General features: G+C 42.9%; 4 protein-coding genes across 6 annotated transcripts; 2 read left to right on the top strand and 2 right to left on the bottom strand.

Moving 5' to 3' along the window:
• Positions 1-13,100: 13,100 nt before the first annotated feature.
• Positions 13,101-23,573, bottom strand: ZBTB45 (zinc finger and BTB domain containing 45). Of its 3 annotated transcripts, none has more exons than XM_063300969.1 (4): positions 23,377-23,573; positions 22,411-22,513; positions 19,356-20,978; positions 13,101-14,413 (listed from the first exon to the last, which is right to left on the bottom strand). In XM_063300969.1, exons 3-4 carry the CDS (start codon positions 20,872-20,874, stop codon positions 13,851-13,853), a joined length of 2,082 nt encoding a protein of 693 aa, XP_063157039.1. In that variant the 5' UTR covers positions 20,875-20,978; positions 22,411-22,513; positions 23,377-23,573; the 3' UTR covers positions 13,101-13,850. The 3 variants fall into 3 exon arrangements, with proteins under 3 accessions (XP_063157039.1, XP_063157040.1, XP_063157041.1); XM_063300970.1 differs by lacking the exon at positions 23,377-23,573 and adding an exon at positions 22,921-23,290; XM_063300971.1 differs by lacking the exon at positions 23,377-23,573 and adding an exon at positions 22,618-22,693.
• A 7,391-nt stretch (positions 23,574-30,964) lies between these two features.
• On the top strand, positions 30,965-58,468 carry LOC134495477 (long-chain fatty acid transport protein 2-like). The gene is made up of 10 exons (XM_063300968.1): positions 30,965-31,487; positions 34,153-34,362; positions 35,325-35,483; positions 37,313-37,437; positions 38,443-38,637; positions 49,240-49,330; positions 52,807-53,005; positions 54,221-54,318; positions 56,193-56,323; positions 57,411-58,468. Exons 1-10 carry the CDS (start codon positions 31,013-31,015, stop codon positions 57,585-57,587), a joined length of 1,860 nt encoding a protein of 619 aa, XP_063157038.1. The 5' UTR covers positions 30,965-31,012; the 3' UTR covers positions 57,588-58,468.
• An 8,945-nt stretch (positions 58,469-67,413) lies between these two features.
• LOC134495484 (long-chain fatty acid transport protein 2-like) lies at positions 67,414-94,612 on the top strand. The gene is made up of 10 exons (XM_063300977.1): positions 67,414-68,127; positions 71,444-71,653; positions 72,177-72,332; positions 73,956-74,080; positions 75,393-75,587; positions 76,674-76,764; positions 85,836-86,034; positions 87,981-88,078; positions 92,086-92,216; positions 94,267-94,612. The coding sequence occupies exons 1-10, from the start codon at positions 67,650-67,652 to the stop codon at positions 94,441-94,443; spliced, it is 1,860 nt and encodes a 619-aa protein (XP_063157047.1). The 5' UTR covers positions 67,414-67,649; the 3' UTR covers positions 94,444-94,612.
• A 22,819-nt stretch (positions 94,613-117,431) lies between these two features.
• On the bottom strand, positions 117,432-118,379 carry LOC134496086 (olfactory receptor 5V1-like). Its single transcript, XM_063301843.1, has one exon. The coding sequence runs from the start codon at positions 118,377-118,379 to the stop codon at positions 117,432-117,434; it is 948 nt and encodes a 315-aa protein (XP_063157913.1).
• Positions 118,380-127,969: the final 9,590 nt, after the last annotated feature.

Below are 127,969 nucleotides of genomic sequence, written 5' to 3'. Positions count from 1 at the left end.
CTCATGAAAACTGAACTGTAATTCCTAAAAAGCTAATTGATGCTTTAAAAAAAGATCACTACAAAGAGGAAAATAATGAAAAAATAACCACCCTTCCCACATGCTTAACAGCCCTGTTCTGTTTACATCTTCATCTTGTCCACTGTGGTCTTCATCTACCCAACATGTTTACTCCAGCCCCTGCCAATTTAAAAATTGCCTCCCTCAATTTCAAGAAAATAATAGGAAAGAACTGAATTGACCAGTTGGATTCAAAGAAAGTCTGCCTGAGCAAGCAAGAATAATGAAAAGAGCAGCAAATTAAGAGTTTATCAAATCCAGAATCCAAGGAGGCCAGTGGATAAGCAGATGCTTCTTGGAAGCTCCTTAAGAAGATACAAAACTTTTATCCATTCCTACAACCCCAGCAACAGGTATATGCACTGCCTTACCCCCTGGGAATATCAAAGATGCATTTACTTGCATAATATTCTTCCATTAATTCATTAAAATCCAACAGAAATTAGGGCTGCTAGGTCTGGTCTGCAAAATGCAGATGACCACTAGATGGCAACAAACCAGCAAAATGTTGTGTGTATCTTTGCTGACAGTAGTGGTTGTATCTATGGCATCCTAGATCTAGAAGTTGTAGCAGCTTAGAAATGGCTTTTTTTAAAAAGATTTTCTTATCCTGCCTTTATTATTTTTTATAAATAACTCAAGGTGGCAAACATACCTAATACCCCTTCCTCCTCCTATTTTCCCCACAACAACAACCCTGTGAGGTGAGTTGGGCTGAGAGAGAGTGACTGGCCCAAGGTCACCCAGTCGGTTTTCATGCCTAAGGTGGGACTAGAACTCACAGACTCCTAGTTTCTAGCCTGGAGCTTTAACCACTAGACCAAACTGGCTCTTTACAGTATATTTAATCTCAGCAACTGCAGGAAATGAGATGTCAGGTTGTGCTCAGCACAGAGTGTAGTGCTGCAGGGATCACATGTAACTAGAGAGAAGATGCATCCATTCCCAACTCAGAAGCTCACTTCTAAAGAAGGGATACTGAGAAGTGGACTGAAGTGTGCCGTACAACAGCATTTCGTGGCTATCGAGCAGTATTTTCAGTGGATATCTGAAAAACATGACCACCATATATAGCATGTTCTTAATTAATGGGAACAGAAGGAGCATATAATGCTATAATGTATACTTTTGCATGCATTTGCACATCATGAGATTTTGCTAGATTTCTGGTTTTTTAAGAATGACAGGGTATAACAGAGTTCCAATTCTACAGAATAAAAGTTTCACAGTATGGCTCCCTTTCTAGATGTTGTGTAATTAATGCATGGTTGTTACTCTGCCATCTCATCTGAAGATTAAATGTCTTACCGCAGCCCCTGCCACCTCCAGCTGAACTTCCTCCTGCTCCTGCTCCTTTGCAGCTTTGCAAAGGCCTCGTGAAGAACAGGGTGCACCTTATGAGCAGCGGGAGGAAGAAGATGGTGAAGGGAGGCAGGGGGCAGCAGGGGTAGGCGGCAGTGGAGTGCAGGGAAGTGGAGGTGAGTGCAGTAGGGAAGGAGAAGTGTGAGGTTCTTGCCTAATGATGGCATGGTCCTCACCTAACGACTGCAAGCGGGACTACTGGAACTACGAACTTAGTGTCCTTTTAAATGTGCCAACTGCAGTTTGAGCAAGATGGCTATTCCCTCATCTCCCAGCGCTCAAAACCCACCAGAGACTGCTGTCTTGCTGTCTCCTTGTGAGGAGCAGCCGTCTGGAGCACTTCTGGGCGATCTCAAGTCCTCTCCTTTTTCTGGAGAGGTCCTGTTCTTTGAAAGATTATCTTTCCCAGTCAGGTAACTAAGCAAGTAGAATTCAGCTAATGCATACAAAGAAAGCTATAGTTGTCCCCTTTGCCTCCCTCTGATGTTTGACCAGGGATGTCCATAGGGAAAGGGTAAAAAAAAAAAAGGGTCGTGATTCATGCAATAAAAGGGGAAGGGCTTTGATTGCACGGTTGTGACCGCCATCTTTTTTTTTTTTTTGACCCCCTTGCAAACAACGCTGTGTCTGACTTCAAAGGAGGAAGAACTGTAGGCAGGTTCTTTATCCATTTCAACTCCCTCCTCCCCGTGAGACTTCCTTTGTTTGTGGAAAAACCCTTATCTGGTACTTTTCCCAAACTCTATCCCCTACAAGTAGAATTTGAATGGTTGGATGACAGGTTGACAGATGGTGGTTGCCTTTTCCATTCTCTTGCATGCACTCTTTTGGTGAAGGGTTGGTGTGTCCCCAAGCCTTCCACTGGGCTCTGATGTCTGTTTGACAGATAGAAATGTCTGGATCAGTTCATTAGCTAGCCAGAAAATCAGCAACTTGATGCTGTTGCCCTAACTAGTGTTGAATTACACATCTGAATGGCTGTAGCGTAAGGGACCAGTGAGTGAATCTCATACTCATGTTTCTCATCTTTTCCAGCCTAACTAAGGTTAGTTGTCTGTGACTACAAAGAACTCACTGTCCCACAGCGAAACCGTGCGACTTTCCATTGCTCACTTTTTGGCTTAGGTTTCCTTTCTTTGGTGCTAGGAAAAAGGGTTTTTGAAAAACAAAGAATTGAATGCTCCCCGCTGTTAAATTCTTGCATTAGGACTGCCCTCAATTCCACATCAGGTGCAGCAACATGTAAAACAATAGAAGATGAAAATTTGGCCCTCCTAACACAAGGAGACTAACAAAAATGATTCCGATTCTTGAAAGGCTTTTTGGCATTCAGGAATCCAGTGAACCTTGTTAGATTTACTCTTTTTAGTTAAATATGTGAGAGCTTTTGCTTTAGTGGAACAATGAGATATAAACAGGCCATAGTGCACTACAAGTCCTAGGAACAACCTTATTTTCTTGGCTGTTGAATGCTGCATCTGTTCGAATGCTGGTCCCTTCTCTTCTGGTTTAATGTGACCAGATATATTGCCAAAATAACACAGTTCAGAATTATCCACTTGGCTATATTAATGGTTAAAACAACTTCTTTAAGACTGGGAGCAAGATTCTTTCTTTTCTTCCTAGCATTTTTCCCACAGGTGCACAGTCCACTTTTCAGATCAACCAAATATTGATCCATTGGTTGCGACAGGAGCTGACCAGCCAGCTTGTTGCCCAAGCCTGGTGTTGGGGGCTGGGAGAGAGGGACTGGCCCAAGGTGACCCAGCCAGCTTTCATGCCTCAGGCAGGACTAGAACTCACGGACTCCTGGTTTCTAGCCCAGCACCTTAACCACTAGACCAAACTGGTTCTCTTTTCATTTCAGCAAATATTTCTCCCAAATAGCAATGTAAATTGCAACACAGTCCAGATAGGCTCCATAATACTTTTTGTCTGCCTGGGAGGATTTTACTTATTATTCTCTGGAAGGTTGCAGGTGTGCCATGACAACCAAGATATTTTTGTAAATTGAAACAGTTCTTGAAGTGTTGGAAAGGCTGTCTTCTCCTAGAACTCACCTCCAATTTAATTTGCCAGGAGCCTTAGTTAACTCTAAAGTAAACAAATATTTAGGACCATTTAACTGATCCCATAAATCTCCTACTCTGGGCACAGGGTGACTACCACTATGTTAATTCAATGACACCTAATTATGTTTTGCACATTTTTCAGTGTGTGTCTGGCTCTTTCTGGAATAGAGTAAGATTCTGGTCTTATATTTCCAATGTCTGCACTGTGTTCTATCAGTGTAGAACCTGGCTTGCTTTCCTCTACAAGCATTTCTGAGATGGCTTTGTGTTTTAGAATGATCTGTGTTTGTGGGCAACCTATGGTCATAAGCTTGCTCTGCAAAATCTTATTCTCTAGGTGCCCTCGATGTTACTTTTGGCTCCTTCCTTTCCATCTCTTTGCTCAAGAGGTTTACATGATGGACTTTGGTTTTCCCATGCCTACTTTGTAATTGATAGATTCCTTTTTTTGTAACAAAGCAAATGGACCTTTTGCCACCTCACTCGCAGTTTACATTTCTGACTGGGTAACAATAATGAAAAGTTTGTCTTTTCTTTCAAGATATTTTTCTTTGGCTTTTACATCCTACCAGGTTTTTAAAAAAAATTTCTTGTGCAGTCTTCAGGTTCTCCTGTGCCATGTGACCAAGTTTCTGCAATTTCCTTTTTAATAATAATAACAACAACAACAATAATAATAATAATAATAATAATAATAATAATAATATATTAAACTTATATACCATGTGACTCTCAGAGACTCTGGGTGGTAGCAAACAGAAAAAAAGATGGCAGAGATAACAAACCCAGATGGGAACAAAGAAAAAGAAGAAAAGGGGGCTTTGATCACACTCGCCTGTGAGGGAGTGAAGTTGGGATTGCTGTCTGCACTTGTGAAAAGTAGCTGCAGCCAGGCAGAAACACTTCCCACCCCCACTTCCCCCATGCATTCATACATTCACTCACAACTTTACTCAAAGCATCCCAGCGGCGTCCCAGCTGCCTGTAATAATTGAGCCACACCCTGGTATTTTCAAGGATGTGCCTACATCCAGAGGCAGCCTCACCCTACCCAGGCCCTTAGCTTACAAAAATGAATGCTAAGACAGAGAGTGGGTAGGTGTGTACAAGAAAAGGAGATAAGCAAATGGCGTGCAATGGAGGCGACATATGGAGTTTGGCAGCTATTACAAGCAGGCAAGAGGACTATCAGTCAACTGCCAGCACCACACACTACAATGAGCAGCATATCCTGGTGGGAGTCCTGCTTGGAGCTTTGCTGGGAGCTCAGTAGCAAGTAGAAGAGGAACAACCACACTGAGACAGCACCTCATCCCAACTAGAGTAATAATGTTTGGAAGGAGGTGGTCTGCCACTTTACAGCCTAATAGACTTTTGAAGATTGTCTGCCTGGGTGCCAGGTCTTCAGGGTCCTTTGAAACACCAGTAGAGTGGGGAGGGGGGCTTTTGAATCTCGGGGGGAATGTCATTCTTAGTGTGAGAATGTATTCATTCCAGGGCTTAGGGGTGTCATGTTTCTAAACATGTTCTTCACAGGGGGTTTAAGCAGCTCTGACAGGCCATCTGTTTGTATATGTTAGGGATTTCTGATTCCAGTTATGCCCAAGTCCGCATACAAATATTTTGTTGATACAGACTGGAAGTTTTGGGCTTGATCTCATTAGAAATGCTCATCCTACTGAACAGTTTAATTCATTTGCAGTGATTATTGCCATTAATGGGGTATCTATTGACATAATGTCATACAACCAAAATATATTTCCTTTGGCTGATTTTTGGCAAGGGTCCACCAATATTCATGGCAATTCTTGAAAATGAATTCATCATCCTTTCTATACAGCTCTGTCCAGTTTCCCTAAAGGTCTTACATATTGGCACTCTGAGCATGATTAACAACAGGTTTGCCTGCCTTTGGTCATACCTGGCCCAAGGAGCCTGTCTCCAGGTCTCACGAGAGTTCTTTCTTGCCCCATGTGCCTGCTAAAGGGTGCAGGTGTCTGTAAGTCTTCTCTGAACTTCTGTGAGAGTTCTACCTTTTCACCCATGGTCGTCTCTAACTTGACACAAGATCCCTTCCTCTTTCACAAAGACAGGGTTGTTTTCACATTCACCATCTTTGCCCCCACTGTCTTCCTGTAACTCTTAAAGGAAGGTTCTTTCTCAGAGGTGCAATATATATTGTGTAGTATCACATGTCCCCTGGCTCATCTACAGCTTTCTCTTTAGGATGCTGTTTTCCAAGAACAATGAGATATGACTGGGAAGTAGAACTGAAGATAACTCTTCTTCCTCACCTTCTTCCATATAACTAAACTGCTTTCAGCCTCTTAGCTCATTTCAACTTCCCCACATCCCTGTGAGATCTTGTGTCAGAAAAACCCTTATCTGGTTCTTTTCCCAAGCTCAGGCAACCATCTACAAGTACAGTTTGTATGTCTGGGAGGTGACAGGATGGCAGACAGTGTTTACTTTTTTCATTCTATCACAAAGAACTTGAACAGGAATGGCATTTTTTTTTTAAACAACTTGGGGAAAACGGCTCTTGGTCTTCTAGAAGACAGCTGCACTAATATAGTGGTGAGGCTATAAAATTTATCAACATTGAGGATGGGCTGCCTATTGCACTGCCCTGGGCAAAGAGGCTAAGTAATTTACAGAATATAACTAGATCCTCTCAAGACTATTATCCTCAAAACTTTTTTCTTTTTAAAATCATATTTTAAGTATATGTGGTCTAATCCAGATCGGTATCACCAGCATGCATGTAAAAGGAAGTTCAATTATCTCCCAACTTTGTTTTTAAAAAAGTGTTGGTGGCTTTATCATAAGAACCTGCTGGAGAATGTGGAATGATTTTTCCTCCTAAGAAAAGGCTGTAGAAAAGGATTAAACTTACCCCTATTCATATACTATGTTCCCAGACTGGATCAGGCCCCTCTGCATTTTCATCAGAATAAAACTGACACCTACTTACCATGTTTGCATAACATGCTACAGTACTGTAATGTGGTTTGTTTGGTTTTGACCTAATGCATTATGGGAACCCACTGTAGTTTGCTTAGCATGTTGTATGAATCCAGCCTATTGTGGCTTATTTAACAAATAATGGTTAAGTGAACTACTGTATGGCAATATGTACACTCAGCTATTATACTTTCTAGCAGTTTAAAACACTATATAAAATGAAGTAATATATAATACCAGCTGGTTAAGTACTAGATAACCTATGACTTTATTTTTCCCTCAGAGGTTGTGTTCAAAGAACATGCTGAACCACAAATTAGCCAGCCATATTCTAGCTTAGTGTGTCAGCCCAGCCCAGCCCAGCCCAGCCCAGCCCAGCCCAGCCCAGCCCAGCCCAGCCCAGCCCAGCCCAGCCCAGCTGGTTATGCAGAATTGGGCTATTGAGTAAACTGTGGTCAAGTATGAGTAACCACATCATGTGAACACAGCCTGCGGAGGTCTTCTGTTTCCCAGCCTCGATTGTCCTTTTGCAAATGGCTTTACTTTTTGTAGTTTATCCCAAAGTCACTCTCTGAGTGAGATGGGCGGGGAATAAATTTGATATATAAATAAAAACCATGCATGGAGAAGGCTAGGGTGTGGTTTCACTGCCAACAATTCATGGCCCTTTTTTCTCTCACCAGCCTCCATAAGAAAATCTTCCCAAAGGGGAAATGATCATGCAGAGAATTGAGGATGATGAGCTCTAATTGTCACCACTTGCTTAGGGATTAATTAAAACGATGTTTCCAGCCATTTCTCAGCCTGGGGTATAAATAAGCTCCAAGGGAGAACTTTTCGTAGTGCTTCCCCTGCTACCTGAGTATCACTTGGCTAATTAACCAAACTTGGATGCTGTTAAAAGTTACCACTTTCTGTTGACAGTAACAGACCCATCAGGTGCATCCCTGGAGACTCCAGAGGCAGCTGGCATTCAAGACTTTGGACAGTTGCCATCGTGGTTCCTCCTCTTTGCAGTTAGTACAGCTTTCAAAGCAAAAGCATTGTGCATTGTCGAGGCATGAGTGCAGCAGTTGAGGCCTGCTGGCAAGCTTCTAATAAAGGCAAAGCCAGTATCTAATTTTCTCAGTTGAAAAAAAGAGTGCAAGAAGCTGAGAAAATCTAAAACTGCCAACGGCTGTAAAGGAATTTAGAGATGATCTTGGGGAAGGTATGAAAGAACCCTTAAGGAGTGATTTGCAGGAAAGATTACACAGCTCAGAGATTGAATGAGGACAGACAGAAACCTGGAGAGGCTTTCAGGATTGATCTCAGCAATTCAAGGTAGTCCAGGTCAAGAAACAAACACTGCAGGAATTCCAGGAATGCTATTTTATTATTCTAGGGCAGTGTTTCTTAACCTTGGTAACTTTAAAACGTGTACTACAACTCCCAGAATTCCCAGCCAGCAATTCCAAGATCCACACATCTTAAAGTTGCCAAGATTGAGAAACACTGTTCTTGGGTATAGTAAGAGAATCTGGAAAGCCTATCCAAATTTCTGTCTGTCCTGCCTTATACTAAACAAAATCAAGGCAGAGTTATTTTAAGTTTCTTTCTCACACTTGCTTCAATCTCTGGGCTGTGTAATATTTTCTGCAACTCTCCCTTATGGGTTCTTTCATATCTTCTCCAAAGCAATTTCTAAATTCCTTTACAGTGGCCAATATTTGCCCTTGGAATATAGTTACCAACAACTCAAAGTCTCATTCAATGCCTGATATCTACATAGACACTATCACACAGGTTTTTTGGCAAAATTTTCATTAGATATTGTTATTGTTCCAGGATGTTTTTTTGATTTCCCAGTCTAGCCTAAAGTCCTTGGTTTTCTTGTTGGTGTCGCATCCAAATACTAACCAGATGGGGCCTTACTCAGCTTTTTGAAATCAAGTTTGGTTAGGTGCAGTTACCTAGCAGAGCAGCAAACTGATTCTAAGCTTAATACATACAACAGTATTTTCAGGGAATTTCAGAATATGGGGGAGATTAGTCAGACACATTGCAATAAATGTAACTGAGCAGAAAAAAAAATATAGTCAACTTAAAGGAAAAATCATAGTTAGTATAAATAGGGTTGTACAGTGTTTTGAACTGGATTCCAAAATGATGCTTTGGAGTTTGCAGCCATGTGTAGCAACTCTTTAAAGCAGCTGCATCAGACAACTATACAATACAGGAAATGAAGTGGACGCTTTAAAGACTTGCAGACAGACGTTATATTCATGCTCCTGCACACTCCAAAGCACTTTTTATTATTTCTGAATTCTCACAGCCTAGTTACCAATTAAACATGGCATTAACATTATATATTTATTTACTTATTTATTTGGTAAATTTATATAGCTGCTCATTTTACATACCTGACTCTGAGTGGCGTACAAAGTTAAAAACACAAAAATACAACAAAGTAAGCAAAAACGTAGCAAAAAATCATTTAAAAACATTAAAAACATTTTTTAAAAAATCTGTCGGAGCGTGCACTCAGTTTCCCTAGGAATACAGCCACTTTGCAGGCTCCATATCCCTGTTACTGGACCCCAGACCAGATGGCAAAGCCGTGTTTTCAGGCCCTTCCAGAAGGCCAACAAGGCTGGGGCCTATCTGACCTCAGGAGGAATGATGTTCCAAAGGTTGGGTGCCACAGCAGAAAAGGCTCTCCTCCTGGAGATGACATTCTTCCTGGATGGGAGCCACAACATGCCCTTCCTGAACGACTTGATGGGATGGGTAGATGTGATTGGGGAGAGGTAATTCCTCAAATAACCTGGCCCCATGCCATGTAGGGCTATATAGGTCATTGAACTGAACCTGGAAGCAAATTGGTAACCAGTGTACCTTGTGGAGCAGAGGAGTAACATGCACTAATCTAGATGTGCACATAACTGCCTGTGCTACCACATTTTGTATCAGCTGAAGCCTCCAGATGTTCTTCAAGGACAGCCACTGTAGAGCACAATACAGTAATCCATGAGGGAGGTGACCAGGCATGAGTGACTGAGTGTAGGGCCACCTGGTCCAGGAATAGGTACAACTGCCACACAAGCTGAAGTTGTGCAAAGACCCATCTAGCCACGACTGCCACCTGCTCATCAAGCAGGAGTCATGAGTCCAGAAAGACCCCCAGATTGCACACCAGGTCTGTCTGGGGCAGTGCTACTTCATCTAGAACTAGAGATACTAAGTCCCAGATCGTGGTGGCCCCAAAACTGAAAGCCACTGAATCTTGCCAGGGTTGAGCTGAAGCCTTTGTTCCCCATCCAGACCCCAACAGCCTCCAGGCACCAAGATGGGATGTCAACAACATCACTTACTTCACCAGGGAGTAGAGATACACAGCTGGGTACCATCAGCATACTGATGATACCATACCCCATGGCTATGGATGACCTTACCCAGAGGCTTCATGTAGATATTAAGCAGGAGTGGAGAAAGTACCAAGCCCTGTGGCACCCCACAATGTAGGGGCTAAGGGTGAGACCTCTCGCTCCCAATCAACATTGACTGGAACTGACAACAAAGGAAGGAGAAGAATCAGCACAATACAGTGCCACCCAACCCCAACCCTCGCAGCCAGTCCAGAACGATACCATGGTCAATGTTATTGAAGACTAACATGAAGTCAAGTAGAGCAAGGATGGATGCATTACTCCCATCCAGCTTCCACCAGAGGTCACCTAAAAGCACAACCAATGCTGTTTCAGTTCCATACCCAGGCCTGAAAAACTGAAAAGGGTCCAGATAATCCATTTCATTCAGGGTCCTCTGAAGCTGTTGTGTGACCACCACCTCAGAAACCTTCCCTAAAAAGGGAAGTTTGGATACTGGGTGAAAATTATCCAGTTTAATTGGGCCTAGTGATGGCTTCTTGAGGGGTAGGGCAGGCAGACCAACACCTCTTTAAGGGGCAGAGGAACCACCCCTTCCCTCAAAGAAGAATTTACCACTGCTACACCCCAACCACACATCACCTCCTGGGAAGCCTCCACCAGCCAGGAGGGACATGAGTCTAATAAGGTGGCTGTGCTCACAGTCATGAGGACTCTGTCCACTTCCTCAGGTATAACACGTTCAAACTCCTCCCCGATAACATGGCTGAACTGCACCTCCAGGCACAGGAGCTGGGGGTTATTCCTGATGGCTTGCTCCACAGTCTGACTGAGGCCTTGGTCATTGCCTGGAATAAGAAGGTGGGGTAGGCCTTGGATAGGCTTGCGCCCATGCGGCTTCTCTCTTCTCACAGATCCTGTCACTCTCCATGGTTTATGGAAGAACATGCATGCAAGCATGAAAGCAAATTTTACTTATTTTTTTGTATTTTATTTTATGCTCTCTTTTTACTCCACTAGAATCCTTTTTTAAGGAATTGCACTGGCAGAGGAGAAAACTGCAAGAAATGCCTCCTACCATAAACACAGGAAAGGCCAAGCACCACTCTTTAAGTCTTGCTGCTGACAACTTTCTATAGACACCTTCAAGCCTTGGAGACAACACTGCTGCAATGTTTGCAGGAGTGAAGAGACTAAAACTCACACCAGCTATGACCTCATTAGATCAGCCAACTCCAACCTGCTGCCTTCCAGATGTGTAAACTTCAATTTCCACAATCCTCAGCAAGTTACAATTCTGCACAAGATGAGGAAGCTGCTCTATTGAAAGAGTCTACAGTGGTACTATGGTCCTCCAGTTTTTCCAGGAAAAAAAAAGAATTCTGCAACATATTCTGCAGGTCACTCTTGATGCTTTTAGATTATGACAGCAGACTTGAATACACACTGCTCTCTGGTTTTAGATGATTATAGCAGACATAAACATACCACTTCTAGGATAGTGTCTAAAATTAGGGATGCCAAGCAAGCATGTGAGCAGGCCTGTATCAGTTCAGCAATGGAATATGGGTTAATAGCCTTTGAAGTAATTACAAGTAACAAAAGGGGTGAACAATTCATGGTCCCAGAATTCCATGCAACCCCCAAATCTTTCAATGACCTCTGAACTATGGCTGTTTAAAATCTACAGAGCAATTTCCTGCCATTTTGATGTGGGAAATCTACAAACAATGAAGTGTTGAGCCTTCAAATTTTAAAACAAACCAAAGGCACCCCCACTCCACAAATATTGAGAAAAAAAAAGAATCTCAAAGCTGCTTATATAGCAGTGTGTGCCTCCCCACTCTGCCTACTGCAGACTTCAGAGGCACCCCCACTCCTCTGAAAACGAAGCATGCATTCTCCAGCCATCAAAAGTTTGCCCACTCATGGAATAGATCAAGGGCTAGCCAATCTTAGTTCTAAATGCTGCTTCTACAGGTATAGCCCAAATATCCTCAGGGGACTCACAAACAGAGCATACATTCTGACGTCCGTTGTCTCTTGCTCCCAGTATATGGAACTGATGGGCACTCTCTCCCTGCAGATGGAGTTTCCCTGGGGATTGCTGACAGATCCTCTATGCATTCATTCAATTGCCCTTTAAAGCCATCTGCCCCACTGGTCATCACTATTATGCCGGCAGAATCCATAAGCAAGCACAGGCTAGGGTTGCCTATCACCCAAGATTTGAAATGGATCAGAGGTTATTTGATGGTGGTAAACCACAATTGGAAACAATGTGTTTTACCTCTACAGACTGCAACCCCAGTTCAGTGAGATATGTGAATTGAAACCATATAGCTTGTTCGTACTTTCCTAAGCTTGTCTTTGGGCCCTGCCCAAGCCAAACCAGAACTGCAAAGCCCAAGCAGCTATAAGTAATAAATCAGAAATTGGTCAAACTATAATTATTTTGCTTCTCTGCAAGACTGCTTGGTCAAGAAACTAGAGCTATAACAAACCATGGTCAGTGGGATATATGAACCAGGCCATTTTTGATGGGTTTGGCTGGTGGTTGAAGGATCCTGGCTTGCAATGTAAAGGAAGGCTGGTCTGTAAAATATTATTTCATGTTCCACTAATATTTTCTTATTGATATAGTGCCTAACATACAAATGTTCTTCTGGTAATGGAGCAGGTACTCAATATGTTTGTTTTATTTTACAATTATAATTTTATATCTATGTATAATTGCTCGTACATGGGCAAATCACACCTCCATTTGTGACTGGCAGAACCCAACCACCGTCCACCTGGAAAATAAGGCTGCGTTTTTCCAACCGTACGGCAGGACTGATTTCCTAGAAAGAAGCTAACTCTTCAGTCAAGTGAACGAGTTTTGATTCCACAGACATACAAACACAAGATATTACTTAATGTTGATTGACATGTAAGTTATCTGTGGTCCTCCCAATGTCACTGAATTCCCAGCAACATGAGCCAGCATGGCTCATGATGCGAAATGTTGAGATCTGCAGTTTAACATACACTGTAACTGGTCAGAGAATTTCTAATACTGAGATAGTCCAAGTATGACATATTAGCACTGCCTTCCAGAATCTCAGCTGCAGACTTTCCCAACCTCTGCTCTTTGATATCCCATTAACTGGAAATATAAAAACTGGACCTTTTACATGCAGTATGTGGGCTCAACCAACCACTGTTTTAGAGTCCCTCTGCAATTTCTTCAAAGTCCTACTGCTCTGAAATTCAGAGAGATTCACAAGCTGCTTGATTCCTAGACAGAAAAAAAAAAAAGAGCGGAAAGGTGTTGATAGCTTTTTTACCAAAACAGAACCAAGCTGGCTTGAAAATGCAAGCCAGTAATACCATTAGCTGCAAACATATCCGAGTATGTTCCCCACTTTACTATATACAAAGCAACAGAGAATATTGTGCTTCTTATTTGTTGTCAGTCTTCTGTAGGAGCTGCCCCATTGGAACAGGCCAAGGGTTCATCTAGCATCCCATGTGTAGTCAGATGTTTCTGGGAAATCACATCCCACTCCAGCACATTGGGCTATTAAATTGCCTTAGCCTAGGTCAGCCTATTGGTCCAACAAGATTAATATGATCCATTCTTCCTGGCAAATGGTGTTTTGGATTCCAGTCAAGGGGCATTCCCAGTCCTTCTGCCTTATTATTTTTAACTGATAAGGCCAGGGATCCAATTTATGACTCCCGGCATGCAAAGCATGTGCTGTACCATTGCGCTACTAGAGAAGGCAGAGGACACAATCTCCATTTGTGTCCACCGACAACAGACTGCACGGTCTGCCCACAGCAGCAATTTCTATTCCTCCCTGGAAGAATCTACAGTGGTAGCCCCAAAGACTTTGCCTTTTAGTAAGGCAGCTTTCCAGTTTGCAAGATACTACAGCAGATATTCTTCCAGATTAAATGACTCAAGGTAAGCCGTGATGCCACCCGATCTCCACAAGCCACAAGGGATGGATCAAGCAGCAAAAAAGCCCCAGATGTTCTAGATTGTATGAGGCTGCATGGATGTCTCCGAAGTAGGATCCCCTTTCCAGGCCGTAACTGAGTTTTCCCCAGCAGCGTCTCCCTTCCAGGCTACCAGACGACTTTCTGCGGGGCTCGGCTCTCCTGTCTTCCAACCGCTGATGGTGCTCTCAGCAGATGGCTCCCCTGCTTTCCAGGCCACTGGAGCAGGTACGATGCTCGCCTCCACAGCAGGAGCAGCAGCGGTGGCAACGTTTGGTTTCTCCTTCCAGTCAGCTGGGGAGGAGGAGGCTACGAGGGCCCCAGGGGCCTCCGACGGCCCACCCTTCCAGGCAGTGTGGGTGGTCATGTGGCGCTCCAGCAGGGTGCGGTGAGAGAAATACTTGTTGCAGATGCAGCACTGGAAGCGTTCGGGGCGGTGGGTGCGCATGTGCACGTTGAGGGAGCTCTTCTGGGTGAAGCGCTTGCAGCAGATGGAGCACTGGAAGGCACGCACGCCGGTGTGGGTCACCATGTGCTTGAGCAGATAGTCCCGCAGTGAGAAGGAGCGCCAGCAGATGCTGCACTGATGGGGCTTCTCACCTGGAAAGGGGGACGACACAGCAGGCCAGTTGAGAGGGCCAAATTTTCTACTCTGAACAAAAAAGGCTGCTCCATAGTAGGGGGGAGAAACCCACAGGCAGCCCTACCTTTTACGATTCCAAAGCATCCCCCAATTGTGGGGGGGGGGGAGAGGCCTGTTAAGCCTTCGTTAGGTTTATCACATCTATTTTCCATTTTAATCCCACTCCAAAAGAAACACAAAAAGACAAATGTGTTCATCCCGAGAACTTCACTGAAATCACTGCACTACTCTCTGCAGCCCTTGGGGACCCAGATGAAGAAAAGCTCTCCCCACGGCTATAAAAAGGTGCCTTGCCCTGCTTCACAAATGCAGAGAATTCCTGCCTTTGAATATAATACAAAGGTAGGCACAGTAGATATCTCTAAGATAATTATCATCTCATATACTGTATAGTGCCCTCAAGTCAATCTTGACACTTGGCTATTACATGGACTAGGCCCTGCAGTTTCCTTGGCATGATTTCGGAAGCGGTTTGCCCTTGCCTTCTTCCCAGGATTGAGAGAGACTGACTGGCCCAAGTCATCAGCTGGCTTCATGCCTAAGGCAGGTTTCCTCATTCCTACACAGTGCCTTAACCGTTCTACCAAATAGGCTCTCTAATTATTAGGGCTATATAATTACCTGGATTAAAGGCAAAAAGATTCTTCAGATAATATGGGGATGTGATCATCACTCCTGTCTGCAAGTCAAAGCAGCTATGCCCTAATGATTATAACGATATATTTGCAGTGCCTCGTGGCTAGGTTCATTTTGCAAGGCCTAAGCCCTGGCTTGTTGTAACCATAATTGTTTGAACCAGTCATAGTGGCTTATCCTAAAACCAAAAAAACCCCCATCAACAGCAGTCACCAAAAGTTTGTTTAAACTTAGTTAAAAATTAAACTGAATGACTACATTTAACTAAAATGGTGGAATGTGGAAGGGAGAAAACCAGTTGGGGGGGTAGCCAAAAATTGGGTTTTATTTAGGACATACTCACTTTTTGTTTTAACTGCACCCATTTCCCCTTTGCCCCATCCTTATGTGGTTTTTAACGTGTTCCACAAGATCATGTCAGACGGCTCTCAATTCAAAGAAATTTGTACACCAAACAACTAATACCTTGAGTTGGTTTGGCTTCCCCAAATGGAGACCAAGTTATCTTAAGCCCCAGTACTAATTTTCTAGCAGGATGTCATAGGAGGAGGAAGATACAAGGCACCAGCAGGAAAAGACATGGCAGCAATTGCAAGAAGAAACAGGACTGTCTCTCCCTGAAGCTTGTTGCATCGAATCTTTGCTTGTTTTCTCCATTCACTCAACCCTCCTCCATCAAAACATTTATAAATGAAACAGCCAATCCTACTATCTTCCCATGATAAACCACTTGTACGTTCAACAGTGAGAAAAAGGGTTTGGGTTAAGTTAGGTATGAATTGGTCAATTTCAATTTCTCATTTTTATTTCCTAACTTTTACCCATCCCCACATTATATTGGTGTGAGGATTTGCTTTTTAAAAACATCTGTGGCACGATTTGGATTTTTGTGCACAGTTCTCCTAGAGGCATGTACTTATTTGCAATTTTTCCAGGAACTCAGCAAGAAACGCTCTTTCTTTTCAGCTCCTCTCTACTCTCTTGTCAGCTCCCTTGTGCCTGCCTTCATTTATCAATCTCTCAGAACAGCAGGAAAAAGTGTCAATGAAGGCAGTAAGCAAGAGGGTTAAGTATTAAAGAAGCCTCAATATTAAAAAAACAAAAAAGCAAAAGGAGCAAGAGATAGAATGGAAGATAAGAGAATTACAGAGAATTTATATTATTAATAGAGATAAGAAAATTTTGAATGAGATATTAGGGTTAAAAAAAAGAATTGCAAGGAGGCGAGATGGAAAAGGTCCAGAGAAATTTGATTTATTTAAAAAGAGAGTATTTTGAATATGCTAATAAAAATTCTGTTAGCCAGAGCTGTTCAACTGAAAAAGACAAAAATGGAAATATGTATAATTAAAGATATAAAAGGAAACAGATGTAATTTGATGAAAGGTAAGATAAAGCAATACAAGAATTTTATGAGAAGTTATATACAACTAAAAGGAGTTCAGAAGTGAAAATTAGAACTTGTATTGAGAAAAAATTAAGTATTTAACTCCAGGAGGATGATAAAGAAAGATCAGAACAAACATTAGTGAAGGAAGAGATAGAAGAGGTTATAAAGAATTTGAAAGTTGGAAAAACGCCTGGGATGGATGGCTTAGGGACAGAATTTTATGAAGTGTTTTTTAAAAAATTAATTCTGAAACTGGAAAAATTATTTAATAGTATGTTAGAAGGAGGGGAGATTCCACCATCCTGGCAGTATTCTACAATAGTTTTGATTCCAAAGCCTGGAAAAGATAAATAGGAAATGGACTCATATAGACCAATATCACTGATAAATCAAGATGCAAAGATATTCACAGCAATTTTAGTGAAAAGACTGAATGGGTTTATAGGAAAATATATTAGAAATGATCAAAGCGGATTTATAAAAGGGAGACAAATGGCAGATTTAATGAGAAGGTTATTAAATGGAATTAACTATATAAAAGAAAAAGAGGTAAAAGCTGGAGTAATAGCACTAGATGTTTTTAAAGCTTTTGATTCACTAGAATGGACAACATTAAAAAAATTTAGTTCAACAAATGGGATTTGGAAAAAAAACCTTCAGCATATTATTACAAGATTATATGCAGGGAATAAAGCTTCAGTATTAGTTATTGAGGAAATAACAGAACAATTTAACCTAAGCTGAGGAACAAGACAAGGTTGCCCTTTATCTCCAATTTAATTTATTTTAGTGACAGAATTATTAGCAAATGCGATAAGGAAAGATAAAGATATAGAAGGAATAGGACAAGGAGAAAAGGTAAGGATTAGTTAGTTTGCGGATGATACTTTATTAACTATAGTAGAACCATTAGAAGCTTTAAGTGACATTCAGAAACATTTGGAAGATTTTGAAGAAGCAACAGGTTTGAAAATAAATTGGAATAAATCTGAGATGATGTTAATCAATAATAGTACAGGGGAAATAGAAGAAATTAAAAAGAAATGTAAGATCAAAGTTACAGAGAGTTTTAAATATTTGAGGATAAATATAGCTAAAAATTTACAGGATTTAAAAACATTTAATTTTGATAAATTGAATGAAGAAATAAAAGAAAAAATACTTGGATATAGAAACAATTGAAATTGTCATGGTTTGGAAGAGTAGCGTTATGCAAAATGAAGATTTTACCTAAAATAATTTTTTTATTTTGGATGCTACCAATAAAATTATCACTTGAGGAGTTGGCAATGGCAAAATATTATAAATAATTTTTGTAATGGAGATAAAAAATCAAGAATAAAAAGTTATGGTAAGTATCCCAAATGAGATATGTTCCTAATATGATATATGAACCAGAAAAATTGATTTGGGGAGAAATGGAGTTAGGGGAGATAAGTGATAAGGATTGTTTTCTTTTTATACAAAACAAAAAATGTTTTAGTGAAATAAAAAACCCAATAAGTAATGCTATTTTACAGATTTAGCATAAAAATAAAAAAATATTTAGTCCAGGAATACCACCACTGACTCGAATTGTAGATTTAGAAAAATTCCCAGAGAATCTTAAGGCTGGATTAATAAAAGATATGGAGCGAGCTGAAGTATTAAGATTGAAGGATTGGTTAAGTAAAGTTTCTAGTAGAGAGGATATAAAGGGAATATTTGGACAGAGTAAAATATCTTGGTATAATGTATTGCAATTGGAGACATGGACTAAGAATTGGGTAAAACAATATGGGAAATGTAGAAAATTAACAAAATTTGAGGAATTAATAATACAATTAAAGCAGAATGGTATAGACAATATAATAAAAGGGTTAGTAAATAAAATGTATAAAATATTGATAGAATGTAATTTAGTACAAGGAATGAAATTTAGTTGGGAGAGTGATTTAGGTATTAATATTACAGAAGAGGTCAAAGATTTGGACGCAAAGGATTATGAAAAATATGTCTGTTAGAATTAAAGAGAATTGTTATAAGACAGTTTGGAAATGGTTTATGATTTCAATAATGTTAAACTACTATAATAGAAATAATTTTAAAAAATGTTGTAAAAAAGAAATTGGGACTTATTTACATTTATGGTGGGAATGTGAAAAGATTAAAAAAATATGGGAAAAGGTTTTTGCTGAGATTAATGAAATACTACTATTAATTTGCAAATAACTCCAAAAATTGCATTATTGTTAAATTTTGGAAATATGAAATTAGAGTGGCAAAAGAAAGAGATAATAATTTTTGTTACTGCCTTAAGATTAATAATAGTTAAAAAAATGGAAAGTGGATTATGAGTATGAGCTTGAAGATTGGTTTGAAGAAGTATGGAATATTGCTATTAATGATAAATTGACATGTGAACTAAAATATAAAAAGGGTTTGGTGAAAAAGAACGATTTTGATGTTATATGGAGTGAATTTCTGGAATATGTTTTTGTTAAAGGGAAGGGTGTAAAACCAGATCAATATATATATTATCTTTTTGGAGAAGAGGGCTTATTAAGAATTATTAATAATAAAAATGTGTAATAATAAAAAGTAGAGAGAAAAGGAGGGCTATAAGTCCCACGGGTGATGAGTGCATGTAGAGCTTAAGTTATAAAGTTCTATGTGTTCTGGTTGTTTGATTGAATTATTTTATGTTTTTTTGTTATTATTGGTTGTGTGTTTTGTAATTCGTATTTTAAATAATAAAAATAAAATAAAAAAACAGTAGGTAAAAGTGACCTTGTTCAACCCCTGAGCAGTGACATTTTCTGAGGCCTAGCCTTGCTCTTCCCCAGCACTGACAATCCACCTCCCAGGCCTATGAGCCTCAACCGTCCCATTACCAGAATGGATGAACATATGCTTGGTGTAGTTCTTCCGAGAACTGAACGTTTTCTGGCAGTGGCTGCATTGATAGGAAGGCTCCAAGCAGCGGGAGGTCCCAGGTTGTTGGTTCTGCTGCTCCCCACCATGAAGGGCGCTGGTGACCATTGTGCTGGGGCTGAGTTGCACCATGTTGCTGGCACCTGTCTCCTGCTGCTGCTGCTGCTGCTGCTGAATGCTGTAGAAGGTCTGGGCTACACCACCAGGCTGCGGCAGATGGAATTGGAAGATGCTAGTGTTGCTGGTGACTGTGCTGGTATTGCTGACTTCTGCCTTGAGCTCCCGCTGGATGCCCAGGGAGGAGACAAAGGTCAAGCCGTCGGTCCCGCCACTGCTGCTCCGGGGTGGGAACCCAGAGGAGGCGCCTAAGTCTTGCTTGAATTCTCCTGTTAAGTTCCGCAGATTGGAAGACTCCACGTTACAATCAGGATGGAATTTCTCTCTGTCTCGAGAGGTGGAAACCGCAGCCTCTTCTCCACTTTCTTCTCCCTGCCAGGATGGGATGAAGGACTCCGAAAAGACGTCCTGGTTCCCAAAGAAATCCTGACCTTCTGGGGCAGCATAATCCAAGTGGAGGCCCTCTTTCCTGTCAGCCCCACTGCTACCCCCAGAATCCTTTGCCTGGTCGTTGAAGCCAGCGGCAAAGGGGCCACTCCCACTGCATTCCACAAAGCAGCTCAGCTTGGCCTCTCTTTCTGCCTCTGACCCCTCTGGGCCTTCCCCACTGCCCTCCTCTTCATCTTTGATGATGACTGGCATTGTCTCAGACAGCTGAAGCCTCACTGGCTGGCGCTGTTTGCGGCTGTGGCAGCTGGGGGCGGACTCAGTAGAGTGCAGGTAGGAACCTCCTGTGTCTCCATCACTTATGGTCCCCTCACAGGCAGCTGTCCGAGCTTCTCTGTGCTGGGAAGATAGCAGGTCTCGCAGCTTGTAACGCACTTCCGAGGCGCAGAGCAGCTTGGGGGGTTCCAGGTGGGCTGCCTCCAGGTCACCTGGCCGTGAGAGGCTGCCAATGACCTCTTTGGATTGCTGCTCCTGGGGCTTGGTGGGCAGAACTCTGGGAAGGGAGAGGGGCACTGCTGGAGGGGCAGTGGGGGGTTTGGGGCTGCGACTCTGAGAGATGATCTGGGTGCATTCATCAATGACAGTCTTGATTTGCAAGATGGAGGCAGCAGTGAGGATCTGCAGAGCTTCAGACTGGGCTACAACCAGAGATCCACTGTACATAAACTCTACCAGCTGGCGCACCACCTGGCTGGGGACCACAGGGGGCACCTCAATCTCTGAGTAGCCCAACAACAGCTTATCATGGAAAAAGGGGCTGCCAGCAGCCAGCACACACCGGTGAGCCCTCAGGGTGGCTTCCTGAATGTGCACCGTCACGTCACAGAAATGGCCACCTAGGCGTTGCCCATTCAACGTCTCCAGAAGGGACTTGCTGAAGTTCTGCAAATGGATATAATGGACAGCTTCAGCCATCCTGTCTTGTGTCCCACGCTGGGACCTTTATGGCCCTAGAACCTTCAAAATATAGTCTGCATCACAAATCAGGATGTCAGGCAAGAGAAGCTCTAGCAGAAATCCTGCAACAGAACATTGGAGGGAAAGAAACAAAGATGCCTCAGAAGCTAACATTAGTTTGTTGAGCATAAATCAAGGGTAGGAAACTGGTAGTCCTTCAGATATTATTGAACTATAACTTCCAGCAGCCTCAGCCAGCATGGCCAGTGGCAAGGACAGCTGGAAGCTTTGTTAATCAACATCCAAAGGGTCATGGATTTTCCACCTCTAATTGCTTGGTATAGTACAGTTTTACATGTAGGCCTTAAAGGCCAGTTACTGCCAGTGCAACAGGATCATGTTGCATAACACTGGGCACTGTTTAATAGTAACTTAATGCCTAACTGGACTTGTGTGATTTGGAAAAGCTAAGCAAGGGTGGATCTGATTAGTACTTGGATGGCAGAAAATCCCAGGACCATAGACTGGATTGAGAACATTCCAGAAGCTGGCAATAGTAAGCCATTTCTGTACTCCTGCTAAGGCAACTATATAGACATGTGCATGAAGCCACCAGTAGTTATTTGACTTGAAGGATGTGAAGGTGAAAGGTCCCCTGTGCAAGCACCGAGTCATGTCTGACCCTTTGGGGGGACGCCGCTTTCATGACATTTTCTTGGCAGACTATAACAGGGTGGTTTGCCATTGCCTTCCCCGGTCGTCACCTTCCCCAGCAAGCTGGGTACTCATTTTACCGACCTCGGAAGGACGGAAGGCTGAGTCGACCTGAGCCGGCTACCCAAGAGAGAATCCAGCTTCCGCTGGGATCGAACTCGGGTCATGGGGAGAGTTTTCAGTTGCAATACTGCTGCCTACCGCTCTGTGTCACACGAGGCTGATGACCTGAAGGATATTTTATTAACAGAGAGAAATACCTCAGTGGCTAGTTTGGTCACACATCCCCTCATGAGATTCTACTGGAGTAACTCCTATATTTTCATTGGGGGGGTGGGATCCATGACTCAGTGCATGAGCACATGCTTTGCAATGCATGGAGAAAGTCCCAGCTTCCAACTTCAGCATCTCCAAATAAAAGAGACCAGGTAGGAGATAATGGGAAAGTTGTCCTGCCAGTCATGAACTAAAATTCCAATCTGCCATATGGCAATTTCCTTTATTCCAATTCTAGTTTTGCTTTGATGGGGATTCACCAGGCTGCCCTCTCACCAATGAGGCTTTGCAGAGAGGAAAGAACGTCATCAGATCTTGCCATAGTGTGGGATCTTAAAGTATTGTATAAGTTTTCCTTTCGGAAGAATGCTGCTCCTTTAAGGGTGCAAGTCTAATAAACACATTAGCATATGTAAAATCCGTAAGTATTTCACAATCATTACCCCACCCAAAAGCCACATAGCAATAAAAATCTAAGACGTCAGCAAACAGTCATATAAATATGGATGAAAAGTGGGACAAATGCTGCAAAATAGTTATAGTAAATAAATCATAAATACAAACCTGCCTTCTCCAGCTTGCTATCCCCAGATGTGTTAAGGCAATGCAACTTTCAGAAAGTCTAAGAGTTGTATTCCCAATACGTAAGAAGGGCACCCAGGCAAAACTGCAACATATACAACCCGTTTGTTTAAAAATGCAGGCAACAAGACAATTATAGGTAGAATTCTTTCACAAAGTTAAATGTGCCAGAGTTAACTGAAATCCTACCAAGAGGCAAAACCATTAAGCTAATTAGAGAGGATATTATGAGGTGACTTCAAGCCCTGAAAAGAGTGGAGCAGTCAGTGTTAAATGCAGAAAATAGTTTGCTGGTAACTCCAACAAAATGAAAGATACTCTGCTACCTACTTAAAAAGAATCTGACACCCCACCTAATAATCTTGTCTGCAGAAAAGAGGCAGCCAACCAGGCACTATGCACAGACTGCCATTAGACCATGACAGAACAAGGAATTAAAAGAAGGCCACCAGGGAATGAAATGCTGGGTCTAATTAAAAAGTCCTGACCTACTTTTTTATGCACAGAAAGTTTCTATCTCTGGAAACTGCGTTTGGGCCCTATCACCCTGCTCTAGCAAAAAAATCATTCTCGCTGCCACCAAACGGGACTGAACCTTGGAGCAGCTCCCTAGCGAGGAATTAATAATAATGGGGGGAGTTATTGGATTTCAAGTTTGGTTAATGAAATATACTCTACGTAGGCGCAGAGCTACGCGCTTCCTTCTCGTGACTGCACGAGTTCCAGGGCTGAGCTCTGCCGCCGCGTCCACCCCAGGGCTCCAAACACAACACTCAGCGGTCTGAAGCCCCGCCACACCTAACCCAAGAGAAGCCAGCCGTCCGGGCTCCCGATCGCTCAATACCTGGGAAGGGAACCGGCATGGGGCTTTCGGAACAAAGGGGAGTGGCGAGGACCGAAGGGGCGGGGCTTATGCCCGAGCTGGGGGGTGGAGCCCTGCACACCTACCTCCCCGGTCTGCAGCGCGGACTACCCACTCCGCCAGCCTCTCTGCTCTGACCTCCTTCTGTATGTCGCCTCCCTCCTGACACTTCCGCACTGTGCCGGGTGTTGGCGGGCCGCTTACCCATAGAGACAAAAAGGGTAGAGCAGCCTCCCCTGCCTGATATCCTCCAGTTGTATAGTCCAATGTTGACTACAATTCCCAGCATTCGTCAGCACACTGGTAGTTGTGGAAGGGAAGAAAAGGCAGGCGCTGTCTTAGGGTGGGCTGAATAAGGCGTGGATTCTGCTTCTCAATTAGCAAGGAGGGGAAGAAAGCGCCGGAAATGCAGGGGACGTTCTCTTTCTTCGGAAACGCTTATATAGCATCGCAAAAACAGTTCGCAGGAATAAATGTGTCGGACTACAATTCCCATTATGAACTTGCCCATGCTAGTGGGCAGTGGCGGGAATTATAAACTAACACCTCTGATGGACAACGTTGTAGAAGGGTGAAAATAGACCGACTCGCTAGATGGGTTGGTTTCTATCTTGGAGTTTGTGGAATTTCTAGTGCAAATTCCAAACAGCTGGAAGGAAAAAAAAATAACCAGGGGTTTTGGGACATGTTTTGTTTGTGATATGTTAAAATACCTGTTTCCTAATTTTGATCGTGGGACAGAGAAATGCTTCCATGTATTTAGCTAAAGACGCTTCTGAGTCCGGTTCTTCTAACGGAAACGTCCCTGCAGTTTTTTTTTGACATTAGTACGAAAGAAGGTTCTCCGGGGATGTTTTGTCGTATTCCTACTCCATTCTCCAGCTCTTAACATTTTTCTAGTGGGTTCCCATTCAAGTGCTAAGCAAACCTGATCCTGGTTAGCTTTTTCAGGCTCACGGGGATGCTACACTTTATTCCAAGTTTGTTTGAAGGCGCGCTCCCTTTTTGCCCCGGATGTCCGCGGTTAACAGTGGGCTACGTCACGAGTTCGACATAAACGAATCCCAGCCCCCGTAACACCTCTGCGATTGATTGATCGATTGATTGATTGGGGCGAGTTGTTCTGTTTACGCTGCGTTCCCTTCCCATTTTACAATATGGGATCACCTTAAGCTATATTGTAAGATTATCTGATGCATTCTACCGTATTTTGCCTTTTTTTCCCCCCGTTCAATGGTGCCCGATCCTCTGCGACTGTCTGGACTAGTCCCTGCAGTTTTCTTGGCAAGATTTCAGAAGTGGTTTGCCACTATCTCCTTCCTAGGGCTGAGAGAGAGTGACCGGCCCAAAGTCACCCGGGGCTTTCATGCCTAAGGCTGGACTAGAACTCATGGTCTCCCGGTTTCTAGTCCTTGCCTTAATCACTAGATCAAACTGACTCTATTTTCCCTATACAGGATAATAAAATTGGAAAGACCATAAACTCATAAGACAGTGTTTTTCAAACTTGGCAACTTTAAGCCATGTGGACTTTGAGGAATCTGTCTATTACTAAACAACCACAGACCCACTGGGTCATCGTTTCAGAGATATTTCCTTACCAGATTCCTCAGTGCCTTCAACAATGGCAGAACTTCTAATGCACTGGAAAAGTTCTTAAAAATTTAGGGAGAGATGCACCTGCTTTGAAAGTAGCTGATGTTGAACTATATAGTACAGTCAAACATTAGGAGTTGACCACAGGGAAATATTTTATGATATTTTGTATTATGTCATAAATATGATAATTTTTATGATATTTTATAATTTTTTAAAAAGAACTTTATTAATTTTCAGAGTATAGTTAAAATACAGAATACAGAATATAGAAAAGCTAGAATACAGGACTAAAGAAAAAAGAAAAAACTATAAAAGTGCAGATATTTTATAATTTTTATGTCATAAAATGTTTTATAAAATTTGCCAAATTTCTATTCCATGGGAGTCATGGGTCCCGGATTTTGGGCATATTCTGTAAGTTAGCCCATTTGAGGTACTTTGGTTCAAAAATTGTTGGCCTACAATGCACTGTTTTGCCCAGGTAAAGGCTACAAAGTACTAACAGATAAGAGAGTTTTAGTAGTATATAGATAACTATTCTAAGAGATGGGGAAGAAGCTTTTTATATCTGTGCTTTTATTACTGTTACCCCCTCCCCCCATTTGATCCTCAGTATTGTATTTTAGAGTATTTGTTTCTAATTTTCAAGACTTCCCTATTCATTTCCTTTTTTCTACTGTGAACCTACTAATGAGAGCTACAGTGCAGGGCAGGCTTAATAGAACTGTCATTCTTTCTCTCCCATGACATTGCTATCCATTAAACCACCTTGTATATTGCCCAACCTTTGTCTCTCTCCAAGACCTGGCAAGAACAAACTTTAATATCCTTCTCTTTCCATGACCCCCTGGAAGCATGCAGTTTAAACAGATTATGGCTTAAAGAGAGTCCAATATACTGTGACAAAAGCCAGGTGTGACAGATGTTCCAGTTTCAAGAGCCACCATGGCTGGATTGCTTCAGACAGGCTTACCTAATTCTCTTGGAAGCAAGGGGGAAGAAGAGACATCATGTTCCTGAAGGATGTTATCCTAGAGGTTAATTAAAACAGCAGGTGACTTATAGGCCCAATTGGCCATATGAGAAGTGCAGAGATAGTACCAGCCCTGATGAGGCATTAATACTGGAGCAGCTAATATCGAGATAGTCTGTTGTTTCTGATCAAGTTGTACAGGTTTGTGAAGCACTGCAGAAAATACCAAAAATGCATTTATGGGTGAACAGTGAACACATAGATATTAGCAATAGTAGTAGTATAGTAGCAATAGCATACTAGTAATAGTATAATATAGCATAGAAGTAAAAGTAATAGTATAGAGCAGGGTTTCTCAACCAGGGTTCCATGAGAGGTCACGAGGGGTTCCCTGGGAGATCACAATTTATTTAAAATTTATTTCAAGTTCAGGCAGCTTAACATTAAAACTTCATATTAAAGCATAAGTTTCATTCTTTATTTTTAGTTTAAGAACACTGTTAATGCATATATGCAGGCCTACACATGAAACGAATATAATAATTTTGTAATTTCTAGCCTATATTTGAGCCTGAATGTGCAAGGGTTCCCTGAAAAATATTTCAAGGGTTCCTCCAGGGTGAAAAAGTAGAGAAAGGCTGGTATAGAGTGTAATAGTAGTAGAATATAGTATAGAGAACATTGTATAGTATCAATAGTAATAGAAATAAAGTATAGTTATAAGACAATAGCCCCTTTCTGGATCACTGCTGTGCTGTGGCAAAGGGGCTTGCATAACTCAATGAAGCCATGAGCTATGCCATGTAGGGCCATCCAAGACAGACAGGTAATGGCCGAGAGTTCTGACAAAACGTGGTCCACTGGAGAAGGAAATGGCAACAGTCCAGTATCCTTGCCAAGAAAACCCCATGGACAGTATCAAAAGGCTAAAAGATATGACACCAGAAGATGAGCCTCTCAGGTTGGAAGGTGTCCAATACACTACTGGGGAAGAGCAGAGGGCAATTACGAACAGCTCCAGAAAGAGTGAAGCGACTGGGCCAAAGCCGAAAGGATGCTCAGTTGTGGATGTGTCTGGAAGTGGAATTGAAAGGAAAGTCCAATGCTGTAAAGAACAATATTGCATAGGAACCTGGAATGTAAATTCTATGAATCAAGGTAACTAAGCTGGATGTCGTCAAACATGAGATGGCAAGATTGAACATCGACATCTTGGAAATCAGCGAACTACAATGGACGGGAATGGGTGAATTTAATTTGGGTGACCATTATCTCTACTACTGTGGGCAAGAATCCCTTAGAAGAAATGGAGTATCCCTTAGTCAAAAGAGTGGGAAAAGTAGTACTGGGGTACAACCTCAGAAACAACAGAATGATCTCAGTTCAAATCCAAGGCAAACCATTCAAAATCACAGTAATTCAAGTCTAAGCCTCAACCACTGATGCCAAAGAAGCTGCAGTTGACTGGTTCTGTGAAGACCTACAACACCTTCTAGAACTAACACCAAAAAAAGATGTCCTTTTCATCATAGGGGATTGCAATGCTAAGTAGGAAGTCAGGAAACAACTGGAATAACAGGCAAGTTCGGCTTTGGAGTACAAAATGAAGCAGGGCAAAGGCTAATAGAGTTTTGTCAAGAGAACATGCTGGTCATAGCAAATACTCTTTTCCAACAACACAAGAGACGACTCTACACATGGACATCACCAGATGGTCAATACCGAAATCAGATTCATTATGTACTTTGCAGCCACAGATGGAGAAGCTGTATACACTCAATAAAAACGACCTGGAGCTGACTGTGGCTCAGATCATGAACTTCTTATTGAAAAATTTAGGCTTAAATTGAAGAACATAGGGAAAACCACTAAACCATTCAGGTATGACTTAAATCATATCCCTTATAAATATACAGTGGAAGTGATGAATAGATTTAAGGGACTAGGTCTGGTAGACAGAGTGCCTGAAGAACTATGGACGGAGGTTTGTAACATTGTACAGGAGGCAGCAACTAAAACCATCCCAAAGAAAAAGAAATGCAAGAAAGCAAAGTGGCTGTCTGATGAGGCTTTACGAATAGCTGAGGAAAGAAGGAAAGCGAAAAGCAAGGGAGAAAGGGAAAGATATAACCAACTGAATGCAGATTTCCAGAGAATAGCAAGGAGAGATAAGAAGGCCTTCTTAGATGAACAATGCAAAGAAATCGATGAAAACAATAGAATGGGGAAGACTAGAGATTTCTTCAAGAAATTTGGAGATATCAAGGGAACGTTTTATGCAAAGATGGGCATGATAAAGGACAAAAAAGGCAGGGACCTAACAGAAGCAGAAGAAAACAGGAGAGGTGGCAAGAATATACAGAAGAACTATACAAGAAAGATCTTAATGTCCCTGATAACCACGATGGTGTGGTCACTGACCTTGAGCCGGACAGCCTAGAGAGTGAAGTCAAGTGGGCCTTAGGAAGCATTATTAACAACAAAGCCAGCAGAGATGATAGTATTCCAGCTGAGCTATTTAAAATCCTAAAAGATGATACTGTTAAAGTGCTGCACTCAATAAGCCAACAAATTTGGAAAACTCAACAGTGGCTACAGGATTGGAAAAGGTCAGTTTACGTTCCAATTCCAAAGAAGGGCAATGCCAAAGAATGTTCAAACTACCATACAATTGTGCTCATTTCACATGCTAGCAAGGTTATGCTCAAAATCCTACAAGCTAGGCTTCAGCAATATATGAACCAAGAACTACCAGAAGTACAAGCTGGGATTTAAAGAGGCAAAGGAACTAGAGATCAAATTGTCAACATTCACTGGATCATGGAGAAAGCAAGAGAGTTCCAGAAAAACATCTGCTTCATTAACTACTCTAAAGCCTTTGATTGTGTGGATCACAACTGTGGCAAATTCTTAAAGAGATGGGAGTACTGGACCACCTTACCTGTCTCCTAAAAAACCTGTATGTGGGTCAGGAAGCAACAGTTTGAACTGGACATGGAACAACCGATTGGTTCAAAATTGGGAAGGGAGTACAACAAGGCTGTATTTTGTCACCCTGCTTATTTAACTTATATGCAGAGTACATAATGAGAGATGCCGGGCTGGATGAATCACAAGTCAGAATTAAGATTGCCGGGAGAAATATCAACAAGTATCAGCCTCAGATATGCGGATGATACCACCCTAATGGCAGAAAGTGAAGAGGAACTAAAGAGCCTCTTGATGAGGGTGAAAGAGGAGAGTCCAAAAGCTGACTTGAAACTCAACATTAAAACATGAAGGTCATAGCATCTGGCCCCATCACTTCCTGGCAAATAGAAGGGGAAGAAATGGAAGCAGTGACAGATTTTATTTTCTTGGGCTCCAAGATCACCACAGACAGTGACTGCAGCCATGAAATTAAAAGACTCTTGCTCCTTGGGAGAAAGCTATGGCAAACCTAGACAGCATATTAAAAAGCAGAGGCATCACCTTGCCGACAAAGATCCATATAATCAAAGCTATGGTTTTCCCAGTAGTAATCTATGGCTGTGAGAATTGGACCATAAGGAAGGCTGAGCACTGAAGAATTGATGCTTTTGAACTGTGGTGCTAGAGAAGAATCTTAAGAGTCGCTTGGACTGCAAGGAGGTAAAATCAGTCAATCCTACAGGAAATCAACCCTGACTGTTCATGGGAAGGACAGATACTGAAGATGAAGCTCAAATACTTTGGCCACCTAATGTGAAGAGGGGACTCACCGGAAAAGACCCTGATGCTGGGAGAGACTGAAGGCAAAAGGAGAAGGGGACAGCAGAGGATGAGATGGTTAGATAGCATCACCAATGCAATGAACATGAATTTGAGTAAACTCTGGGAGACAGTGGAGGACAGGAAGGCCTGGTGTGGTATGGTCCATGGGGTCATGAAGAGTCGGGCACAACTTAATGACTGAACAACAACAACATAGGACAATAGACATAGAGAGAACTCACACATATGTTTGTATGTTTCAATTTTGGTATCTTGCATATTTTTTTCAAAATAAAACATCTCCCCAACCCTGATAGGGAGATATAAAAATCCAGTGGTCCAGGGTCCAGTGGTTTTGGTGGATTTTTTGAGTGGTTAAAAAAGAACCCATGACATATCACCAATTATGCAACTATAATAAGTCTGTTCAAATACTTATCTGAATAAGGTTAAAGGGCAACATAGATCAAAATACGTGTTCAAATAATGTTATAGTCCAATTGGCTCATTTCCAAAGTCCCTTTCTATTGTAAGGAGTGACTACAACATGTTACATTTTTTTCAATGGTAAAGCAAACATCTTCAGGTCATGAAAAAAATGTGTGGGGGAAAACAGATTTTATCAAAGAAACAAGCGTATTGCCATTGAAGTAGGGCTCTTACATTCCTATACTAATCTGGTTAGCCTTTGCCTATCTAATGCCAAGTTGAAGGTAGCTATTTATTGTAGCTGATATTAGTCCTTCAAAATAGGCCAGGTCAGGAAAGAGACACTGGAAGGATTCCAGGAATGCTACTTTAATGTTGGATTTAATAAGAGAATTTTGAAGCCTGCCTAAGTTTCTGTCTGTCCCATCTTATACTACACTGTGGTTATTTTGAGTTTCTGTCTCACGCTTGCTTCAATCTCTGGACTGTGCAATTGCTTTTCCAAGCCACTCCTTAATGGCTCTTTCCTACCTTTCTCAAGGTCATCTCCACATTTCTTTACAATCATGCAAACAAATGTACATTCTTCCCGAAGTAGAGCCATGGCAGGCTCTACTTCTTGCAGATGTTATACTTGAAAGAAAGAAATGTGTTCAAGGTTTTTGGAGGGATGAGGACATGGAAGGCTATTATGAATGTTAGTTGTTCAAAAATCTTCATCAATTACTCAGGGCGCTTTCATCCAGGGCTTTGGTGCAACTCTCACCACACCATTCTCAGCACTGGGCAGCTGAACTAGACATGAATCCAAGGAAGGATCTTGTGAGGGTTAAAATTTACTGGCAGGCACCCAAGCACATTCCTACAAGGGAGGAGGAAAGGGAGGAGCAAGAGTTCTCCCTCTATTGCTGTTTGTTTTGATTCTACACAACTGCCAGGGTGTCTGCCCGTTGCTTCCAGGGTACTGGGTCTCAGGCCAGTGTGTAGTCATGCCTGACTTTTATACAGTTCTGCTGGGGGTCTTGATCCTTCTCCCTCTGCTGGCCAGTATTTTCTTCCCCTATCTTTGGCTGGACCTTTGCTTCCTCTTTACCATGTGGAAGGGATACAAGTCCCAAAACTTTATGCAGGGCAATCCACCTTTCACCCTCCTGGATGTTTTCTTAGCCAAGGTCCTGAAACATCCAGAGAAGCCTTTCATTCTCTTTGAAGAGGAAATTTATTCCTATTGGGACATCGACAGACGTAGCAACCAAATGGCCAGAGTGCTGAAGGACCACGTGAGGCTGAAAGAAGGGGAAACCATGGCTGTTTTCTTGAAGAACATCCCTGCCTATATCTGGGTCTGGATGGGCTTGGAAAAGATTGGCTGTGTCATGGCATGCATCAATTATAACATCCGATTAAAGTCTCTGTTGCATGCCTTGAGATCCTGCAACGCCAAAGTGCTCCTGACAACTCCAGGTGAGCTAGACCAAACAGTTCTATCCATGGGTCATGAAATATGAGTTTGAGCTTGCTTGATTACAGCTCTCTCAAGAAGAGGGAATCTTAGTGATCTTTTTGCCCTTCCTGTTTGCTTTAATGAGCCTCTGTGTATCATTTCATGTATCCCTCACACACCACTTCCATTGTTGTCTGTCTGCTTGATCTTCACATGTCCTGTAAGGTTGTGAAAAAAGATTATATACTGCCTCCAAGCAGAAGCATAGTCAAAGGTCTGCAGCTCAGTTTCTGCTAGTCCAAAAGGCAGGGATGCTAGAAATTGGATTCTATTTGAGGTCAGAGTTAATTCACCTTGCCTGGAATATACCCTGTCCCAAATTTCAGTTTTGTGCCAAACTGCAGAAAAGATAGCAGATCAAATGCATGTTTTCCTAAGCTTTCTGTTTTACCCTGGTTTGGAATGATCTCCTCAGCTGCCTGTTTGCTTCCAAGTTTAATTCACTGTGCTGCTGTTAGTTAGCTAACAAAATATTTGCTCTTTTAAAAAGAACAGTTCACTGACTTAAAACCTGTCTTCTTTCCCCTTGTTTCATAGTTTTTACCTCATGGGGAAAAACCAAGAAGGAAAACAAGTGAGATTCCTGGAAAGAGGAAGAAAAAAAATATTGAGAAAGCAATTTAGAAAACATTTTAGAAAACATTTTAGCCTGAAAAGAAAATAGAGCAACTTAATTTTTGATCTGAATGCCAAAAGGAAGTGGGAGTGGATGCAACAGAAAGAAAGAACCCTCAGAATGTTTTGCAATCCCCAGCAACGATGGGTCTTTTGCTACTTGCACCGAACCATAGTCCAAACATGTCCTGACAACATTTTTCTGCTGTGTCAAATTCCTCTCATCTCCTGCCGAGGGGGAGACGGAGAGCCCTCAGGGTGCTGCCATATGCAGTCTTTGCATCAGTGCTGCAACTGTGGTGACCCTTGCTATTGCTTCTGTTTGTCAGCTGAATTAATGTATCTCTGGTTGAGCAGGGATATATTTCCAACTCCGGTTGAAGCAATTTTTCTTTTGAGACTGTGACATTTAGAAAGCTTGCGGATGGGCCAGTTTCCCAATGGTGAGAGTCCACAACTCACCCCATTCCCAGGCTTCTGGACTTATGCACATAAATACTAGAGAAATAGAGCAATTAGTCTTGTTATGGTGCATGATTTTTTTTTTTTTTTTGCTTTAATAAAAAAAGTGAATTATACTTGCAGTGACAGGATGTAAATCTGATTAGGCATACACACATCAGTTAAAAAAACAATTTACCGGTGTTCATAAGGGGCTATTCCAGTCCTCCAGTTCTTCCTACAATTTTTGTGCAAGGTCTGTTTATATACCATGTTTTGTATGCCTCTAATCTGAACAGCTCTTAAAATTAATTGCCAGAGAAATCTAAAGGACATGCAAATTACTCTGCTTTTTTAATATTTTTGACAAGTGAATTTCCCCAATGCAAGCTTTTAAATGCTTTTAAAAGCTCTTTTCAACAGATAACCACCACATCACATACTTTTTTTTAGAGTTAGGGCTCTTCCTCATGGTAATTTTAGTGTTCATTCCCCCAGTCCTTGAGTCAGCAGATAAGTATGCTGACATAAACAGCACTGCCCTGATGGCTCAGCTCAGGGGTGTCCACAGGCACCAACAACATCAAAATGATGGGTGTGACTAAGGTGACTGAAGCCTGACTCTTTTTTATGTTTTTATGTAGTGCAAGATAAAAAGGGATACAGGTTTGATCACCCCATCACACCCACCATTTTCATATTGTGGGTCCTTTCTGCAGATGCCCATCTCTGAGCCCTATTCTCCTCAGTGATAAGGCCAATAACTGGTGCTGTCCTTCAAGCCTTAATCTGGAATAATCTGAAGAGAGCAATTGGTCAATTCCCCTACTGGCATTTCCCTTCCATCCTGCATCACCTGCCAGTGGGAAAAACAACCAACAATCATTTGATGAAATAATTTGAGTGGTCTTGAATGGCTTTGGATCAGTGCTTTGGGCTCCTCTCAGCTTTCACCCTTAGCATTATCTGAAATGCTTCCAATTGGGCAGCTTTGAAATCACACAAAGCAAATGCCAGAGCCCCCCAGCCTGAAAAAATGTCCCCACACAAGGCTTTGGGTGAGTGGTTTGGAGTAAGCAAGTAGCACCTTCTCTGAAGATTGTGTTCACTTCCTTTGGTAAGCGCTGCAGAGGATGCACCACATTGTTCCTCTGAAGGAGCAATAGTCCCTGCTATGATTATATAAATTCCTGCCACTATAATATCATGTTGATCCAACTCTCATGTCTATGATCTGTACTTTGTGGCTAATTAAATGTGTTGTCCTCATAGGTCAGAAAATGAATATTCTGAAGATGACGAGCTGTGAAGAGCAGTCTTAGGAAAAGATGTTGCTGCTTTAAGGGGTTGCAGTCCGGTGCTGCTGTCACACTTACTGATAAGAAGTCAGCAGACCTTTCCAGATTCTCAATTTGGGCTCAGACGCAGCCCTAGCCTCTCAGACAGAAAACATGGTGTGGCTAGATAACAGTCTTTATGGGATAAGATAGAGCCACTTAAAACAGTTGATAAAATAAGGGCAGGAAATAAGATCCAGTCAAAGCTCTCTATATTCATTCTTCTTTTCAGATTTAAAATATGCCATTGAAGATGTTCTGCCTACTTTAAAGGATGAAGGGTTACAAGTTTTCTATCTGAGTGATGATTCCCCATCTGACAGTGTGGAGGCGCTGCTTGGACAGATTAAATTGAGCTCAGCTGAACCTGTGCCTGCTTCCTACAGAGCCAATGTAACAGCTAATTCTACATCCCTGTATATTTTTACCTCTGGGACCACAGGTGAGGAGGAACAATTTTGGTGTGTATGTCTGAAGAGGTAAAGAGGAAGTCTGGGAATCTCTGAACATCTACATTTGAAGAGTGACAGATGTATATTGAAGAAAAACTAGATGTGCATTATGACAAGCTAAAAATGGCCTTCCCTTGATGTAGGGCATGGCAACCTGCAGCCCAGGGCCATATCTGGAACTCTTTCTTGCAACCTCTGAAACAATCTCTACCTGCTTGTTTTCTACCATTTTGAGATAGACAGATAGACAGATAGACAGATAGACAGATAGACAGATAGATAGATAGATAGATAGATAGATAGATAGATTCTGTTCACTCGTGTCTGATTCTTGGAGACTGCCTGGACAAGTCCCTGCAGTTTTCTTGGCAAGGTTTTTCAGAAGTGGTTTGCCATTGATCCTTCCTAACAAAAATACAGTGTATAGCTTAATGTAATGTATTTTTTTTTAAAATCCACCTGAAAAAAATGCAGAAAATTATATGCAAAAAACTGTCCCTTCCCAAAAAACAAGGGGGAAAAAACAGAACATCATAAAGTCTATTTTGTATTATCCTCATCATTATACTGTGGGCTTCAGTTATCTACAAAATATTAAATGTGGCCCTTGGTTGCTAATCCCTGCTGCTGCACAATGCTGATACTATTCAAATGACTATATTTCAGGAAGTTAATTAAAGTGTATGCATTATAGAATCTCCTTTGAGTTAAGCTTGACTCCTGGTGACTGTATGGACACATCCCTGTTGTTTTCTTAGCCACCTAGAGAAGTAGTTTGCCTTCTTCTAGGATCTTTTTCTCACATTCCAAGATTAGCTTACAGCCCTGGTGGTCTCCCATCCAATTGGTAACTAGGACTGATGCTCCTTAGCTTTTTTGAGAAAAGCCAAGGTTGACTAGGTGCTGCTCCATAGCCAGGGTGTTCATTATGCTCCCTTCCCTTTGACTCAAGGACTACCAAAAGCTGCTGTCATCAGCCAAAAGAAGCTGCTGATGGTGTCCACCATATTCTCCTTGTGTGAAATCAATGCCAAGGACATCATTTACACTCCACTCCCACTGTATCATTCAGCTGCGCTTCTTATTGGAATTGGAGGATGCCTGGAGGTTGGTATGTATCACCTATCCATCAACAGATATATGAGAGCTGTGAGATTGAAATACAGTAACGGTGCATTGGCGAAGAAACAGATAAATGCAATGTGAGAGATGTTCATTCTGAAGCAGAATGTATGTACGTATTAGATTTTGGTCCTCTCTGTGTGTGTATACACAAACACACACATATATACACGCCTTCAGCTTTGACTCCTGGTGACTGCCTGGACAAGTCCCTTCAGTTTTTTGGCAAGGTTTTTCAGAAGTGGCTTGCCATTGCCTGCTCCCTAGGGCTGAGAGAAAACGACTGGCCCAAGGTCACCTAGCTAGCTTTGTACCTAAGGCGGGACTAGAACTCATGGTCTCCCAGTTTCTAGCCTCATGTCTTAACCACTGCACCAAACTGGCTCTCTTTGACTGAGCCTACAACTTCTTTATTTATTTGGTGTGCCATATAAAGTGACTGATCGAAAGCCCTGAATTCTTCTACAATTCTTGTTATTTACTCTTTGTTTTTAACAAAAACTTTAGGCATTTGTCTCTTTTAATCTTAGGTTGGAATCACTTTAAGTCCTAGAAATATTTAATCAAGTCCTGCAATGAGATGGGGGTAGGGGGAGAGAAGGGAAGGGAAGAGAGAGTTAGAACATATGAATAGCTTGTTTCATTTATTTTTTAAAAAATGATTTATAAGCTGTTTTATAGTGGAACCCCCCAGAGATACATTGTAAAGAAATCCTTCCCATAGTACATAGCCAAATACATAGAGGTAGAAAGATAAGATGTCACAGATTCTGGATTGGGGGAATTACTCCCATTCCCACCCCACACCCGCAACCATTGAAGAATAGCCAAAAACGAAAAGGTCAGATTACACATCGTTTCATAATCCTGAGCCATTACATGTATTTTTTTTTGTTCTTTTCTTTATTGATCTATATTTGGATCCAACCAAATGAAATTAATGGGCCTGCTCTAGATATGATATGAACCTCATTTATTTCAAGAGAACTACATTTTTAAAAACATTCTTTCAATTTATGTTTTGCTTCTAATTTATGTCTCAGAGATCCCTAGTTACTGGGCTGTCTAAACATGGATAATGGAAATAAAAGAAAGAAATATGGTATACATATACTGTATTCCAAAATCTAGGTCTCGGTGCAAAATTTTTAGTGTATATCATTTTGCATACTATACCTAAATATGGAGTTAACAAACAAATATACTCCAGATAGGAAGAAATGGTCAAAAGCAGCACCAAATAGGAAGGATGCCACTCACAATTCAGCCCTCCCCAGTCTGGTTCCATCCAGATGTATTGGGACTACAAATTCCCAGAATTTGCAAACAGAATGTCCAATCCCAGCATTTTGAGGAAAGAAAGAGAGGATGAGAATTTAAATATGGCAAAAACATGCCTTCAAGAAAACATAATGAATTATTTGTTCAAAGCAATCAAAAGACTGAACTACATGGGTTTGGCTTTTCAAAACTGTTCTTTAGTGGCCACATTTTATTTGGAAGAAAAAGCTGCTGTCAGATCTGCAGCATGCTCATGACCCCATGACTCCATCCTGTTTTCTGCTGAAAGCAACCTTCCATCACAAATTCCTTCTCCAAGATACAGGTTGCAGCAATCAGTCAAGGAGGTGCTAGTTTTCAGCATGCCTGAACTATAGGAAGAACTCCCAATCTCATAGTTGAGCCTAAGATTAGTGTGATGGTATTCAAGTCTATTGTTCCATCTGTGACACTGGTTGATTCAAACAGATTTTTCTGCTGCTTAGCTGAACAATAACACCTGTCCTTAAGCCACCTTCTTTATCTGTTTTTCGCAAGGAGCTACATGTGTCTTAGGACCAAAGTTCTCTGTTTCTGGTTTCTGGAACAACTGCAGGCGATACCGTGTTTCTGTGATCCAATATGTGGGAGAAACAATGCGCTATCTATGTAATGCACCAAAGGTAATCAAAAGAGTCTCTATTTATATTTATATTTATATTTATATTTGGTGGGCAGGGGGGAGGTGAATGTTGCAAAGAATGAAAATGAATTATTCTGCTGTTTCCCTTGTACCTTGGGTATGTAACTTCATTACACATGCATAACTACTCCATTCACACATTAACTTCTGCATTCATACATTCCTGAAAACCCTGTCCTTTCCACTCACACACTTGGAAATTAGGCTTTAAACCACCTCCAATGACATCAGTAGAGATTATTGTGAAGCCCCATAGTCTCTGTGGCTTTTTTGAGAGAACTTTTCAACTTCCAATACCACCTTTGTTCTATAATGCCCCTCCAGCTATCTTGAGGCTTTAAAATATCTCCTCTGATATCAGTGGAGTCTATTTTAAAATATCATTGCACTTTGCACTTTACAGCTGCAGTTTTAGGGGGTGTTAGCACCGAGGAGGGGAGAGGAACCTATGCAGCTATGAGGTTAATGGAGTATATTTTGCGCCCTTGCCTAAGAAAATTTCTTCTTTCTAGTCAGCCGCTGATCAGAAAAAAAAGGCTGTTCTCTTTCAGGTCAGACAAAAAATAGGGGACAGGGGGAAGAGCAAGGTCTAAAGAGATGGTTAGAGCTTGGCAGGAACCTGGTAGAAAGCATGGAATTTCCCACAGGCTGTATTCAGACAGCAGGCTGGAGATTTTCTAGTCTCGGTTTATGTCCATCATAGATCACTGTGACCATTCCAGCCTATTTAGAATTAAGGTGTGCAATCTGCATATGCAAAAAGTACGGCCATCAAAGTCACTATTATGTATGTTTTTCCTAAGCAACCTTACCTACTGTCATGTAGTAATCTAGCCAAGATGTTTTCAGAATAAAATGAATAACTTTTGGTAAGGGATCTGGATCCGATTGGAATTGACTCTTATTCAGCATAGATGACCAGAAAGTATATATTAATAAATGTTATTGAATATTGTAAAGATTCTCTTGCTAAGTTACTTTGCAGAAGGACAATGACCGTGATCATAGCGTGAGACTGGCCATAGGAAATGGCATGCGGAGAGAGGTCTGGAAAGAATTTCTGTGCCGATTTGGATGCCTTAAGATCTATGAGTTCTATGGAGCTACCGAAGGGAATCTTGGCTTCATTAACTACACTGGGAAAGTTGGAGCTGTAGGAAGGACTAACTTCCTCCATAAGGTAATATGTTAAACTGGAAGGTTCCAGACATGTTCGTCAAGAAGATCTAGCAAGCTGATTGATGAAAACATAATCCCAGTTATATACAGCACTTTCAATTTAGTACTATTGCTTGAACTTCAATTCCTGTAATTCCCAGTCTGCTTGATGATTATAGGAATTGTTTTGCCCAGAGGATATGTTAATTCTCTGATGTTAGAGGCCTAACCTCAAATTAGGAAATTATTTTGCACCTGAACCTACCTTCTCAATATCTATATACTTGAATGATAAAAGAACTAATTAGTTTTAATTGGACAAAATATTGTGTGAAACACCATAAACTTGACATACGTGTTGGGAAAACATATCAGTCTTGGCATCTTTACGGTTCCCAATATGGGGCCATCTTACTAGATGACAAAAGAGTGCTGTTGAGTAATATCAGAATCTAGGAGCTGTCACCTTTATTTAAACTAAATATAACTAAAACAAATATGAGTACCTTCTGTTTAAACAATTCTCCTTTTCCAGTTGACTTACCTCAGATTTTTGGCAGGAATATGTTAGTTTAATCTCTGTAAATGATTTTGTGATAGATCAGAGTCCTAACTATCCTTTTGTTTACGCAGCACTACTTCAATTTCATGGATTCAAATCAAGCACATTTGGAGCAGAACTCATTACTAGAATAACATATTATAAGTATACCCCATAATAATATTTAACATTTATTTACACTGAAATGTTTTACATTAGCTCTCTGTAACCACTAAAACAATTCTGTAAAGGAAGCAATATTATTATTTCAGGTGGATAGATAGAGTACATGAGAAGGAAGATGAGATTTGAATCAAACACCTTGTGATTAGTAGCTTGAGCTCTTTCAGATAATATTAAAGATCCATCGATGATGATCCCCCTCCTGCATTCCCCCCTTCCAAGATCTTTGCTTTCTCTTGCTTTAGTTAAGTGATTTGGGGAAATGTAACCAGAGAGCTGGGATCTAGCACAATTACACCAATGATAGGACCATGAAAATGCAGAGGAGGCATCTTGTCCCATTAATGGAGCTACATCCATTTGGAAGAGCTCTTTGTCTTTTTAGCTGTCCTATTATAACGTTTCACAAGTCATAATGACTTATGGGACGAACTCCTTTTTAGATCTGTTTTGCCTGAGGATGGGATTATTTATTTAAACCCATGATCTAAGCAAATGTTGTCGTTCCAATATGTAATAAAGCCCACCCTTTCAATGAGGCAAGGTGAGACTTCACACATCTTTGATACATTGCTTCTTCTAGTGCAACCCTCCCACAAGCATCATTTTTACTTTTTAAATTTATTTTCTATCCCTCCTTTATTATTTTTTTTATAAATAACTCAAGGTGGCGAACGTGCCTAATACTCCTTCATCCTCCTATTTTCCCTACAACAACAACAACCCTGTGAGGTGAGTTGGGCTGAGAGAGATTGACTGACCCAAGATCATCCAGCTGGCTTTCATGCCTAAGGTGGGACTAGAACTCTCAGTCTCCTGGTTTCTAGCCTGTTGCCTTAACCACTAGACCAAACTGGCTTTAATCATTATAGCAGCTACTTCACAGTACATTGTTGGGTGATGTACAGCTTATTGTTAATGATCACAACCAAGCCCTTTTCTGGTGTAGTGCTTCCAAGCTATGAATTTCACATCTTGCTCTTTAAATATGTTTCCCTGTTGAAGGATATCTTGTTCCTTTCACCCCAGCCTTTCAACCTGTCCAGATTAGACTGCACTCATTCTATCACTCTGGGTGTTGGTCACACCGTCCAGTTTTGTGTCATCTGCAAATCTGATAAGCAGCTCATCAGTTTTGTTATTCAGGTCATTAATAAAAAGATTGACTAATACTGGCCCCAAGACAGAACTCTGCAGGACCCCATTGCTCTCTGCTCTCCAACTTGATGTAGAGCCATTAATGCCGACTCTCTGAAGTTAGCCAATTATGGATCCACCTTACTGGAGTGTCATTGAAACCATAACCATACTTTAACAGCTTGTCAGTGAGAATGTCATGTAGCAAACTTGTCAAGAACTTTGCTGAAATTAAGGTAGATATATATATACAACATTCCCTTTATCTACTAAAGTAATTGCTTTGTTGTAGAAGAAGACAAGACCTATTCTAGACAATGCCATGCTAACTCCTAGCAATCATGACATTGCCTTCAGGATGCTTACAAATGGCCTGTTTTATCATCTGCTCTAACAACTTTCCAGATATTGTAGTTAGGTTTACTAGTTGATAATTACTGGAATCCTTTTTTCCCCTTAAGAGGGGGACTACAGTCCTCTGGCACCTTTACATTTCCAAGTTTTTGGAAGTGGTTTGTCATTGCCTTTCTCCTAGGCCTGAGAGAGTGTGACTGGTCCAAAGTTATCCAGTTGATTTCCATGCCTAAGGCAGAACTAGAACTCAGTTTCCTTGTTCCTAGTCTAGCACCTGAACCAGTAGGTCAGTTATTAAAGACCCGCCCCCCCCCCCGCCAATTATTAAAATTAGCCTTTCTAAAATCTATGGCATGTGCTTGATGGGCTTTTAACCAGTTTTCTTAAAAATATTATTATTAAAATCAAGAACTCTAACAATGGATCACTTGCACTCAAAGTTCCCATCACTTTAATATTCCTTCCTGTTAGTAAGGACCATACCTAAAGTAGTAGATCTGAGGCCCACTTAAACCTTTTGAAAGAAAAAATGTCAAGAATTTACTTGACACCTTGTATTTGGCAGAATTAATCTTACAACAGATGTCTGAGGAGTTGAAAGTTTCTATCATAACCATTTGTTTTGAGGCTTCAGTTTTCTGCTTTAACAAATCTTCATCTACCTCTTGCGATTGGTTTGGTTGTCTATAGGAGACTCCTAGCAAGATAATGGGATAGACTCCCTATGTGTGATCTCCTTTTTCCTTTATGTCTATATTTCCTTTTTTTTTTCTTTATTAAACTTAAACTAGAAACTTCCCAAACATTTTGCTTTCCTAAATCTATTACTTGCCAATTTGTTACTCATCCATGGCCTTACAACTCCTTTCCCCTTGTATTTTAGTTTTAAACCTTCCTGATGAGGTTAGTTCTTTTCCAGAGTTGTAGTTTCCAACCTGAGTGAGATGAATTCTATGTCTGCAAAGCCATCCTTCTTTTTAAAAGTTTGCACCACTGTTGAAATCCCAAATATGGACCAACTTTGCCAACAGAAGTTCACTAGAGAAACTTCTTTTCATTTTGCTGACCTTGCTTTCAATGGGAAGTACTAATGAGAAGCCCACTTGCACCCAAGGTCCTTCACCCTCTTCTCCAAAGCCATGAAGTCACTTGTGATACACTGGAGGTCACGCCTTACACTGTGCCCACATGAATAAGAAAGGTCTGACAAGGCTCATTAGACTTGCTGCGGTTTGTCAGTCTTTCCACTGCATCTTGTATTCAGGCACCTGAGGGACAACATGCATGTCAACATGAAAGATCTGGATGAGAAATGGAAACTTCACTCTCTTGTACCTCTCAAGGGAAAGTTACTTATAATCCTTCTCTTCTTCTTGGTAATTGGTGATGGATTATTCCACTTGGATCAGCTGTAAGAGGTTTTTTTTTAGCTCATTCATGTTTGTAGAAACTTTCTTGGAGGCTTTGTTGTTGTTTATTCGTTTAGTCGCTTCCGACTCTTCGTGACTTCATGGACCAGCCCACGCCAGAGCTTCCTGTCGGTCGTCAACACCCCCAGCTCCCCAGGGACGAGTCCGTCACCTCTAGAATATCATCCATCCATCTTGCCCTTGGTTGGCCCCTCTTCCTTTTGCCTTCCACTCTCCCTAGCATCAGCATCTTCTCCAGGGTGTCCTGTCTTCTCATTATGTGGCCAAAGTATTTCAGTTTTGCCTTTAATACCATTCCCTCAAGTGAGCAGTCTGGCTTTATTTCCTGGAGGATGGACTGGTTTGATCTTCTTGCAGTCCAAGGCACTCTCAGAATTTTCCTCCAACACCACAGTTCAAAAGCATCGATCTTCCTTCGCTCAGCCTTCCTTATGGTCCAGCTCTCGCAGCCATATGTTACTACGGGGAACACCATTGCTTTAACTATGTGGGCCTTTGTTGTCAGTGTGATGTCTCTGCTCTTAACTATTTTATCGAGATTTGTCATTGCTCTTCTCCCAAGGATTAAGCGTCTTCTGATTTCCTGACTGCAGTCAGCATCTGCAGTAATCTTTGCACCTAGGAATACAAAGTCTTTCACTGCTTCTATATTTTCTCCCTCTATTTGCCAGTTATCAATCAAGCTGGTTGCCATAATCTTGGTTTTTTTGAGGTTTAGCTGCAAGCCAGCTTTTGCACTTTCTTCTTTCACCTTCATCATAAGGCTCCTCAGTTCCTCTTCGCTTTCAGCCATCAAAGTGGTATCATCTGCATATCTGAGATTGTTAATGTTTCTTCCAGAGATTTTAACTCCAGCCTTGGATTCCTCAAGCCCAGCCCATCGCATGATGTGTTCTGCATACAAGTTGAATAGGTAGGGTGAGAGTATACAGCCCTGCCGTACTCCTTTCCCAATCTTAAACCAGTCTGTTGTTCCGTGGTCTGTTCTTACTGTTGCTACTTGGTCGTTATACAGATTCTTCAGGAGGCATACAAGATGACTTGGTATCCCCATGCGGCTAAGAACTTGCCACAATTTGTTATGGTCCACACAGTCAAAGGCTTTAGAATAGTCAATAAAACAGACATAGATGTTTTTCTGAAACTCCCTGGCTTTTTCCATTATCCAGCGGATATTGGCAATTTGGTCTCTAGTTCCTCTGCCTTTTCTAAACCCAGCTTGTACATCTGGCAATTCTCGCTCCATGAACTGCTGAAGTCTACCTTGCAGGATCTTGAGCATTACCTTACTGGCATGTGAAATGAGTGCCACTGTTCGATAGTTTGAACGTTCTTTAGTGTTCCCCTTTTTTGGTATGGGGATATAAGTTGATTTTTTCCAATCTGATGGCCATTCTTGTGTTTTCCAAATTTGCTGGCATATAGCATGCATTACCTTGACAGCATCACCTTGCAAGATTTTGAACAGTTCAGCTGGGATGCCGTCGTCTCCTGCTGCCTTGTTATGCTTCTTAAGGCCCACTCAACCTCACTCTTCAGGATGTCTGGCTCTAGCTCACTGACCACACTGTCAAAGCTATCCCCGATATTGTTATCCTTCCTATACAGGTCTTCTGTATATTCTTGCCACCTTTTCTTGATCTCTTCTTCTTCTGTTAGGTCCTTGCCATCTTTGTTTTTGATCATACCCATTTTTGCCTGGAATTTACCTCCAATGTTTCTAATTTTCTGGAAGAGGTCTCTTGTCCTTCCTATTCTATTGTCTTCTTCCACTTCCGCACATTGCTTGTTTAAAAATAATTCCTTATCTCTTCTGGCTAACCTCTGGAATTTTGCATTTAATTGGGCATATCTCCCCCTATCACTGTTGCCTTTTGCTTTCCTTCTTTCTTGGGCTACTTCTAGTGTCTCAGCAGACAGCCATTTTGCCTTCTTGGTTTTCTCTTTCTTTGGGATGTATTTTGTTGCTGCCTCCTGAACAATGCTGCAAACTTCTGTCCAGAGTTCTTCCGGGACCCTATCTACTAAGTCCAGTCCCTTAAATCTATTCTTCACCTCCACTGCATATTCCTTAGGAATATTAGTGAGATCATATCTAGCTGATCTGTGGGTCTTCCCTAATCTCTTTAGTCTGATCCTAAATTGTGCAAGAAGAAGTTCGTGATCTGAACTACAGTCAGCTCCAGGTCTTGTTTTTACCGACTGTACAGATGTCTGCCACCTTTGGCTGCAAAGGATGTAGTCAATCTGATTTCGGTGTTGTCCATCTGGTGAAGTCCATGTATAAAGCCGTCTCTTAGGTTGTTGGAAGAGAGTGTTTGTTATGCAGAGTGAATTGTCTTGGCAAAATTCTATCAGCCTATGTCCCGCTTCGTTTTGTTCTCCCAGGCCATACTTACCTGTAATTCCAGGTGTCATTTTCTTGGAGGCTAGAGGTTGGAAATGACTGCCCAAGTCTAGTAAAATGGTCTGCTTTGTAGTTGTTTCACTTCTGATGTTGATATGTTGCAAGCTGACTTCATTCTCATCCTTTCCTGCAATTGTATGCTTCACACTGGTCTCCTGTTTGTGATGCCCACGTGGATGAGTAATGATGAGTAATGGCATCCACACTATTAGTGAAGAAATCTTCATCTTGAATGAATTAGGGGTAAGCATGATACTCTGGTCTCCAGTCAGCATACTAAGCCTAGCTAAACTTTGTTATTTATTACGTCTTTAAATACGTTATTGGCTTTCAACGTATTTTAGGGTTCATTGTAGATGGAACAGTAGAAAAGAGAAATTATTTGAATCTTGTATGTGAATGTTATCAGGCAGGGTCTCCTCTTTTTCTGTTTTCTTGAGTAGTATCTTAGTTTCACAGAACGTAGGAGATAATGTAAACCAGCTTTTTGGGGAAAACTCTTGCTTTGCAAAGTCAAGGAAAATATTCTATCTCTGATGTCCTAGGTTTAGCTAACATATCAAAAATTGCCTATTCTCGGAACCTACCTTCCTTAAAGATCCGGTGTGAGAATGATAAAAGCAGTCTGATTTTTGTCAATTATGGCTTTGTCTAAAAAGTTTATATAGGAGTTGCTTTTGGGAGAAGCAAACACTGAATTCTGTTTAGGCATCTCAGCAAGAGGTTATTATATTTATTTATTTATTTATTTAATTAAATTTAGCCACTGCCCATCTCCCCACAAAGGGGGGACTTTGGGCAGTTTACAACAAAGATAAAAACATTAAAATACTCTAATAAATATAAATACAGATATGACATAAACATAAATACAATATAAATTCCAGATGATGGTAGCAGTTGGAATATCATTCACGTGTATCTAAGGGGGCCATTTAATGCGCTAACCATCTCCACGTGTTATTATTTCCCTTCCCGCCCCAAGCGAGGTGGCAGAACCAAGTCTTCAATTGTTTTTGGAAGGCTGCAAGAGATGGAATCTGTCTTATCTCTGGAGGAAGAGTGTTCCAGAGGGTGGGTGCCACTGCAGAGAAGGCCCGCTTCCTGGACCCCACCAGATGGAATTCTCTTACAGACAGGGTCTGTAACATGCCCCTCTGCATGATTGGGTGGGATGGGTTGATGCAATGGGGATGAGACGGTCCCTCAGGTACCTTGGACCCATGCCATGAAGGGCTTTAAAGGTGATAATCAACACCTTGAATTGCACCTGGAAGCAGACTGGTACCCAATGCAGCTTGGGAAGCAGTGGTGTAACGTGCCGATCTAGGGGCACCAAGAATTGCCCGTGCAGCTGCATTTTGGACCAGCTGTTGCAGTAGTCTATATGAGAGATGACCAGGGCATGAGTGACTGTACAAAGGGCCTCCCGGTCCAGGAAAGGGCATAACTGGTGCACAACATGAAGTTGCGCAAAGGCCCTCCTGGCCACGACTGCCACCTGCTCTTCAAGCAGGAGTCGTGAGTCCAGGAGAACTTCCAGATTACACACTGGGTCTCTCTGGGGCAGTGCGACCCCATCCAGAACCAAAGATGTTAAATTCCTGGATACTGAGGAGCCCCCCCACCCATAGCCACTCCATCTTACTAGGGTTCAGCTGAAGCCTGTTGTTCCTCATCCAGACCCGCACAGCCCCCAGGCACCAGGATAGGATGGTCACAGCATCACTTACTTCACCTGGGGCGGAGATGTATAATTGAATACCATCAGCATATTGATGGTACCTCATCCCGTGATAACAAATGATCTCACCCAGTGGTTTCATGTAGATGTTGAAAAGGAGCGGAGAGAGTACCGAGCCCTGTGGCACCCCACAAAGGAGGGGCCATGGGTCAGATCTCTCACTCCCTATCACCACCGATTGGGACTGTCCCTGGAGGAAGGAGGTGAACCATCGCAGAACTACACAGCCCACCCCTAACTCCCTGAGCCTACCCAAAAGGATACCATGGTCAATGGTATCAAAAGCTGCTAAGAGGTCAAGAAGAGCAAGGATGGATGCACTGCCTCCATCCCGCTCCCACCAGAGATCATTAATAAGAGTGACCAGCACTGTTTTAGTTCCTTATCCAGGCCTGAAACCTGACTGAAAGGGGTCCAGATAATCCGTTTCATCCAGAAGCCTCTGGAGCTGCAGCTCCACCACTTTCTCAACCACCTTTCCCAAAAAGGGGAGGTGGGAGACTGGACAAAAATTGTCCAAAACAATAGGGTCCAGTGATGGTTTTTTGAGGGTGTGTGTGCACCAGTGCCTCCTTAAAGGCCGCTGGAAACACCCCTTCTCTCAAAGATGCATTTACCATTGCTTGGACCCAACTGCATGTCACCTCCCGTGCTGCTTTCACTAGCCAGGAGGGGCATAGGTCTAGTTGGCAGGTGGTGGTGTTTACAGTCTGGAGGATCCTGTCCACTTCCTCGGGCCCAATAGGATCAAACTGCTCCCAGATAACAGGGTAAGTCCATTCCCTCGGCATCTCCACAGACCCTGCCTCACGCTTGGAGTCCAACTTAGAATGGATCCATTCTAAAATGGAGCCGTTTTATCCTGCAGATGCTCAGAAAACTCCTCTGCATGGCTCTGTAGGTAGGTGACTGAGTCCACCTTACCTTAATGAGATTGAGTAATTTTAAACAGGGCCGTCAGGCGGCATTCTGCGGATGCAATAAGAGTGGAGAAATACTGACGTTTCGCCACTCTTACTGCCACAAGGTAGGCCTTAATAGCGGCTCTAGCTTGTGTTCGGTCGGACTCTGTCTTTGTCTTCCTCTAGTGGGTTAATATATTAGATGCTCTAGGGGGCACTGTTGTGCCATACTAGGCTTGGCACACCTACTATAAACACATATAAGCCATATGGCTGAAAAAATATCAGAGCCCATTAATTAAGAAGTTTTTTAGAATTTTGGCAAGGGTTTTACTTTTTTTTTTCAAATCTGGCATGAGGGAAAGAGGAATCAACTGAATAAGCAACTGAGGCTAAGCTGTCTCTGAAGGGTGGACATGATATGAGAACTTGCAGTATCATGCAAAAACTTAGAGGGGAGAAAGTAAACATGCCTCTAGAAAAAAATATCATAAAGTACTATCACTAAAGAACTGAAGAAGAGATGAGGAATATTTGGATGTTCAAGTAATCAGAGGACTGGGCAAGTTTCTGAGGAAAAAAAAACAATCTTCTGCAGCAGGGAAAGATATGGTGGACGAGTATACTGGATGGTAGTGGCATCATCTGGGCAACCAGTAAATGGGGTGCAAATGAAATATTCTGCTGGTGTGGTAAAATGGTTGTCTTCAAGGTCCTTGAGAGTCTGCTGTCATCCATAATGATATGTGTAAAAAAAGAGAATAGGCTTTGAATTTATTGATCAGGAGCAGGGAGTATAAATCTGTCTTGATCTTTGATCCTTGCACATCAGAAAACCAAACAATGATTTTTCACCACTGCAAAATTGCAAAAAATTGTCAGTGGGCAAATTAACTCTCATTCCAGGCCACCTCTTTATTGAGTTCAAATGTAGTTTCACAGTGCTTCAGACCAACTATAGCTCCAGGTGCTCTCTCTCCAAAGCTTTGGAAAGAGTGTCTGAAGGTCCAATCAGTCTGAACCGTCAGGAGTGATCATGTGATAGGCACTATATTTCAGGCCTCTTCATGTTCCTGTAAAATGCCATAGGGATCAAGGAGACATTGCAGCCCCTCCCACATCCTCCGTTGGACCCCTGAATTTATTTGTTATTGTGCTTTCAGACTGGATACAGGCACTACATGTTCAGTTATATTAGAAACTAAGATCTAGCAGTGAGAGCAGGGGCAGGCAAGCTGCTGCCACCAGATTTCTGAGATTTCAGCGACAGTCAGCATGGGTGATGGCAAGGGTGGATAGGAGTTGTCCAAAACCCCTGAGGAGCACCAGGTTGCTAGTTCTGGAGGCAGAGCTCTGTCTTAAAAGGAGAAACCTTGATTTAGATCTCTGATTAGTTACAAAACTTATTGGGTATGCTCAGGCCATTCACCCAGGCCAGCCTGCCCCCAAGAGTCATTCAGATAATGGGGGGAGGGGGCTATATATGCTCCCTTGATGCCATTGGAGGGAGGGCAGGTTTATGGTTATAACCATAAACCTGCCTTCCCTCCAGTGCATCAAGGGAGCATACACTGTATGCTGTACATTTGGAGATGCTGAATCAAGACTCTAAAGGGGGAATGGCAGGGATGCAATTTATATCACCCAATAGATTGAGAATCCCCTGTTTTCTCACCTTCAGGGGTTTCCATCTTAAAAAATAAAATAAAAACGCCCAAGAATAACAGCCCATCTGTATAATTTTAATTTCTGAATAAAAGTACAGAATGTCATTATTCTGTTATTTAGCAGTTAGTCACCAAATTGGGGGCATTCGCTCAAGGGACACACAAAAAGTTGTGGGATTCTTTGTGGCCTACAAGCTGCTGGAGTTGCTTAGAATTTCTGCCATGTGGCTCTTTCCAATTTCTGTCTGTTCTACTTCAGAAACTGGCAAAGTTTGAATTAATTCAATACGATATTGACCAGGACGAGGTTGTGAGGAATGAAAAAGGATACTGCATCCCGGTGGCCCCAGGTAGGTTAATAAAATTCCCGTTTGGACATGGATTGGGCTTTGCAAAAGCAGAGTTATGGGCTGCTTCCAGTGATGAAACAGGTCCTCCCCTCACTGCCAGTGATCAGATGTTGCTGTGGTCAGACACTGACCTTAGATGTTAAGTCCTGGGTTGTCTCAGTGCCCACTGTGAGTTTTCCACTGAACAGGGAAAACTGGGTCACAGCAGTGAATGGATTGCAAGTTCAGTTGCATGGGGGTGATTATATGAGACACCTGGAAAAGTCTGATTCATCCCATCTCCCACCTTATGGGATCCCAACATGAGGGCTGCACTTCAGGCTTGGATAAAGGGATTAAAATACGGTACTCTGGAGATAACAGATGACAAGTCCACAAAAGTCAGCAGTTCAGTCTTTTCCTGTTTTATGGAGGAAGAAAGGTGTTTATGTATTTGGTATGAACCTGAGCAGTAGGGAGAGACCCTTGCTGCTGGCCAGGAAATGATTGATACCTGTCTCTGCTCAGCTATTGGCTTAGAGGGGTGTGTGTGTGTGTGTGTGTGTGCTGATTGGCCATAAGTTCCCTGCAAGCATTGCAATTATATGAACAAGTCTGCATACATCCGGTCACTTTCCAATGGCTACAGCAAACAAAAAGATCAGATCAGTACCATATCTCTTTTTCCCACGTGAAGTAGATGGCTTGTATTGTAAAAGAGTGTGTTAGTCTGTGGTGGCAAAAAAACAGAAGGAAACTGATACCTGCGTTTATTGCAGAGTCTGGTTTTACTTTGCTCCTACAGTTACATCTACACCAACAGGACTATCACGGACTCCAACAAGTACACACGCAAGATTAAAGCTGCCTTCCCAGGCATTTCCTCTAATGTGATATATGCTATCATTTGCTAGCAACGACCCTGTGGATTCTACGTAGGACAAACAGGGCAAGCATTGTGCAAAGTAATTAATGGACACAAGTCTGATATCAGGACTCAAAACAAGGACAAAGTAATATCAGAGCATTTTAACTTCCCAGGGTGCTCTGTGTATTTGATGAAGTGAGCTAAACTCACAAAAGCTTAATGTCTTTTTAATAAAACTTGTTGGGAAAGGTGCTACCAGATTGGATGACTTGAGTGACAGAAAGGGCTGGTCATCCAGCAATGCCTTGGCCTCTTTTTAGAGATATGTTTGGAACTAGCATTAAACTTGAGCCTGGGTTTTTCAGTATACAAAAGCCCCAGGCCATTTATGGACATTAGAGTTATTTTTAATATTTTTTCCAGCCTCCTGTCCACTATACAGCACTCTAGTTTACTTATGGGCATGTATCTGGATGGCAGACTTCAGCCTCAGGCCTTTCAGTATGACAAATATAGAATTATTAAATGTATGGATAATAAAGCTGTTAATCAAATATAAATTAAATTAAGTCAATTTTATTTTCATCCTGGTCTCAACCACTCAAAGGTCAAGTGTAGCGTATCCCCCACCCCCGCCCCAATTGCACACTATTCATTCATTCATTAACATGAGACATGGCGATGGCTGGATGGGTTTAAAAATGGATTGAATAAATTTATGAAGGACAGAACTGTCAACAGCGATTCATCTTGAGACTCCATGCTACCTCCATGTTGGAGGCAGCATGTCTCTGAATACCAGCTGCAGGGGATCAACAGCAAGAAAGTGTATCTCTCCATCTCTTGCTTGTGAACACCCCAGAGGCATCTGGTTGGTCTTTTAGGAGAACAAAATGCTTGACTAAGATGGGCCTTGGCCTGCTCTATCAGGCTGTTCTTACGTTTTTATGATGTTGTCCCCACTGTATACTGATAGCAGATTCATTCAGCAAGTGCTGTTCCAATAGAACCATCCAAGGAAGAAGATACCCCCAGAAAACCCTGATGGGTGAAACCAAAAAGACAGAGCGAGCTCAGATGCCACCAGTGTCAATACTGGCATTCTATCTGTTTTCGTAGCAGACCAAAGTAGTGCCACCCCACAACTTCCATTCTATCCCAGTACCAGGGAAAATGCTAGTAGTTATGATAATTCTTCCTCCCCGTGTTTCCATTGCCACCCTTCCCTAAAAGATGGGGCACAGCTATTAGCCTCAGATTGCTGAGTGATGCCAAGGGGAAACAAAAAAAAAAAGTCACACGGGGTTGAAGGGTTAGAGTATGCTGAGAAGAAGCATGGCTAGTTGGCTAGTGTAGAGAGTAAGGAAGATGACCTTGATGGAAATAATGCAGGAAAAAGGGGCTGAACCATTTTTTTTTAAGTCCAGAAAGAAGAGATAACATTCAGAAACAGCTGAGGCAGACATTTCCCTAATTCAATGGAGTAGAAGAAGTGGGAGGAAGTAAAGCACAATCAGACTTGCAAGATTCTGTCTTTATAGCCAATCTCAATCAAAGTAGTTTTAGCTTTCCGGTGGAGTTGATTTCCTGGTCTGGTCTATCCAGTGGGGCTGATAGCTGGAACCCTGCCAAGTCTTCCAGTTTGTTGTTGCAAGTTCCATTTCTTAAATATAAAATAAAATTATATTTCATCATAAACAATAATTTAACAATAATAATGTTTTTCTGTTGATCCGTTCTGGAAAGTGGTTACATATTCATAGTCTACTAGTAAGAGATGCAAAAGCAGAACAAGTTGTACTAATCAAAATTTCCTTTTGCGCAACTCTTAAAGTGCAAGAATGTTGCCCACTTTTGCATCTGGCTTTCCTGACTTAAATCACCATCCTATAGTACTTGGTACAGCACGGGGTTATTGGCTTTCTCCTCCAAAGTCTAGACTGGAGCTCCAACCTCAAACGGAGAAATCCAGCAATATTCCTTCTTTTATTACTTTTCTTTCTTTTTTTTTCTGGAGAGTGTGACTAATGTTGGGCAATTTATAGAACAGCTAGTCTAATTTTTCTCTCAAGCTGAAGTCAGGGATGGACTTGCCTGCCTCTGATAACAGGAGTTTTAGCAAACTGTTGATTTTGTTAATTATTATACCAATTTATTTTAATAATTCTATTAAAGCATTTAGAAACCACTTTTAAGAGTCAAATCCACATTTGGTGATGCACAAGATCATACAGCTTTATAGGACACCTGTTCATGAGCTTAAGGAAGGGAAACAAGTAAGGGTTGTTTCAATAGAAAGGGCTGCATCATTCAGTTAGAAGAAGGTTTCATAACTATTGAGCTACCACTAAGAAGGCTGTATTAAGCTCAGGTTTCTAAATTTGTTCTTTCCTCTAAAAGAGAGCCATTGTTTGAATGCAATTTATTACTTTGGAGAATTAGAAAAAAAAATCACCTACTTATATTGTGCACAGAATTAATATGACATGTTTGTTTGATTAGCTTACCAAAATTAAATAAGAAAATAAAATTTTAATTACTGCTGGACATTTTCTAGAAAACCCAAGTAACCTGATGTGGAAATAATGTCTTTGCTAGAGGATGAATATTAATTGATTCCAAATTGCAGGTGAAACAGGTTTACTAGTGGTCAAGATCACTCAGAAGACTCCCTTCCATGGCTATGCGGGAGACCCTCAGAAAACAAAGAAGAAGATTCTCCAGGATGTCCTAGAGAAAGGAGATAGCTACTTCAACAGCGGTGACCTCTTGATGCAAGACCACGATGGCTTTATATATTTCCGGGACCGAGTGGGAGATACTTTCCGGTGAGTCCCACAGACACTAAGGACTGATCTGTACTCCCTGCTTACTCTAGGACAAATACTGTACAGGCTGTTAGCAGATTGCTCTAATGCAGCAGAAGTAAATAAGAATGAGAGACCAGGCATTTCTTTATAAAAGGTTGTATTAAATAAAAAACATTACTTAGAAGTAAGACAATAAACAGATTAACCAGCTAACTAACAACAACAGAGACTTAGAGAGACTGACCAGCAAGAAGCTGGTTGTTAATATATTCTGTCCTATGTACATCAAGCAAACAGAAGCTTCTTAACCTTAAAAGGATATAACCTTTAGTTCCGGAGAGTAAGACCCAAACAACCAGGCACCAAAGGTCCACTCAGAAAAGCAGCCCCCACCTTTTTTCCTATGAGGTGCCTTTTTAAAAACTCAAGCCTTTGAAATTCTTCTATGATTAAAAAATATTCAACACTATCTACCATTTTGGGAGGTCAGGAAGAGATGACATCCTCAGCCTACTCCTAGGTTGATGAGAAGACCTCCATCTGAGTTCTCTAGTAGTATTTTTCTCCTCTTTTGGTGCAAACAGGACAGTCCTGTCTGCCTGCTGCTCTTCACTCAATCCTACTTAAATGCCTCCATTTCAACTGGCCGGTGTGTGCTTTGCCTTTGGCAGCCATTTTATACTGGGCTGCTGGGCGGCCTCTTTTCCTGGCATGGGTGGAAGGGGAAAAGGAGGGTGGGAGTCTACCAATTGAGGGCTGTGTTAACTACCATCCAGGCAGCACACCTGGCCATTACTGTGGGCACAGTGGAAGAAGCGGTTGAAAGCCAGGAAAGGATTTGTTAAGCCAGCTTCATTTCCAACCAGCTTGGTGTGGAGGGGGGATTGGCTTTTATTTTATTTTGTGTGTGCTAGTGTGTGGGTTAAACCAGTGCAGAATTTTAGTGACAAATAAAAAAGAAGCTTCCGAAATCCAAACCTCAGTTGTACGTGGTCTCTGGGCTTAGACAGACAGATGTAGCAGGTTGAGCATTTCAAAGAGCTACTGGGAAAGTTGATAAGGAGATAACTTGTGAACCAGGAAGTCTCCAGTCTGAATCTGCTATAAACTGAGGGGCCCCAGCTGAGGTTTACAACTACTTAATAGTAGTATAACAAATGAAGTCATTTTTGGCAAATCCAGTAATAAAAGTGAACAAATGGTGGTAATAACTTCTTTTTCACTGTACTGTAGATGGAAAGGGGAGAATGTGGCTACTACAGAACTTGAGACAACCCTTGCCATGCTGGAATTTATTCAAGAAGTCAATGTATATGGAGTACCTGTGCCAGGTAGATCAAAATGTATTCTTTAAGAAACAAATCTTTACCGGCTGTAAAAGAATGACATTCTTAGCAGGCACTGCATGACCGATCAGTCACAATCCTTAGGGACATTGCTCACATTGCAAATATAAAGATAAGGTTTAAATTTTTTGAACCATAATAATCAGCATGAGTATTTCTGAAAGGGTTTACAATTCATGCTAGTAAAAGGTGTGGTGTATTGTGAAATGCCATTTTAATCTGATGTATGGGGGTGAAAAAAAATTGAAGATAAGAATGAGAGCATGTTTTAATAACATTAAACATACAAACATTAAACATACAAGCAAAACATAATATTTAGGCAAACTATTTTTTTAACCATCTGGACACAGCAGATTTTGGGAGGAGGGTGGTGGTAGGATGGCTGTAGAATAGGTTTCCTAGGCATGGGGAGACAGGTATAAAGACAAAATTATCCAGAAAGAAGACAGTTTGGATTATAAGTTTTGGCAGAGTAATTATGAATGGTTACATGAATATTGAACATATATGTCTCTCTCTGCATTTGTACATATACAAACACCTTATAAGATTAAGTAGCATTTGCTCAAAGTCCCATGTTTTGGTTCCTGTTTTTATTTTCAAAGGGGGACAGAAATAGAGGTGGTCAATTTAAGCATTGTTACATTTCACTATGATCCACAGTAGTTGCAGGAAAATAAAAATGGCAGGGTTGTCTTTGGTAGCCAGATTTTAGAGAACATGTAAGATGGGTGTGTGTGTTCTTTTCAATCTGTTTTGTTTAAGACCACAGTTTGTCTGAATGATCAGTTCAGAAGAGGTTGTTTCCAACTGTGTCAAGGTTGGTAAGGGAAACATCTGAATCAGCTTTTACATGGCCAAATCAGTTAAATATTAACTTTGGGTTCCTGGTTATTGAAACATTTATACCACCTTGAACTGTGTATGGCACCTTTCCTAATCAATGGGCCATACTAACTGGATGATAGGAGTTGTAATCCAGCACAGTTGCAATTTGGGAAGAACACAATTTCGGGGAAAACTGTCTTAGAACAGGGGTATGAAATTCACCATCCATGGACTGTATTTCAGTTTTAGCACCTGAACGGCAACCTCCTAGAACACGGAGAATGTAGGTGCTAACATTACCTAATTCCAATTTCTGGCAGTGAGATTTTCCAGATTCCCAATCCCCCCGATATGGCTGACCATGGAAAGGGAGGCCTTCTGGCCCAGAATTACACTGCCAGAATAAGCTACTCAGGCAGTGATTTTTCCAGTGAGATCTCTGGTTGCTTTCTGAGGTTTGGATTTTTTAAGGGTGGGCATGCCTCCCAAAGGTTTTTTTTGCCTCCATTCACTCTTTAAAAAAAAAAACACCTCTAAAGAGCTTGAAAAAAACCAAGAAAAAAAATGAGCCCTGCCCTTTCTGGTGACATCAACACAACACTGGAAGGTCTTCGGTGCCCCTCCAGCTCATCGGAGGAATCAGTGGTGGCCCTGATGCAGGGGAGGTTGCCCACTCTGGCTTAGAGGAGGCCAACAATTCTTAGTACCGTAGGAGAAAGTATCACCCCACCTTCATAGCTATCCATTCTATCCATGGAGTTTCAGATGCTTCCTTTACAATTTGCACTACTTTACATCACACAGGGGTAAAGAGTCTGTGTACATATATTTTGTTCATTTTACAATGAATGGGCTCCCATTGACTCCCCAAAGAGTTCACAGGAGAAAAAAAAATTGGAAGGCAAAAGGTTAAGCCAACCTGTTTTCTCTTGCTGTTCCTCTCCAGTACAAACCTTTTCATCCCAGAGCAATGTTATGGTGCATCTTTCTATCCTGAAAAGGCATTTGGGCTTTCTGATATTTTCCAGGGCATGAAGGAAAGATTGGGATGGCAGCCATACAACTAAAGGAGGGGGAGTCCTTTGATGGAAAGCAATTGTATGCACACACCAAGAATTACCTGCCAAACTATGCAATACCCCACTTTGTCCGCATCCGGGTGAGACACCTTTCTGTTTCCTTGTTGTTTTACTATGCTTTTGCCTAAATAAGGGCTACGCAAGACAAGGTGATATAATGTGAATAAGCTTTGGTGGGATTGTTAAGAAGTATGAATAGCACACCTGGCCAGGGTAGATGGAAGTCATGAGTGAAAGGAGCTTTTGATCCTGCTATGGCCTTGATTGGATCAACCTTCTGGGTTGTCCTAATATCGTGTTTCTCAAACTTGGCAAGTTTAAGATGTGTGGACTTCAACTCCCAGAATTCCCCAGCCAGCATCTTAAGCTTGCCAAGTTTGAGAAACTCTGGCCTAATACTTTCTTGTTTGAGGCAAAGAACAAGAGGGTGTCCCTTCCCATTCCAACAGACAGAAGTTGATTTTTTTTTTCTTAGCAACAGACAACATCCTCTACAAAACCTGAGGGTAGGAGGCTAATTTAGGGGCTTTGGGTCAGGCCATGTGGCACATTACTGTTTCCTCCAGCAGCTTTTTGCCACTTCCCAGCTTCTGCCACCTAAGAGAACCTCTTGCTCTGCCTCATTATAAAACTGCTCCTTCCAATTCTGCATCAAGGTGGGTGATGAGACTCAAGAACCTATCCCACCATTGAGGCAAAAATTGCCTAACACTGGGTGAGGCAAACTACAGTATGTATAATGTGGTACACCTATAATCAAAACAGCAGTTTTGTAGGAAGGAGCATTTAATTCTTCCATCATTTTCTAATCTAAATCACCTTTCCAAGCCACTGTTGGACCCCAACTGGAGAATAATACCAGTGCTTGTGTTCTACTTTTTTTTTTTTTTGGATGATGATGATATACTTGCAGACTGCGCTCTAGTGAAATGAACTCATTCTATCTCATACAATATACGGTATATGATGTGCTATTTACCAATCTGGTGCAAATGAAAATCGCCACCTCTTCCATTCCATCCCCCACCCCCCATCTCACTGCTGTGCACTCTGGAGAAACTGCAACGTGTATTTGAGAGTGATGGTTTCTTCTTGCAGTCCTGCCACGTTTGGTGTGCTCTAGAAGTGCAGTGGAATGATGGGCTGATTTGCTGTTCTTCATCACAGGAGGCCCTAGAGATCACGGGGACTTTCAAGCAGTGCAAAAATCAGCTGGTGAGGGAAGAGTTTGACCCTATCACCATCAGAGAACCCCTCTTTTTCCTGGACAACTCAGAAAAGAGTTACGTGCCACTGACTCCGGAGATCTACCGTTCCATCACAGAGAAGAAGCGGAAGTTCTGAAAAGGACTTCAAGAGATATCATGCCATCATCCCTTGGTGGCATAGCAACCCAGGAACATTACAGCTTGGTGCTTCTCAACTTTACCTAAGAATGGAACAGTAACCTCAGATGATGATGGTGGTGGTGATTTTAATTTGCCAGTCTGGGATATCTATCTTGCATACCACATTTGGGGACCTTTAGAAACATTCATTTAATTTTACTTCTTTTGCTTTCCCCTATAAAAAGCCCTTCTGTGCCCACATGAGCTGCTTGCTCTGCAGTAGTTGGATTACTATGCAGGGAATGTGCATATGCATTATAGGGTGTGTGAAACAGGCATCCTCTGCCTCAACAGTGTGGCAGACAATGTGTTCCACCTGAGTGCTTCACTTTGCATAGCAAAGGCCATGTGCTCTGCCTGGGAAGGAACTGCTGGTTTCACCTTAAAGGAAGCTTCATTCACCTTCAGCATGAAAGGATAACACAGATCTCCTGCTCCACTTGCTTCTTGTAACACACATGCATGCAGTTATTGGTACCTATACAGGTGTTGAAAGTCTAATGGAGCCAAAGGCCAGGTGGGGAACCTGGAATCTATTTTTAGAAACCAGAATTGATGTGATTGTTTCTCATGGTCAATTTTTACATGTATTACAAGGAATCATCTCATGTTAGTTATGAACCTGTGATGTCATGAGCACTGATGGTGAGCAGGAGGGGGCCCCTATCCAGGGGGGAAAACGCATGCGTAGTTGCGAGGAATTGAGCAGTCATTCAAAGAGACACAAAACAGACCCGCCTTGACTTTTGGGGTTTATCTGTCTGGTTTTTCTCACGCTTCTTCAGTTTGTTAGGATTTTCTGTCTACTGTAGCAGTAATAAAACACTAGAGACTTATTCCTCGTCTCAGCGTGGTTCCTGCTTGTTAGGACATGTATGTATGTATGTATGTAATCATTTAAATTCAGATAAACAGCTTCCAGCCTCAGAAAACATGCTTTGATTATTATCTCTTGAATCTGTAGTTCATTGTACGTGGAGGAAATACAGTAAATTCTTTTAGCTTACCTATGACCAGAGAATGCCATAACCAGGACGATAGAAGGACTAGGACCCCTGCATTTAGTAAGGCCTGTGCGTTCTACACATCCGAAAGTTACCATGATTTGGAAATGCTGACCTAAAAAAACTGGCTGTAAACTCCATCAGCAATTTTACATCCTGATTGTTCTACTTTCCAATCTCTAGAAAACAGTTCAAAGTTGTGGTGTGATAGTCTTAATTTCTGCAAAAACATTGAGAGTGCAAAGAATATTAGTTCAATCAATCACCTACCCCTGAACTAGTATAAGCACCAGAGTAATAAGAATCTTCTCATCCCCACTCAGCACAAAAGGGAAATTAAGTATGTTGCTTACATCCTTGTCCTTCCATATTGCTACGATGGGAAGCTATGACAGGAAAGGTAATGTGTAAACATCCAAGCCACTTTAGCACCATTCCTTTGCTGCGTTTAAATGTGTCTGAGAGCAAAATGATAGGATAACAATAAATCAGCAGAAGTGGGAAGACTGGGTAGTAGGCTGCATCATGAGTTCCCACTACTGGGGAAGCAGACTGCACACAAGCTCTACAAAGCCACTGCACTGCAGAGAAAACCCCAGTCCTGCTCTGGTTTTAACTAAACCACATCAGAGCAGGGGAAGGCAAGACCCAGCTGTCAAAACTGTCTGACATCATGTGATTGCAGAGATTCAGAGCTGGTTCCAAACTGATGGAAGCCATCGTGTGTTGTACCCTATGAAATTAAATAGCAGAAGCCTATGTTAATGGGCTGTAGAGGGATATAAGGGGAAGGGCTTAGCAAGAAGAATTTTTAGCAGGTCATTAGATATCACCAAGGGTTGTTGCAAGACATGATGACATGGAAGAAGATCTGATGTATGAATTTAGAAAATGTAGAGCAGGGCAGAAGGCTGGATAAATTAGGATGGATGGATGTGCATCACAATATATTTGAGAGGATAAAGAAAGACCATTAGGACCAGTGTGCAACATACAGCAGAAGCTATAATGGGCTGTATCAGTTTTTGTTTGTAAAGAGCAGCTTGGATGATCTCCCACCACTTTGTGTAGTGCAGCACAATGATGTTCAAGCCATGGAAGAATAAAACAATAAGTTGACAAAAATTGACAGGACAAAATAGGAAAAAAGCTATTTAGATTTATTGTGAAATGGTATGGAAGTGATGAAGAGTGTTATTACTAATGACGGCACAGATGGAAGTAACCTGGTGATGCCCGTGATACTCATGCAGCTTTATGATCTTATAATGGCACTGGTTTTGCTGATGGTTAAAAGCTGCATAACTCAGTTTATCCCCCTTCCCCACTACTTATTAGCAATAGTGGCCTAGCAGTGGAGTCTGCCCCTCCTTATGACCTGTGATTGCCTGATGTCCACAGTTCCTCCCGATTAGGCATTTAGCAACACAGACTCCCACTATTTGGTGAATACTAGCTTGAGAAAGCTATATGTTTCAGACTAAATCTGAGGAGTTTGTGTTGATTCCCAGTGTTTTGCTTGAAGGCCACAGCATTTCCAGTAGTTTCTGCTGATGAGCTATTCTGAAAACCTCATGATCTGTTGGGCTAGAACACCAGCAGTTTTGTACACACAGCTTCTGGCATGGACACATTCCCACACTATCAGGGTGGGAGCCACCTGGATCTCTGGGGAAACTTCATTCCAGAGGGTAGGTGCTGCTACAATGAAGATGCGTTCTCTGTTTCTTGAAAGACGACACTGTTTAATTGAAGGTATCCAAAACTCGTATCAGAAAGGCAGACACTATGGGAGATAGAAGTCCCTCAAATAACCAGGCCCTTTTCATTAACAAAAAGCAGCATATTTATCAAAACTGAGGAATTGTCAGAACCAGGTCAAGAACCATAGTGAGTCAGTGTCTTCCATCTCTAGTTCTTTATTGTTCTTACCATATAGACAGAATCTTGCAAGACTAAAGCTACTCTAACTAACCCAAGCACAAATAACCTGAGACACTCTAGGGTGGGGCCATTTTGAGTCTCTTTGCTTTCCCACCAACAGCCCTCAGGTTATATGGCCAGCTCCACCTGAACATTTTGTCAAGAGTCCTCCAGGACCAATCTTTGCATATTGATCTCACTCTATTAAAAAAACAGCCTTTGTACTCAGTTATCAACCTATAGCTGGGAATTTCCAGAAATAATATCAAATCAATGTCTTTGTCAAGGAAAATATTCATTTCTAAGGATCTGCAGACATCAATTGATTTGTGACTTTTAAGACTGTTGATCTTCCCAATGAAACAACTTAAGGTATCTCTTAAAATCCAAATGTGTAGGTAGGAATGGGAAACCAATGGTTTTATGTTTATATTTTAGTCTTATATAATATAGGACTGAAATCATCCCTAACCTCTGGGCATGCTGGCAGGGACTAATAGGTGGTAGAATTGAACAACATTTGGAAATCCACAGGTTCTCCACTTCCATCCTTCAGGGGTCCTGCTGTATCATTCAACAGTCTTCCACAATGTTAGCCTCCAAATGTGTTGGATCAGCTCTCAGAATCCCTGTCAATGATGCTGGGAATTCTGGGACCTGAAGCCCAAATATCTAGTGGCCACCACATAGAATAAAGTGACCCACTCTAGATAGCAGGATGAAACTGATGATCTGTAATGGTTGCCTATCCTAATAGACTCAGACTCACAAGCAGGTACTTAATGATATCTGATTTATTAAAAGAATAGTATGCAAATACAGAGAAAGCTGAGAATGAGTAAAAGCGCATCAAATACAAACTAAAAACCCTCACCTCAAACGTAATCCCTCCCCTCGCCCTGCCATTGCAAACTCCCCCCCCCCCCAGGTGCTGCTAACTGTTTCAACTGCTATCCTGGGAAAGTAACCTTGAACACAATGAGATAACCCAAACACATTCCAACCCAGCAGCCAACAGATAACAACTCCCCGAGATGGAATCCTCCGCCCTTCCCAGATGAAACACGTATCAGTGAAATGACATGTGAAACGTTACGATGTACCAGCAACATTGGAACGGTGAACATGACATACCGCCCCCCCAAAAATACTAAGGAGCAGGTTTCATAGGATAAGCGAGATGAAAGCGTCTAACTAAAACAGGAGATTGAACATCGCGGGCAGCCACCCACTCAGGGTGGGGGAAATGCTTCCACTGAATGAGGTACTGCAGGGTGCCACGAAGCCTGCGAGAATCAAGGACCTCCCTCACTTCAAAATGTTGCTGTCCGTCAATCATGATCGGAGCAGGAGGTGTAGGCTGCAGATGCCATCGATCAGAGTGGTTGACAGGCTTGAGCAAGCTGCAATGAAAAACAGGATGTAAACATCTAAGATTGTGAGGCAAATCCAATTTAAACGTGACAGGGTTCACAACTCCCACAATGGGAAAAGGACCAACAAATTTAGGAGCCAGTTTTTTCGAGGGCTGAGGAGACTTAATGAACTTGGTGGAAAGGTAGACCTTATCACCAACTTTGAAAGCAGGTTGAAGGGCTCGTCGCTTATCAGCATGCGGTTTGTAGGTGGACTGGGCATCTGCCAATGCTTGTTGAATAACTGGCCAGGAATCACCCAGGTGCACAGCCCAATCAGAAGCAGAACAGGGCGGTGTTGTGGGTTGAGGTAAATCAGGAATGGGAACAAAATCCCTGCCAAACACAGTACGGAAAGGGGTGTGCCCTGTGCTCTGATGGACGGCGTTGTTATAAGCCACTTCAGCAAAAGGCAGGAGATCAACCCAATTGTCCTGCTGATAGTTGACAAATGCCCGCAAAAATTGTTCAAGGGTAGAATTAAGAGCCTCTGTAGATCTGTCAGTCTCCGGATGCGACGCAGTGGACAATGCTTGCTTAGTGCCCACCAGCTTTAAAAATGCCCTCCAAAACTGAGAAGTAAACTGTGTTCTGCGGTCTGTGACCAAACGGGAGGGGCTCCTGTGAATCCTGTAGATGTGGACTAGGAATAGGCAGGCTAACTGTTGAGCAGACGGAATGGAGGCACATGGAATGAAATGGGCTTGTTTGGAAAAGTAGTCCTTCACCACCCAAATCATAGTCTTTCTCTGACTAGGAGGCAGTTCAACAATAAAATCCATGGAGATCTCTTCCCAAGGGCAGGAGGGACTGGCCACAGGCTGCAGCAAGCCTTGCGGTTTGCCCCCCTTCCGTTTAGACGTGGCACAGACAGGACACGAAGCAACATATTCTTTGACATCCCATCGTAATGTAGGCCACCAGAATTGGTGGTGTACCAGGTGCAAGGTTTTCACGAAGCCAAAATGGCCAGCCACTTTATCATCATGAGATCTACTCAAAATCTCCCTTCGCAAACTGTCAGGGACATAGAGGCGGTTCTGCTTCCAAGCGAAGCCTCTGTCAAATGTAACATTGTCTCTATTCGCTTGCAACCAAGTGTCAGATTTCAGTTCTGAAAGAAACTTTTGTTGCAATTGCGAAGGAACCGCCGGTCTTCCCCCAGCCGGTGAAACTGAAGCTGAGGGCAGCTGCGCACAAGTCTGACTGTGAGTGACAGCTTGCAATCCCAACTGGGGTTCCGTCCACAGTGTACCCACAACGTCAGGTGCCTGGACCGAATCCTGGGGCAGGCGGGAAAGCGCATCAGCCAGGAAGTTTTTCTTGCCCGGAATGAACCTCAACTTGAAATCAAAGCGACTGAAAAATTGAGCCCAGTGGATCTGCTTAGGACTGAGTTTACGGGGCGTGCTGAGCGCTTCCAAATTCTTATGGTCAGTCCAAACCTCAAAAGGACATTTGGCCCCCTCTAAGAGGTGGCGCCATGTGTCCAAAGCAGCCTTGACTGCAAAAGCCTCTTTTTCCCAAACATGCCATCACCTTTCCGTCTCAGAAAATTTGCGGGACAAATACGCACAGGGCTTCAGGAAGCCCGCAGCATCTGCCTGCAGCAAGAGTGCTCCAACTGAGAAATCGGAAGCATCCACTTGAACCACAAAGGGTCTAGTGGGATCAGGGTGTTGCAGAATAGGTTCAGCAGTGAACAGGCTTTTGAGTTTGTCGAAAGCCAACTGGCATTCAGGTGTCCAATTGAGCAATGCTCCCAGGTTTTTCACCTTTCGTGTGTCCCCCAGCCCCTTGGTACGTAATAAATCAGTGAGAGGCAATGCAATTTCTGCGAACCCCTGAATGAACTGGCGATAATAGTTGGAAAAGCCAAGAAAACTCTGGAGCTGCCTGCGAGTGCGTGGGCACTCCCACTCCAAAATAGCTTGAATCTTCGCAGGGTCCATTTCAATACCCTTGTCCGAAATCCTGTACCCCAAATAGTCAAGCTGAGTCTTATGAAATTCACACTTAGACAGTTTAGCATAAAGCTCAGCCTTTCTCAGTTTGCTAAGTACTTCCTTCACCAAGCGCTCATGTTCCTCCACCATTTCAGTATAAATCAAAACATCATCCAAATAAACCAGTACCCCTTTGAACAAATGCTCATGTAACACTTCATTGGTCAATTGCATAAACACCCCAGGTGCCCCCGCCAATCCAAAAGGCAAAACCTTGTACTGAAACGAGCCCAGAGGACAATTGAAAGCAGTCTTCCACTCATCCCCCTCCCATATACGGATACGGAAATAGGCTTCCCTCAAATCCAGCTTAGAGAAGATCTTCCCCTTGGCCAGATGTGCTAACATGTCTTTTATTATTGGCAAAGGATATTTGTTTAATATCGAAACTGCATTTAATCCGCGGTAATCTGTACAAAGTCTCAATGTCCCATCCTTCTTCGCTCGAAACAAAACGGGGGCGCCCACTGGCGAATTAGCTGGTTCAATAAAACCCCTGGCCAAGTTTTTGTCCACAAACTCTTGTAGCGCCACCAGTTCCTTTTGTGTCATGGCATAGATTTTTGGCTTTGGCAGTTGTGCATCTGGGAGCAACTGTATTGCACAGTCAGTTTTTCGATGAGGTGGGAGTTGGTCCACCTCCTTCTCACCAAACACATCTGCAAAACTCTGGTATTGCTCCGGCAAGCCTTCCAGTGGGGTGGCAGCAAAATGCGGGGTTGCTGCCGCCGCCCTCCCCACTGCTGCCTGCGGAGCGTCGTCCTCCCCAGGGGCTTGATAGAAACCATCCCCAAAAGTCAAAGTCCTGTGCACCCAATTTATATACAGGTTTTGCTGGACCAACCAAGGAATCCCCAGAATGACCAAAGGACCCCCCACAGGCGCCACCACAAACGGTAGCCCCACACGGTGGCTGCCCATTTGCAATGCCACCATGCCCGTGGAATGGGTGACTGGCTTCCCCCCTGCCGTAGACCCATCGAGCTGAGTAAAAATCATGGGGCGTTTTAGAGGGAAACTGGGTAACTCCAAAGCAGTCATCACGTCAGGGTGCATCAAGCAGCACGAACACCCTGAATCGATCAAAGCCCACACTTCAACAGTTCTTGTGCAGGAGCCTAGCTTCACTTTCACTGTCAGTGTGGGGTAGTTGCCACTCACCGAAATATGGTCGCGCCCTTCCTCTACCACCTGCCCAGAGGCGCCCTTTAAAGCAGGTGGCTGGTGTTTCCCGCCAGCTGGAGTATATCGGGCTCCCCCTCGTCCCCGAAGTAAGGAATTTCCTCCACTTCAGTCTCAGCTAAAGCCGCCTTCATTTTCCTGGGTAAAGAGGGAGATTTCCCCAGCAACTTTCCCGGATGTTCTTCGGTCTTTCCTTTCGGGCACGCCGCTGCTTGGTGACCGTCCTTCCCACATCAGAGGCATTGTCCCTTTGCATAGCGGCATTCTCGCTCCTCTTCCCAAGCACGTTGGCCAGATTTTCCAGTGGGTGCAGCAGTGCGGGAACCCTTGCTGAGCCTAGCAAATTTCATCACCTTCTGGTGAGCAAAAGTTTCATGGGCATGCTCAGCCTTCCCTGCCAGCTGTATCCACTCATATAGAGAATCCGGGTCGTCTCGCCCAAGCGACCACCTTAGGACCTCCGTATTCAGACTGTCCTTAAAAGCTCTATCAGGGTGGATTGGGACCAATCCTCAACTTTCCCAGCCAAAGCCTTAAATTCCAGAGCGTAATCTGCCACCGATCGTGGCCCCTGGCACAGCTCCCTCAATGCCCGTTTTGCTCTTTCCTTAGCTAACGGGTCTTCAAAGTGTAATTTTAACATCCACAGGAATTCCTCGAACTCCTCCAGCTCAGGGGCCTCCAATTGACATAACTGTACGTACCAATCGGCCGGCCGCCCCTTGAGCTTAGTGGCAATGGCATTAATTTTGGCTCTTTCTGAGCGGAAACACTGTCCCCATTTGTCCATATAACTCCTTGCATTGGTAAGGAAGAACGACAGCTTAGTTGGATCTCCATCAAATTTAACAGTAAAGTCCTTTACCCCCATTCCGGGTGGTCCCTTCGCCACCTCTGGACGATCTGGCTTCCTTCTAGCCCCCAAGGATCTCCTATCTCGAGGAGGGGACCTTGAAATTCTTACCCTCAGTGCTCTCACTTCCTCTTGGTGCCAGGTTCTACTCCTTTCCGCCGGGGAAGGTGGGGGCGAAGAAGTCGAATACCTATGACTAGACTCCTCTCTCCTCCTCTCCCGTGGACCCCAGTCCATGGACATTTTCCGAAACATGAATTCTAAGGACTCCAATTTAGCCTCCACCAGTTTTATACGATCAGGGGTTTGGGAATCCTCTTTTCTCTCTTGCCTCACCACCATTGGGGACAACAGGTACTGCTGCTTCCAAGACGTTCTTGACGTCCCTGGTAGGGTTCCCTGTGTCTCATCCCAGGTGATCAACTTGCCTGGTGACTCGCTGGTCGGTTCAGGGGCTCTTTTACCTCCAACATCCTCATCTCCTGGGCTGAAGCTCGACCCCTCCCGAACTTCTGAAGTCTCTCGAGGAGGGACTCTCTCCATTCTTATTACTGTAGAGTCGGGTTCCCCCTCGCTCAATTCCTCGCTTTCCATGGTTTGGGGATTTGGTTTGCTCATCGCTAGCACTTCCCCTCACAAAATAAATTTGGAAAGGGGCTAACGGAAAATTTTTTTTTGATTCTCAGCTTTATGTAATGGTTGCCTATCCTAATAGACTCAGACTCACAAGCAGGTACTTAATGATATCTGATTTATTAAAAGAATAGTATGCAAATACAGAGAAAGCTGAGAATGAGTAAAAGCGCACCAAATACAAACTAAAAACCCTCACCTCAAACGCAATCCCTCCCCTCGCCCTGCCGTTACAAACTCCCCCCCCCCCCCAGGTGCTGGTAACCGTTTCAACTGCTATCCTGGGAAAGTAACCTTGAACACAGTGAGATAACCCAAACACATTCCAACCCAGCAGCCAACAGATAACAACTCCCCGAGATGGAATCCTCCGCCCTTCCCAGATGAAACGCGTATCAGTGAAATGACATGCAAAACGTTACGATGTACCAGCAACATTGGAACGGTGAACATGACATGATCATCCTTTGCCCAAGCAGTACAGTACGTCTCATTCATGCATGTGCCTTTGCTTCATTTGTATGCCAACTGAACCAAACTTTCTTCCCTTTCTTGATTAAATTGTGTCACAAACCTCTGTTCTGCAAAGGCCAGTGACCTTCCAGATTGTTAATTTTCATTCAGTATCAACTGTGCCAACAACCTTTTCCCCCCAGAACTTTGAGATGTAAATTATGGGCGAGGACAAAAGTAGGCTGTACTGTGTAGAACAGCCTCCTGCTGAAAGCCAGATGCCTGTGCTACAGATGAGGAAGGCAAGGAGCAAAGAGCATGCTAGGATTTCAGAGCTATATCATGCCACTCAAATTTTATTGGCTGGGAGACAAAGGTTTCTTCATTTAAGCCTGGAGGGACAGAGGGGAGTGTGAGAATTACTGCACATCTTTTGATTATTCATTATTTCTTTGCTCTTTGCCTTCCACAAAACAGGGTTTGGATAGAGCTTGCAACAAACTGGATCCCTATCTACTTCTTCCAAGGCACCAAGGCTAAATTCCTACCATGCTGGATCTATACACAGCTGCACTTGGACTTTTGATTCTTCTGCCCCTGCTGGGCAAATTTTTCTTCCCCTATTTTTGGCTGGATCTGAGAACCCTCTTCTACTGCATACACATGGGATACAGATGCCACAGTTACATGCAGCGCACTCCCCCTTTCACTCTCCTGGATCAATTTTTGGCCAGAGTCCAGAAGTATTCAGAGAAACCCTTGATTCTCTTTGAAGATGAGGTTTATACCTACCGGGACATTGATAGACACAGCAACCAGATAGCCAGAGTGCTGAAGGGCTATGTGGGGCTGAAAGAAGGGGATACCATGGCTGTTTTCTTAAAGAACATCCCTGCCTATCTCTCAGTTTGGATAGGCTTGGCAAAGATTGGCTGCACCATGGCATGTATCAACTATAACATACGACTCAGGTCTCTGTTGCACGTGCTGAAATCTTGCAAGGCCAAAGTTCTTCTAACAACTCCAGGTGAGAGAACCACATAGGAAATAATTCCATGAGAAAATAGTAATACATTATAACTACTTGTCCCTTCCCTTCTTTCTGAATTACACCCAGGTATATTTTGTCTATTGCAGGGGGATGGGCAAAGTTTCATCACAATTTCTGATTCTGTATTTGTAAAATAAGCTTGGACAAAGCTCTCCCTTTGGGGGAGATGGGCGGTGACAGAAATTTGAAATATATATAAATAAATAAATATGAAAAATGTTTTTTTTTATATCAGTGTTCTATCAGTATTGGTTAGGCTGATGGTGTGGATTTAGATGGTTTGGAAGCATTCTCCTAGTGTGCATCTCTCTGTTTATTAAAAGTCCACATATACGTCTGTCTATTAAAAATCTGTCAATAATTCAACTAACTGGAAGTTTGCTAGAATGAACTTCCTTTATCCTTTTTCTCTTGGCCAGCATTAGGAAATCAGTTGTCTTTTGAGATCTAGAAGGTAAGAGCGTAAGAACGGCAAAGGGCCATATAGTATAACCTTTTGCTTCCATAGTATAAATTAGGTGTTTTCTGGATCAGAAGGTCGGCGGTTCAAATCCGCGTGATGGGGTGAGCTCCCGTTGCTAGTCCCAGCTCCTGCCAACCTAGCAGTTCGAAAACATGCAAATGTGAGTAGATTAATAGGTACCGCTTCAGCAGGCAGGTAACGGCGTTCCATGTAGTCATGCCGGCCACATGACCATGGAAGTGTCTACGGACAAACGCCGGCTCTTCGGCTTTGAAACGGAGATGAGCACTGCCCCCTAGAGTCAGACACGACTGGACTTAATGTCAAGGGAAACCTTAACCTTAACCTTTAAGAACATCTACCCGTTTCATCAGATCTGGCAGAAGGGGAATGTTGCAGGTCCCTTCTACAAAGGAATTCCATCTGATGGCACCCAGGAGACCCTTTTTTTGCTGTGGCACCCAACCTCTGGAACATTATCCCCCCTGAGGTTAGATTGGCCCCAACCTTGTTGGTCTTTAGGAAGTCCCTGAAGACATGTCTGTGCCATCAGGCCTGTGGATCCTGTGGATGTGGGGAGCCTGCAAGATGGTTGTATTGTCTGTGAGCTGTAAGCTGACACCTTCCCACATTTTTATGTTTCTGGTTAATTGATTTAATCATTTTCTGTAAGTTTGTCTTTGCTGTTTTAACTTGTAAGTCACATAAATGAAATGGGCAGCTCTATAAATTTAAATAAATAAATTAGCAGTGAATGGATCAGTCCATTCTAGTACTCTTTTGGACACTCATATACAGACAGAAGTGCCATCAGGACAGTACTTTGAGGCAGAAGTCAAGGGCCCCACACTGTAGAATGATCAGGGGTTGCCTCAAATGCAGCAAAGCTGCTTTACCACACTTGGAAGTAAGGGAAGCAATTTGCATTGCTCTCTAAAAAGTACCCTAGCCCTGGGCCCCATTGATTAATCTACATAATCCAGAATTACCTAACTACACTACTGTATTCAGAGATAGATAGATAGATAGATAGATAGATAGATAGATAGATAGATAGATAGATAGATAGATAGATATAGATAGCTTGGAGGCTCCATACAGACTTTGGAACTGGCATTGCTGATTGCTGATAGATTACGACAGAGACAGAGATATCCCACTAATTGTATAATCCTTTTATATTGTTTTGTTTAATGTATTTATTAATATTATTATGTGTAGGTATACTAATTCATAGAATTATACATGTAATGGGCTTATACATAATAAATGTATACCTTGGAGCTGTGAACAATGAAGCAAGCAGGGTTGTGGCTGGAAGCAATCTGACAAGTGAAAGTTCATTAGCAACTCAACTCTATTCAGCAAAGTAGTCAATTTCTACCTCCATGGCATTTCAGCAATGTCTTCCAGTACAGCTGGGTTGAGAAATGAAAGATTTATCACATTCTGGCCTTCGAAGAGAACTGGTCATCGCCTGAACAGCTTACTGTGATAATTTTGCAAGATACTTGGAGATGCTCACATTGAGCATGACTTATGACATTTCTGCATGAAATGGTGCCATTCCCACAGTGGTATCACCCTGTCTTTGTTCTCCTTTCTCTTTTATTATTTGAGACAAAGTTATAATTCTAGGGATCCTCTTGGACTTCTTAGTAACATTCACTACCATTTTTCTGAACAACCACCTGGGGTGGGAGTTGGTGGTGATGTTTTACAGCAGAACTTTGCAAGCCATTTTCAGAAGGTGTCATTAAAAGGTATCACTGCTGTTCTGTTCCTTGGCACTTTGCTCTAATCATAAAGTATATGGATTCTGTTTTATCATGGACAATCCCACTGCTATTTGGACCAGCCCAATATTTTCCAAAATTTATTCAAACCCATTGTTGTTGGTAGTGGTGGTTTATTTCTCAGTGTATTAGGGCCATTTTTGTGCTAGCTGGAATAATACATTTTTATACCAATTCTTGCCTCTTTCTTTGTATTATATCTTCAACATGATCTCAGCGGTGTTAAAATTGTATAGCAAATTTTACACTCCTTCCAAAATTGATATTTCTACATACCCATAACATAGAAATACACTGTACTTAGTGAAACATAGCTCCAAAAGCTTCTTTGATACATTTTTCTTGATTAAAGGAATCAGTTGTATATTATAAGCATTTTAAGATAACCATACTATTGTCCTATTATTGTCAAATTTTAAACTGAAATTTAAAAATTGTTGATGGTAGATTGATTGTTGTACATCAAAGATGGGTATGTTCAGCTTGGTTATGTTGTATTTTGACCTTAACCATGAAAGATGGCCAAAGAATTACTACACAACATTAGAAATATAAATTTATTCATGACTTGCAGCAATGGAATGTTGATACATATTATTTGTCAGCATTTGAATTAATTCTTTTCCAACAAAGAGACAAGCAAAAGACGTGAAAACAATTCAATCAAATTGTGTGAAGTTTTTTTTAAAATGACATAATATTCCAGACTGGCTGTCTTTCTCCTCCTCCCTCCGTCCCTTCCTTTTTCATTCATTCATTTCATATGTTGCTAGCACAAAGTTACATATACATTTTTCTCCCTGTTAGTTTCATACAATAAAATAATCAGGAAAAAATGGACTATATTATTCATATTTGCCTGGGAGTGATTGGTGTTTCTAAGAAGGCATGCATAGGTTCTCTTCTTTCCCTTGTCTTTATAGTAACTTTGCCATGTTTTTGCTGTACTCCAGTGTTTATGGAAGGGGTTCAAAGGGTTTCCAAAACTAAGGTAGTAAGGTTCAATCAAATCTTTTTTCTTCCCTGTTTTAAGATTTAAAAGATGCCATTGAAGATGTCCTGCCTACTTTAAATAATGAAGGGATACGTGTTTTTTATCTAAGCGATGATTCCCCAACTGAAGGTGTAGAGGTGCTGCTCGAACGGATCAAATTAAGCTCAACTGAATCAGTGCCTTTTTCCTTCAGAGCCAATGTAACACCTAAATCTACATGCCTGTATATTTTCACCTCTGGGACCACAGGTGAGGAGCATGAAACTTGGAGGGGTAGCTGAGAGGTCTGGAAGAATAAAATATGCTGTGGTCTGGAAAATTCTCTCTATTGTGTTCTGCCTGTATCCCTGCATGATTTTCATGACATGCATAGCCTAGAGGCTAGATCAGGGTTAGGTAACCTGACTTCTTCCTTGGTGTCTGCAAGGCTCCCTGATCATCATTGCCTCGTGAGAGATGGGCGGTGATGAAATTTGAAATATAAATAAATAAATAATCTTCAATGATGATGATGATGATGGTGGTGGTGGTGGTGATGATGCTAAATGGAAAGTGGCATGCTGCAAAGCAGAGCACCAGCCTTTAGCTCACTGATCAGTGACCTTTTGGCCAGCGGGTGCTTCTGAAATGTTGAGGTCATGTTATGATCACTATGTCTGCCATGGGGTCAAACAAGGCTGTGAAACTGATTCTAAGTTATCATTTCTTGCTGTTACTCTAAATTCATTGCAGCCTTTCTCCCCCTCCCTTTTCTTTTTTTACTTTCCTCCAGGACTCCCCAAAGCTGCTATCATTTCCCAGAAGAAAGCGTTAGTGGTGTCCCATCTGTTACGCCTGTGCAGAATCCATTCTGAGGACGTTGTTTACATTCCACTCCCACTCTACCACTCAGCTGGATTCTTTGGGCTTCTGGGGTGCGTAGACATGGGTAAGCACAAAATGGCAGGGAGCCAAGAACACACATAAAGAGACCTCCACTGTCAGAGTGTAATCAAGAGACGCAGAGCTCTTATATTAATGCAGCATCTACAGAGGGCATCACAGCCTGCTCCAGATACTTTCCCAACAAGCCATTAATAACACTGCATGAAGGAGTTTAAGAGAATGGGAGGAGGCAAGCAGGAAGACATGAAGGTTTATACTGTGGTGCCAATTATTTACCAACCTAGATACAGTAATGATATACATCTCCAGAATTGAGTTCTGGCAAAAAATAACATAAAATTGTATAATCTCACTGTAAAAATTAGCTATGCCAAGAACACTTTTAATTGGCTTTCTGGCAGATTCAGAGGGAAACCTGCCTCCCCTGGAGCAGTTTTGCATTGTAACTAAAATATATTTATAAGGCAGCAGATAGACATGCCAATATACTGTATGAATGTTTGTGCTGGGAGTGTCAGGAGGAGGAGGAGGAGGAGGAGGAGGAAGGGTAATTTTTCTTGTTTTAACCATAGGCCACAACAAAAGTATATGCAGGTAATCCTCGCTTAATGACCATTCATTTAGTAATGGTTCAGACTTAAGATGGTGCTGAAAAAACTGACTTGCGACCAGTCCTCATACTTATGACCATTGTTGCATCCCTGCAGTCACAGATCATGATTTGGGCACTTGGCAACTGGTTCTCATTTATGACTGTTGCAGCATCCTGTGGTCATGCAATCACCATTTTCAACCTTCCTGGCTGGCTTCTGGCAAGCAAAATCAATGGGGAACTCTGTGATTTGCTTAATGACCATGTGGTTCACTTAATGCCTGTGGTGTTTCACTTAATGACTGCCACAAAAATGGTCGTAAAATCAGGTTGGATTTGTTTAATGACTACTTCACTTAGCAACCAAAATTACAGTCCCAATTGTGGTTGTTAAGCGAGGACTACCTGAATGCATTTCAGGTGACTGATAGATGCTTTAGCAGTATTCATTCATACAGTGCTGTCATTTAAGCAGCAAAGATGAGTTTACTTCATAATGGAAGGACATGAGAATTATACTTTTTATTTGCTAATTTATTTATTAAGTGTTTCTATCTTGCCAATTGTTCCTAGTAGGTGATGCTAGGGCTGCTCATAGTATCAATTTTATGGAACACTTAACGCAATAAAGGCTAACCAACTAAGCTGAAAATCAGAAAACAACTAGTAAATGACCGAGTGGTGGGTGGATAGGTGGGTGGACCAAAGATGTGCGGCATCAGATGTTTTCTGATCACAGCCGTATAAACTGTATAAAGAAGTAAACCTAAATGGCCTATCTCTTGCCAATGTTCCAACCCCTTTGGATGTCCGATTGCAGAAGGATGACAGTCACAGGAAGCAGGGAGCTTGCACGGGAGAAGACCTTTTATTTATTTATGTATCTATTTATTTATTTGATGTATGCTCTGCCTTTGTCCTCTTCAAATGTCCTGGGTTCAAACCACTTTAGGATGTTTTAGCTAACCTGGAGGAAACTGCCACTGAAAAGTTGCAGTGTGGAGCATTCTGGCTCAGGGTTCTAACCAGGCAATCACACCAACTTCCTGAACTTTCTCTCTCTGTTTATGTAAGGGGCTACATGTGCTCTGAAGTCTAAGTTCTCTGTTTCTCATTACTGGGAGGACTGCAGACGTTACCATGTCACTGTGATCCAGTACATAGGAGAAATGATGCGCTACTTGTGTAATGTACCAAAGGTAATTGATAAGATGGACTAATAGTTCAGAAAACAATATTACAAAGAATGATAAGGGATTTCCTGTCAAACTGCATACAGCAGAGTCCAGGCAACACATATAGGAATCTAGAATATAACTGTGCCTATACCATATCATAGAGACCTAGGCCCTGTTGTTCATGAATATATGGCTCATTTGTATATTCCTTTCTCCTATATCCATTTCTTCCCTTCATGTAACCCAGTTCCCTCCCTCATTTCCTATTTCATGACACATTGATAATTGTAGTTGCCAGGTAGAAGGTCATAGAACACACATATGAATCTGTATAGCTATATATTTATATATATTTATAGAGCTATACAGGGAAAAAAAAGAATGGTATTATTACTAATCTCTTATAGAAGAATAGTGCTGTATCTTTACAGGGAAATATATATTTGTAGTATAGGTGGACTGAGGCTATTGTGCAATGGTACTACTCCTTTGTGTATTCCTCATAGCAATCATTGACTTGGAAAGCTGCCAAACACCAAAAAGGTCTTTGGGAACTGACTGAAAGACAGGAATGTGGAGGGGAAAATGAAGAAGGGCATATGCCCAGGAGTTTAAAAGTGGCCATATGAAGCCAGCAGGCTTAAGGTTGCTTAGCTTTATTTTTTATGATGAGTTTGATTTGAAACTGGCCGCTTCCAAGGTTGAATGAAGCTTTCGTAAATCTGGAGAATTCTCCTCCAACAAAGGATTACAGGGAGTTTTCAAAAGCAGAAATATTTGATGAGCGTCTGGGAGACTGTAAGATGAAAGCCATTTTTCTTTGACTGGGGAGGGAATAGTCATTGTCACAGAAAAGGTAGCCAACATGTTTTCTTAGTAACACTCATTTGCTTACAAATGCCCCCCAAATTGAGTTGACATATTGTGACATTGCTGAGTGGAAAAGTCTGCTAGAAGGTGGATAGTTCTTGGTGTTTCTGCTAGGCCTTAGTCAACTTTGGGTCCCTGCTACTTGCTCAAAGATGCTATCCAGTGGTACTAAGACTAAGCAGGAAACCAAACTCGTTTCTTTCATGTAATGGTGACATGGATTCCCATCTGTTTATATTAACTGCAACCTAGCCATGCAGCTGTAGTCTGAACCAGATAAAGTCTCCTCATAGACTTTATAGGCTAATTGTAAACAATCTTTATGGACTGCCACTCCTTCCCGCCATCTTGTAGGATGTTCTCCACACAACTTCTTAAAGTTTTCCCTGCCTGATCAGTTGGTATGGCAACTGCTAACATTTATTTTGGACAGTACTAATCTCCTTGATATCTCACTTTGCAGAAAGACAATGACCGTGACCACAGGGTGCGAGTAGCCATTGGCAATGGGATGCGAATTGAGATTTGGAAGGAGTTCCTGAACCGATTTGGACCCATCCAAATCTACGAAACATATGGAGCTACTGAAGGAACTGCTGGATTCATTAATTACACAGGAAAAGTTGGAGCTGTGGGAAGGACCAATTTCTTCATCAGGGTAATGAGAAGGTCTTAGGATGTTCATAAATGATTAAAGCCAAGTTCTCTCTGGGACTGAAAAAACATCTGGGCCACTTCTAGCTACTTAGGCCTCTAGCCAGAATATATGTAGAACTATAGAGACATAATTGGGGTATTTTAAGAAGAAGGCATGCAGCCCCCAAACTCAGCACCTCCAAGCTTCCTTCTGGGTCTAAGGAACAGTCTGAGGCCAGATACCCCTTCTGCCCTGAACTGTTGTTGTTGCTCTTCTCCAAAGGCCAAAAGAAGTGTAGCTGCTGACACACTGGTATCATTGGAATGCATTGGCGTTTCTTATTTTGGAAGATTTGGGATTTTTTAAAAACACAAAGTAAGTACATTACGCCTCCCAGGGGTGAACTTTTTCAGAGAAGCACATGGGATGGCCGGCTACTGAGAGAGTGATTTTAGTTCTAATGTTTTACTCCAAAGATTCCCTAGACAGAGGCTCTTGGCTGTGGGGTACTCCAGGGAGCCCTACATGGCCCCTTTCCTGCTACAGCAACAGCAGGAAAATGCCGGGGCAGCTCCTGAAGACCCTTCTAGGTCAATAAGCCTTGTGTGGTAGCCATAGCACCGGCAGTAGCCGTGTCACCTCATCATTTCTTACCCTGTGGCCTCCTCAGTGAAGCTGTTTGGCCAGAAGGAAAGGCTGGATAGTGGCTGATCACTTAATTGGGTAGGATGCAGGTCAGTGGGGAGATAAACATGTGAGGGTGGGGATGGGGAGCAGGCCAGCACATGCCTGATGGAAGTGGTTGTCTTCCTGCCTCTGGCAGTGCATTCTCTTTGCCCACCCCAAAGAATGTGAGGAAATATCAGTCCCAACATATCTGACTCTCAGCCTGACTACATCACAGGATTATTCAGAGGGAGCGACTTTAACTCTGTGGGGCTTAGCTGGGCTTCTTTATCCAACATGAACTTCCTTGTTCCTTTTGCTCATTCATAAAAATACATTGTTGTTGTTGTTGTTGTTGTTGTTGTTAAATCCATATATTATACCTGTCTTCAATGTCTGTGTCTGGGCTCATATTTCTACTTCTTGCCTGTTCCATTTCAGAAGCTATTTAACTATAAACTTGTGCAGTACGATGTGGATGCAAATCAGCCTGTGAGAGATGAGAAGGGGCTCTGTATCCCAGTGACTAGAGGTAAGCTGTAATGTTTGTAAGCAGACTGTGCGTCCGCTAAACCGGCCAAGAGTCCGCCAACTGCATTGCCTAGTCGGATGGTGAAGCAGGTGAGACAGGCGGCTGCGGCAAGTCAGGGATCGGGACAAAATCCCTGCCAGAAACGGTGCGAAAAGGGGTTTGACTGGTGCTTTGATGAACAGTGTTGTTGTAGGCAACCTCAGCAAAGGGAAGGAGGTCAACCCAGTTATCTTGTTGATAATTCACAAAAGCACGCAAATATTGCTCCAGTGTTGAATTTAGCACCTCTGTGGCCCCGTCAGTCTCAGGATGCCATGCCGTGGACAATGCCTGTTTAGTGCCCAAAAGTTTCAAAAATGCCTGCCAAAACTGAGAGGTGAACTGTGTGCCCCTGTCAGAAATTAAACGGGAGGGACATCCGTGTAACCTGTACATGTGTACAAGGAATAGGCGGGCTAACTGTCGCGCCGAAGGAATGGAGGCGCATGGGATGAAATGAGCTTGCTTGGAGAAATAGTCTTTTACTACCCAAATAACAGTTTTTCGTTGGCTGGGAGGTAACTCCACTATGAAATCCATGGAAACCTCCTCCCACGGGCAAGCGGGACTGGCCACTGGTTGCAACAAGCCTTGAGGCTTCCCCACCTTGCGTTTAGACATAGCGCAAACAACCAAGTGTCAGTTTTTAGCTCCTTTAGAAACTTTTGTTGCAATTGAGATGAAATGGACAAGGTGCCCCGTGGGGTGGAATCATTGCCGGCAGGCTGCTGCGCCCGGGCTTGACTCCGGGTCACAGCCTGCATTCCGAGTTGTGGCTGTGTCCACAGCGTGCTGACCACCTCTGGCGCTGAGCTGGAGTCCTGGGGCTGCCTGGACAGCGTGTCTGCTAAAAAGTTCTTTTTCCCTGGAATAAACTTCAGTTTGAAGTTGAAACGGCTAAAGAACTGAGCCCAGCGAACTTGTTTAGGACTCAGCTTGCGGGGGGCACTAAGGGCTTCCAAGTTCTTATGGTCAGTCCACACCTCAAATGGATGATTAGCCCCTTCCAGCAAGTGGCGCCAAGTGTCTAAAGCCGCTTTGACTGCAAAAGCCTCCTTTTCCCACACATGCCAACGTCTCTCTGTCTCAGAGAATTTGCGCGACAGGTAGGCACATGGCTTTAAACAACCCGCCCCATCTGCTTGCAACAACAGGGCTCCAATAGAATAATCAGAGGCATCCACTTGAACAACAAAAGGCTTGGAGGGATCAGGGTGTTGTAAAATAGGCTCCTGGGTAAAAGACTCCTTCAGCTTATCGAAAGCCGCCTGACAAGCAGGAGTCCATCTAAGCAGCGCGCCTGGGTTTTTTACCTGGCGGGTTTCTCCCACACCCTTCGTCCGAAGCAAATCTGTCAGGGGCAAAGTTATCTCAGCGAACCCCTTGATGAACAGGCGGTAGTAATTGCTGAACCCCAGAAAACTTTGAAGTTGCCTGCGGGTGCGGGGTCTCTCCCATTCCAGGATGGCCTGGATCTTAGCAGGATCCATCTCTATGCCCTTATCTGAGATCCTGTACCCCAGATAATCAATTTGTGTTTGATGGAATGCACATTTGGACAGTTTGGCATACAACTCAGCTTTCCTTAGCTTGCGAAGCACCTGCTTAACCAACTGCACATGTTCCTCTAGAGTTTCAGTATAAATCAATACATCATCCAAATAGACCAATACCCCCTTAAACAGATGTTCATGTAATACTTCATTGATCAATTGCATAAACACCCCAGGCGCCCCAGCCAAACCAAACGGCAAAACCTTATATTGAAAAGCTCCCAACGGGCAATTGAATGCCGTTTTCCATTCATCCCCCTCCCGGATCCTCACACGGTAATAAGCTTCCCTTAAATCCAGTTTTGAGAAGATTTTCCCCTTGGCCAGATGTGATAACATATCTTTTATCAAGGGCAGGGGATATTTATTTGATATCGAGACCGCATTGAGCCCACGGAAATCGGTACAGAGTCTTAATGTCCCATCTTTCTTCGGGCGGAAGAGAACCGGTGCCCCCACTGGCGAACTAGCTGGTTCAATGAACCCTCTTGCCAAGTTTTTGTCCACAAACTCCCGTAACAAAGTGAGTTCCTTCTGAGTCATTGAATAAATCTTTGGCTTAGGCAATTGGGTGTTAGGCACCAGCTCAATGGCACAGTCCGTTTTCTGATGGGGGGGAAGTTGATCCGCTTCTTTCTCCCCAAACACATCCGCAAATGCCTGGTATTCCTCTGGTAGACCCTCAAGAGGAGGGGTTGGGTACTGCGGAGTCACAGCTGCCGCTATCCCCACCACCTCCTCTGGGGCTTCATTCCCCTCCGGCGCTTGATAAAATCCGTCCCTAAAGGTTACAGTCCGATAGACCCAATTTATCTGAGGATTTTGCTGGACCAACCATGGGACACCCAAAACCACCAAAGGACCCCCCACCGGAGCTACTACAAATGACAACCCTTCCCGGTGGCTACCCATTTGCAAGGCTACCAAATCGGTGAAATGCGTGACCGGTTTGCCCCCTGCCACGGATCCGTCCAATTGGGTGAAAACCATGGGTCGTTGCAACGGAAAGGTGGGCAACTCCAAGGCAGCCACCACATCGGGATGCATTAAGCACCGTGAGCACCCAGAATCAATCATCGCCCACACTTCTATCGTCTTCGTGCGTGATCCCAACTTTACTTTCACAGTGAGAATGCGATAGTTGCCACTCACCGACACAGGCTCGCGCCCCTCCTCTACCACCTGCCCTGCGGCGCCCTTTAGAGCAGGTGGCTGGTGTTTCCCGCCGACTGCAGCAATTCAGGCTCACCCTCGTCCCTGTAAAACGGCACGCTTTCCATCTCAGTGTCAGCCACTGCTGCTTTCATCTTTCTCAGCAGAGAGGGGGACTTCGCAGTCGACTTTCCATGCCGGTCCTCGCCCTTCACCTTCGGGCACGCCGCCGCGCGGTGCCCCTCTTTGCCGCAGCGCAGGCACTGCCCCTTCACATAGCGGCGCTCCTTCTCCTCTTCCCACGAACATTGTCCAGACCTTCCTATGGTGCCCGAAGGGCAGGTGGGTTTTCCATCCCGCCCCGACTTCGTCACCCGTCTCTGCGCGAACACCTTGTGGGCATGCTCAGCCTTTCCAGCGAGCTGGATCCACCCGTACAAGCTGTCAGGATCATCTTGTCCCAGCGACCAGCACAGCACTTCGGTGTTTAAACCATCTTTGAACAACTCTATTACAGTTGCCTGCGACCAATCTTCCACCTTCCCCACTAGCGCTTTAAACTCCAGCGCGTAATCAGCCACGGTTCTCGATCCCTGCTTGAGTTCTTTCAAGGCACGCTTTGCCTGCTCCTTAGCTAGTGGATCTTCGAAATGGTGCTGTAGGGCCCAGAGGAATTCGTCAAATTTCTCCAGTTCAGGGGCTTCCAATTGGCACATCTGTACATACCAGTCCGCTGCCCTCCCCTTAAGCTTGGTGGCAATGGTGATGATTTTTGCTTTTTCCAAGTGAAAAAGCGACCCCCACTCTTCCATGTAAGCCTTGGCATTCATCAGAAAGAATGAGAGTTTTGTTGGGTCTCCATTGAACTTGACAGAGAAGTCCCTCAGTCCTCCGCCCGGTGGGCCGCGCCCCCCCCACTGGCGGTTCAGCTGCTTTGACAGCTCCCTGCTGCCTCTGCTCAGGGACGAGTGGCTGCGCTAGTTCCACCCTGGGAGCCTGGTCCCCCTCTCTTGGGTGAGCTCCCCTTCTCCGTTCTGGAGACTGTGTCTGGGAGGAAGGGGTCGAATGCCGCTGGCTTGACCCCTCCCGCACTTCTTTCAGCGAACTCAAGTCCATGCTCATTTTCTGCAGAATGAGCTCCAGGGAGTCCATCTTTGACTCTAATACCCGAATCCAGTCTGGAGTGGGGGAGTCCCCCCTCGGCGGCACCTGTACCACCGTTGGGGACAGCGGGTATCTCTGCTTCCAGGACGAGCCCCTCGCCTCCGAGAAGTCCCCACGACTGTCATCCCAAGTGACCAGTTCGCCCGGGGTCATGACCGTGGTCTCTGGCGCGGTTTTCATGCCCGCAGCTTCGCCTTCAGACCCCGAACTCGCCTCCTCCCGAATCGCTGAGAGCTCTCCCAGAGGGGCTCTGTCAGGTCGCATCATGGTAGAGTCGGGCTCTCCCTCGCTCGACTCATCACTCTCCACAAGTAGCACATTTGGATCGGTCATCGCCAGCACTCTCCCTCGCAGGATCGAAAGAACCTTTCTTTTCCTGGATAGGGGCCAGCGGGATTCGAAGTTTTTGAATTCTCAGCTTTATGTAATGGTTGCCTACCCCAAACACTCAGACTCACAAGAGGTTACTTAAATGAAATCTGATTTATTAGGGAAATTATGGCAAATACAGAGAAAGCTGAGAATGAGCAAAAGCGCGTGAAAATACAAACTAAATCCCCTCGCTTGAGGAGAACCCCTCCCTCGCCTGGCCATATCAACCACCCCTTCCCAGGTGCTGGAAACCGTTAGCCTTAGCCTGGGAAAGCAACCTTGAATCCCTGACCTAACCCAAACACATTCCAATACAGCAGCCAAGAGATAACACCTCAGTAGAGTGGAATTATCCACCCGCTCCTGAGAGTAAGCCCCCTCCAAGGAAATGGCATGCGAGGCATTACGATGTACCAGGCACATTGAAACGGTGAACATGACATAAGCTATCTAAGACAGACCGGACCAACAGAAAGACAGACATGCTTAAGACAGACCCGACTTTGCTTTGTCAAGGTTTCACCTCGTAGGGAGATACACTGCCTTCAGTGCAATCCTTCCCAACCTGATGCCCTCCAAATCAGTTAATGTATTGGGCTTCAACTGCCCTAATCCCCAGGCAACATCAGGTCTATGGCAGTTAGTAATATGGTATATTACTAAAAGAAAATTCTCACATGCACCTTTCTTTAAAAAAATAAATCTTTTTTGTAAACTTTATTTTCAGGGGGGTAAAAAGAAAAACAATATGGCAGCTGTGACTGTGCAATCAAAGCCCCGCCCCTTTTAATGTGCATCGAGTCATGGACAAGAAGGGGTGGTGGTTTGATCATGAGATTGTGTTCACCATCTTGACCTTTTTGACAACCGCTCTCCCCGTGGACACCTCTGCACTGTTTTTACCCCAACTATCTATACTACAGATTGCCTTTCCATAGATATTATGCTTGGCTTGCCTCTTTGCATTGCTTCATGCAAGGATTTTGATTCAAGAATGAGAGCTGCTTGCAAATTTCAAACACTACTGTGTGGTGATGGCACTTTATTGGTGGTTCCTGCCTTTTTTCTCTGTAGAAGATCTCTGGCAGTTTTCTTATATATCCTAGTGCTAGTGCACCACCTGTGAAATGAAAAACAAAACAAAACAAAAACTCCTTTCCACAAAGCACAGAAGAAATGGAAATATGAGATTCTCTTGCTTCTTGTTCAACGCTGAGTCAGGCTTCATGTCAAATCAGTACCTATTACTGTTTTCATAACTGTAGCACATATTGTATTTGTCTTAAGAACATATATGGGCATTGCTACTTGGAAAGTAAAAACCAGAAAGATAAACCAAAGTAAAGAAACATTCCATACAGGATGGACACAAGGCAGAGGTTCTGGACTATGGTATATAGAAGATAAATTTGTACAGTAAGTAGAATGTATTTACATCGTTAGGGCACAAAAATCCCTTCAGGTCTTAATGACAACATGAAGCTTTTCCCATTTGCACCTCTGGCACCAATGTACTGTGGTTACTATTGTTGGGGGTTGGGAGTGGGAAGGGGGAAGACATGTCTGCATGACATTGCTTTCCCTTCATCCCAGGCCCATGAGTGAGACAAGCTGGAGTCATTCTTAGCTATACTGATCTTCATGTTGTATTTTCCCTCTTATTCAGAGACAGTCTTTATCTCTTAGGTTCCATCACCCATTATCTTGGAGGGAAATTGGGTGAACGCTTTGTTTCAGGAACAAAGGCTACTAAAGTAGTGCAGCATAGGGAATGGTAACAGGGCAAGCAAATTTTATGCCAGTATAGTTTTCAGCAGACTTCAAGAGGTGAATGCATTTCAAGTCAACAGTGGGGAAAGGCATATAGACTACACACTTCTCATTAATTAAAGGATATTTGGAGGTGGGGGTTGAATACTGTCTGCTTTTTTTTAATGAACTGAATGATATCTGCAATATTCTTATACTCTAAATAAAAAGATCCAAATAATTAGATGAAATAATAACATCTGGGAATAGGAGAGAACTTTTGATGTTAGTGAGAAAATGAACCCAAGACAGCTTTGTTCAAGAAAACAAGAACATGGGTTAGCATTACAGATGTAGGCTATCTCATATTTTAATAATCAAGTTTTTAAACTACACTGGCTACATCAGGATAGTGTTAATAATGTGGTGCATATGTTTGTCCTTGTAAAAAACTACTAAGATTCTAAGTGTATTTAATATTTGGCACTTTGTAACTTATGCTTGTTTATTGTTCTTATTTGATAAAGGGAGTATCTGAAATGCGTAGGAGAATAAATGCAGACACAAAACACAACTAGTTGTAGGGTTTTTTTCTTGTTAATATTAATTCCTCTTCCCAAGGGAACTATTCATACCCTACCTCTTTTTGACAAAACCTGGCAGCAGGAAGGAAAGGGACGTGAAAGAAATGTTTATCACTCTACCAACTTCAGGAGTCTTTAGAGGAACCCACAGCAAGCTGAAAGATACCTTATCTAACTTCCAAAAGAAAAACAGGCATAAAATGAATACATTTAGCAATATGAGCATCTATTGGATCAATCTTTTTTTCAACCAGAAGCCCTCTAGATATGTCAGACTTCAATCCCTTGTGCTTATGCTAGGGGGGATTATGGGGCCTGGATTACAACATTTATTTATTTTTATTTATTTGATTTCTATAGTCACCCATCTCAGCGAGTGACTCTGGGCGGCTTACAACAATAAAACCATAAAACAATTAAAAATTATAATTAAAAGTTAAAATATAAAATAAATACAAAATAAATATACATGGCTGCCAAGTGAGCAATGCATGGATATTAATACAGCCAAGAGACGGGACCATCCACACGCTCGAGGTCCCAGGCCGGGGCACAAAGCCAGGTCTTTACGGCCTTACAGAAGGTCAACAGGCCAACAGGGTCTTTGCTTGGTTGATACCATGTTTGGAAGGCTGCATTAGACCATGCCCATGATGAATTCCACTGCAAGTTTTGAACTGATCTTTGTCATATATGCATATTACAAATTATTTCAAATGAGCAATATGCCATTGGAAAAAGCCATTAAAGCAAAAGCAAAAAAAAAGCACCACATTTTCTTTTCTTCTTAGCAATGCTAAGAGGGGATTGCAAAACTGAGGAAGAAATTCAGTGTAATAGAATTTCCTGGAGAGGGTGTGGTAGGCAATTTGAGCCAAGATAAGCTTGTAATATTTTGTTACAAGCCTCATCTTGACTAATGGCTGTGGATAGATGCTATCCTTCGATCTAATAAGTCTAAGACCTTAGGTTTAAAGTAATCTAAGCCAATAGATCTGGCCACCTAATGTGGAGAGAGGACTCACTGGAAAAGACCTGATGCTGGGAGAGACTGAAGGCAAAAGGAGAAGGGGACGGCAGAGGATGAGATGGTTAGATAGCATCACCAATGCAATGAACATGAATTTGAGTAAACTCTGGGAGACAGTGGAGGACTGGAAGGCCTGGCATGCTGTGGTCCATGGGGTCACAAAGGGTCGGACACGACTTAACGACTGAACAACAACAATAGGAGACAGGTATCATATAAAAGTTATGCACCACATGTATACCTAGTCTCTTTTACCTTTCCTAAAATAAATGTCAATTCATTTAATTAGTTGATATAACCAATGTAAGAGTCCAATCACATCTGTGCATGCTGCAACACTCTTGCTTCCTCTGGCTGAGGGATGGATGTCCTGAAAAATCATGACTGAGGGCTACTTCTCATGGTCAAGTTAAAGTGCTCTCCACCAGTTTTAAGCCCACAGGAAGCTATTCTGGCATACATTTGCTGCCTCTATTGTGCTACAGATGTGACGCCAGAAAATTTTGCCATCTTTACTTGTGCTGTACAAGCATGTTAAAGACAGGAAGGAGTGCATTGGTGGGAAGGAAGTTTCCTTCCTTCCCACCAAACATCACCAGCCAGCATGTACACATCCACCAATCGCTCTCCTTAATATGATACTGGTAGGCTGAGGAGAAGATAGCCTATCTAGACATACTATATATGAAAACTCAATCCAATCATATCCGCTGATAGCAAGACTCCTTTTGGACATGAATTGAGCATTTTTCCAGAAAAGCACTAAACCTGTGTTCAGAAGCAACCCAAACAACAGCTGGAAGATATGGGGAGGCAGTGCCAAAACACAACAGAGAGCTGGCTTTTTCTCTCCCACTTCACTGTACAGCCTTCTACTACAACCGCTATTGGTCACTGCTGTTCTGGTTGACCCAGAGGAAGAGCTGATTTGAAAGAAGTAGACTGTACAGTTTCCTGAACCAGAATGTCCTCACAGGAAAATGCTCAAGGGTTGGAGAGGAAAAGCATGTCTAGACCAGCCTAAAGAGTCACCTGACTGTCTCAGCAACAAAATGGTGAAGAGTGCCAGGTTGTATCAGTGGCAAGGAAAAACAATGCTATGAAACTTAAACAAGAATGATGTAAGGCTGTCTCTGGTATAGATTCAGGACAGGTGATGGTAATGTCATGAGGACAGAGTGCAAAAAGAGTGCTAGCATATACTTATGCCACAGGAAGGAAAGTGCAAGTGGGAAAAGGCTCTGAGTCTTTAGAGTCATCCAGGAATGATCTCTTCCTTTGTATTCTGGGAAGTTATTAATGCTTACAGCAGCTGATGTTACACATATGCCCAGTAACACTGAATGATTCCTATTTAGAGGTGCCACTGGTTCTTTGTTGCAGGATGACCATTTGTTGTTTCCACTTAATTCCCTTTTCATGTTCTAGGACAGACAGGTTTAATGGTGATCAAGATAAATGCTACACTCCCATTTGAAGGCTACGCCAGAGATCACCAGAACACAGAGAAGAAAATTCTCCAGGATGTCCTGAAGAAAGGAGACAGTTACTTCAACACCGGTGATCTCTTGATGGAAGACCATGAAGGTTTTCTCTATTTCCAGGATCGGGTGGGAGATACTTTCCGGTGAGTCCCACTACTCATTTAATGGGTAGATTGGATCTGCAGTTTTGCCTGTCTGATGTGAGATGCTGGGTGGGGCATGATACATCTGTGTTCACTGTTTCTCTGTGACTTTCTATTGCAGTCAAGAATTTGAATTTCATTTGACTGAGTACAGTAATGTTCAAAGATGCTGGCTAATCCCTAGAGACCTAATCTCAGATTTTGACTCAGAGAACCTGACTCATGAAATATCCAATCTGAATCTCACCTCTGCCATCCCCAGATGTTCTTTTTTTCCCCCCTCTCTGTGTACGCCTTCAAGTCAGTCTTGACTCCTGGCAACTGCCTGGACAAGTCCCTGGAATATTCATGGCAATATTTTCAGAAGTGGTTTGCCATTGTCTTCTTCCTTGGGCTGAGAAAGATTGATGGGCCCAAAGTCACCCAGGCTGGCTTTATGCTTAAGGAAGGACTAGAACTTAGGGGCTCCTGGTTTCTTGCCTGGTGCCTTAACCAATACACCAAACTGCTCTCCCAGATGTTCTATGAGCACAATAAATATCTATCTTATAGAAACTCCAGGTGTATTTATGGAATTACAGCAAAAAGCAACGTAGAATCTTCTGATACTGTAAGGCCTAAATAGTTTGTTTTGGCACAATCGTCAAGCACATTTATTTATTTATTTATTTAAATTTATATCACCACCCATCTCCCCCCAATGGGGGGTATATACTTATATAGTCATTGGAAACTGAAATAAGTATGGAGCTAATAACTTCAGTGATCGTGCTCATTCACAAAACAGTTGCTGGATGATGGTATAGATGCCCTTGCATTGGTAAGCAAGTTATCTGATTAAAAACCCCGACGTCTTGGAAACAGGTTACAGCATGAAACCATTGAATTACATAATTCATAAAGAGGTTCATAGTTTTCCTGCAGCTTGGACAAAGGCAAGGATGTTTCAGAGAAGCATGGAAGGTGCCATGTAAGCCATCACAGCAACCTGCTCAGTGCAGGAATCCATTGGAAATCATCCCTGACATATGGCTATCTTGCCTAGGCTTGCACATGACATATTTTGCTCAAGCTAAGCCCTAAAGGTAAAGATGAAACTGAACCTGAATGGGTGGTAAATATATTTCCAGCTGCCTGCTATCCACCCAGAATACAGTATGCTCCATAAAGAACACAGCAACAACCGATTAGAATTTTTTGCAGCATTCAGAACTACAGGACTGGCCAGTGGGACCCAAGGAAACATAAGTCAGACAGTTACACCACAGACCAAAAGGGCACAGAAACAAAAGCAGCCCTAAACACTCTGAAGGACAACCAAACTATCACTATCCTATAATACATACTGAAAGCCAAAGAACAACTGAAGGCCAAAGAAACCTCCAATCCCTTATATACAGTACGAATCCAATACAGGGCGCTGATGATGTTACCTAGCTGGATAATGATTGTCGACAAGGAAACAACCAAGCTCAGAGAGCACCAAAAACCCAACAGTTCAACCCTGAGCTGCATATATTCTCTTCTATTCAAATAATATACTGTATATCATTAGATTGTACGTGATGGGGACCTAATCCATGCTTATATTATCACCAATCACTGGTTTGTTCCATGAGCATGGCTAACGAAGTAATTATCACTGTCATTTTCTTTTGACCTTCTGTCAGCCATGTGTGTTTATTTGCACAAACATCTGCATCATCCTTCATGGCTGAGCGACCATAATAAATAACTGCCTCTACGGTTAGGAATTCTCTGCATGTTTGCTAGCAGGCTCATCCCCACACAATTTGCGAATGAGTTAAGTAATATTTTGCCACTGATTATAAGGCCAGAAGGGGCTCTTGTGAGTGAAGCAATGTACAGTGGTATTCAAATGCTAAATATATTACAAATGAATTCTAGCAAACCCTGTAAGAAATAAAGCCCTCCTATTTTTGCAGCTGGAAAGGGGAGAACGTGGCCACTACTGAGGTTGAGATGACATTGGCAGTTTTGGACTTTATTGAGGAAGTCAATATATATGGAGTACCAGTGCCAGGTGAGTCTGAAACACCTATATACACATACACACACCTTCTCCAATGCACATTTAGAGACCTAGTTTGCACCAGGTGCATTATTTGGTTACTGGATTTACCCATTTGGGGGGTTTGTGCAATATATTGAATCATAAATTCACCTATTTATTTATTTGTCAACTTGTATGTCACCTCAACCACAGGGTGGGGGCCTGTCAGACTTCCAGGGGGAGGGTGTTGCATAGGGCAAGGGCTGCAACAGAAAAGGCACACTTCCAAGGGCCCACACAGTGACAATGTTTAAGGGAAGGGACCTGGAGTGTGCTTACCCTATCTGCCCTGGTGGGATGGGCAGATACCCTCAGGGAGAGGGAGTCCTCAGATAACCTGGTCTGTGCCATGTAGGGCTTTAAAGGTGATAACCAGCACTTTTAATTGCACCTGGAAGAAAACAGGGAGCCAGTGCAGCTCATGCAGCAGGAGTGTAACACGGGCAAACCTTGGAGCGACCAACACTGCACACGCTGCTGCATTCTGGACCAGTTGTAACTTCTGAGTGGTTTCAGGGGTAGCTCCATGTAGAACACATTGCAGTAATCCAAACGGGAAGTGACCAAGGCATGAGTGACAGTGAGCAAGACCTCCTGGTCCAGGAGTGGGTACAATTGGTGTACAAGACAAATCTGACCAAGGCCCCCTAGCCATGGCTGTCACCTGCTCCTTGAGCAGTGGTTGCAAGTCCAGGAGGACCCCCAAATTGCCACCCCATCCAAAGTTAAAGATGGTGTATCATCAGACCCTGGGAGGGAGGCAAAAATGTTAAAGAGCAATGGTGCTAAAATACATCCTTGTTTCACCCCTTTGGCTGTCTGTATAAAGTCAGAAAGGTCCCCTCCCTGATTGCATCTCACTCTAAGGTTGGTTTTATCATATAACTTGTGAATTGGGAGCAAGAGTCTTTTGTCTATAGAAGATGTGCTCAGAATGTTCCAGAGTCTAACCTTTGAGATATTATCAAATGCCGCCTTGAAATCAATGAAGGCTGCACATAGGTTCAAATCAGACTGGTTTGTTTATTTGCTGAAGCACCAGGGCCAGATTTTGAAGCACTAGGCAATAGTCTATACTGGATCATCCTGGCTGAAATCCTGCTTGCTCAGGGTGGATTATTCCCTGCCTATTGTCCAGGTTTGGACTTTGGTGAATAGGTACTTGGCACATAGTTTGCTAATAAACTAATTGGCCTATAATTAGCCAGTTCATTCCTATCACCCTTTTTATATAAGGAAACAATTATCTCTCTATCTCTCTATCTCTATCTCTATCTCTATCTCTATCTCTATCTCTATCTCTATCTCTATCTCTATCTCTATCTCTATCTCTATCTCTATCTCTATCTAGCTCTAGCTCTAGCTCTAGCTCTAGCTCTAGCTCTAGCTCTAGCTCTATGTTATACAGCCCCCAGTCCTCTGGAGACCTAGATTCATGGTTAATGTATGAAAAGAGAGAGGCCAAAACAGGGGCCCACCAATTTGAATTGGATTTAATTAGCTCAGGGGGGACACAGTCACTCCCGGGAGCTTTGCCACACTTAAGCTGGTTAATGAGATTTTTAACTTCCTTGCATGTGACTGTGGGTCACTGCAGTGCTGAGGATACGGGTACATCCATGGCATAGGAGTTAGTGTGTGGAGCACAATAAAGGGCTTGGAAGTAATGTACTCAAGGTACTTGAGGGGATGCTACAACACGACTGTGTACTGTAGTGCTGCTATGGGAACAATTTGTTATAGTATGCCAGAATAGGGAAGGATTTTTGGACTTTGTAGCTCTGATTAGCTTGGACCATTTTTATTTCTGATCTTAGGTTTTTGTTTTTTTTTCTGAACAGAGCCTTATATTGTCTTTCCTGCTCCTTTAGAATTTGGCTTGACTCTGGTGAATTGGCCTTCAGTGAGGTAGCACAGGATTCCAATAACGCTGCTTTGGCAGCAGTGCAAGATTTGTCAGATCAACCCTTAGAATGGCATCCCCTCCTGATGGGGTTGGTATTTGTCTTCATTACAAAAGGTTGGAGCTTAGCTATGAGGCTGTGATGTACACAAAATATTCTGTTATCTTGGGGGACAGTTGGGTCTGAGTGCCCCAAGGTTACAGACGGTTGAAAAGTATGCACTTCCTTCCTCTGAGTGAAACCTTTGGGCTATCCTGCCCTCAAGGGAGCTATTCCACCTGACCCTGCAAAAGCCACCTTCCATCAGGCATTTTCAATGGGCTTTAATTTGGTTCCTAACTGGACCTTGCCTAAATTTGTAAGTGAAAGTTAGGGAAGGTGGTCACTTTCAGACCTAGGGACCAGGCCAAAGTGCATAAGGGAACGTGCCAGGTCTCTAGAAATTATTAAATAATCTATGGTGGATAACTGGTGAGCTAACCAAAAAGTATATTGTCCAAGGAATCATTTTGGACAGAGCCATTCATTACGTCATACAATTGCACAAATCTTTTAATTAGATACGCTGTTTTATTGTCCTCTTGTTCTCTATTTTTCCCTGCTAATGAATTGCTGTACCAAACTATTTCTCTTTTCCTACTGTAAAGGCTGGTCAAAGACCATAATAAAGATATTTGATTTCATTTGACTGCTTGGCAGCTTTCAATACCATTGACCATAGTATCCTTCTGGATCGGCTTAGGTGGTTGGGTGTGGGCAGCATTGTATTGTGCTGTTTGCATCCTTCCTCTGGGGCTGGTTCCAGTCAATGTTGATTAGAAGGCAGTGGGCCCACTCTTGGCCCCTGCTTTGTGGGGTGCCGCAGGATTTGGTACTTTCTCCCCTACCATTTAACAATTGCATGAAGCCCCTGGGTGAGGCCATCTGACAGCATGGGATGAGGTATCATTAGTATGCTGATGATACCCAGCTTTACATCTTCACCCCAGGCCAATTAAGTGATGCTGTGGAGGTCCTATGTCGATGTTTGGAGGCTGTGGGGGCTTGGATGGGAAACAATAGGCTTCAGTTCAACCCAAGCAAGACTGGCTTTGCATGTTGGGGTACCCTAGTTCTGGGGACTTTCCATCTCTTGTTCTGGATGGAGTTGCACTACTCCAAACATAACCTGTGTGCAATTTGGGGGTCCTTCTGGACTCATGGCACCTGTTCAAAGAACAGGTGGCAGCTGTGGCCAGGAGGTCCTTTGCGCAACTTTGTGTTGTGTGTCAGTTGCTCATGGTCACTCATGCCTTAATCACTTCTCATATGGATTACTGTAAGGTGCTCTACATGGGGCTGCCCTTGAAGAGTCTCTGGAAGCTTCAGCTGGTCCAAAATGTGGCTGCATGGGCAGTTATGTGCACTCCATGATCAGCACATGTTACACCTCTGCTCTGCAAGCTGCATTGGTTGCCAGTTTGCTTCCGGATTCAATTCAAGATGCTGGTAATAACTTATAAAGCTCTACATGGCATGGGACCAGGTTATTTGAAGGACTGCCTCTCCCTAACTATATCTACTCATCCCATCAGATCTGGCAGAGGGGCATGCTCCAGGTCCTGTCAGCCAAGGAGTGTCATCTGCTGGGGGCCAAGGAAGAGAGCCTTTTCTGCCATGGCACCTGCCCTGTGAAACATCATCCCGTTGAGATTAGATTGGCTCCAACCCTGCTGGTTTTGCCAATGGGCATGGGGACCTGGGAATGTTTTTATCTTGCACTTCAATAAGATTGTGACATTTTTCCTTATGTGCAACTACTCTTCAGTTACACAACAGAAATGGATATTTTGTGATATGGGAAGTGGCAGGATAAGGTTGCATAAATCATGATCTGAGGATGAGCTATCAGCTCAGGAGATATGGTCATGGGGACAGAAGATAGAGTGAGGGTCAGCATGCCATTTTGGTGACGTTGTAAATAATGAATGAAAGCTACTTTTCCTAGAAGCAGCAACCAACAGTTTTACTACTTTTTATTTTTCATAAAATATGTAGCTCTACTGTTAATTGTCTCATTCTGGTTTGTTCCAGGGCATGAAGGAAAGATTGGGATGGCAGCCATACGGGTCAAGGATGGGCTTTCTTTTGATGGAAAGAAGCTATTTGTACATACCAATGATTATCTACCAAGCTATGCCATACCTCGCTTCATTCGTATCCAGGTGAGAAATGGTTGCTTTAGGCTAGCCTACTCTTGCCTCAGCAAGCTAAGAAACCATTAGAACAAATGACTCAAAACCACAGAGCTCTTAAGGTGTGGTAGAAATGGAAGTGCTGATGCCAATCAGAGCTACAAGAGGAAGAGAAGTAAATGTAGGCTTGATTTCATCAATAGAATAACTGGAATGAATTCTACTAAGGATTGCTAGTAAAGAAAGCTGTCAGCTGAGTCTGTACTTGCATGGAGTTTCTTTGCTTTAAAAATACTTCCATTTTATTAGAATAGAAGTACATTGAATATTTTTGAAAAAACATAAATAGGAACAAAAATGGGAATAATGGAAATAAATAGTATATATAAATTAATCTGAAATCTGAAGAAGAGGAACAAAGTTTTATACATCCAAATTCAGTATTTCTGCAAAAGGAACTGGTTTGGCTGAGATGACTTAGATGGGTTGGAGAAAGCAGAATGGGAAAGCTGGAGAGAAGCTTTAGGCAGATTTGGTTGTACAAGGCAATGCTGAAAATGTGGAAAGGCTTGAGCAAGGGTTAAAAATGCAAGGTGATGATGGCTGAGGGGGAGGGAGGAGATGTTGGGGAGGGTTGAGGACAGCACAAAGGGATGCCGGAGGAAACTAGGCAGGGAGGGGATAGAAAAGGTTAAGGAAGGCAGTAGCCCATAAAGAGGACTGAGGAAGGCAGGAGGAAGCCAGGGGAAACACAGTAGTGGCAGACAGCAGGCAGAAAGAATATCAGCTGGATGAAGAGTGGGAAGATCGGAGGAAATAGCGGTGCATATTTTGCACTCTTGATATAGTTAAAGATAAGCCGTTGGAATTTCTGCGTGCTCAGGGTATCTGCCTTGGCCTGCTCTAGCTTGATGTGGCAAGACGAAACAGGATTTATCCTCAAGTCACTCTAATCCCAGTATGAACATGCCCCAGTTACTCTTCAGTGTATGGCATATCCTATATAACACTTTATTGACAAAGTGGTTGATGACACAGACAGAGGCTGAGATCTGCTAGCTGCTATGGGCCACCTTAGGCTGTTGTGGGTGGGGTTCCTCCCCTTCTGAGCCTTACCATCCATGGCCATTCTGGCTTGGGTTGCAGGAATGCACAGAGACTCTGGTGTTTTTTCAGAAGATCACTAAACCCACATTTGTGAACAGGTCTAGTGCTCTCTTGAGAGGCCCCTATTTCTGTGCTGCACATAAACTCAATTTAAACAGGGAGAAGAGCTAACTGTATTGCTCAGTCTGCCACTAATCAGTACATTACAGGCTTTGCACTGCTCCTGCTGACAAGGGCTTTGTGTGGCTGCGTTCTCTACTGCAATGTTCCTCAAGCTCAGCAACTTTAAGATGTGTGGACTGCAACTCCCAGAATTTCCCCAGCCAGCATGCTGGGTGGGGGGATTCTGGGAGTGGAAGTCCACACATCTTAAAGCTGCTGAGCTTGAAGAACACTGCTCTGCTGTTTTTCTAGTTGTGGGGCAGCACCATTTGCCTACTGCTAAGCCATTTTGCCATACTGGCTACATCCAGATGTTGCTGGTCAAAGCCACTCCCTGCTAATATTGCCATTACCCTGCAGCACTAGTCATGGAGGGTACTTGGTCTTTAGTGATTGTTCCCTCCTGCTTCTTCCCACATCTTTCCTCTGTGCCTATGTCCCATCAGCCAGGCTGTTCTGAGATGTGGATTGAGTGTACTAGGTAATGTTATGCCTGTAAGTCAGATAACCTGACTTACAGGAAGGACCATCTCCATACCTGTGACCTGTTAGTTGGGCAACCTGACAGGTGGTTAAACCAGCTGTTCTAAGGACCCCCAACACTTGCCCATTCCTGCCTCACTACACATGAAGAAAGTGATTGGTGCTGGGCAGAGAACACTTGATGGGAATCCATCCATCACCTTCCTTAACTTGTCTCACATTAAAACAGTAAGGGAAGCAACACTCAGTGGCCTCGTTATTGAGGCAGAACAACAATGAAGGACAAATTCCTGATTCTGCCCTCATTGCTGCATTCTATATTCTGCAGGCAGCTCTGGAGATCACAGGAACTTTCAAGCAGTGCAAAAGTCAGCTGGTAAGGGATGGATTCAACCCTGCCACTATCAATGAGCCCCTCTTCTTCCGGGATGACTCAGAAAAGAACTACGTGCCCATGACTGAGGAGATCTATCACTCCATTGTAGAGAAGGAAAGGAAACTGTGAAAGAAGGTTCAAAGAGAAGTATAATAGTCTTTCCTGAACAGCTTTAGAAGCTCAAGGATCCCTGGAGCAGCCATCCATGTTTTGATTCTACTCAAGAAGGAGGGATTTATGACCAGAACATTATTTCTTCTCTATCCACTTAATCGTGTATTTGTGTGTTCTTGAGAAATCTGTTTGTCAGCACCTGATCATTTGAGCATTCACACAATCACAGTCAGGAGGCTGGGATTCCTTTAACTGTTTTAATGAAGCGTAATGAATGGTACAGAAGGCAAGCTGTGAATAAAGATTTCCCGCTCAAACCTAACTTAAAAACTACATTCACTTAGTTAGTCCCCTTTCCCATGAAACCATGTCACCCCCCCTCCCATCCAGATGGTATTCCTGGCATATCTCAACCCCGTGTCCTTGATGTCCTCCATAGCCATAATAAACCACTTCACACTCCAACTTCACACCTCCTCCCATCTGGTGACACGGATTCCATTCCTTGGAGAAGGAAATGATGGTAGATGCTCCGATAAGGGTTTCTGTGAAACCTTTGATTGGGGGGATCTGACACTGTTCAACACATTAGCTTGGGGAATTTTTTGAAAATAATAAAATGTTGCCACTTTCTCGTGCCACATGAGAAGGCAAGAGTTGTTTTGGTGTGAAGCTTATCCTCAAGTCAGTATCTGGAAAGGTGGGGGACAATTAACCACTTTCTCCTCCAGTACTGTTCCATATCCTGACTTGTGCCTGATGTGGGAGTATCTGTATCAAGGGAGGCCCAAAGCATCAATACATAGTTAAAAGCTCATATCAATACATGTTCACGCACATGTCTTTAACATAATTTTTTTTTACAAAGCACTCATTTCTAAACTCAGATCCTTACAAAATACACCTTTGTATATTATTTTAAAATGTTTTTAATACCACTGTAATGTATTAACCAATCCTGAACAAGAGAGACCTAGGTTCAAATTATCATTACTGGATTATTTGGGCCACTTTTTCTTAACCTGTCCTACCTCACAGGCCTGAATAAAATGATGGGAGGGCCTCCATCCAACAATCTGTATCCTACACTGATCAGAAAAAAATGGGATATTATAATCATCACCATCACCACCATCATCATAACACCCACCTCCACAAATATGCTGGCTTGTTTTTTTAAGTAAGAACTATAGTGCAACCATCAGAGAAACATGGTACAAGATAACTGTAGTCTGATCTGCTCATTCATCTGAAAAGTATAAATCAGATCAAATCAGTTTGAAGTTCAGACTGAATGAAATTCTGGAGCATTCCTAGTTAGAAACATCTCATGATATCCAGTAGGTAGGTTAAGCCAGTCTATCCCACTCTGACGCTTTCCAGAAGTGATGGGAGAAATCCTCCCAGACCTCCCACTACAGGAGGTATCCTGTTGGAGATTGGTGCTATAAACTAATGAGATGTAGATTTAATTCTGGTTTGTGAATTGTCAGGCATTTAAGTCAATTTTTCCAAGATTTTAGCGGTGCAAGCCTATTCTGTCCATTCAGAATTCTAGAGATGAGCACAGAACCCTAGTCATAAGTTAAAGAGTCAACATCAACCCAATGACACATAATCTACATCAAACAAACAATGAACAATATCAAGATTATATCTGACTTATGTAAGAACTCTGAGTTAGGTCCAGAGTTTGTTCTGTGCAGCTAGATTGACAGAAACAATCTGTTCTCCTCCTGCCCTTGCTACTCCCCAGTTCAGCTTTTGTAGCTCACTTGAATCAAAGAGGCTTTTATGCAAGGAGAGTTCCCTGAAAATTGGGCTGAGCTACATTCTCTGTTCAGATTGAAGGATATTTTCTCCTGGGCCCCTCCAAAATGCCTCAGCCAAAGTCCCCCAGCAGATGCCCAGCTCTCTATGGCACAGAGGAGTTTTGGGGTGGGCAGGAATGGGCACCTCCTTCTAGCAGCTCAGTTGCATGTCAGAATGTTATGAGGTCAGGATCACACCAGTTTTCATGGGGAGAGTTGGATGTCAGAGTGTAAATGTAATAGCAAAGGAACATTTGTCTCCTCTGAACCTCCACAGAATTCAACCATTATAATACTTTGTCAGCCTCTAGGTCATGTTATGAGGCAATTATTTGGGCTAAAAGTAATTTACCCAAAGTCATACAATAAGCTTCAAGGATAACCAGGGATTGAACTCTAGTGCAGGTCTTTAACATTTATATGATTTACCTTTCCTTGTTTAAACTCCTTTCTTGCCCAATAGTGCTAAACTGTGGAATTGCTCTGCAATCCAACCAGACAGTTGGCAACATTGCTCTCATAAAATAATCAAATATGCCTGAATTGTGCCACTCCAAGAAGCTCTGACTTTCATTATTGGTCACACGGAGTTGAACTCTTGCGGTCAACAACCTTTTCTTTTTATATATATATATATAACAATTTTTATTAAAGTTTAACCATACTAAGGTAAATAAAACCTAATACAAAGAAAGAAAAATATAAAAAGTAAAAAAAATTGAAAAGTGCAGAGAAAAAAAAGGGGGGAAAGGAAAGGAAAAAAAAAGAGAAAAAAGAGAAAAAAGATTTATAAAGAAATGACTTCCCCCTTCATCAAGACAAGTACAATTTCAGTAACTTACCACCTTTTCTAACATTTCAACCTAAGTCTCTTCTTCCCATATCTCATATCTTATCTATAAATTAAATTTAAAAGCCTTATCATTCAATGTTAATCAACAAAAGTCCATTAAGAGTTACCAGAAATAACAACATACATATTTTAACCTTAGTCAAATAAATCAGTTTCATATTCCTTTCCCTTACTTTTAACACAGTAACTTATCATTTTCTCTAAAAGTGCACTCTAAAAGTTCCTCTTCCCATATTTTATCTCTTGTCTATAAACAAATCTTTAAAGTCTCACCATTTCGAACTTTGTAAAAAAAAATCCATTAAGAGCTACAGAAACAGCAACTTATTAAAGGTCGTAACCTTTAATCCCTTCAAACAGTATTCCACAAGTTAATTTCTTACCATTTTCTCTTTATCTCATCTCAGAAACTCCTTCTCAAGTTTAACACATACCAGAAATAACTACATCTATATTTTAACAAAAAAAATCTTCTTCCTTTTTTAATGTATATAATTTTATTGAAACTTTTAAACAAGAAGATAAAAACTACACAAACTAATATAAAGTAGGAAAAAGAAAGAAAGAGAAAGAAATTTAAAAAAGAAAAAAGTGCAAGAAAAGAAAAAAAATTGAAGAAAAATAGAAAATAAAGAAAAAAACATATAAAGAAGTGGCTTGTAATATTCTTCACAGCAGTTGTAAGGACAAATGTATTTTAACCTCTCTCTCTAAAGCTACATCATGTTACTCTTCTTCCTATAATCTATCCTATCTAATCTTCAAAGCCATAAATCATTTTTCACTGTTATGCAAAAAGTCCCTAAGGGGTTTCCAGTCATCAATAAATGTAGATAATGCCTTTTCTCTAATCAAAGAAGTCAATTTATCCTTTTCAGCAAAATCTGTCAACTTCACCAACCATTCCTCCATAGTGGGTAATGTTGAATCTTTCCATCTCTGTGTATATAGTAATCTCACCACCATAATCATATATTGCAATAATCTTCCATGTTTTTTTTCTAACTGCTTATCCATTAGTCCTAAAAGGAAACGTTCTGGCTTAATTGAATATTAATCTTTAAAATCCTCTGTATCAAAGTATGTATTTGAATCCAAAAGTTTTTAGCTTTTTTACATGCCCACCAAGCATGATAAAATATCCCTTCATCTTGTTCACATTTCCAACATACATTTGAAGTGCCTTTATACCTTCTAGGTAATTTCTCTTCTTCTCATATCTTATCTGTAAACAAATCTTTAAAGTCTTGTCATTCAGTCCTGGTCAAGAAAAACCCGTTAAGAGCTACTAGAAAGAACATCATATATATATTTTAATCTGATCAAATAAGCCAACTTTATATTGTTTTTGCTTCTTTTTGCTTTTAAAAATCTTGTTGTTTTAAATAGTGTCCCAAAAGCTGATTTCTTTTCATTTTCTCTTTGTCTTTTCTCAGGAACTCCTTCATAAGTATAACACATCTCTTCTGTAAGTCCAAGATGAGAAAGTTGTCCAAGTCCCTCTTCTGATTTTATTATTTGTATCCCTTTTAGTTAGTGAACGATCAGCCAGTTTCATTTGTAAGTCCTGTGTAACATTTTCCCCCCCATATCATTCTTGTATCTTATCATTTTAAAATCCATATCCAAAACAGCCTGATTCTCAGTTGCATCCTATTTCCTCTTTTAAACCCATTTTTATGGTAGCAGACAAGAGAAATTTCTGAGTGGATTGTTGCCAAATATCCTTGAATTCTTCCAAAGTTAAGATACTTTTCTCCATTCTGTATTAGTGGGTCTCTTCTCCTTTAATTATAATCTTTGCTCTTTCTGGTTGCCTCTAACGTCCAGCCTTCAAAGTCTCCTCTTACCAAATTTTTCTCTAATCCACAATGTTTTCCTATGGGAGGGTTTCTTACACTTAGATTCAAAATCTTCATATATATTTTAATGGGATTTTAAACAACCCACAGGAAGGATTCTTATAATTAGTTTCAAAATCTTATTTCCAATCCATCTGGCCCCTTAGTCTGTTTAAAACCTTCCAAAATTAATGTTCTAAGCACCCTTTTGCTGTTTATTTCAGAATTATTTAAGTTCTTAAAGTTCTTTCACTGAGGATTGAAGGAAAATCACCCAGTGTGATAAAACTCATCTTTCTGAAGATTCTTAATTTAAAAAAAGCAGTTAACAAGCAATTTCCTGAAGTGATTAAGAGAGGAAGTAGGCAAATCTAGTGTCCATTTCAAGGCTCCGAACCACGGCTTGGACAAAGCTGACTTTCCTTCGGCTTTCAGAGCTCTAATACCTGCCGGAGACCGCTGTTTTATGATCTCCTTGTGGTGAGCATCTATGGGGAGCACTTATGGGCAATCCCAGGTCCTCCCCTTTATCCTACTGATCTGTCTGCTGGCTCCTCGTTCCACCACAGTCATCAGCTCCACAAAAAGCAAAGCTGTCTTCAGTCCCCATTGCTTCTGCAGAAGTCACAAATGGGTCAAGAACCTTTCTTAGTAATGTTCAGCTGTCAGATAAGGATGCCAGGAGAGGAGCCATTTTGGAATGTGGTCTTGAGGCAAAGCCCAGCTAGGGAGTATTAGCTAGATGGCCTTGGATGAGTTCAGCAACTAAGCAGGTTGGCATTGGTCAGTACTTGGAAAGGAGATCACCAGGAAATCTTCAGGTTGGAGGCTAGTCTAGATGTCAAAGATACACAACCAAAGGCAACAGTGGCAAACCACTTCCATATCTTGGAATATAGATTTCTATAAGAAATCTATATAGATATGACTACAAAGTCACCAGGGGTTGAACTCAATTCAGAGGACACTTCACTGAGGCAAACATGGCATTTCCAGCAAAACAGCTTTACTTTGGTATAGAAACCCCTATACAACTTAAGTCCGAATTACCTTCAAGACTACCTATATTTCCGTATCCATATCCATATTCTCATATTCTCCATCTCCACCTCCATATTCTCAGGTCTTCAGTTTCTAGTTTTACAACAGATACATCTAACTCAGAATAGCTTCCACCTTTTTCATGTTGGTTTTTATTGCATTACCAACTGCCACTGGAAATGAGGCAGGCCCCCGATCTCTACCCAGACTTTTTACAGATTGTGGAGATTTTTGTGCTGCTATTGATGTAGTTTTTAATGCTTGTATGATAGCCTGAAGAAGATAGCAGGGCTTCAAAAATGCTTCAGAAGAAATCTGAAGTTGGGGTGAGTGCAAGAGAGTTCCTCTCTGCTATTCACTAAAGCAGCCTTTAAGGGTTGTATTAAAGACATGACACTGTAATTACTTGCTTCATTAATTCAGCAGCATTATTTTCAGGCTCACTCGGAAGTCTGTGGTTTAATGGGTGGCAATCCTGCCACTTATGACACTACTGGGAATAGAACATGTTTCATGCTTGATCTTTTTGAGGTTTGAACTAAACTTTGTTTTCTAATGCCTTCCAAATAAAACTAATATTTAGTTTTAGACTATTTTCCTTGAAGGCTCAAAGAACTGAAGGTTAGAACAGTTAGTAGCTGAACTGTTTGACTATCTGAGTTCAGATTTCTCTCCCTTCCTCTCTTTCTACCCTCTGTTATACACAAAGGAAAGATGTAAGTGGAATAAATAAAAGCAGCTAGGTAAAGGTAAAGGTTTCCCTTGACATTAAGTCCAGTCGTGTCTGACTCTAGGGGGCAGTGCTCATCTCCGTTTCAAAGCCGAAGAGCCGGCGTTTGTCCGTAGACACTTCCATGGTCATGTGGCCGGCATGACTAAATGGAACGCCGTTACCTGCCCGCCAAAGCGGTACCTATTAATCTACTCACATTTGCATGTTTTCGAACTGCTAAGTTGGCAGGAAAAGCAGCTACTTAGAACTAAAACTTAAAAACATGCATAAAATAAAAAACCCACTGTGAGAACAATTAAAAACCTATAAAAGAAATAGTAGTAGTAGTAGTAATAATAATAATAATTGTCAGGGGAATTGGGGAAGAAATCACTCTAGTTTCTTTATTGTTCTTGCCTCATACAGAATCTTGCCAGACTAAAGGTCTCCTAACTGATCTAAAAGGAAAAATACTCTTGGAAATCTAGAGTGGGGCTAGTCTAACTTTCTTCCTCAGCCCCCTCATGTGAGAACTGTGAGAACATTTATCCGCCTGGAATGCGCTCTCCTCTCCCCCAGCTCCAAGCATCATCACATCATCCCCCTCCTTAGGGACACATTCCATCACATCAATAATAATAATAATACATTTAGTAAGGGTGAAATATATAAGAGCAGTCCCAGCTCAAAGGTATATGGTGCCCCTATGCCACATTCACTGATGGTGCTACCTTCCACTGAAGCTAAGATTTTGTATTTTTGGAATGATTTGGAAGGAGGGTGGTGTTAGTGCCCCTGAAACTTGGACAGTGCCTACTCAGCCTCAACCTAAAACTGGCCCTGCCTAACAGCCACGTAGAGGTGATTTTCAGCAAGATGTTGCTCAAAGTTCCTCACCAGTTTGGAAATATGACCCAGATCATGCCTTCAGCACTATTTTTCAAAATAAATATCTCCAATTTTTAAATATGGTATTTCGAAATCATGAAGAACATTTTTCAGAGCCTCTCAGGCTTATTATATACTCATAAGCACTGCTTTAATACATCAAGAATTTATTTTATCAGATATATGAAAAGTATCATGAAAAGTATATCACTGCAGTATTCTGTAATGTTATAAACTGCTACAATATTTACTCAAACGGGAATATCTCTGTCTCAACATCTGGACCCCACACTGCTCACTATTATCACTTTCTGCTAAATTAGATATATTGCCAGCCTATACGTGATAAGCCATATAATGTTTGTCATATACTGTTTGTTGTTGTTGTTTATTCGTTCAGTCGCTTCCAACTCTTTGTGACTTCATGGACCAGCCCACGCCAGAGCTTCCTGTCGGTCGTCAACACCCCCAGCTCCCCCAGGGACGAGTCCATCACCTCTAGAATATCATCCATCCATCTTGCCCTTGGTCGGCCCCTCTTCCTTTTGCCCTCCACTCTCCCTAACATCAGCATCTTCTCCAGGGTGTCCTGTCTTCTCATTATGTGGCCAAAGTATTTCAGTTTTGCCTTTAATATCGTTCCCTCAAGTGAGCAGTATGGCTTTATTTCCTGGAGGATGGACTGATTTGATCTTCTTGCAGTCCAAGGCACTCTCAGAATTTTCCTCCAACACCACAGTTCAAAAGCATCGATCTTCCTTCGCTCAGCCTTCCTTATGGTCCAGCTCTCGCAGCCATATGTTACTACGGGGAACACCATTGCTTTAACTATGCGGACCTTTGTTGTCAGTGTGATGTCTCTGCTCTTAACTATTTTATCGAGATTTGTCATTGCTCTTCTCCCAAGGATTAAGCATCTTCTGATTTCCTGACTGCAGTCAGCATCTGCAGTAATCTTCACACCTAGAAATACAAAGTCTTTCACTGCCTCTATGTTTTCTCCCTCTATTTGCCAGTTATCAATCAAGCTGGTTGCCATAATCTTGGTTTTTTTGAGGTTTAGCTGCAAGCCAGCTTTTGCACTTTCTTCTTTCACCTTCATCATAAGGCTCCTCAGTTCCTCTTCACTTTCAGCCATCAAAGTGGTATCATCTGCATATCTGAGATTGTTAATGTTTCTTCCAGCGATTTTAACTCCAGCCTTGGATTCCTCAAGCCCAGCCCATCGCATGATGTGTTCTGCGTACAAGTTGAATAGGTAGGGTGAGAGTATACAGCCCTGCCATACTCCTTTCCCAATCTTAAACCAGTCCGTTGTTCCGTGGTCTGTTCTTACTGTTGCTACGTGGTTGTTATACAGATTCTTCAGGAGGCATACAAGATGACTTGGTATCCCCATACCACTAAGAACTTGCCACAATTTGTTATGGTCCACACAGTCAAAGGCTTTAGAATAGTCAATAAAACAGGCATAGATGTTTTTCTGAAACTCCCTGGCTTTTTCCATTATCCAGCAGGTATTGGCAATTTGGTCTCTAGTTCCTCTGCCTTTTCTAAACCCAGCTTGTACATTTGGCAATTCTCGCTCCATGAATTGCTGAAGTCTACCTTGCAGGATCCTGAGCATTACCTTACTGGCATGTGAAATAAGCGCCACTGTTCAATAGTTTGAACATTCTTTGGTGTTTCCCTTTTTTGGTATGGGGATATAAGTTAATTTTTTCCAATCTGATGGCCATTCTTGTGTTTTCCAAATTTGCTGGCATATAACATGCATTACCTTTACAGCATCGTCTCGCAAGATTTTGAACAGTTCAGCTGAGATACCATCGTCTCCTGCTGCCTTATTAGCAATGTTTCTTAAGGCCCATTCAACCTCACTCTTCAGGATGTCTGGCTCTAGCTCCCTGACCACACTGTCAAAGCTATCCCTGATATTGTTATCCTTCCTATACAGGTCTTCTGTATATTCTTGCCACCTTTTCTTGATCTCTTCTTCTTTTGTTAGGTCCTTGCCATCTTTGTTTTTGATCATGCCCATTTTTGCCTGGAATTTACCTCCAATGTTTCTAATTTTCTGGAAGAGGTCTCTTGTCCTTCCTATTCTATTGTCTTCTTCCACTTCTGCACATTGCTTGTTTAAAAATAATTCCTTATCTCTTCTGGCTAACCTCTGGAATTTTGCATTTAATTGGGCATATCTCCCCCTATCACTGTTGCCTTTTGCTTTCTTTCTTTCTTGGGCTACTTCTAGTGTCTCAGCAGACAGCCATTTTGCCTTCTTGGTTTTCTCTTTCTTTGGGATGTATTTTGTTGCCGCCTCCTGAACAATGTTGCGAACTCCTGTCCATAGTTCTTCCGGGACCCTATCTACTAAGTCCAGTCCCTTAAATCTATTCTTCACCTCCACTGCATATTCCTTAGGAATATTAGTGAGATCATATCTAGCTGATCTGTGGGTCTTTCCTAATCTCTTTCGTCTGATCCTAAATTGTGCAAGAAGAAGTTCGTGATCTGAACTACAGTCAGCTCCAGGTCTTGTTTTTACCGACTGTACAGATGTCTGCCACCTTTGGCTGCAAAGGATGTAGTCAATCTGATTTCGGTGTTGTCCATCTGGTGAAGTCCATGTATAAAGCCGTCTCTTAGGTTGTTGGAAGAGAGTGTTTGTTATGCAGAGTGAATTGTCTTGGCAAAATTCTATCAGCCTATGTCCTGCTTCGTTTTGTTCTCCCAGGCCATGCTTACCTGTAATTCCAGGTGTTATCTGACTGCCCACCTTAGCATTCCAGTCTCCTGTGATGAAAATAACATCTCTTTTAGGCGTGTTGTCCAGTAGGTGCTGCAGATTCTCATAGAACTGCTCTACTTCAGCTTCTTCAGCATCTGTGGTTGGGGCGTATATTTGGATCACTGTGATGTTAGATGGCTTGCCCTGAATTCGAATTGAGATCATTCTATCGTTTTTTGGATTGTATCCAAGCACTGCTTTAGCAACTTTACTATTAATTATGAAGGCCCCATTTCTTCTGTGGTCCTCTAATCCACAGTAGTAGATCTGGTGGTCATTTGATGTGAAATGGCCCATTCCACTCCATTTCAGTTCACTGACACCCAAAATGTCTATCTTTAATCTTGAGATCTCACCAATATCCACATCCAATTTGCCCTGGCTCATAGATCTTACATTCCAGGTTCCAATGGTGTGTTGATCCTTAGAACATCGGATTCGCCGTTCACCACCAGCACCGTCGGCCGCTAGCCGTCCTTTCGGCTTTGAGCTAGCTGCGTCATCATGTCTGGGGCTAGTTGAACTCATCCTCTGTTCCTCTCCAGTAGCATTTTGACCATCTTCCAACCTGGGGGTCTCATCTTCCAATGGTATACCAACATATCTCTGGTTGTACTGATCCATTTAGTTTTCACGGCAAGAATACTGGGGTGGGTTGCCATTACCTTCCCCACGGATCACATTTAGTCTGACCTCTCTGTCATGACCTTCCCGTCTTGGGTGGCCCTTCACTGTTTAGCTCATGGCATCACTGAGATGCTTAAGCTCCAGCACCACAACAAGGTAACGATCCTTTGCTGAAGGTCATATACTGTAGGCTATGGCATATATGTAGCCCTGCATTTTGAATGTTCAGACTCACATGGCAGAGTGGCTAGGATATCACACTTGGGCCAGGAGGCCCTGAATTTAAATTTCTGCTTAGCCTTGGACCTCTGCGGATGAGAGTAGGCTGAGCTATGTCTTCCTTCCTAATTTACCTTGCCAAAATTTGATAGCCTTGTATGTGCTGTCCTGATCTTTTTAGAAGAATGCTAAGTGATAATTGTGAGTGATAGGAGTCCTACTGTGCTATATGCTGTCCATTCAAAAAAGAAATTCGATTGGAGGAAAGACCACTTGTGTTAAATGGATTTTGCCCAATAGGAATGGCATTTAGTGCAGATAACACAATTGTTGCACATTCATTGGTTATTTATTTTTACTCAGCCTGTTCTTCTCCCAAGTTCATTGTTCTTTACAAGAATCCTAATTAATATGCTTCCCTGCTCTCCCCACCCCCTGCTCTTTACTTAACTGCAGCACAAATGTGTCCCATGCCAGAGCATCCACTTTTTTGCCTTGTCCCCATAACACTGACTTCATTGCAGCCTCGGCCTATGAGTGGGGCAGCCTTAAGTTGTCCTTAGCTGTACTGGTTTTCAAATAGTATTTATCACTCTTCTCAACTTATTCTAACGGTATCCCAGGTGAGCCTCAAGGTGTATAAAATCTGATAGGCTTTGTCACCCATTAGTGGGTGGGAAGACAGACTACAATGACGTGAAACAGGCAATAGAAGCAGGATAGAGATCAGCAATGTGGACAGCAAGTGTCATGCTGAGGATGCAGTAGTTTTCTACTGACTCAAGGATGTGTGGAAAACACTTCACCTCAATGGTAGAGGAAGGCCCTCAGAGGCAGTGACTAGATCAAGGTTACCCAATAAACTTTATGGCTGAGAGTCCTTTGGTCAGGTTGGTTGGGAATTTTAGGAGTGGTAGTCCAGCACATCTGCAACACAAGTAGGGGGAAGGCTGATTTCCTGTGTCTACTATCCTGGGAGGTTCTGTTGTACAATTGCTGGAGGCAATACAGTAGTGATCTCAGAGCTATCACAATTGAGATAAATCAAACCTTGGTCTAGGAATCCTGTTAAAAAGACACCTTTTTTATCCATTATTTTGCATCTGTCACCTTTAAATCAAAGGGTATGCTCCTTTTTCATGAGGACAGATGCGCTTATCAGGTTCTTTCTTAAGTCTGGAACATACAAAACATTAGTTGCAATCATATTTCTCTGGGTGGTTCCATTTCCACACCTTAGGAAGGTGTGCCCCTCCCCTTCCACTGGGATTGTTCTTCCATCAGCCAAACCAATTTCTTCCTTTGAACTTGGGTTCAATTCAATAAAGAAAGAAGGCTCATTCATCATGTGCATACTGCATCCACTGTCTATAATAAAAGAAGAGCAACTTTTATTAATTGCTGCAAATGTAACAAGAGTTGTTTCTGAAGCCTTTTCTCTGTTGGTTTTCTGATCTGCCTTCCTGGCCCAACAATTTTTCTTTAAGTGCCCACTCTTTCCACAAAAATGGCACTTGATGGCTTTCTTTGTCTTGGAAGCTCTTTTCTGCTTCTGACCTCCATCTTTGCCCTGAGGCTTTGAAAAATAGCTTGACTCTTGAGGGGTCTGTTTTGCATTTGAATAGAAAACCTGCCTGCAATGCTCAGATTTCAATTGTTGAATTAAATTTGAGAGTGGCTGGGTAGATTCTCTGTAACTTGCAGCAAAGCTTGAGAAACTTTGAGAGAGAGATCCTAATAAAAATCCAACTTGAATTCTATTATCCAAAATCACATCATTACAAGCAAGCTTGTGCAATAATGACTGAACTTTGGAAATATGCTCATCAATGTCTGCATCTGGTTGCAGCTTTATGCTGGATAACTCTCTCACCAAATTAACAACTTGGGAGTTTCCTCCTTCCCCAAAGTGTCATGAGTAAGGATGGCGAGCAGGGGGCTCCCATCCAGACTGTCAAGCGCATGTGTAGCACTGAGGAATTGGTCAGCCATTCAAAGAGACACAGATCGGGACCGCCTTAACCCTTGGGGTTTATATGTCTGGGTTTTCCCACGCTTCTTCAGTTTGTTAGGATTCCTGTTAAGTACTAGCAATAAATATTAGAGACCAGTTCCTTGTCTCAGTGTGTTTCCTGGCTGTTAGGACACAAATAGTTTAAATAATTCCTCCATCATTCCTTTTGCAGTTTCTCTGTGCTGTATCTGCACCAGCATTGATCCATCCATCCAAGGAACTCATAATTAGTCCTTGCAGTTTCAGGTCACTGGCTGCCCAGTTTGCATAGTTTTCTGAATCTAGACTAGGAGGATCTTCCTTTAAAATATTATACAGATTTTTGCCTGCCTCTCCACCCAAATTCTCCAGGGATAAAACTCTCCTGGTTTAAGTTTAAATATCACTGGATTGTAAGGCAGTATACTGGCCATCTTGTCTAAGCAAAAAAGTTTTAAAAATCACTCCAAAAAGAAAAATGTCTTCACTTTATGCTTAAGGCTATTTCTTTTTGTGTAAGATAACCCCTCAGTAGCTAGACTGAGTATTCTCTCAAAAACAACAATGCTCATGCAAAAACAAAACAAGCCCAAAAAGAAAATTTCTCTTTCTGAAAAAGCCTGGGCCCATAACCCGATGAAGCCAATTTAGTGGGCTGCTAGAACCACTGAACTGGAGCAGAGCTTATAACGCAGCTGAGAAGCTGGCACATATTATCTTAAAATAGCTTTAATGAGCATGCCAGAGAAATACAGGTTATTGATCTTACACATTCAGCCCTTCCAAGCATAAAGAATCACATGCTTAGACAGATTAGGTTAAGATAAATAAAGGAATATCTTACTGACTTTATTGTTGGTTCTGTTACATCCATCTTGGTGGAAAAGATGAAGTTCCTTTGTTCTTCTTTTCTTTCTAAATACTTAGTTTGCCCTAAACCCTCAGCCCTATTTGCTGCCAAGGGCTGTGTGAAAGAAAAGGGAATTCCAGGCCCACCGCATGGTGCCCAGAAATGGAGGAGAGCAGCACACAGCCATGTGCTTCTCAGTGGAAGAAGGAGGAAGAGAGAGAGAGGAAGTGGGAGTGGCAACAAACAGCTTCCTCAGAAGCACGGTGAATTGCATCTTGGGATCAACTAATTTACATGCTAATTTACATGTTCATGAGGCGTGCTGGATTTGCAAACACTTCCAACACATCAGAGGGTTGTTCCTGTTTTGTTTCAGCAAAATAGGAAAAGAACCTTATGGCATGCTAAAGACTAATCTCAATTAATTCAGAGGGGCTTATTGTCAACAAATGTGCATAAGATGACAGCCTCATGGTGTTACAGCAGTGCAAGCTTTTGTGGAACTGAGGCTGCTTCATCATTTACACCAATCAAATTTAAATAATTTTAATGTTTGAAAGCAAGGAGGTGCACCCTCTTTGGGGCCAAGGGCTTAGATGGTTTTTGAGTAGCAATTCAAGGGCAGTCCTCCAAAAATGGAAAAGCCAGGATAAAAATGAAATTAATTTTTAATTAATAATATTAAATCAACTATATACAAGAAATATGTATGTAAGAACTTTCTCCTTGCAGCTTATAAAAATTAATATGGTGGCAAATTTGGGGGGATCTGGAGATAGCGTTCCTTTTGCTGTCGTTTCCAGCTTGTAGAATGTTTCACTTTCAAAGCTTCTTGCTAAAGCTCCTTTTTTCTCAGAACTCTTCTCACAATGGTTTAATGCAGGGCTCTGCTTCCTGTCTGAGATTTTACCCCCTCATTACATCAGCTTCCTGGGCAGCTCTGCTACTAGTTACTAGTTCAGATCTTTCTCAACCTAGGCTATGAAATTGAAAGGCGTCTGGTTTTTTTTTAGCCAACAACATGCCTCTGTAAATTGTCAGCTGTCAAGTGTAACATTCTGATCATTGATGTATACTAGGATCCTCCAGTCTACCAGTCAAATCTGTTAACCCTTTTTCAATCCAAGTGTCAGCCTGAACCCTCTCTTCCCTGACAACCATAGCTAATTCAATCACAACTGTATTAGTCTCAATACATCGTTGCAAACCTAGGCTTTTAGGTTACATTATAATCTCACTTTTAATTTTAATTACATTATAATCTCACTTTTGTTGTTGTTTATTCGTTTAGTCGCTTCCGACTCTTCGTGACTTCATGGACCAGCCCACACCAGAGCTTCCTGTCAGTCGTCGACATCCCCAGCTCCCCCAGGGATGAGTCCGTCACCTCTAGAATATCATCCATCCATCTTGCCCTTGGTCGGCCCCTCTTCCTTTTGCCCTCCACTCTCCCCAGCATCAGCATCTTCTCCAGGGTGTCCTATCTTCTCATTATGTGGCCAAAGTATTTCAGTTTTGCCTTGAATATCATTCCCTCAAGTGAGCAGTCTGGCTTTATTTCCTGGAGGATGGACTGGTTGGATCTTCTGGCAGTCCAAGGCACTCTCAGAATTTTCCTCCAACACCACAGTTCAAAAGCATCGATCTTCCTTCGCTCAGCCTTCCTTATGGTCCAGCTCTCGCAGCCATATGTTACTACGGGGAACACCATTGCTTTAACTATGCGGCCTTTGTTGTCAGTGTGATGTCTCTGCTCTTAACTATTTTATCAAGATTTGTCATTGCTCTTCTCCCAAGGATTAAGCGTCTTCTGATTTCCTGACTGCAGTCAGCATCTGCAGTAATCTTTGCACCTAGGAATACAAAGTCTTTCACTGCTTCTACATTTTCTCCCTCTATTTGCCAGTTATCAATCAAATAATCTCACTTAGAGGTAATTTTTAGAACGCACACTTTACAATACACAGAGAGAAAGATGGTGTTCTTTGCCCATGGTCTTGGATCATGCTCTCTCCCAGCTGATCTATTTAAAGGGTTTTAAAGGGAAAGAACCATGCATGCCACTCTGAACAACTTAGAGAAAGGGCAGACTGAAACCATTTTTAAAACCAACCACCCAGCCAGCCTAGGTTATGCTGATTACAAGAAGCGTGTAAATCCTGTTAATGCCTAACGTTTAGACTGTACAAATGCTAAAAAGAATTACCTTATAGTCTGAATATTTCAAAGCCTTCCTGATGAATCCCACTGCTGAATTTACAAACCTGTAGCCCTATCATTCGTATCTTTATGGAAGAGAGAGGTGAGGTTGGGGACAGCAAAAGAAAGGATTACAAAGATAATGAAAGGAATTTACAGAATATATGCTCAGTAAGAGTGGTGCCCTAGAAGGGTAATATGAATCTCAGAATAATTTTTGATGAGGGCTGTGTAGACCCACAAGCACAGGATCCCGCCATTGGCTGGATGCAGAAACTGATTCTCATGGTGGTCACAATGTATAGTTTAATGGAGCCCAGATGGCTAAATATTGCTATAAACCACTACCATGAACAAGCAAGCTTCTGAGGGTCCTAAGATATGAAATAAACCAATCCACAAAAGGCATCAGTTGAACTAGATATAGTTATTTCTTTGCAGTTGTTCTGCCAGTATCTTAGTGAGTTTGGTTAACTGTAGGGTATCTGTAGACTGGCCATAGAAGCAGTAAAAAAATTAAACGTGGATAAAGAAAGAGACTATTTTGAATTATTGAAAAGTTCAGGATGGTGTCTGGGAGTTTAACAAAAATAAACAAGTATCACAGTGCAAAGAACACTATGTGAAAATCCTGTTGATCAAGGAACCCAACTAATTCAGATTCAGTCACTATGGTCAAATTAGGGTCATCCACCTCCTCTGTTTTAATGGGCAAGAGGGAAATAAAATGGCTACTAGATCTGAACTCCAAAAAATCTGGATGGCCACTAGATGGCAGAAAAGAGACACAGAAAATGTTTTCTTCCATCTAGTGATAATCCAGATTTTTGCACTCAGATCTAGTGCCAACAACATCAATAACAACTGGGGCACTGGAAGAGAAGGTTAAAAAACAAATGGGCAGTTATTTGGCTACTAAGAATTTTTTACTGAGAAAATACCCTACAAAGAAGAATGGATTTAATTAGCAGAAAGCTTATACTGACAAGATCAACATGATCCATCTGCCCAGCAGTCAATTTTCTTAGAATGTACAGTAGGTATCTACATACACTTGTCATTTTTGGTGCTAAATAACAGAAAATTATTAAAATAGAAAATAGAATTAAAATAGAAAATAGAGCCAGTTTGATCTAGTGGTTAAGGCAACAGGCTAGAAACCAGGAATCTGTGAGTTCTAGTCCTGCCTTAGGCACAAAAGCCATCTGGGTGACCTTGGGCCAGTCCCTCTCTCTCAGCCCAATCCACCTCACAGGGTTGTTGTTGTGGGGAAAATAGGAGGAGGAAGGAGTATTAGGTATGTTCACCACCTTGAGTTATTTATAAAAATAATAAAGGCAGGATAAAAATAAATAAATAAAATTGAGCTAGCTATCTTGTGACTTACAAAATCATAGAAAGTCAAACTATGTATTATTTATAAAGGTGTGTTAAGAAAGCCATTTTTTCCCCTAAAGAGACAATTTTGGGAAGACCCACTTCTAACTGAAGGTCTCAATTAGAGGAGAAGTCTAACCCATATAGCCCATTTTCCCATTCAAAATCATTCCTGCAACTTAATTCTCATTCCCTTTCAGGATTCTAACTGTGCATAGATCCTATTTTCAATGCCAAAACTCAGTTCTGGAATCTATGAAATGATAGTGGAGTTTCTGAGTATGCACATTTTTCTTAAAACATTTATCTTGAAGTAACTACAAATAGCTCTCCAAATGCAGAGAAATATAGGCCAGAGGACACCTTCTGAGCAGATTTGAATTCTGTACTTTTTCTGATTGTCTTAGTTAAGGTTTGGTAACAGATAAATATTAACTGAGAGGCAACTTGCCAAAGACCACGTGTAACCATTTGGCTATCTATCCACTCTCCTGCAAAATGAAGAAAATGTGTCCAATTCCTTCTTCCCCAAGATTTATGACTGAATGAGTATGAAGCATTGAAAAAATTGTTCTCATATCTTGGCTTGACATTGCAAACTAATTTTTGAGAGGCAATGTGGTATAATGATTAGCAAGATGGACTTGGAGCATGGAGGCCTAGGATCAAATCTACCCCGCTATTATGCTTAGCAGGGGTGACCTTGTATAGTCCCTCTTTTGTAGCCTAACTCATCTTGCAGAACTGTTGCGAGGTTAAAATGGAGAAAGGACACCGTATATTTTACTTTGTGTCTGTCTTCACCCTCAGCCGTTGCCTAGACTGGATCTTTGATGACTCCCTGTCCAAACCTATAGCGATAATTCTAGCATGGACTCCTGAGAAAGCTGTACATGGGACACCTGCTAATGCTAATACTAGTTGGCTCATTTCACAAGACACACTAACTCAATATTTCATAAACTCTAATTGTGGAATGTCACTGCTTTCCAAAGGTGTAGGGCTTGGGGCCATTCAGTTTCACCAGCCGAGCAAATATCTTGTCCATAATAAAATGGATTTTTCCCACTCAAATGTTACATTGAAACACTTGCAGAAAAAAATCATCACTGGAAAACTTTTGGATGAACATTCATAGGGAACATGAACATATAAGTGGAAATATTGTTTTTGTTTGTTTGTTTGTCTCTGTACAATCAAGACCAGCAATCGAAACAGGATGAATGTTACACTGATTCTAAGATGTTCTTTGAAAAAAACAAAAAACAACCCTCATCCAGATATTGATGTACTTGGCCATCAAAAGTACACTCAGTTATCCTGTTAATATTTACAGTATAATCAATGCATTTAATATCAGGGGGAAAGAATCTAATTAAAGCATGTTTTATGTCAACATTCCTTTTAACTCCCCCCCTTTTTAAAAGCAACATTTATAGATATTGTGATAAAAGGAACGTATTGCTGGTGTTCGATGATCTGGAGAAGTTTAAGAAACACTGCACTGAATCCTAAAACCAGATTAAGAAACATAATTGCTATGTTCATATAACACGCTATTCCCAGTAAACCATATCATGGTTTGATGTGATGGCTGCATTCATACAATCTGCTAGAATTTCACAAAATACTGAACCACGGCCTTATTTTAGTTCAGTATGTTTTGTGAACCCAGCTACTCTATTTCATGACATTAATTAAACACTGAGCAGAGATTTCATAGTACTTAGTTAGGAACTTTATGGAAATGCATCTCCCTCTGCTAGTCTGTGTGTGAGACTGGAACTGCTGTTTTAAGTTGAGAGATTAAGTCTATCAAGGTCCACTTTGAACTTTAAACTTTATCTTGGAATAAGCAGTTGGTTCCTCTGAGGCACTATCACAGCTCCTTCTCTTCTTCCTCCACAGATGTCCAAAGGCATCCTCTGCTCTTCTGAGACCCTTCCCACACGGAAGGCATCCAAGTATTCTCAACATTGTCACCTTAATGACAATGATCATAATACACTCAAAGGGCTGGCTACATAGCACCCATGGGTGCTATGTTCCCTGACATGCTACTGGATGGTGCTCAGGCATCATATATTAATACAGATGAAGCTATTAAATCATACACACATGCACTCACACTCACACAATTCATGAAATAGCCATTTCGTACATGCTCTCTATGTTCTCACTTGAAATCTCCTTGTGGCCACATTTAATTTAAAGAAGACATTTAAAAAAGAATACATCTCATGTTGCTATTAGCACCTAAAACTGTGTGACATTGGGCAATGCTGCCTGTTGCCTATAGAGGTTAATAACTGCTGTACTCTCGATCTCTTTGGGATTAAGTGTTTTCTCAAAAAATGAGTCAAAATTTACCTGCAGGCATTTTTCTGAGGAAAGATCTTACTTTTTCTCAGCCACATTGTTTTCCTATCTGGGTTGGGAATTCTGAGAACTTCAGATTATGTTTTACTTCTTCTTCTGACGTAATTTTGGCTGTGGGTACGATGAAGCATGCTTCACTAATGATATGATTGCTGATGCAATCGGGGGTGGGATCTGCACAGCAACTATTGACCCCTTTAGGCTGCTGAGGGTGTGCCTCTTCTGCTCCAGTCACTAAACAGTGCTCTCTATGGCCAGTCTGGCTGGGGCTGCCTGAGAGGCCAGATGCCTGGTTTCTGCAGAGCCATCTGGCTGAAGGGTGCTTTCTGAAGCACTTGTCAGGTCTTGCATGGGCTCTTTATAAGCACAGGTTTGGTGCTTCTTGGAAAGAAGATTAGATCTATGTTTCAAAATCAGGAATAGTGCTCTCTTCACAGAGCATTAATCCTATGCTGCTGTAATGGGCAGAAGGAATAACACTGAGGAACAGGAGGAAGAGCTGCATCCAAAATAATAGTCAGATAAAAGAAATCTGAGTCCAGGCCAGACTGGTAACCCGAGTAAGCATCTCAGATAAGACCCACTCTAGTTCTCATGAAGATAAAGGGAGGGAAGAGGAAGCATATTCAGACTTGCAAGATTCTGTTACTGTAACCTTACAATAAAAGTAGTATTAGCATGTGTGACTTTGGTTTCCTAGTCTGGTTTACCTTGGAAGGCTGACAGCTGCACAGAGAGTTGGTCTCTACTGAAGAAAGAAAGGTGAGTTCTGCCAGCTGTGTGTTGCTGGTTCTGTTGCCACTGGGAACATTAAATATCTTCCACTGCTTCTGCCAAGAAGGATTTTGTGTGACTACTTTTTACAATGTCTCTGACTTTGGGGGCTGACAACACTTTGCTTTTTTCATTCTGGCCATCCATGGGCTACTTCTAGGTGCTGCTGTCCACAAAGACAGAACTTGACCCTTTGCCAGCACTGGCATTCTCTTGCAGCACTAGTCAGGGGCAGAACTTGCTCATTAGCAATCACTTCTTCCTGCTTCATACAATGCTCCTCTTCCAGTTCTGCATCCTGTCAGCTAGCCTATTTTTGGATGTGAGTTTAATGCTCTTTCAGAAGAGCACTAGACCCGTGACCAGAAATAGCCTGATATGAGATTCTGTGCCAGTGCCTTCTTAGGTGGGCATCTTTACAAGTAGCTAAACCCACCATTCCAAGCAGCCACTTATATTCACTCAGCCCATTCATATTAAGAAAAGATTGGTGGTGGTTTTCCCATGGGCAGGGAATGCTTGGTGGGAAGAGACACAAAGCTCATGTAATCTACTCATTGTTTCCTTAACTTGCCCCCATTAAACCAGTAAAGAGAGCACCATTTGTTGATCTCATTATAGAGGCAGAATAGGACTTGACAGGCAGCAAATTTTATATAGGCATACTTTTCTGACAGCTTCACTCTCTATAGATGGAAGAGTCATTAAAATATTTTCCAAACATCAAGGACTGTTTTAACACAGCCTTCTGCTTGTGACCATAATTTCAAAACACAGTGGATGCACAAGGCTGGGGATAATACAAATGATACAAATTGTGTGATGTTGCTCAGTTTAGCAGAAGAGCAGAATTAAAAAAAAAGTGTCAGTGAACTACCAGGTAATTTTCAGCCCCTGAGGCTTACAATTCCCAATAGTCAGCATGTGAGAAGGAGGAGGAGGAGAAATTTTTGTTTGGTAAAAAGAAGAGCATTATAAGTCTTCCTTGTTATCAAGCTATAAAAGGAATTTATAGTTATTTGAGGGACCGCCTCTCCCCAGTCACATTTACCTATCCCATCAGGTCCAGCAGAAGGGACATGTTGCAGGTCCCATCCACTGAGGAATGTCATCTGATGAGACCCAGGAGGAGAGCCTTTTCTACTACGGCACCTGCCCTCTGGAACACCATCCCCCCCGAGGTCAGAAGGGCCTGAAGACCTGGCTTTGCCAGCTGGCCTGGGGATCGGGTAGTGGTGGTGCAGAGCCTGAAAAATGGAAATCCTGTTAGTGAGATTGATTGCGCTTTTCTGCAGATAATGGTTTTTTAAAATTCTTTAAATTGTTTTTATTGTTTTAATGGTCTTTTGCTGTTAGGATTTTGGTTATTTTTGTGTTGTTGTTTTGGGGTTTTAACTCTGAAAGTTGCCCAGAGTTATGCACAGTATGTGAGATGGGCAGCTGTATAAATCAAACAAATAAATAAATTTCTAATATTTTCAAAGGCTTATTGATATCACTCAGGAGATGAAAGTATGGTTCTGTCCTAACAAGCAGGAACTGCGCTGAGACGAGGAATAAGTCTCTAGTGTTTTATTACTGCTACATTAGACAGAAAATCCTAACAAACTGAAGAAGCGTGAGAAAACCCATACGGATAAACCCCAAAAGTCAAGGTGGATCTGTTCTGTGTCTCTTTGAATGACTGCTCAAATTCTCGCTACTACGCATGCGTTTTCCCCCCTGGATAGGGGCCCCCTCCTGCTCACCATCAGTGCTCATGACAGGTTCCTACAAAAAGCTTTTGAGAAACCATTTGCTTATTATTTCTGAGATAACTGCTTTTCAAGGGCAAAATCTTCTCCTATGGAAAATCTCTACCTCACACTATAAAAATAGATAATTTAATATGCAAATATAGCTAGATGATTTTTGATTGGAGGGAATTTGATTTAATGTGATATGTGCCAAACATCAGAATGGTAATCTTATGCCCTGTTTTCATTGAGCTGATTCTGTACACACACACACAGACACGAGTTCTTGAACAGGACATTGTTCCTGTTCAAGGCACACCTATTCACTTCAACGAGGGACTTCATGCCATGAAGGTGATGAGATTCAACTCATCAAAGCAAGAGGCAACACAAGGTGCCTTTGTACACCACTTCACATCACTTCTCAGCTGTCTCTCAGCCTCTTCAGTGGTTACAAAAGCTAAAAGAGGCTTCCAGTAACTAACAGTGTCAGAAGAGGTTTTGGGTCACATGCAGCATCTCTGTAGGAGCTTCATCCATATTTTGCAAGTATTGGAGAACATCAGCTACCTCTGGCATAAGCTGTCAAGCTCCTACTGCTAATTTCTGAAGGATTAGGTTTTAATCTGTTCCCCAGCAGTGTGAACCTGACAGGTATATACAGCTTTTAGCAGTTAAAGTGTTAAACTAGGAGTATGGGGATCCAGATTCTGGTCCACCGTCAGCCATGGAAAGTCACTGGGCACCTTTGGACCAGTAATTCTTTCTTAGCCCAACAGACTTTACAGAATTCATATTGTGGGGAAAAGTAAGAGAAGGAAGCAATATGTATGTTGTTTTGTACTTCTGAATGAAAGGCAATATATAAATAGAATGAATAAATACAATTTGGACTCCAACAAATAACTGGATCTAGATGGAAGAGGCTCTTTTGAGGCTGAATACCCTCCTCACAGCTGTCTTCATTTCTTTGTTCCTCAGACAGTATATTATAGGGTTCAGCATTGGTGTTACCACATTGTAGAGCACTGAAGCCAAGGTGTCCATAAAGAGAGAGTGGCTGCTGCTGGGCCTGTTGTAATTGAACGTGCAGGTGGCATAAAACAAGGTGACCACAGTGAGGTGTGAGGTACAGGTGGAAAAAGCTTTGTGGCGGCCTTGAGTGGAGCGGATCTTCAAGACTGCCATTACAATGTAGGCATAAGAAACCATGATGCAAAGAAAGGGACTGATGCCAAGGATCATGGTCACTGCCAGCAGTGTCATTTGATTAGGGAAGGTGTCCACACAAGACAGCTTGAGGAGCTGGGGGACATCGCAGAAAATATGTTCAAGGCTATGAGAAGCACAAAAGGGGAGTTGGGCTGTCATGACAGTGTGTAGGATTGAATTGAGAAAACCACAACTCCAGGAGGCCACTGCCATCCCACTACACACTTTACTATTCATGAAGACCCCATAGTTGAGGGGATAACAGATGGCAATGTATCGGTCATAGGCCATTGTGGCCAGAAGGAGACACTCAACTCCTACAAAAGCCACAAGAAAGTACAGTTGGGCCAGACAGCCCTGGATGGAAATAGTCTTTGTCTCTGTCAACAGATTCTTAAGCAAGTGGGGTAGCGTAACAGATGTGTAACAAATGTCAAGGAACGACAGGTGCCGGATGAAAAAGTACATGGGAGTTTGAAGGCCAACATCCAGCCATGTGGTAGTCAGGATTAGTCCATTGCCAAACAAGATAGTGAGGTACATAATGAAAAACAGGATAAAGAACAAAGCTTGGGGCTCAGGGAAGTTGGCATAGCCTAGGAAAGCAAATTCTCTTCTATTAGCAGTTTGATTTCCAATTTGCTCCATGTTTTATATCTGAAATGAGGAAAAGGGCATGGTGAAAAACCAAAAAATAAAATATATAGCTGGACATTTTGCTTACTTCTACCCACACAACTGTTCAGATCTTTTCCAGCACTATTCACATGCATTTATCTTATTTGCATCTGTGTGTCATGTAATAGTCATATATTTTCCCCAAACAAGCAAGTACAGAAAAAGTTATAAGAATGGAACCTATTCTAACTGTATACAAATAATTTCCTCCTCATGGCTTTAAGAGGTTGTACAATTGTAGATACACATACCTGATAGCAAACTCCTTTACGCTCAAAGAAACCTATTCCTGACTACTGCAACCTACAAGATTGCACTGATGCCATTGAAAATATACTGCAACACTTTTTAAACTGTTTTAATAAGAATGTTCCTATTATCTTCTAAACCCATTTTGAAAAATAAGTCTAATGAAATGGAAGTTGGTCAGATTTCCCCACTCCTGGATTGAAGTGCTCTGTACCCATCTTTGAATTTGCAGGAAACTACACTTGCATAAAACATGCTGTCCCCTTTGCCAATTCTTAGTCTGCCATTTTTGCTTTTGTTTCTAGTCACTGAAAGCACTTGATTTGCTTCCAAAATAAAGTCTAATGGATTTTAAACACCTTGAATTTTTTCTTGGACAGGTTTGGAATGAGGGAGAATAACAGTACATTAACCCCAGTACAGTGGAGGACAACTTAAATCCGTCTCATTCAGGGGCTGAGCAGGAGATGGTGGGATGCCCACTGATAATTCACAGAGTCTTGTATAATCATCCAATCATTTTAGATGGATATAACAGTAATGAGGACAGGCTTTATAACACCTTTCAATGGCCAGGTGATGGTAAAAGATGCTACAAACAGCTACAAGTGGGACAGTGGTATGGCAATGTCATAGGGGCAGGGTAGAAAAAGACATTTCCAGGGTGTGGTTAACTGCAAGGGAGAAAGGCCATGAAGCTGTGTAGCCTCTCCTATAGACCCATGAGTCCTGGTTATAAGAGTGAGAAAAGTCAAGAGAGAGCAGATGGTGAGATGGTGCAGATGCTGTATGTGGAGGGCCACTAACTTGGAGATAAGATAATTAAAAGAAGGTAAAGGTCTTCAGATATTTGAACAGACATCATGTGAGGGACAGAGCAGACCTATTCTCCATTCTTCTACAGGACCCATCTAGAACCAATGGGTGGAAATGGTTGGAGAAGAGATTCCAACTACATAATTGGAAAAACTTCTTGAATGTAGAATGGGCAGCCTTGGTTTTTGTGGGTTCTGCTTTTCAGGAAATTTGGAAGGTCAAAGGGATGCCAGAGTTTCAGATCCTATACTGCAGGGTTTCCCAGAGTGGTCAAGATCAACCTCCAAGGGTGGATGGGACTATCCAAGGGGTTGAGTATTAGTATTAGTATTTGTAGTACTATTAGTTAAAGTAGTATTTATTAAATTATTTTCATATAATAAATGTTTGGGGGTCAATGAACAATCTGAAACTTCATGAAGGGGTCGATGATCTGGAGAGTTTGGAGACCCCTGCTATACTGAACAGGGTAGTAAACTGGATTACCTCCAAGGACCCTCATCAGCTCTGCAATTCTATATCAAACACACTATTATCTTCAAGCATCTCTGCTTCCACATGCACAGGCAATGTGATATAGACTAATAGTTCCATCCTGATCTATTGGGAATGCAACCCCCAGTGGCTGGACTGACCAGCAATTCTGGGAATCAACACAACTGGTGTTAGTCTGGTGTCGAATTTTGCTTTGTAATAACATGAATAATGATCCTACGCCCTAAGCATAAACAACAAAATGAAATATGAACAGAGCACATGACAAAGAAAGTGCATCAGTGAAGGGGAAAAAGAGAAAGAGGTATTTAGACTAGCAGAAGGCAGGCAGGCAGGCAGGCAGGCAGGCAGGCAGGCAGGCTAGATTATGAAAATATATTTACCAGTCACTTTTGTGGTAGTGAACTACCTTCTGGATATTTTCAAATAAATCCATGCATATTTCAGTCCGTATACAGTATATCCAAAGTACTGTATAAGGACTGCCACAAAGTATTTTAAAATTTGAGAGATAGAATATAAAGTTATCCCAGTGCCTTTGGGATTGTTTCACTCAGAGGAATGTGTTAATCTGAAGACAATTCCCAATCCAGTTTTACTATTTTTTTCCCAGGTAATGATATCTCTTGATTGGACTCAGAAGACTTCAGAGTCAGCCAAGATCAGTTTGCAAGTTATAGCAAATATGCTGATGAGTTTAATGAATTTTTAGGTAACATAAATCTTTTGAATAGCATGCCATTTTGCACCAAATTGTACAATAGTGGTAGACTACTTAGATCACAATTTTATGGCCCTTTTCAGCTGAGTAGAAAGCTGAAATGGTATAATAGTAGAATGATGGGGCCAAATTACTCTCTCTCTCCTCCCAAATAGAATCTGGAAGTTGGGATTTGTTGCTTATATAAAGAAAGGAAGAGAAAGAGTGACACGTCCTAAATAAAAGTGCTGTTTGGGACTCAGCTTCTTCCTAGTTGGTGAACTTAGTGTCTTTAAAAGGCTGTGCTGTGGTTGTGAGCAAGATGGCTGATCCTGGTGTTCAAACCTGTGGAAAACTGCTGTCCTGCAGTCTCCTCGCAAGGAGCAGCTGTCTGGAGCACATGTGGGTGATTTCCCACCCTCTTATCTGGAGAGGCTCCAAGGAACTGGTCTTTGCCGCAGTCATTGGCTCTGCTTTCGCAGAGCCATCTTCAGTTTGCCATACCTCTCCTGGAAGTCCATAACTACGAATGGTTGCTAAATGAGGCAGTTGCTAAACAAGGATCACCTGTATTCTCATAGCATCTGAATATGTACCTTAATCCAACCAGCTCCTATCAATCTCAACTGCAGTTTAAAGTGGGATCCCCATTGCTGGGAGGCAGAAAAGCTGTTGTCTCTACCATTCTTGTGAGTTGTTGCTTGCAGATCCTCTGCAAGGATGTATCGGCTTGGCTTGAACAAGACTTGTGCTGGGGCATGGGGAATCTGGCCTGTATCCCAGCAGTCCAGAAGGAAGCCTCAACAATGGACAAGAAAGCCATTTTCTGGCTTGAGGAGCTAGGATCCGTCCAGATGTTAGAACAAACTTTTCTGGCTTGTCACTGGGGGCTGCCATTTCATGTGTGATTGTGAGCCAAAGTGGCTTTTCCCACCCCCCACCCCCCTCAGGTTGGCCTGAGACTCCCCTGAGCTGATCTGTTGAATGTTCGGTGATGAGGGTGAGCAATGGGTTGCTGTCAGGGCCAGCCTCGCTTCACAATAAGACACAGACTCACTTAATGGGTATTAAGGATTTCTGGTTTATTGGAATGATAGCTGACAGAACGAAAAATGGGAACGGGGTAGGTAGTGTGAGGGTGCCCCTTTTATACCCTCCTGTGTTGCCCCGGGCTTCCCCACCCCTCAATGCCTCGTTCCCTCTTGATGGGACCCTTGATGGCTGCCTGGGCGTTTTCCCCCGTGTCTTCTTTGTCTCCCTGCGACGGTTGTGTCCTCCGGGGCACCATGTGCTTCTTATCTTCATTCCTCTGATGTCTCTCCTTTCAGTTGCTTATGGGTCCATGGGTGTGGGTGCCTTTGGGTGCTTGTGTTAATCCCTGGTTTGATTATCTCCTTCCCCTTTTCCTTAATGATCATGATCCACGTTGTGAGGCTCTTTGTGCCTTGCAACGAGGTCATGACATGCTGCCCCCCCAAAGATGTTCTTATGGTGCTGGTTTCTCCGGGTATGCCTCATGGAACTGTCTTGTTAGTTGTCTAGCCATGACGTGTCGTGCCTGAACCCACTCTGGGTGTGAGAAATGTTTCCATTTCACGAGGTATTGTAGTGTTCCTCTTTGTTTTCTTGAGTCCAGTATTTCTTTTACTTCAAAATGTTGTTGGTTGTCTATCATTATGGGTGGGGGTGGAGTTCTTCCATATGCCATTTGGATGTGCTCATTGGCTTCAGTAGTGCACAGTGAAACACGGGGTGGACCCGTCTCAAATTGTAAGGCAGTTCCAGTTTGAAAGTAACTGGGTTGATTACCTGTATGATTTTAAAAGGTCCAATGAATTTCGGTGCCAATTTCTTTGAGGGTTGCGAGGTCTTTATGAACTTAGTGGAGAGGTAGACCCTATCTCCCACTTTGTAGTTCGGTGCCTCCGCCCTGTGGTTGTCTGCATATTTTTTGTACGTTGTTTGTGCGTCTGCTAGGGCCGTTTGGATGATTGGCCAGGTTGTTGCCAGCTGTGCCGCCCAATCGTCTGGTGAGCAGGGCAGGGTTTCAGGTTGCGGTAATTCTGGTATCGGTACAAAGTCCCTTCCGTAGACCACCTTAAATGGGGTGTGGCCAGTGCTCTGGTGTACCGCGTTATTATAAGCCACCTCTGCAAAAGGTAGTAGGTCTACCCAGTTGTCCTGTTGATAATTTATGAATGCCCTCAGAAACTGCTCAAGTGTTGAGTTTAGGATCTCTGTGGATCCGTCCGTGTGTGGATGCCACGCAGTAGACAATACTTGTTTGGTTCCGATTAGTTTTAAAAATTCCCGCCAAAACTTTGACGTGAATTGTGTTCCTCTGTCGGTCACCAACCTGTAGGGGGCGCCGTGGATCCTGTATATGTGTGTTAGGAACAAACGTGCCAGCTGTTGTGCGGAGGGGATAGTTGCGCACGGGATGAAGTGTGCCTGTTTCGAGAAATAGTCTTTTACCACCCATATCACAGTTTTTCTTTGGCTGGGTGGGAGGTCCACAATGAAATCCATGGAGATTTCTTCCCATGGGCGGGAGGGGCTGGCTACTGGCTGTAGCAGTCCTTGGGGTTTCCCTCCTTTCCGTTTGGTGGTGGCACATATGGGGCAGTTGGCCACGTAGTCTTTTACGTCCTTTCTGAGGTTTGGCCACCAAAATTGCCTCCTCGTTAGGTGGAGGGTTTTTACAAACCCAAAATGCCCTGCAGATTTGTCATCGTGCGCTCTTATGTAAGATCTCCCCCCGCAGTGATTCGGGCACGTACAAGGCTTTCTCTTTCCAGGCGATGTTGTCTTTGAAAGATACATGTTGTTGGTTATTTTGCAACCATGTATCTTGCTGTAGTGCTTGTGTGAGTCTTTGTTGCCAGTTCGGTGAAATTGAGTGCCGGCTCCGATCGCTCCCCGCCGTTCGTGCTGGCGTGCGCTGATTCTTTGTCTGGCTACGTGGACAGCTGGGCAGCCGAGCTGTTTCTCGGTCCATACTGTCCCCACGATGTCGGAGGCTTGCGTGTCGTCCTGTGGTCATCGGGAAAGGGCATCTGCCAAGAAGTTTTTCTTGCCCGGTATGAATTTCAGCGTGAAATTGAACCGGCTGAAAAACTGAGCCCATCGCACCTGCTTCGGGCTGAGCCGTTTTGGCGTGCTGAGTGCCTCCAGGTTCTTGTGGTCCGTCCAGACCTCGAAGGGGCAGGAGGCCCCCTCCAGCAGGTGCCGCCATGTTTCCAAGGCTGTCTTTACTGCAAACGCCTCCTTTTCCCATACGTGCCATCTCCGCTCCGTTTCGGAGAATTTGCGGGAAAGGTAGGCACAGGGCTTTAGGTGGTTGTCGGAGTCCTTTTGGAGCAGGATGGCTCCAATGGAAAAGTCGGAGGCATCCGCCTGCACCACAAAAGGCTTGGTGGGGTCGGGGTGTTGTAGCACTGGCTCAGCTGTGAAGAGGGTTTTCAGTCTCTCGAATGCCGTTTGACAGTCAGCTGTCCAATTCAGTAGCGCCCCCGGGTTTCTCGATTTGCGCGTGTCCCCCAAGCCCTTAGTCTTTAGCAGGTTAGTTAGGGGCAAAATAGTCTCTGCCAGCCTGGGCATGAACCCCCTGTAGAAATTAGTGAATCCAAGGAGGCTTTGCAGTTGTCTCCTCGTGCATGGGCGTTCCCACGCCAGGATGGCTTGGACCTTGCTGGGGTCCATTTCTATCCCTTTAGCTGAAATCCTATACCCTAGGTAGTCAATTTGTTTTTTGTGAAACTCGCACTTGGAGAGCTTAACGAACAACTCTGCCTTGCGAAGTTTCTTGAGCACGTCTTTTACCAAGCGTTCGTGCTCACGTTCTGTTTCTGTGTAGATCAATACATCATCCAGGTAAACCAAAACCCCCTTTAAAAGGTGGTCACGCAGGACCTCATTAATTAACTGCATGAATACCCCCGGTGCTCCTGCCAGTCCGAATGGGAGTACTTTATATTGAAACGCCCCCAATGGGCAGTTGAAAGCAGTCTTCCACTCATCCCCCTCCCGTATCCGTATGCAGTAGTAGGCTTCCCTTATGTCCAGTTTGGAAAATACCTTACCCTTTACCAGGTGGGACAAAATGTCCTTTATTAAGGGTAAGGGGTATTTATTTGAAATGCTTGCTGCGTTTAATCCGCGGTAGTCTGTACAGAGCCGCAATGACCCGTCCTTTTTCTTGCGAAAGAGGACTGGCGCTCCCACTGGAGAGTTTGCTGGCTCGATAAAACCTCTCGCCAAGTTTTTATCTATGAAGTCCCTTAATGCTGCTAGCTCTCGCTGGGTCATAGCATATATTTTTGGTTTGGGTAGGGGTACCCCCGGGACCAGTTCAATGGTACAGTCCGTCTTTCTGTGGGGGGGGGAGTTTGTCCGCCTCTTTCTCGCCGAAAACATCGGCGAAATCCCCATATTTGGTTGGCAGTCCCTCTGGCAGTGCTGTCTCTCTGTGTTCCGCAGTCGTCGTCGCCCCCCCCCCCCCATGGCTGCTCAGGGAACCCTGTTCCCTGAAGGTGCTTGGTAACGCCCGTCAGCAAACTTAATCTCTCTGGTTCTCCAGTTGATGACTGGGTTTTGCTGCACGAGCCATGGGATCCCCAGTATGAGTCGGGGTTGCCCCACCGGTGCCACGATGAAAGCCAATTTTTCCTCGTGGCTGCCGAGCCGTAGCGCGGTTTCTCCGGTGTATTGGGTGACCGGGCCCCCTCCCGCTGCAGATCCATCGAGCTGCGAGAACACCAGGTGGTGCTGAAGTGGATAGCAGCGGAGGTTGAGTGCAGCTGCCAGGTCAGGGTGCATCAGGCTTTTGGAGCAACCCGAATCAATGAGTGCCCAGACCTTTTCGGTTTTATTTCGATGGGTGAGGGTGACACGGACGTAGAGGGTGGGGCATTCCTCACTCACCCCTTTGTCGTAGCGCCTGTCAGTGTCCTCCACCTGTCCTTCGGCGCCCCTTAGGCCAGGTGATTGTCGTTTCCCGTCGGCTCATTGGGGTTGCTTTCCTCCTCCTCTGAACTGTAGGGGACGTGTCTGCGTCGGTACTCCTTCGCCGCTGGTCGCTTTCTTGGCGCTGGGGTTGGTGCTGTTTGTGCCCTCCTTGGGCTCTCTCTGGGTGTCGTTTTGGGGCATGCGGCTGCTTTGTGATCTTCCCTGCCGCACGTGAAGCATTGCCCTTTAGCGAAGCGTCTGTCCCGTTCCTCCTTCCAGGGTTGGGGTCTCGCCCTCACCTGCCTTGCGCTGGTGTGTGGGGGTCTCGCTGTCTCCATCTGCTGCGTTTCCCTCCTTGCGTGGAGGAACGTGTCGTGAGCGTTCTCCGCTTCTGCTGCCAGCTGGATCCAACCCGTGAGGGAGCTGGGGTTGTCGCGGCCGAGTGCCCACCGGAGGACGTTTAAGTTGAGTCCGTGTTTGAACTTCTCAATCAGGGTCGATTGAGACCAAGTGTCCACTTTCCCGGCTAGGGCTTGGAACTCCATGGCATACTCTGCCACGGAGCGCGGGCTTTGTCTGAGTGTCTCTAGCGCCCTTTTCGCCTTTTCTTGCTCCAGGGGGTCCCTGAAGTGCCGTTCCAGCGCCTGCAGGAATTCTGTGCTGTCCTGCAGCGCCCGGGCACCTGATTGGCACAATTGGACGTACCAATCGGCGGCCCGCCCTTTTAGTTTTATGGCCAGGGCATTGATTTTGCCCCGTTCAGTTCTGAAGCAGGGACCCCATTCTTCGAGGTAGTACCTCGCGTTGGTCAGAAAAAAGGAGAGTTTAGCGGGGTCCCCGTCAAACTTTATGCCAAAGTCCTTGGCAGGTGTCCTGGTCTGGCTCCTGGCGCCCTCTACTTCGTGCCCCGGGCTCTGCGGGAGCTGCTGTGGGTCGGCTTGTCTCCAGTTTTCTTGCGGCATTGGTGCCTCTCTCTGGGTCTCCTCACAAGGTCGTCGTCCCGTTGCTCGGGGGGGAGGGCGGGGTGTCCTCCCTCGGTCGGGCTCCTGGATCCAGGCTCCGCCGTCGCCGTCGCCACCCGCCGGGTCGTCCCTCCGCCTCTCAGCCTGGCGCGTCTCCCGTCGTGGGGTGGGTTCCTGGGGCCGGGCGCCGCCGCCGAGGTTGTCCCGCCGTCTCACGTCCGGGCGCGCCTCCAATCGGTGGGTGGCCTCCTGGGGTCGGGTTCTGCTGTAGTCGCCGCCGGCCGCTGGGTCTCCACCCCGTCTCTCGTCCCGGTACGCCTCCGATCGTCGGGTGGGCTCCTTGGGCCGGGTTCCGCCGTCACCGCCGCCCCGCTCGCCCCGCCGCTGTTCATCCGGGGGTGCCTCTGCGCCGCCTCCGCTGCGGAGTCCCTGTGCCGTCAGCTGTTGGAGCATCAGCCGCACCGCCTGCATCCCTTCCTCCAGCGCGTCGAGCCTCTGCGCCGTCCCTGGCTTCCCGCCGAGGTGTTCGCCGCTCCGCTCGCCCTCGCCATTGGTCGTGGTGGAGGACGGGTCGTTCCTTGTTCCCTCCACGGTGCCAGGCCCGCCCTCGACTTTGGGCGCCCAGGGTGGTGGTTCGCCTCGCGCTTCCTCCGGGGTTGTCTGCGGGCCTGGAGAGGGTCCCCTCGCCTCGCCCCCGGTGCCTCGCGGGCTCCGGGGCGCCGGGGTGGGTCCCTCCCCCACCGCTTCCCCCCAGCTGGGTCCCATACTTACCGGGGCGTTGCATCGCCTGGATCTCAGCTGCATCCCGCCCTGCGAGAGCGGGGCTTCGTCGCCGGGCGCCGAAGGGTTGCGCCTCCTCGGTTCCTGGATCTCCATGCCTGGCTGATCCCTCACAAGCTTGTTGGATAGGTACCAGGTGGAAAAAAATTTTTGGGGGGTTCCCGTTTTTATGTCAGGGCCAGCCTCGCTTCACAATAAGACACAGACTCACTTAATGGGTATTAAGGATTTCTGGTTTATTGGAATAGCTGACAGAACGAAAAACGGGAACGGGGTAGGTAGTGTGAGGGTTCCCCTTTTATACCCTCCTGTGTTGCCCCGGGCTTCCCCACCCCTCAATGCCTCGTTCCCTCTTGATGGGACCCTTGATGGCTGCCTGGGCGTTTTCCCCGGTGTCTTCTTTGTCTCCCTGCAACGGTTGTGTCCTCCGGGGCACCATGTGCTTATCTTCATTCCTCTGACGTCTCTCCTTTCAGTTGCTTATGGGTCCATGGGTGTGGGTGCCTTTGGGTGCTTGTGTTAATCCCTGGTTTGATTATCTCCTTCCCCTTTTCCTTAATGATCATGATCCACGTTGTGAGGCTCTTTGTGCCTTGCAACGAGGTCATGAC

The sequence above is a fragment of the Candoia aspera genome, chromosome 4 (genome assembly GCF_035149785.1).
Source record: "Candoia aspera isolate rCanAsp1 chromosome 4, rCanAsp1.hap2, whole genome shotgun sequence".
NCBI classification, from domain to species: domain Eukaryota; kingdom Metazoa; phylum Chordata; class Lepidosauria; order Squamata; family Boidae; genus Candoia; species Candoia aspera.
Note: the sequence above shows the minus strand (reverse complement) of the source record. Positions and strands in the feature narration are given on the sequence as shown.

Excerpts from the sequence above, each read along its gene's own strand:
- ZBTB45 (XM_063300969.1), bottom strand. The coding sequence starts at position 20,874 with ATGGCTGAAGCTGTCCATTATATCCATTTGCAGAACTTCAGCAAGTCC. Across the intron at positions 14,414-19,355 it reads GCATATGTTCATCCATTCTG|GTGAGAAGCCCCATCAGTGC; the intron begins GTAATGGGACGG and ends CCCCCTTTCCAG.
- LOC134495477 (XM_063300968.1), top strand. The coding sequence starts at position 31,013 with ATGCCTGACTTTTATACAGTTCTGCTGGGGGTCTTGATCCTTCTCCCT. Across the intron at positions 38,638-49,239 it reads GGACTAACTTCCTCCATAAG|AAACTGGCAAAGTTTGAATT; the intron begins GTAATATGTTAA and ends GTTCTACTTCAG. Across the intron at positions 56,324-57,410 it reads CCCACTTTGTCCGCATCCGG|GAGGCCCTAGAGATCACGGG; the intron begins GTGAGACACCTT and ends TCTTCATCACAG.
- LOC134495484 (XM_063300977.1), top strand. The coding sequence starts at position 67,650 with ATGCTGGATCTATACACAGCTGCACTTGGACTTTTGATTCTTCTGCCC. Across the intron at positions 68,128-71,443 it reads AGTTCTTCTAACAACTCCAG|ATTTAAAAGATGCCATTGAA; the intron begins GTGAGAGAACCA and ends CCCTGTTTTAAG. Across the intron at positions 74,081-75,392 it reads ACTTGTGTAATGTACCAAAG|AAAGACAATGACCGTGACCA; the intron begins GTAATTGATAAG and ends CTCACTTTGCAG.
- LOC134496086 (XM_063301843.1), bottom strand. The coding sequence starts at position 118,379 with ATGGAGCAAATTGGAAATCAAACTGCTAATAGAAGAGAATTTGCTTTC.